Below are 144,179 nucleotides of genomic sequence, written 5' to 3'. Positions count from 1 at the left end.
CGTAAAGTGAATTACGCTGCACAAAGCCAAGCAATCTGCTTGTTCCCATAAACCGTCGCGTTCGTTAAATGCGATTGAAGGTTGGTTATGATACGAGCGTCTAGGGACAGCATTAGCACCTTGTGAAATATATGCTAACAACACCAAACCTGACCAGCCTAACCTATCCACATATGCATATAATAGCTTAAATATACAAAATATAACTTGACAAACCTATTTATACACACAGAACCCAAAACGTGTCAATTGACACATATATTTTGATTTCAATAACACGTTAAAGTGCATAAACTGCAAATGATGCACCTTTTAGTGTGTCAAAATACACATAGGAATGTATTAAAGAGTATTTTTATGAGATGAAGGTCCGTGTGATGCACTAAAATGCATCAATTTGGAAGATCAGACAAGATCATTTCGAAGATAACAAACTTTCACTTTTAATGCATCAATTGACACAACTAAATGTGTAATTTTGTTATCATCGAAATGATCTTGTCTGATCTTCCAAATTGATGCATTTTAGTGCATCACACGGAACAATCTTCGGCTACATGTTTCATCTATGTCCCGTATTATCCTTCATCTTTTCAGCCTACTGTCACTACATCTGCATATGAATCTAGACGCATATTTGTTCTTAAGAACTACACCAAGTGAGAAATACATTTTGGAATCTTGCCATAATGAGTATTCGTCGAGGCTATGAGCTTGTATGGAGCATGCAATGGCAAGTGTGTTCGTGCCCCCCCCCCCCAATTTTTCTTTTCAAGTTGAAACGTTCAGAGTTAACGCCACATTATTGGCACGATTCAAGGTCTTTCCTTAAAAAGGAATATTTCCTTTGCTGCACAATTATCGTTACGTGCAAGAATGTGACCTGATTGGAGAAGAGAAAATTAATTTTAATGAGCTAGTCACGAGTAATGAGGCTGTTATGTTTTTTCATTAAGGTAAAAATGTACTGTTTGATTTTTATCTAATAATTTGAAGAAATATGCACAAATTATTTGTTGCCGTGTGAAGGTAGAACTTAATTCCGAAGTTAAGACGAGTTATTGCAAATTTCTTGATGAAGTGCAAGTGATATGTGTGTTCATTTATGACATTTCATTTTATTATTAGAGCAGGAAAGGGCAACCCAACTTTAAGTAAGTTTAATATACATATTACGAAGTTAAAATATATAATTAATAGTAATAATACTAAATATGTACAAACATAAATATAGTTGAAACAGATTTTGCAGTCTAATGCATCACAGATTATATAGTTTCAAATAATTATGCCTAAACACAGTGTGTGAATAAACAACTTGGGACTACGTAGGAATGTAACTCGTCATGCTAATCAATACATTGGTATATCCCCTTGTTTATTGGTATTAAAATTATATTATTAGGAGTTTATTTTGTTACTCCATGGCGCAACAGTCCTAAAAGTCATAAAGTTTGCTATTGTTTTTATTATTATTATTTCATGTGAGCCACTATATTTGGACAAATCCCGAAATACAATTATAGATATCTGCATGGATGAGCCTCGCTGCCATAGACGCAGGTAGCATCAGACCTTTTTCGGTTTTTCCATTGGTATCTTCTTTTCGAGGCAAGGGTCAGCGAGACTACACAGGAGCAGTCATAGACGTAAGGACTGGGGGCGTTTAATTCAACCACACGTAGGGAAGGGACTTGTATAGAGGTGGTTTATTTTCAGTATGAGCCTTTGCGGCTGTACATACATTTCCATACATCAATAAAGTTTTTACATATCCCCTTTCCTTATCTCCTGTTCGTCTTTCTCCTTTCATGTAGCCGGCCCCCGTGGCGGAATGTGTTACGACATTATTTTTTAAAAAAAAATTGAGAAATGCAGCGCTGGTATATTACGTATTTATTGTTTCGCGAATCAGCTGTCACGTACACAAACTGCGTTGCTTTTCTTTGAAATAAAGGACCATAGATGGCAGCATGCAAGAGGAACAACGGTTATACAAAATGCTGCATAAATAAGTTTGGAAAGTGGGTAAGAGATGGCACCACCCAGGAGAACTTATACGATTGTAAATAGAGACAACGGAAAGAGTAGATGTGATGAAATAACGATTGTATATATTAATACTAATTATAAGGAAATAAATAAATAAGTTTAAAATAATAACAGGATATAAATAAGGAGAAAAGGGGAATTATCATTCAGTAATGACATAAGCGATTAATATACGAAAGTAAAGAAGTCGAATTGCAATTTCGATTTTGTGTCTATTACAGTTCCCACGAACTGAGAGTTTCGTGCGGCTTTTGGGTTGTTTTCCCCAGGTGTAGCGCCATTTCTCGGCAGCACCCAAGCACATTTGGAGGAGCATACATTGTAGCTCCAAGTTAAGGTTAGCGCCGGCCAGGCAGCGATCTTTAACTAACCCCTTTCTCTTTGTTTGTCTGGGAGATCGATTTTATTAATATTTCCATCAATTTGGATAAGATCAACAAAGAAGCCCAAAGAAGAAAAAATACACATTATGTAATAATTACAAGAAGAAGCTGCTTTAATAATTACAAGGAGAAGAAGCCTTAGCAATTATTAGAAGAAGAAGCCTTAAGAAGAAGATGACTTATTAATTACAAGAAGAAGAAGCCTTAAGAAGAAGATGACTTATTAATTACAAGGAGAAGAAGCCTTAACAATTATAAGAAGAAGAAGCCTTAGCGGTTACAAGCAGAAGATTGGCTACAATTAAAAAATAGAAGAAAATTACTGTATGAAAAGACTTCAAAAGTTATTTAATATTTGTACATAATTAATCAAGAATATAGTACGAATTGTACCCTCAGTAGTGGGTTAAATCTGTTGTTTCTTTCCATATATTTGTAGTGTTAGTAACCCTGATCTGTGCCCAGAGGTATCTCATTGTCTCTCCCCTGTGCTAAGCTGGCACATGTTCACGCGAGGGACGTGGCACAGCGCTTTAAATAAGGAAGCGACTAACCTGAATGTAATCTGATGTAATTAACTGTTAGCTGCAATTTGTATTTTTTTTCTGAGAAGCAAGATAAAAGAAAGAAATGTATAATAAATCAACTTTTAAAATTTATAACGTTTAATGAACGTATGTATAAAAAACTTCAATGAATGTAACTTTATTATGATATGAAAATTATGTAACCAAAAGGGGGTGGAGAGTAAAACCTCAGGTTTATACCTCAGAATTTCTTGAGTAGGAATAGTGAATTTAAGCACTTCTTGTGTGTAATAGGAAGGAGACTACATGTGTGAAACAGATATTAGAGATCGCACTTCCTGTGTGTAATAGGAAGGGGACTGCCTGCGTGGAACAGGTATTATGGACAGCGCTTCCTGTGTGTAATAGGAAGGGGACTGCCTGTGTGGAACAGGTATTATGGACAGCGCTTCCTGTGTGTAATAGGAAATAGACTGCCTGTGTGGAACAGGTATTGTGCACCGCACTTCCTGTGTATAATAGGAAGGAGACTACCTGTGTGGAACAGATATTAACTAAGCACTTCCTGTGTGTAATAGGAAAGAGACTGCCTGTGTGGAACAGGTATTATGGACCGCACTTCCTGTGTGTAATAGGAAGGAGACTGTCTGTGTGGAACAGATATTAACTAAGCACTTCCTGTGTGTAATAGGAAAGAGACTGTCTGTGTGGGACAGGTATTATGGACCGCACTTTCTGTGTGTAATAGGAAGGAGACTGTCTGTGTGGAACAGATATTAGCGACCGCACTTCCTGTGTGAAATAGGAAGGAGACTGCCTGTGTGGAACAGATATTAACTAAGCACTTCCTGTGTGTAATAGGAAGGAGACTGCCTGTGTGGAACAATATATACTTTCATAAATTCAGAAATATACCATTCAGTATCCTCTGAAACTTCCACATAGAACTTGAGGTGTACTCCCTACTTCTCACCCAACCAAAGTGACTGTATTAACCTACTCCAATAAACAGTTAAACTATACCTAGGTGTATCAGTGTTCGTGATTCCATGATTCTGAGATGGCTTTAGTGTAGGTCTGAAAGAGTCCTTCGTCCTGACAGAAACAGCCAAGGGTTACAACTGTGTAAGGGAACTTAACAAGTGGTTTACACATGGCGTCCCGGGTTCGAATCCCGGCCAGGGCATGGATGTTTGTAAGTGTTCATTCATCAATTTCATCATATGATCACTCATCCCCATGTTCGCAATTAGCCAAAAGTGGCACAAAAGTGAGGTAAAAGAGGAAATCAATCAATCAGTTTACTTTCATGTTAATTGTGGTGTCTTCCCTCACTACAATCTATCTTCCTAAGTTTTTTTTATAGCTTTATTTTATACTGATAGCAACAAGCTTTCCGCACACCGCTCTCAACACTTTCACTCTCCTCCCTCATCTTATTCGCCCTCTTTGTCCAGACGTAATGTAAGATAGTTCCCAGGTCCCTTATTTGCGTTTCCTCCCCCTCCGTAATGATCCTTATTAGCTCCTCTATGTTCGATTCGTTCATATCACTTATGTATTTTCGTCTTGCCGTTTCTTTTCACTGGAGTAGATTGTCGAATTTCGTCTTGACTTCCCCACACATTTCTGCATTCCCGTAATCTCTCACGTGCTTGAATTGTGTCCACCCCCTAAACTGAACCAGGCCAAACCAATCCCGCATGTGCTGAAGTTAAAGATACTTTCCCCGCACGTTCTGCTGAAATGTTTTGCTTGCTGATATCCTCCAATCTGTCCCGTATCCTGCTTGCCCGTTCTCCCCTCGATTCCTCCTTCCCATATCCAGCCCCAGCCCTATGGTGTGGGTGAACCCCTTCTTTATCATAGTTACCCATTGGAGTTACTTTCTGTTATTGATCTGCGCTTGTACCGCAAGTTTTTTAGATTTCCCTCTTCCATAGTTAGCAGCCTTGCCCAATATTAGAAACTTTTCATTTTGGCTTCTACTTCCTCTTTATATTTTCCTATTTTCCTAGAGCATGACGCCTACTGAGACACGGAGAAACCCGGCAACAGAACTTCTGTTGTCTGCTTCCATTGAAATCAAATGGTGTAACGCCGTTTACATGGAAACGTGCGGAACAGAAGTGGGAATTTCCATGCCAGAAGTCTGCAGGTTACCTAAAGGTTATCATTGAGACGCCGGAAACGGGTCTGTTTCGTTTGTCGCCGCGTTTCTCCGTGTCTCAGTAGGTTAGGTTAGGTTAGGTTAGGTGTCACAACACTAGGTGTCTCTGCAATGTCACTCTACCATTAATATTTTCATACAGAAAACCATTCCATAATTATATATTCATCCTCTTTTCACTTTTGCCTCTATCCACTTCTTCCATTTCTCCCGTTCCTTTGCCATCCTCTTCATTTATCTTCTTCGTATTCCTTTCTTTTGTCCTATTTCTTATATTCCTTTCTCGAATGTCTTATCGTATCTACCTCTTGTTCTCCTTCCCTCTGTTCTAGCTTCCATAACTTGTTTTGCTTTTCTATCTTCGTCCATTCTTACCCGAAGCATTTTGGTTTGGTTTGTGTTGGTGGTTTGTCCACTTTATGCACAGTAAGGCTAATCGGGACTGGACCTACAGTTTAAAGTTGGATCCGAACCACTATGTGCCTCCAGCGGGTATCGTACCCGGGACGCCTTTATTACAAGGCGACGACTCTACCACTGTGCCATCGGGGGAGGCCCCAGAAGCATTTTAATTGTATTTGTGTCAGTTTCTCTTCTATTGGCTTCTGATTTAATTCTGCTCTGATTCTTTCATTTCGTACTCTCTGTCTTCTTCCATTACCAACTATTCTACGGAAGCATTTCATCTCTACTGTCGTTATTTGCCTTACTTCTTTTCCTCATACTGGTTGCTGTAAAATACACTTGCTGTTTTATGCCTAATATTTCCCTAAGAAATTCTTAAACCGAGCGTACGGACCTGGAGACAAAAATACGGTCCGTTTGCCATGTGCGTTCGGTATTATAGTTTTCAAAAGTTTGCAACGCTGACAGGGTGGGTATTATAGTTTTCAAAAGTTTGCAACACTGACAGGGTGAAGCAAGGAAAGCGGGTAACTCCAGTCGCCCATTACGCAATCCCGTTTCTCTCACTGTTCATTGGCGGAGACGTCTCGCGTCACTACTTGCGCAGAGACTTGTTCTCGTTCGCCTGGTCTACAGTTAGCTGGTACAGGGTATAGTTGGTAATTTAACAAAATTGATTAAGAGGTTTTTCACCACGAGGCTTGTCTTAGGAAATGAACAGGCCGTTCAAACCATCACAGAGCAACATGCCATTATAATCTCCTAGGACCATAAACCCAGTGGCGTATCCCAGGCGTAAAGTTGACCCAATCTTTTGCACTGACCGCTTCATCTCAAGAGGTAGCCCCAAGAAGCGGTCAGGAGGGACACTCCACCTTGAAGTTTTTAGCGTTTTGCACTTGCGAAAACCAGCTGGAGGAAAGAGGCATGGTAAGTTTTGCCATGCGGAAGATACATATTTATGAGGAACTTCGTATTTCATACCGTTTTCCTCTTTTGCTTAACATGCGTGAAAAAAAGACCATCTGGCTAAGCAGTGCATATCCTTCTAATTCCTTCTTTCTGGTCTCCCGAAAAATACAGTTTTGTCCTTAATTAGTGCGTGAGTCCCTGGGAGAACCGTAATGAAGATGGAACGGGAGGTCCAGGCTGGACCAGAATCTTCCCCCTCCCTCTTCCCCCTTCCTTTGACAAGTGATGACGAATAGCCTTGCCCATTAGCTCTACCCCTCCTTCGCCGCCCCCTCCTGGCCATGTTACTTCTCTGCTGAGGAAACAGAGGCCATCTTTTGCGCCAATATTCTTTTCTGACGTCCAGGCCGCCGACTGACCACCCAGAAGGAAGTCAGGAGAGAGTAGTCAAGCAGGCAAATTCATTGTTCGCATTTCCTTACCAAAGCTGAAGTAAAACATGTGATTGCTTTGACTAAATACAGGGTGTTCATAAAAAAATATGCCTATTTCTTTTTCGGCCTAGGTTGCCAGTGCGCTTTTCTGCCACTTTTGCTAATCGGGAAGATGATGAATGATGATGATGATGATATGATAAAACTGATTAAGGGACACAAAGAACACCAATACCAAGGCCAGAATTCGAACCCGGGACCCTTGACGCAATGCTAACCACTCCGCCACGGAAGTCGGCATGGACGTTCCTTTATCAATCTTCCATCATCACTTTCATGTAATGATCACTCATCCTCTTCGTCGCAATTAGTCAAATAGGAGGAGAAGCGAACGTGCGCAACGAATATGCAAATACTACTTTTTGATTGATTGAATTAGTTTATTTTACTCCGCTTTTTGTGCCATCTTTTGCTAATTTGCGAAGATGGGGATGAGTAATGACATGGCGATATTGTTGAAGGGACACTCACAATCACCCATGCCGGGATTCGAACCTGGGATTCCAGGCGTCGTTACTACTTTATGAAAAATTTACATTCTATGTGTCATACAACCCACCTCTAAGCACAAGAAAATGAGGAAAACTATCATACTTTTCACCGATATGAGTGAACAAACTGCATAGGGAGCGAAGTTTGTTTCGAATAGTAATAAGAATAGTTGCTAGAGAGCAGCATTTGTTTAAAAAATCTATGAGAAAATTATGTTTCGCTACCATTGTCCCCCTATTTTTGTAACTTTGATAGTTTGAGCCATTTGATAAGAACTATTAAATAATTTTGTAAATGCTGCCATCTGTTATCGTTTACCTAAGCACTCAACCAAACGTGTTTGATCAATTCTAATACTTCAGTTTTCTTCTGTGTAGTTATCGCTCTTGTTTGTGCAAATGCGAGAGTGTATGGTCAGCATAATTCTGAAGGCAGAAAGATTCCCGTCTCCAGATAAATGGTGCGATCTCCGTTCATCCCAAGGGGCAGGGGGGCTGATAGGGGTAAGATGTTGGTACAAATGGTTGATGGACAGAGGAAATAGATGCCTATCGGTTGGGATCAATTGATTCTCTCTGTCTATTAACAGTTGATCTTTGTTGAGCGCTTGTGACAGAGATATGAAGACAAACTGGACACAAGCGGAGAGAAAATGAATTGTGGTTCGCCGTGAAGAAATCATCCAGTTAGACTGGCTACAGGTTAGCTGCAATAACATTTCCAGGTTTTTGAGATAACGGATGTGGATGCTCGTTTATGGGTTTTGAGTTGGTGTATTAAGTCCACTTTATGCACAGTAAGGCTAATTGGGACTGGACCTATAGTTTGAAGTTGGATCCGAACCACTACCTAGGTATGTGCCTCCACCGGGTATCGAACCCGGGACCCCTTGATTACAAGGCGACGACGCTATCACTGCGCCATTGGGGTTCATGACGTTCACCCCTCCCTCCTTAATCTAGAGCGGAAGTGTTCGACTCTGAATTTTGCTGCTGAAAGTTCTGAGTTAGGCTAATCGAGACTGGACCTACAGCTTAAAGTGAGATCTGAAGTACAGTGTAAAGTGCCTCCAACGTTTATCGAACCAGCGACCCTTTAATTACAAGGCGACGACTCTTAGGTTTGAGTTCAAGTGCTGACCAGGATATGAATGTTATCCATTGTGTTTGTATTTAGTCATTTTCTTGCACAGTCGATCTTACCTGTAGGATGATCGTGGGGGGAGGGGGAGGGAGGTACTCCACTCACTATGTTCAGTACTCCTATGACAGTGAAGAAAATGTTTCTTGTTTAGAAGGAGCAATGGTGACACGATTAAGCCTTGTTTCCATGTTAGAGAACACACTAAAAGATGCTGACGAAGGCACTTTCTATTATGTAATGAAACACTTCCTTTAGAATTTTTTCAGCAAATTCATCACAATACACGTAACGTTTCAAGCAGATATCAGGGTATTCTTCAGACTAACAACCCGACTGAACAACAAAAAAAAGTTTGGTACTTTAGTATTATACGGACCGACTCCAATTACTACGCTATACGGACCTAACTTAACTCAACCTTCATATCTAATTAGATATGAAGGTTAGGTTGAGTTAGGTTAGGTCCGTATAGCGGACTAATTGAAGGTAGTCTGTGTAATATTAAAGTACTCAAAGTTTTTATATTGCATGGCATTGATATTCTAAATCCAGCACAATTAAAACGTTAGAACATATAGTGGAGTCTTTGTGAGTAGATAGTATTTGTACCTTTGAGGCCAACCCTGATTTCTTGACCACACGACCACCAAAACCTCAAAATCTCACTTTCTCTCCACGTTCCGCGCCTCATTTATTGCGCTGACGAAGTTTCACAGCGTAGAAAAGCCGGTACGAGTAAATTCACTCTCTCATCCTTGAAGTACGAATGCACCTTATCGTAATTTTCCAAGCCCGGGACCAATGTTTATATATCGTGACCTTTGTAAACCTCTCTCGGGGGAACGATGTGCCACACACACATATGCGCGTGCGTGCCTCTTATTATTTCCGTATTGTGACGCAAACAAACAAATAATAATTGTTGTTTTTTTAGGACCCCTGGCCCCTATAACCTCGCCAGGGGTGCGTGGTGCCCAACCAAAAAAAGTAAAGGTTCTCTAACGGCTGCGGTTATAGATTACCACACCTCTATAAAGTTTCACGTGTTTGTTTCTTTTTCTCTCAAACTTCCATGAAACTCTACAGAGGACCTCCGTAATGCATGCAACGTGTACTAACGACTCTAGTGTTATTTTGATGTTGTAATTTTTTTGGATATAGAGTTTTATTGTGAGATAGATAAAAAATTATGTTTATTATAATATTTTCTTGATGAAGATGGAGAATATGTGTGTGTTACAAATAAAGTTGCATGCTTTTTTTTCTAGTGTGTGTATGTGTATGTGTTTTTTTTGATGTTCGACAGCACCTGAAATGAGAAAGCAAAAAAAATATTCATTGTAACTGATTGTCTCGTGCTATAGTGATGAAAAAAAACAAAAAAAAACATTGTAACTGATAGTGCAAAAAAAAAAAACTGGTGAAATTGATATTGTAACTGATAACTGATGAAATTGACATTGTAACCAATCTGAACTAGTGAAATTCGTATTGTGCCATTGTAACTGATTGTGCTAGTACAAAAATTTCTTATTGTGCAAGAAAAGATGTTAAACCTGTTAAAACTGCTCTGTGACCCTCTCGTTCTTCACGTCGTGGACGAAGGACTTCTCTGCGACCAGGATGACGCTACACACGGTGTCCTCGGGCAGGGCATCGTGGAACTCGCAGACGACCTTGATGTTGGTTCGATCGTTGACCACCACCTGCTTCCTCTTCGTCGTGTTGATGACGGTCATGGGTCTGTGGGTTTTGAATTCGCTGGGCGTGTAGTACATGTCCACGCTTCCCTCGGTCACGCGTTTGTAAGCCGAGAATGCTTCGTAAAGTTTGAGGTAATCGTCTTTGGTCATGTCGAGGTTGTAATTTTCGCGCGGGAACACTTCGTTCCTACCGTTCTTGAGATAAACGTTCTTGATCTTGCAGTCGTCGAGCTTGCTGGAATCTTTTTCCTGATTCTTATCGCGCCCGGTCTGAAAGAGCACTACGACGAAATCTGGCATGTCGAACTGTATGTTGTTGAACTGCGTCGTCACGTCGAATTCCATGTGACTTCCCGACGCTATCTTCTGCACGCACTGGTAACAGTGAAAGTGAATCGGTACCTGTGGACTTTTCAATATCTCGGCTTTGTACTTGAGGGCGTAGTTCGTTTCATATTCCACGATCGGCATTCTCAACTCCATGCTCCGGATGACGCACTTGGCTGCTTCGGGTAATGTGTTGGGCAGTGGCGTGGTGCCGTCCGGACCCAAAGTAGCGTATCGCATCAGTGCGTCGTTGTCGTTGGCCGCTCTTCGAAACGTGATTCTCAATCCTCCCTTCCACATGATCTCCTTGTAGTCCGAGAAGAATCCCGGAAGCAGACACATGGGAAAGAGCACCGTGTGACTTCTCGTCGATATTTTCGTCCCCGCTTCGAATCCTCCCGCCTGATAGTACGCTGCGTCTGTTTTGGATAATTTCAATGTTCCCACTGCCGTCGACGTGATGCCTGGATAATCTATTCTGTCGATGACGGTGTTGTGTTTCCTCACCTCCACCTGCGAGAACAGGTGAGGCAGGAAGTTGTCCACGAGTATCAAATTTGCTGCTGCGGGAAACGCTTCTCCGCTTTCTTTCTTCACCACGTCGAATTGAAGGTAGAGATCCGCTCTGTGAGGATGAACGAACCCGTCCCCTACGTCCACGTCGTATTCGATCTCCCTGTTCGCTTCGTTCAGATTGGCGAACGTGCGACGGTTGGGAGGAAAAGATTGTAATTCGTAACTTTCGATTTGCTCCATTTTCACGATGTGTGTTATTTATTATACGTTGATCTCCACGATGGCAGTCGTAGTTGCACCTGCGAAATCCACCACGTCTCCTTTCTCGTTCGTCACCACCAACTCTATGTCGTTTATGCGGTTGCGACATACTGGAAAATAGATCGGCGAAGAGGGTGTGTAGATGATCGGTTCCATGAATTCGGAACTTGGTTTGAACGTGGCTATGATTCCCGTCTGCTTGTGACTTCCCAGCAACCCCCCGTCCGAGGATTTCGTGATCATGCCTTCCGCTACGTTGCAGTGTACGTTCAAAGTCTCTATAGCCAAGAATTTAGGAATGTTGGTTGCTACGTGCTTGATGCCAGCTTCGAGTTTTGTGTCGTTCTCGAAACCTAAAAGTTCTCCCATGGTGCCCAGGTCCACGGTCTCCGTCGCGGACACGATTTCCACTCTGTGCGTGACCGAATTTTGAGAAAGGTACGTGCCTTTGGGTAACTGAGCTTGCAAAGTGGAAAGGTTGTATTGACCTGGCGTGACGACGATATGTTCGCTTCCGACGCTAATTTTGTTGTTGTGCTGCGTGACGTTAGGTATGAGGTACATGCTGTAGAATGCACGCAGAGCTATGGATTTAGGATAGACGATGTCGTCGTGCAGCGTGAGTTTCAAGATCGAAGATTCGCTCGTGAGATGGAACACGCCCATCGTGTTTAAGGTTCCACAATGCTTTCTGGAAATCTTCCACCTGCGGCTTATTTATTTTAGAGAGAAACGTGAGCATGGAGAGGCAGAGATGACCGCAGTTCACGTCTCCGAAATTTTGAATGCGTTCGTCGTTGTAGTATATAGGATTGTTCGTTTTTAGATAATGGACTAAATTTGTAGGTGGAATACCTCCGAAAGAATCGAAAACGAATGCTTTATTGTCATTTTTGTGGTAACATATCCAATGCGTGCCTGGATTTTCTTGACTGTCCAAGTTGACTACGCCGCATTCTCTTCTTTTGACGGTTGAAGGTAACGAGTCGGACATGAAAAATCCTCTGAAGTGTTTGATTTTTAATGGTTTGATCAGAGATTCAATGTCTCGGTTGGTGAGTGCTGTTTCTTTTTTTTAAACTTTTTCATCACGCCCTTCCCCCCTTTCTTCTCCATGGCCAGGTTGTGACGTTTCTGTTCTTCCAATTCCGCCTTGTTCTTCTTCGAGTCGATGACGGTTTTTGCGATGGCGGCGCTTCCGCCGGCCAAACTTCCAACGGCCCCCAATGCTGCCAGGATGGCCGGGATGCTGAATATGAAACCTCCGATCTTTTGCTGTTTCCGCGAACGCTGCAATCTTCTCAATTGTGGTGTGCTGAGAAGTAATTTCATTCCGTGTCCTTTCGTCAAGCAAGAACGTTTCTTCTCGCGTTGTTTCTTGGTGAGTAACCCATCGAGGGCACCCAGCGTTTTCAGATTTAAATATGGTATATGGTACACGACACCCTTGGGCTTCATGTTGATGCTCTATATGTTATTTTTTTCACGGTATGTTATTTATATATATAAATGTTCTGAGATTTTTTGTTTCCCTCTCTCGTGTAGTTTTTTTTCACGCTATGTTATTTATATATATAAATGTTCTGAGATTTTTTTTTGTTTCGTGTAATTTTTTTTAAGGTATGTTATTTTATATATACTCCGCGCAGTCGTTACACAAATTCTATTACGTGCTTTGTTTTCTTACCAAGAAGTTCCTTTGTCCCCTTGTACACGATTCGAGTTTTGTTCTCGATTAAAATAGATAGCTTCTCGTCGGATAACATGTTAGCGTATCGATCTGGTAAAAATAGACTGTATTGTCCGTCGAGCAACAGACGCACCTTGGGACCATACTGGGTAGAAACGATTGAACCGGAAGTTATCGTGTAAGGTTTGCCGACTTCCAATTCCTGAATTTTTACATATTCGACTGATGAATTTAGCATTTGTTTCAATGCTTGGAGGTCACTCATTTTTTCCCCACTCATATCGAAGAGAGAAATTTCAGGGTGTTAGAGAAATTTAATTTTTTTTCACAATGTGTGTTATTTATATATACCGAAGATTATTTCTTTTTCACGATGTGTGTTATTTATATATCAAGTTTTGACACGTATATATATTATTTTTTTTAACAGAGGAAGAAAGTCCGTGCTTCCGAAAAAAAGATGATGTGCGTGATGATTTCTTCGGTCTCCTGTTTAGACTTGCGCCAATCATCCGTGTATCGTCTTCTTCCCTGCCTCGCCTCGTGAAGTTCATCTAACCTATCGTTTAATTTTTCCCCTGCGGCCGAAAGAAGAGTGTCGAGATCACCGCACATCATGCGACTGATCTCCCGAAGATGATCCTTGACAGCCATTTCACATGGGAATCGAAATGCCGGCGTTGATCTCGCTATGATCAAAAGTTTATTAACATCTCCGTTTACTGCCTGTTTAAATATTTTACATAGCAGTTCGTGCGGCAAATCAGTTATACAAGACATGTTGTTTTTTTTTTTACTGTATGTTATTTATTTATACACCCCACCCAAATTTTTGTTTCGTGTTCATGGCGATGGTGGTGCCCAGTGCTGCAACTCGTTCACCCAACGATGCGTCTCTGCTGACGAATCTTTCGAAAGCTGCATGTTCCAATTTCTTGTCTGCTTCGTGACGTGCATCCAGATCCGTGCGAGTGGTGTTGTAAGCGATGTCGTGATCTTTGCATGCGGCGTCCAACGGATTCACACCCTTGTCTCCTCTCTCCAATCTTTTCTCGAGTTTGGTACCCGGTCCGCAGTACTGGTAGCCAGGTAAATGCATCTCGAAAGGTAACTTGTTGATGATGTCGTTTACGAGTCCCTTTCCTTCGGCCACGTTCCAGAATCTCGGAGGCAGCGTGTTGATAATTTTAATGAGGTAACCTATGCCCTTGTCGTCGTTCACGATGAAGTTGGAAAGTTTGGTGCTGATCATGTCCACGATGCCAACCTTCTCGTTGTAAAAATTACGATTGCCTGCATTCTCTTCGCCGGCTATCACCAACAATCTGTCGATGAGTTTTCTCACGTCGTCCACCCAAACGAATTCTTTGGGTAACGTGTTGTAGCGTTTGACGCCGCTTCCACTCTTCACCTGGTTCCAAATCGGTTTGATGAGATTCCTGTACTTCTCACCGCTGCTCGATTTCACCCTATTCTGCGAGGCATCGTTGTTCTGGTACAAGGCATCCGTCATGATCAAAATTTCCTTGTAACTCTGGTAATCTTCGTCGGTGTAGTCTTTCGGCTGCTTTTTGGCAACGAGTTCCCACAGTCCCACCGTACCCGGATACCTGGTCCAACTATCCTTCTCGCCTAAATTAACTTTAATGTCGTTGCCTTCGAAGGTCACCTTCGATTTTCCAATCTTCCACACCACACCACCGCCTTCGTTGGTTTCCATGCTCGGATACAATCCGAACACTTCATCCTTGTCGAACTTCCCCGTGCTCAGGTAGTCTCGTGCCAAAGGTCCCAACTCGATCTTATCCGAAGACGACGACGTGCTACCTATGGCTCGACGTCGTGCCGGTACTTCCTTCAGTTCGAACGGCGTCGAAGGAATGCTCGAAATTGGCGTGGGTACAGCGTAACTTTTAGCTGCGAGTGGTACGAGTTCGTTGATCAAATTTTTATTTTGTTCCGTGACGCTTTTAATTTCTTTACCTAGACCGCTGATGGCATCGATCACAGGTTGATCCTGACGTTTCTTCTCTTCGTAGGATCCGCGATTCTCGGATTTCCAACCTTTGAAGCGCTTCACGAGGTATTCTCGCAACTTGAGATTGTCCTCTTCTTGAAATTGACGTTTTGACATTTTTCTATATACGTTGAAACGTTTCTGAAACGTCGAATTCTCAGCCTATACGTTCGGTTCTCGTAGTACTTTGTACTCAAGTACAAAGCCGAGATATTGAAAAGTCCACAGGTACCGATTCACTTTCACGGTTACCAGTGCGTGCAGAAGATAGCGTCGGGAAGTCACATGGAATTCGACGTGACGACGCAGTTCAACAACATACAGTTCGACATGCCAGATTTCGTCGTAGTGCTCTTTCAGACCGGGCGCGATAAGAATCAGGAAAAAGATTCCAGCAAGCTCGACGACTGCAAGATCAAGAACGTTTATCTCAAGAACGGTAGGAACGAAGTGTTCCCGCGCGAAAATTACAACCTCGACATGACCAAAGACGATTACCTCAAACTTTACGAAGCATTCTCGGCTTACAAACGCGTGACCGAGGGAAGCGTGGACATGTACTACACGCCCAGCGAATTCAAAACCCACAGACCCATGACCGTCATCAACACGACGAAGAGGAAGCAGGTGGTGGTCAACGATCGAACCAACATCAAGGTCGTCTGCGAGTTCCACGATGCCCTGCCCGAGGACACCGTGTGTAGCGTCATCCTGGTCGCAGAGAAGTCCTTCGTCCACGACGTGAAGAACGAGAGGGTCACAGAGCAGTTTTAACAGGTTTAACATCTTTTCTTGCACAATAAGAAATTTTTGTACTAGCACAATCAGTTACAATGGCACAATACGAATTTCACTAGTTCAGATCAGTTACAATGTCAATTTCATCAGTTATCAGTTACAATATCAATTTCACCAGTTTTTTTTTTTTGCACTATCAGTTACAATGTTTTTTTTTGTTTTTTTTCATCACTATAGCACGAGACAATCAGTTACAATGAATATTTTTTTTGCTTTCTCATTTCAGGTGCTGTCGAACATAAAAAAAAACACATACACATACACACACTAGAAAAAAAGCATGCAACTTTATTTGTAACACACACATATTCTCCATCTTCATCAAGAAAATATTATAATAAACATAATTTTTTATCTATCTCACAATAAAACTCTATATCCAAAAAAAATTACAACATCAAAATAACACTAGAGTCGTTAGTACACGTTGCATGCATTACGGAGGTCCTCTGTAGAGTTTCATGGAAGTTTGAGAGAAAAAAAAAACAAACACGTGAAACTCTATAGAGGTGTGGTAATCTATAACCGCAGCCGTTAGAGAACCTTTACTTTTTTTGGTTGGGCACCACGCACCCCTGGCGAGGTTATAGGGGCCAGGGGTCCTAAAAAAACAACAATTATTATTTGTTTGTTTGCGTCACAATACGGAAATAATAAGAGGCACGCACGCGCATATGTGTGTGTGGCACATCGTTCCCCCGAGAGAGTTTTACAAAGGTCACGATATATAAACATTGGTCCCGGACTTGGAAAATTACGATAAGGTGCATTCGTACTTCAAGGATGAGAGAGTGAATTTACTCGTACCGGCTTTTCTACGCTGTGAAACATCGTCAGCGCAATAAATGAGGCGCGGAACGTGGAGAGAAAGTGAGATTTTGAGGTTTTGGTGGTCGTGTGGTCAAGAAATCAGGGTTGGCCTCAAAGGTACAAATACTATCTACTTTTGTGCATAAAGCATTCACTGTTGTCCATATATTTGCAACAGAAATTAGTGTTTTAACAGCAGAAAACCATGCCTGTTATCTATCTACATTCTTTTAATAACGTCTAGCAGAAGTATTGCCATCTATCGGTTGAGATTAAAAGTATCACTCATGAGATCCTAGCGTTAAATCTCTGAGGGAAATTCCTAACAGATCTGATTTTTTCAGAATTTAGAATATCAGTACGGTATTTAGAAGTGAGACGCAGCAAGAAAAAAGTCCACCTTATATAATTGATGCAGGGTGCACATTGCACATATCTGAAATTAACTTGAAAAATTTCAACCGCTGGCAAGCCTGAGGAGACGTCTATCGAGCGTGTGCGAATAGCAGCGTGTTATTACCATACAATCTCTCCTACCTTATTTTCCCATTCCCTCCCCTATTACCATACACTGTCCCTGTTTCTTCCCCTCCTCTAACTCTCCAATGAAACGTCACTCGCGGAGAAATTGAAATGGCAGCAAGGCGAGATAAGCCATCTGGATATTTATCTCCGTTTGACCATTACTGGTCCCCCCCCTTTATTTCGTCTCTCCCCCCGTCATTTTTCTCTCAGTCGTTACTCTTTTGTTTATTTTACCACTGGCTTTGTCCTTCGTAGATAATGATCTTATTCATTCAGATATCATTTTTTTCCCTCGGCCACATATTTTTCTTCTTAGCTACATTTATTGGGAGACAGAAGTGATCATTCTTGGCTATTACCTTCCAAGTTTCACCCCCTCTGGCAACAATCGACCTGCTGCTGGGGGGAAGTCGAAATGCTGATTGTTTCTGAACAATGTGGTTATATTTCTTAGATTGGTTTGGTCGGTTTGGTAAATTTGTTGTCTTACGTTGTTTGCCCACTTTTTCTAGACTGATCATGAAGCATAGGCGGTTCCAGGAACTGAGAGACAAGGAACGGGCTTGCTTCCTTGGAGTAGTGGTTAGCACTACGCGCTACGACGCCAAGGGTCCCTGGTTCGAATCCCGGTCTTGGCATTGGTGTTCTTTGTTAGTTAACTTTCATCAATTTTATATCATCACTGGGCTATTATTATTATGACTTAGCATATTTTTTTGGTAAGGGTGATATGTTCCCTAAATATATAGAAATTCATATTGTGAAGAAACCGGGAACTTTTCTAACGATGGAAGCGGCCCCGGCGCCCACCCAGCGTCGAATAACATGGGTACCTGGGGGAAACCCTGGGGGGTAAAGGCGGTCAGGGGCGTGATGCTGATCACATCACCCCCACTCACGACCGGATCAAGAAAGTGTGGGGCGTTACCCCCACACCCCCTATACGCCTTCATGGCGTTGTGCTAAGCACAGGGGAGCACTTTACCTTTTTATTGTGAAGAAACTAATTGAATTAAGGTGCTTTTTAAGGGCATATTTGGCCAGATTTGGCCATTTCTACGTGATAAAGCATATTTCGGTCATATTCAGCATATTTTCACTTTTTCAAGAAATATACAGTCATTTTCCAAGTGGATTCGTTCTTACTCCCACGTTAACTCAAGTGTTTCTTTTTGGACTGCAGCAAATTCTTTTTCACTTTTAATTGAAAATTTACAGATAGTATTCATTGTGCATTTCAACTCATCAGGGCCCATAAGGTGAACTAAGAATAGTATGTATATGAAAATATTTCAGCATAAGTTAGATATTGATGCTTGAAACAGCCTAGTTTCAAGGGCACATTTTTCAAATTATAGTGCATTTTTTGTAAACTTTTAGGTTAAATGAGCACTGGGCAAGAGGGATTAGAGACGACCTCCACAGAATGGGTCTGGGGGAACTGTGGGAAGATGCGAGGGGCTGGAGGTGCGAAACTGGGATGTTGCAAATTATAAGGGAGAGGTTGGTGGACGGTAGCAGGCAAGACATCATGGCAGAATGTGGGGTAACGCTCGCCGCCGCACAATCGCCAGGGGTGTGGGTGGAACGGGGGAGAAAACGATACATTGATACGTGTATGTACGTACCAGCAAAGAAGTGGATTCGCCTGGTTCCTGCTAGGAGGGTGGAGGCAATGCAAACTCAAGGGGCCGGACGGTCGTGCAATCTGCACGTTATGCGGCGAAGAGGAGACGAGAGCTCACATCCTACATGAGTGTGTTTGGTCGGAACCCCTCAGACAATGCAAATGGGGGGACAGTGCAAGGGACAGCATTGAGCAAGCAATTCAGGCTGTATCTAGGGAGCAGAGGGGTAATGTAACGGATGCAAACATCAAAGCCCTGGACTCATATTTACATGCAGTTTGGAGGGAGCGCAGGAAAATAGTCCAAGGGGTCAGTGAAAGTGAAGGATACGGAACAGTGGATCAGCTATAGGTCGACCGTGTAGTGCAGTGTTGTGAAGGTAGTAATAATGAACAATCTCAAATGTTAGAAGAGGGCCATATTGCCTTTTATACATGTATATCTTTCTGTTTATAAATGTTTCTAAATATATGATCATTGGGATGTATGTTTAAGGCGGGATATTTATGTAACAATATTGTAGGATACGCACAGCCCAAGGGCTTGTATCAATTTCAATAAATATCATATATCATATCATATATTTTATTTTGCATATTTTGGTGGCTTTTAGGCAGTGATGTGCCGTAGACTATAAGTTTACGTCTACATGCGTTGTCTACACGTAATCTACGCGTAGATTACATTGGGTTGTAGTTTACATAGACTACGTAGACAATCTAAATTGCATTAAAATTAATTTTCAAGGCTTTCATGAAAGGAAAGTGACATTTTCAACTATATTGGTTCCTAACAAACTGAAAAGAATCCTAGTTACAACAAAATTTCTCTTCTCTTCCATCATCAACTATGGAAGAAGATAAATAGTATGCAAAGAAAACAACAGATGGCAGTCGTGAGGCAAGAGTGGTCTTTTTCCCATAAAACACTAGAATATTTCCCATATTAGGTTTCTTCCTAGGTGAGAAATTGTTCGAATTTGGAAGAAAGAGTATGAAAAGTTATCCTTACACATCAGCAACTGATACGCAGTATAATTTTCTTTTAATTCCACGGCGCCCTTTGCTAAGTTATCACCTTTTGCCGTGTTGTTTACATAGATTACGTAATCTACGTGTATAAAATAGTCTACGTGTAGAATGTAGACTATCGTTGTTTACGCGTAGACGCACATCACTGCTTTTAGGTCATAAAAATCTTAGTTCTAATCATCACTCATCCTCACCGTCACGATTATCAAAAAGGAGGCAGAAAAGCAAACAAGGGCACGGAGCCTACTTTGACAGATACGATTATGGAGTCTTATTGTCTTGTGGCAGACCGGAGTTCGATTCCCCGGTGTAGGTAATGTCAGGTGTATAAAGTAGTGTTGTCCACGGGACGAGACGGGACAGGCTTTTAAAAATTCGAGACGAGACGAGATTGATCATGTGTCCCGAGACAAACGAATATTTTCGAGACGAGACAGCATTTCCACGAGACGAGACAGGCCAAAGTCTCGTCTCGTGGGCAACACTAGTATAAAGCAGCTCTGGAGTTCACCCTGCCTCTCGTGAAACGAGTAACCGGTGGCCAAAACTGGTGCTATGGAGATCGGAGCGTTGTGCTGATCACATCACGCCCACAAGAGCCTAGATTGTGACTGTGTGTCACCCTGTTAGTGTTGCCACAATCTAAGAGGTAACATTTCCCTTTACAAGGTGCAAATTTTCCCCTTTTATGAAATATTCCCCTTTACCTGAAGAAATCACCAAGGACCTATGAGCAGAGGGTCGGGACCAACAGGAAGATTTACCAAGTCCAAAATTAAATAAGGAAAATACTTGTTTACTGTTGTATAATATGAAATTGATTTATTCCCGCAGAATTTACATAAAGATAAGGAGTACGAAGTTTTGCGTCGATACTGCCTGCGAAAATTTATGCGTTCTATTACTGCTAATAATATGCATATAAATAATGAATAGGAACGTTACTTTTCATTAGCTGGGCCTAAAATTCTTAATGGATTGAATAAATAATTCATTAAAATTTTTTGACATTAATTTCTTTGTTAAGATGGCTGTTTTTATAAATGTTAGTGATCTTAACTATAGACATAAGCTATATACTGAATACGTGTTGATACATCTCTATTCTTTTATCATATTTTTACTTGTTCATGTAATACTACAAGCAGCGCCGAATTGTCAAAATTATTGGGGGTCTCTGATCACTGAAATGGTTGCGTCCTAATTGCGAACAGTCCTAATTGCGAACAGCGCCTGAATCGTTCTAATTGCGAACACATGAAACTAAGAAATATTTCCACGTCCTAATTGCGAACACATGAAACTGAGAAATATTTCCACGTTCTAATTGCGAACACACGAAACTGAGAAATATTTCCACGTCCTAATTGCGAACACACAGAACTGAAAACCTGTTTTTAAAAACAGATAAGAGTAAGACACGAGAATTCTAGTCTTTGCCAGCACCAAAGGAAGAGAGACTTTGAAGACCCAAACACTTTTTTTTTTTTAAACCAAATGTTGTACCTTCTCGTCTTTACGTTTCCACCAGACAAGAAGAAATACACTTATTTACGATTGTTTCGATTAATCTTGAGGGAAATACCAGAGTGGAACTCTGAAGCAGCTGCTTTAAAAGAGTTTTTTTCCACGATTAACATTCACGGTTGTTTTTTCCATTTTTCACAAAGTCAAGTTCAAGAAACTGGCATGACAACACCTTACAAAGAAGATGAAGAAATAAGGAGGGGTATCCGTATGTGTGCGTCTTTAGCTTTTCTAAAACTAGCAGATCATGAAGAAAGATGGCTTCATATTTACGAGCAAGCTCCTCGTAATGAAAACCTCTTGAAGTTCTTCGACTATTTTGTGGACCGGTGGCTCAAATAGCCCTTACTGCCAAACGATATGTGGAACTGTTTCAACAGGACCCACAGGTCACTTAACTCTTTTAAAAAGAGTTAAAAGGTCTCAGGAAGTGTGAGAGAAAGTTGTAGGTCACAAGGCAGAAAAATGTGTTCGCAATTAGGACGCACCCCTTCCAGTATATTCCTGTTCAGGCAGAAAGTGTTCGCAATTAGGACTGTTCGCAATTACGACGACACCCACTGAAAAAAATGAATGAATGACTCACTCCCTCCCTTTTAATTATTTACATAAATGCTAACACAAATCGCAGGAAAATAATTTTACTTTTTTGTTCTTGCTACAATTTTTTTACTTTTTAAATTTAATTTTGCAATAATAAAACACATAGCATATACACTAAAATATAAAGTGACATACACAACAAAAACATATGAACATGATTTCAAAATAAAGCAAAAATTGCTCTACGCACTGGGTTATTCTTTATGAACTCATTAACGAGCGGTCTCAGGTCCAGATTATCAAGCAGAGTTTTATGTATGTGGAGTACCGCTAAGCTGCTTAGTTTCTTCTGCCTGTCATTCTGGTTGTCGTCACTGGCACAGTGCGGAGGAGCATCATGAATTTGGCAACTTCAGGCAGAAGCTCCTGGAGGGTGCTCACTTCCAAAAGAAACTTCCTTATGTCACGCATGGTAGTTACAACCACTTTCTTCTGTTTGGCGATATCACCAAGCATGGACATGTGTAAGGAGAGCATATCGGCATCCAAATCTTGGCGAAAGAATTCTCGCGTTTGCTCAAAGTTTGTTGTGCAACTGTTCACAGCTGAGATGCATTCTTTCTCTACGGCTGTTACTTTTTGTAGTCCTGTAGATTCATGTCCTTGTTTAACACATGATTTTACTGTGTCACACACGTCAGTGTATATTGATTAATAATTCTCTTTTGGAGTGTAGAACTTGTGAGGTTTGCCAGCATCAGCCCCCCCCCCCCCAAAGTTGATGGTCTAGAACATTTCAAATGTGTATTTAAAGTTATGTTCATGTGGCACAATTCAGAGTAAACTTTACATTATACATTAAATAATACATTATTGGGGGTCTCTGCCCCCACATCGTTAACATTGGGGGGCTCCATGGAGTCGGCGCCTATGAATACTACTACTAGAAGAGAAGGTCTAAATATGGGCGAAGGTTTAAATATGGGTTTTGGAGTTATCAGCGCTCCCGGGTGCTGCAGCCTGGCAGAGGCTATAGGAACTGGTTATCTGTCAAGGACAAAGGTTGCAGCGCCAATTCTTAAGTGAAAGTGGTGGTTAGTTTCAGCCTTGGACGCTGTTATAGAATTGCGACGTCCGACAACTTTCTGCAGGTATGTTTTAACTCAGTGTTTACTGAATTCTCATCTGCTTTGTATAGGTTAGGATGATATTAGCGGTACATAAAACAAATGTGGGTTTTTATAATGCCATGATTTGTTTGTGAAATATGTACCACAGAGAGCGAAAATAAATTGAAGAAGAAAAAGAGTGTGATGGTCTAAATATGGGCTATGACGTGATGTCTAATGTTGAGATAACATTTTCAACAAATATTTGGATGTTTTCCTAATTTCGATTTTTCCCATTCCGCGTGATTTTCAAAACAACAGATTATTCATAAATATGAATTTTATAATGTTTTAGCGATAAATGAATGTTTTTTAAATTTTAATTGCTTTTTGTGATATTGCCACTAGTAGCCCATATTTACACCAGAATTTTGAAATACATCATTTTACCATCTTTTGGAAATTGCTTTTTTTTCTCTTCAATAAAATGGAGACCTTCTATACTTTAGCATGCTATTACATTTAAGTACATATTTCATAGATATGCATTTTAAAGGCTAAAGGCAGTTGCTTGATATATTAATTTTTTCCACCGAAAATGACAACATAAAAAGGGGGGCCCATATTTAGACCGTTTCCTCTAATAACAATATACTATAATCTTATTAACCTATTAATTAGAAATTGTAGTTGTTGTTCTTGTTATTACACGTGAGACATGTGGTTCGGACTTATCCCGAAACATAGTTCTAGATACGTGCCTTGAAATCATGTAGTAATAATAATAATAACAATGATAATGAAAATAATTAATAGTAGTAGTAGTAGCAGGGCAGCAGCAGAATGAATTGTGGTAGTATCAACAGCAATAGTAGTTGTATTATCCTTGACCCATTTTCATTCATATGGAAAATGTTAAGCAAATTTAAGCTAACCTCGCTACCACGCCAGATGTCTCAGGTTCGAATACTGGTCAGCCATGAATGTACAGTGTCTCTCAAAAGTTTTAGGACAACGACATTTTAAACTAGGCAACCCAATTTACACAAGCCGTTGCTGGGTTGCGTGCAGAGTTAGGCTCAATTTCAGGGTTGCCACATGCACAATAGATATTTATAAAATACGCGACAGAAATATAAACAAGTATTATTGTATAAAATTATTAAAAATATCACTATTATATCGTAAATAACAAAATTCTTTCTGAAAGAAAAAAAATGGTTTTCTAGTATTTCATCGCTGATGAGTCTACAGTAAGGAAAAGAGGTGAGATGAAACCAAAGGTTACAAAGGAGAGGAGAAAGAGAAAGCGAAAGGATAAGAGGAAAAGTAGAGGAGAGAAGAAAGATAGGATAGACGAGGATAGGAGATGTAGTGAGGAGAATGGAAAAAGATTCGAGGAGAGATGAGGAAAAAAGAACAAAGAAGAGAAAAGAGGAGAAAAACGAGAGAAGAGGAGAGGAGAGGAGGAGACGAGAAGAGGGAAGTGGAGAGTAGAGTAAAGGGGAGAAAAAGAGAAGAACGAAAAAAGAGAGAATAGTGCAGTGGAGTCGGAAATCTAAGACAGGAAAGGAGATAAGAGGAGTGGAGAAGAGTGGGATGGAGATAAGATGCGAGAAAAGTAGGGAAGGCGATATGAGATAAAAGTAGAACAGAAAGAGGGGAGAGAAGAAGGAGAAGGAAGTGGAGAGAAGAGGTAGTTGCAGAAAATATCGTCTGAGCGTCAAGAATGGATGCATTGGTCAAATTATCGACATGAAACATTCAATAACATTTTGAAATGTACTGGAGAATATATTAGATCGGTGCGAAATGCCTTTTGGCTGAGTTCAGAGCAAATTAAAATCTTCCATGCAAGATCTTTGATTTTACCTGCGATTACACCACTAAAAAAATGAACGTAATTTTTAATATTTGTAAGAATTATTCAATTTTTCTCCACTTCTCGGTTCGTTGAAATGTAGATTTTGTAATTCAATATTTCCCCCTCCCCATCGTTAATTCCAAACTGAATCATTCCGTTTCACACGGCGTGGACAATGAACACAATGGGATATGTCTAAAACGTACGAAAATTTTCTGCCACCGGAAGGGTTTGAACCTACGACCAACAGATTGACAATCCTGAACGGTAGCCACTACCCTACAAGCTTTCGCTCGTTAAGCCAGGTAGAAGGAGCTGACCAATGTGAAATGTAGATGTAACTCTCCTGCATGTAACGTGCAAACAAGTATTGTTTGTAATGTAACAAAGAGAACGAAAGTACAGGGTGTCCCACGAACGGCGCAACTGGGAATTAAGATTGGCGTTACTTTGTAACCGAAACCTGTACATACATAAGTCATACACCAAATGTTAGCCCTGTCCAAGTAGATATTTTTAAACATAGAAACAACAAACGGGGTGCAGTGTTGTTCATGCAGTGTTGCCAAATGTAAGTGAAAGTGTAAATTTATTTTTCCACAAAGCATGGAAAATTGCATGTCAAACATTCGTACGAAAATTTGGACGTCAATTTCCACCTTGGGTAGGTGGACTATCTCGCCATCTATAGTTCAGAGAAGAAAACCGATCGTTTTCGCGTATAGCCAATCCTGAAATGCCTCGTAAAGGCGTACCGGTCCAAATGGGTGTTTTAAAAAAATTATGAGGTTCAATGGCAACACTGTTGATGTTTGAAGGCAACAAAAGGTGTGTTTAGTGATGGTCTATGACATGGAAATACTGGAAACAGGAAAAAAAGAAAATGAAAATTTAGTGATTGTCTATGACATGGAAATACTGGAAACAGGAAAAAAAGAAAATGAAAATTTTCTTTTTTTCCTGTTTCCAGTATTTCCATGTCATAGACCATCACTAAACACACCTTTTGTTGCCTTCAAACATCAACAGTGTTGCCACTGTACCTCATAATTTTTTAAAACACCCATTTGGACCGGTACGCCTTTACGAGGCATTTCAGGATTGGCTATACGCGAAAACGATCGGTTTTCTTCTCTGAACTATAGATGGCGAGATAGTCCACCTACCCAAGGTGGAAATTGACGTCCAAATTTTCGTACGAATGTTTGACATGCAATTTTCCATGCTTTGTGGAAAAATAAATTTACATTTTCACTTACATTTGGCAACACTGCATGAACAACACTGCACCCGTTTGTTGTTTCTATGTTTAAAAATATCTACTTGGACAGGGCTAACATTTGGTGTATGACTTATGTATGTACAGGTTTCGGTTACAAAGTAACGCCACTCTTAATTCCCAGTTGCGCCGTTCGTGGGACACCCTGTAGTACGACTCGGCGAAAACATTTAATGGAGAATTGCACATGGTGAGAACTTTTCAATCGATATTTGCGGAGGTGTCCTTGCATTGAACTCGAGTGGGAAAAGGGGTAAAATTAGCATGGCCTGAATTGCCACACATATAAATAGTTATTTCATTAATATTTGTCAATGTCTTTGAAGCAGTACACAATTATCGTTAGAGTATCATAATTCACGATCTTATATATAAAAATATCCCGTTAAACGTGTGTCAATTCATTTATTTGTTTATTTTTTTTTATAAATCCCATATGGAGAACAATGTAGCCACTATATACTGCTATTACAAATAATGTTACCATGCTCTTGTTTAATGAAAGGGATTCTTTTTTAAGGAACATCTAGTATGGAGGATCGAACGTGGGACCGCAATGCTTTCAAGAACTCTAACCAATACACTACGCCTTTTGTTTTCTTGGAGCTACAGTTCCTAATTATTATGTTGCCTCAATATTGTAAACGTTATCTGCAAAAAATAAGTTAAATACTCAGATATAGCTCTGTACTTCTAGAATTACTTTATACACATGCATTTGAAATTTAACTCTGAATTTCTTTCTTCGTATTAGTATATCTAAGCTTGTGAATATATTTTATTTGTAATTTTATAACGGTTTCATGAACATATACGAAATAGTTCCTTATAACTTGGAATATGGTGAATAGATATGAAATGTCTTGAAATTAATTTTCGACCACTAGATTTTGGCAAGGGAATTATGTGTGATCCGTTTCCAGTCATTCATTGCTTAAACAAACGTTTTAAAACTATGTGGAATTTTCATTCCGGGATAAGTTTATTTACTTGCTACATGTATGCGAACTACACTCTGTCCCACTTATCTCTGGAGCAGGTGAACGAAAACAAGTATCTGAGCAGCGATGAACACGTGAGAGGAACGGGATTGCGTGGAGGGAGGAAAGCCACTGTAGTTACCAGCCTTCCCAACAGCGTGCACTGATTCTCTCTGTCCACTCGATCCCCTCTCCCCTCTCTCCACTTCTCTTCCGCTATGCGCGGCTTTGCTCCAGAGATGCTGGGACAGGGTACAGTTAATTGTTTCTCAAAAGGTATCATCTATCTCTGTATGCCACACATTTAATTCTTACTCACACGGAAAAAAATGTCAATGTGTATTCAGGGGTAGTTTCACAGTTACAAACTATTTTGGCCTTGATGAGAAGTTTAGTGTAAGTAGGCATTTTGTTTTTAATTTTGAAATTGAGGTCGTCTAAGGTTGAAATCCTCATATTTAGGGCTTGAACTCGTCACCTAAGAGGTTGAAGATCGTCCTCTACTTTGTGCGTGACCTTCTCTATTTTTCTATTCATTATTCATCCTCATCGTCGCGATTAGAAAAAGGTAAAATAAGAAGGTCCTCTTCCGTGACCGTGCGGTCTAAGGAGCTGTGCTTTGGACTCCGACTGCAGGACGGCATGGATTCGAGTCCGCCTATGCTCACTCTCTAGGTTCTCGGCCTGTGTATGGGACCGGTAGCAACCCACCATCATGAAGAAATTGGGGAGCAACGAGTGTGTAGCGTAACCCAGTCTTGGAAATCTCCTACGGGGCATGTTCCTGGGTAAACAAAAAATAATCGATCAGACAAATCGATTATCGAAGGCGATAACCTCCGGTTGACCAAGTTGCCAATATAAATAAATGGAATACAGATTGTCTTCGAGCTTACATTGTTAAAAAGGAGCGGATACACGTATTACTATCCCAATAATTATTCAATACGGGTTTTTCTTTTTTTAGGAATTATCACTTAAACTATTGCATATTGAGCTGGTGCCCACCTAGCCGCCTCTGATGAAATCTACCATTCTTCAGATTCTCTTTAAAATTCGACTCTGGTCACTTGCAACGTGCTGGGTGCAGACACTGTGCATCGAGGCACAGTGTTTTGCGATAAGAAGCGGCCTTGAATAGCGTGAGTGAGTCACTTTGATCGCGAGCAAGCTACGCTACCAAGCTTGTCTCTGCCTTTGAAAACCAAGTCATTTTTTTCATTGTTTCCGAACGCGATTGCTATTGTAGAAGTATATATTCTCTCAGAAGAGCAAGAAAGGAAATTCGACCAATGTTCTCCCGTCGTTTAAAACCAAATATTATCTATTAAACGAAAAGTTCACGATTGTCAATAAACGGTTTAACCTATCTGAGTTTAAGGTGAATGTAAATACTAAATTTAATAGAAAGGTTCTCCAAAATTTCTCTTCCACTGTCTACGTAAGGTCAGTACCCAGGGGAGGGGCCATGTGGGCCATGCTCCCCCCCTCGAACCCTAAAATATTTAAATGTGAACCTATAAATAAATAAATACGAAAATAACACCGTCGATTTATGAAATGTGTAAAAATTTCAATTTTGCTCTTGCATAAATGAATCTGTTTCTTGCGCAAAAGTCTTCAAGCTGCAATATTGGGTGGTTTTAGTTTTATAATCTTATTCGGCCTACGTATAGGGCCGGTGGCAACCCACCATCGTGAGGAAATTGGGAAGCTCCGAGTGAGTGAGCGAACCCGGTCAAGAAGACCTACTACAACGGCTGGGGGTTCGTCGGGGTGATCACCCGTCACCCCAATACTGGTCTAAGACCTCCACGCTATAACAGGTGACGGAGGAACAGTGTGGGAGGGAGACCAGCAGTCGGTAGGTAAGCCAAGGCCCTTCAAGGGCTGTAGCGCTGTGGGTTTAGTTTAGTTTAGTTTAGTTTCATAATCATTGATGCAAGGCTACCAGACGTCCGATTCACCGATTTAGTCAGGACAGTGCGTTACTTTCAATCCCTGTCCCGACTTTTTCGAACTGCAATCGTGATGCGAAAATATCTCTTTATTATTGTTTTTTTGTTAACTCACAATTAGACATGTTCTTTATTGTATGAATAATTCTAAGTACGCAACATAGAATTATCATGTCTTTTTAATGGCGCTCGCACTATTTGAACCATTTTGTAATAGCTGTCTGTCTGTCTGTCTCTCTCTCTGGTCTACGTCAATGACAGAAATGCAAGCAATATTCTTATTTATTTTTAACACAATTAAAGGAAAGTGTAAGCATTTAAAAGAAATAAGAAAGATCATCACTGTTGCTCTTGCTTAGAAATTGTTGTTCTTCGAGGAAGAAAAATTAGAAAGATTTAGTCCAGCACCTTAACACAGTGTCCCACGAGTCTCTCTTGACTAATACTGTCAAATGTGACATGATTTTATGAATAAAATTTTCCGCCTGTTTACGTATAACGTTGCGCAGATTTGGTAGTTCGCACACGGTGTAATTATTTCGTGTTACCTTACGCAACAGCAAATACATTTCATAAGACTGTTCTGGACACAAGACTTGCATCAGTAAACAAGCATTTTGTCTGTTATAGTATCACAGGAAAAGAACATCGTCCTGTAATGTTCAAGCCTCTAGATCTTTTCCATTAGTAATGTCTAATCACAATAATAACTTAGAAGAAATAAGTCGCATTTTCACAACTACCAATATTCTCGTTTTGAATCACTTCGAAAATTATTTCTCGAAGATATCGGTTATACTACAAGAAAGCAAATCAAAATTAAAGTAAAAGTTCAACTACACGTACACCAAACGACATTTACAATATTGGAGGGACAGAATACTTAAAAAATTGTTGTTTCATTCCAAGGTAAAGGCGTGGTGTAGTGGTTCTTCTACCTGGTTAAAAGAGCGAAAGCTTGTAGGGTAGTGGCTACCGTTCAGGATTGTCAATCTGTTGGTCGTAGGTTCAAACCCTTCCGGTGGCAGAAAATTTTCGTACGTTTTAGACATATCCCATTGTATTCATTGTCCACGCCGTGTGAAACGGAATGATTCAGTTTGGAATTAACGATGGGGAGGGGGAAATATTGAATTACAAAATCTACATTTCAACGAACCGAGAAGTGGAGAAAAATTGAATAATTCTTACAAATATTAAAAATTACGTTCATTTTTTTAGTGGTGTAATCGCAGGTAAAATCAAAGATCTTGCATGGAAGATTTTAATTTGCTCTGAACTCAGCCAAAAGGCATTTCGCACCGATCTAATATATTCTCCAGTACATTTCAAAATGTTATTGAATGTTTCATGTCGATAATTTGACCAATGCATCCATTCTTGACGCTCAGACGATATTTTCTGCAACTACCTCTTCTCTCCACTTCCTTCTCCTTCTTCTCTCCCCTCTTTCTGTTCTACTTTTATCTCATATCGCCTTCCCTACTTTTCTCGCATCTTATCTCCATCCCACTCTTCTCCACTCCTCTTATCTCCTTTCCTGTCTTAGATTTCCGACTCCACTGCACTATTCTCTCTTTTTTCGTTCTTCTCTTTTTCTCCCCTTTACTCTACTCTCCACTTCCCTCTTCTCGTCTCCTCCTCTCCTCTCCTCTCCTCTCGTTTTCCTCCTCTTTACTCTTCTTTGTTCTTTTTTCCTCATCTCTCCTCGAATCTTTTTCCATTCTCCTCACTACATCTCCTATCCTCGTCTATCCTATCTTTCTTCTCTCCTCTACTTTTCCTCTTATCCTTTCGCTTTCTCTTTCTCCTCTCCTTTGTAACCTTTGGTTTCATCTCACCTCTTTTCCTTACTGTAGACTCATCAGCGATGAAATACTAGAAAACCATTTTTTTTCTTTCAGAAAGAATTTTGTCATTTACGATATAATAGTGATATTTTTAATAATTTTATACAATAATACTTGTTTATATTTCTGTCGCGTATTTTATAAATATCTATTGTGCATGTGGCAACCCTGAAATTGAGCCTAACTCTGCACGCAACCCAGCAACGGCTTGTGTAAATTGGGTTGCCTAGTTTAAAATGTCGTTGTCCTAAAACTTTTGAGAGACACTGTACAATTGTGCTTGTTTCATCATCCATTTCATAAGTTCATCATTCATCCTCATCGTCGCTATTAACGGAAGATGTAGCGTGAAATAGACAAAATATAAATAGGTTGATGAGAAGTAGCAGAGAAAATTATGTATTTGAATCTGGAACGTAATGTAATTTCGTCAAATTTTTCGATAATTTTGCCATTTTTAATCTAATTACCTTTTCGCTTAAAATTTGGTAAGAATTTCCGTCAAAAAGATAACTTTCCCTTTAGGTGGCAGCACAGAGTACACCCACCTTTTTTTCCTTCAAGGCACCTTGGAATGTGCATTGAACGGCTCGGCTTTCTTGAAAAGGAGAAAATTTATTTAGTTTCAAACTAAATATAGAGCTTTTTAGCACCACAAAATAATCATGATATTAAAAATATCAAATCATTATGGTTTTCCAGTAGGTAAACACTTTAAGGTCACATATTTATTTTTGTATGCTCTATGACGAATAACCACTGCATCTGACATAACACGATTATATCAGCATATATCATGTTATTGTTATTCGTCATATGATAACAATAACATGATATATGCTGACATAATCGTGTTATATCAGATGTAGTGGTGACGCTAAAAGGAAAAGAGTGGACTATATGACATCCTTCCCCTTTCCACGATGCTCAAGATGTAAGGGAAAATATTTGGTAATGAATTTCGAACTTTTGAATTTTTGTGTACGTGCTGGTGGAGGACAAATTTCAACGGAGTCAAGGTCTGAGCTTGGATGTTCTTTGTGACTGTCCTTTCATCAATTTTATCATGGCATCTCTGATCCTCATTGTGCAAAAGTGGCAGAAGAGCGAAGTAAAATAAACCAAATCAATCAATCATTTCTTCCTGATGTGGAAAAACACAATAGAACTTTCTCAGCCTAAAGAGGAACGATGGTAGTTTCAAATATCCAAAGATGAGGCTGAAAAATGTATTTTGAGCAACCCTCATATAATACGAAACAATCATATTGGTTTTGGAGCAAAGCAATGCTAGGCCTCAAATATCAACTTTGGCGATTATGAAAATCAAGTCTTGCCTGATTTGACATGGAATGACCCCTATATATAGCTTTGTCCTCCATAACACTCTGTGAAGGTGTTAGGTTTATGCGTAGGCGAGGGGCATATATACAAGGTGTCGTCATACATCACCGATAATTTTTCGGGGACGTGGAGAACACGAAGATGAACAACTTTTCTCAGTGACCTTCCCGATGGTGTAGTTAGTAACGCTGTTCCAGGTTTGTAGTACGATACGAGATAAATTAAGCATCTTATGAAGTGTAAATATTGCATACAAATGTTACGAATTCATTCCTTTATGCAAACGCATCCTATACGATACGCAATGTGTGTATGTCTGAAGGTACGTCGTAAGATTGTCTTCACTGCATGCTGTAGCTTTTAGATTAGACAGTAAAAACAAATGCCAATGGCAATCAGGATGCTTGCTATTCATGGGCTTGCATACATTCAGGATAGAAAGTGTCATTTTCTTATAGTTTCTAGCATCGAAACGAGGGCTCGAAGACGAATCCGTCATTTTGAAAAGTTGTTCGCTTTGTCCTCTACACACTGTGAAGGTTGTTGGTGGTTTATGGCGATACCTTGAGTATTTATGTTCAAGGCAATTAAAAGTTGCAGCAAAATAAATTGATTTACAGAATATCTTAAATTATATTCTATTGATTTTTCTTATGATTATATTACACTGTGTTTTGAAAAAAGAAGAAAGAATTCTGTTAAAAGTACTTCAGAGCATGATCTATTTTACAAACAATTGTAGCAACTATTCTGTGGCAGAATCTATATCAGTTGTTTAGAAAAGAAGACGAAGTTTTGTAGGTTTCTGCTTAGTGGCGGGGAAATGGCTGCAGAATAGGGAATGGTAAAGGGGGCTTAAATAATTGGTTTCGTACTGGTTTCATTAAGGAACCTTGTTCCCTAATGTAAAGAACAAACAAAACTATGAAACTAATGTAAAAATTTATACAAAACATAACGACAATATAATTGAAGACAATATAATTCGATATTCAGTGGCGGAAGGCGGAAGATTTCAGTTTCAAGTAGATCCACTACCGATTTGACCTTGATGGTAACGATTTTCTTTGTATTCTTTCTCTGTCTGAGAAAGGATATTATTGCAGGATTCTATTTTATGTTGCTCAGACTTCTTTTTCATTCGTGTGCTCGTAGCTATGTCATTACTTTCTATAATATTTAATCGTCGCTTTGAGGGGGGGGGATTACGTCCCCTTGTGCCCCCACTCAAGCTAAATCCGCGAATTTGTATTTCAGAATCTAAGCAAATTATGATTGTAGGTTTGGTTATGTGTTTGTATTTGTAATACAAATAGTCAGAGAACAAACGATAGATACTAGCAATCGACAATATAATGTAACGGAACTGAATTTTCGATGGAAATCAATTTTTACGTGCACATAACAGGCCATAGACTTTACAATTTCAATTGTCTGTTCGAAATAAAGTCAAAATTCAAAATGTTCAAAATTCGTGTTTACGCTTCGTATATAACATTAAAAAATTCGATCATATTCTTCCAACCCTAAACGAGAACAAAATGCTAAACATTTTGCTTTATACAGAATCATTTGCATAAAAAAATCCCATAAAATTTATTCGAGAAACTAAAACCCAGAAGGGAAATAACAAGAGCGACAGCAAAACTGAACTCTTCAAACACTCGCTGGAATTTTTCAAATCGTCTTTTACACTTTCAGCACCAAAAACATGGAATGAACTCCCGCCCTCCATTATCTCTCTCCCCAGTCCTAACAAATTTAAGAATAAACTAAAGGATTTTCTGTTAGATGAGCAATATCTCTGTTCAAGCTCCCACGAGTAACACTACACAATAAAGTTTAGACTTCATACGAGCCTCGCCAATCCAATCCAATCCTTGACAATCTTCAACTATATTGTAATATTTACGTATGCGTTGTTCTATCGTACCTCACAAAACTAGCATAATCAGAAATGTTTAGTATGTGTGTGTGTGCGTGTGAATGTGTTTTTCTCTTTCTTTTCTTATGTTTTGTCTTGATTTTTAAAAATGTTTTCTTTGTTCTTTCCTTGTACCAATTTTTTAAATTTTTTTATTGTATTTTCTTCTCTCTTTTTTATGATTTTGTTTATGTACACTTTGTAAATGTCAAACGGGGTTAGGTGGGAGAACAGCCACAGGCTGAACCTCGCCCTTTAATAAAGAAAATTTGAATAGCCACATACAGTTCAGAAGAAACGCCATAAGTCATTGAAACCATAAGCACATTACACACCAAAGTGTTGTACATTTATACAAAAATAACCATAGAAAGTGCAGTTTCGTATAATAAATGAAACCATATCCGCATTGACAATGAAAAATCAAGACTCTTCAAGTATATTTCCATTTTTTATATTAATAAAGTCCAAAGCTTACACCTTTAGGTTCATTCATAGTTTTCTCTGATATACAATAATACTTGCAATAATTCGGAATGTTTTGGTAATACCAATATCCTTGGTACACACTTGGAACTTTCAACATCACAACTAGTTGGCTTCGAGAAAATAAACACACACATTCACTCACAATCTTCAAACATAATAGCACTCTTAATTCACAAATTATATCTTGGAGTTTATTTTAAAATAAATAGAGACAATATCTATCATATGTACGAATAAATCTTCCCTGTACACAACTAAATATACATAAATATATAGAATCGTGTAATATCTACAGTACAGATTGATACCAGACTTGGTGCCACTCTTCCATATTTGTTTCGTCATGATAGAATTCCTAATATGTTCGTATATTCTATCCAGGGGTGCTTTTAGATATATGGAGAAAAAGTATTAGGTATAAAACTCTTTCAATCTAGCAACTGTTACAAAATGCATTTAGAGTTTAGGAAATATTTTTGCACAATTGTAAGAGCTTTGTGTGTGTGTGTGTGTAGAAAGTAATCCTAACACTATTTTAACAAATCAACTAAATTTACTTTGCTTTGGCTGATTTTCCTACTCAGTTCATACATTTCGCAGTTTATCATCAAATTCTAACCCTTTGTTTTTATCCTTTAATTCAAATCCTTTGTGGCAATGGGTTAACGAACATGTGAATCTGAAAAAAAAAACTTTATTTATTAATATGTACGATTAATCATTCAATCAAGTGTTTGTACTCTACAAACAAAAGCAGTTCGTGAAATCTATTTTAATTTTCAAGAACATAACCTAACACTATGAGAGTAGTTCTATATTAAACTTGTTTCGAAAAAGAGTTATCTCTGATTTTATAATAATAATTTTGATAAATTCAGTGTATCTCGGATTCACACGTCATTATTGTAGAAGTAATGTTCAGTTCTATTTGTTTTTTATTTTTGTTAAGTACGTAACTTGACTTTTTCAGTTTTATATGCTTGTTTCTTTAATGTGTAACATTTGTGTCAGTTTTGCAAGTTTGTTTATCTTAGCATATGTACTATAATATTTAATTTTAGGGTCTTGTTTGTTTTAGTAACATAACCTTCGAGTTTAATTTTTACTTGTTTGTTTGTCTTAATATACAATCTTTGATAGTTGCTTTACAGACTTATTTTTAAGTACTATAACTTTTGTTTTACTTATTTAACATTGCTCTCTAACTTTTTAAATATACATATTTATAAGTTTGAGATTAATATTTCTGAGTTTGAACCCATACACAGAAAACTAAATGCACCATAAATGCATCGATTCATGCACTAAAGAGTGTGTTTTGGTCATTGCCAACAATAAGGTTTGTTATTTGATGTATTGTTGCATATCATTTGTGAAGGTAACGCCAAAGTTATCATATAATGCAAGTGAGTATTTCTTTCTATATCAAGCTGTACTTTAGTGCATCAATTGATGCATTTTTAATGAACTGTCATTCATATCTACCGATGATGTACTTAAAAATTTTGTCTGAGCTACAGACTTTATGCACTTTTTTGTTTCAACTGATACATTTACTTGCATGTGTGCAGTATTATATCAGGTGATTTCCTCGCTAGAGGCCCCAAACTTTTGTCTATAAAACTGCCATTTACTTAACGTTTGTCTTGAAATTTTGTATGCACATACCTTCAACAATGTAAAACAGGATCTAACCCCTCGCAATAGGTTTGGACTCTTCCAGTGACCTTCATTTGTTTTATTCCGCGACAATGCATCGCGGTACCGTTGGCTCGAACGTATAGGGAATACAATGTATACAATCGAAGAGCGTGTGTTCCTCGTTCGTAAATACTGGCAAACTGGTTAATTTAAAGCATGTCAAAGGACATTTCAGATTGAATTTCTTGTGAGAAGTGTACCTTCAAAGTGTTGTATCCAGAAATTGGTTAGAGACAACTGGAAGTCTTGTCACACAGCATTCAGGAGGCCGGAAAATGTCTGAAGAGACAAAACAAGATGTAAAGGGGCGACACCATCAAAATCATTTCAAGGTCTTTTCCAAGAAACTAATCTCCTATATTCCACGTGTTAAAAAGCTGCAAAAAAAAACAAAAAAAAACTCCACGCTTACCGTGTATCATGTGTTCAAGAATTGCAACCGACAGACCATGAAAAACGTGTGCGGTTTTGTTTATGGTTTCAAAATTTTCTTACTCAGAATCCTGAGATTTTGGACCTCACTTGGTTTACGGATGAAACTTGGTTTCATCTGAGTGGCTATATAAAATCTCAAAACACGTGTATATGGGCACAAGGAAATCATCTGCTATACATGAACAGCCTTTGGATTCTCAGAAAATTGGAGTGTGGTGTGGAGTGTCTCGTAGGAGAATTATAGGCCCTATTTTTTTTTTTAGCAAACGATTAACACGGAAGACTACCGGGGAATATTCACTGAGTTTGTCAAACAGTTAACAGATGATGAACTAACTGATGGATATTTCCAACAAGTCTTACTTCAAATGTCAGCATGAGAGAAATGAAAAGTTTTTTTGGAGACCGAATTATCTCAAAAAATCTTTGGCCACCAAGATTCTTCGATCTCACCCCACCCGACATCATTCTTTGGGGCTTATTGAAGGGAAAAGTATACAGAAATAAACCCCGCACAATCGCAGCCCTGAAAGAAGCTATACGTCAAGAGATTGAAGCCATTACCGACGCCACTTTAAGAAAAGTATTCCAGAATTTGGAGAGACGTGTACAAGTGAAAGGGGACCATTTTCAGCATCGTATATAAGCAGATCCTGTTTTACATTGTTGAAGGTATGTGCATACAAATTTTCAATACAAACTTTAAGTAAATGGCAGTTTTATAGACAAAAGTTTGGGGCCTCTAGCGAGGGAATCATCCTGTAGTTGCATGAGGTAAGTCAATGATAGTACTTTAGTTTCTTGGCCACGATCATAAATGTACTATTTAGTTAGAATACTTCCCAAAACTATCATCAGCATAAAAATCAGCCCATGAAACATGTCAAGCTGCACCCCTGTATACATAGGCTATATATATAAATAACGTGCGCACTGCCGGTCCCTGAGCTCTCAAGCTACGAAACTAACTCTCTTTCTCTCTCTCTATAAATATTCCGTTCTCTTATCAAGTATTTAATATTGCGAGAATATCATACTTCACAATAAATATTTAGTTTCTGTACATTTGTCTCTGTTTTGATTTGAGCGTTGTCTGTCTATACACTTAGAGACGCATTAGAAATACTTTTTGACTTAGCTGTACCTCAACCACCTGCTATACTAGATCAGTCTTGATGTCCACTTATCTACAATGAAACTATTTTTGATGTGCCAACGAAAGGTGTGATGAAATAACATATTTGTCCAGCAAATAGTAGAAAGCATTCACACGCGCACTTTTTTTTTCACTGGTGATTAGGGATACTGGTATTGGCGGGAATTGTGAACGAATCAGACACAAAACCGAGTATATCTCTGCACGGCAGCCTAATACAGCCATCGTTCTTCATTAGAATACATCAAAAAATAAGTATCCTTTGGTTGGACTGTGATGTCTTCTCAAACAAGATGGCGAATTTATTTTTCTAAATGTTAATTTTATAGTTAAAACGACGGAATAGATGTCTCTTTTGATAACAATGTGGCATGCACTTTGTTACGAAGACTTTGGAATGTGACCCACTCACTTTCAGCAAACAGTTTCTTCGTGGCGTACTGCGAAACACGCGAAGTGGGGATTGTACAGATGAGATCATGCGCAGAGGAATGCGCAGTTCGTGAAAACACACTTCACAACCTAGTTCTCCCTTTTGTACTCGTGTTGCGAGGCTGGGGGCGAGTCCTGACTGTCACTGCTGACCGACTGGCCAACATTGCTGCCGTCGGCAAGGTGAGAGGAATTCGCGCCCACCCCACTCGGCGAGTTGCTGTTACTGCTTCCGCCACCGCTGGCGGAAGTGGCGTTGGCGACGAGCGGCTCCGGCGGGATGAGACCCTCCTTCATCCTCTTCTTCTGCTTCATCCGACGGTTCTGGAACCAGATTTTTACCTGCGTCTCGTTGAGCTGAAGGGCGGATGCTATTTCTATCCTACGTGCCCTCGTCAAGTACTTATTAAAATGGAACTCTTTCTCTAACTCTGTCAACTGCTTGTTCGTGAAGTTAGTTCGACCTGCATTGCTACCGGCTGCAGCACCTGTCACCCCGTTTCCGTAACCGTAGTCTCCTACACCTGGCTTTGGAGCTGCAAAGAGACAAGGAACAGTATTAAAAAATGAAAATGATAAATATAACACAAATCGAAATTTGCATGAACTTGAAAAGGGGCAAAAAAGGAACATAAGATTAAGTACAAAGGATGAATATAGTACAGTAAAATCTCAATTTTATGTTGTTTTTTTTTAGTGTTGACACCATCTATTTAAATACAACTTATATTGTGAACTATGATGCTAAAAGTTGTTAATGGTTCCCAAGTGGTAAAGGAACAGAATTGTGCTCCGCCAATTATAATGGTAAGTCCAAATTACCGTTTAAAGAAATTAAGATTTTTCGATTATTTCAGGGAACAGTGTACTACCCCTAGATGTTTTTTTAAAAAATAAATACTGCTCTTGTTGCTACGAACCTATACCAGCCTTTTTCTTCTAATTAATTATCATTCATTTCTCTTTTGGTTATTGTCTACTTCTTGTGTTAATCGTGACGATGATGATGAATGATAAGTAGGGCTCGGAAGTTGATGACCTAAAAAATCTTTTTAAAAAATGACATAATCAAATAATTTAAAAATTACCTAAAAATGGCCAAAAATGACATAAAAATAATTTTCGCTCTTAAAATGAAAGCTTGTTTATTTCACAAATTATAAAATAGTTAAATATAATATTGTGCTTTTGCATTGACCATATTTACGATTAATGGCGCACTTACTAAAAAGACCATGTTAGGGAATTTAAATATGTAAGTTATGCTAGCAAATGCATTTAAAATTCATGAAACAACTGGGAAGGAGAAAAAAGAAACTTCAAAAATGATTTTTAAAAATTCAGTAAAAACGGGGAAAAAATACTAAAAAATGACCTAAAAACAAAAAAAGGCCGGAAAATGCAAAATGAGAACAATGTTTTCTGGTTTTAACAGGCCTCCCAGATGGCGCAGTGGTAGCGTCCAGGCACGTATCTACAAATATGTTTCGGTGGGGGGGGGTCCGAACCAAGTGTCTCAGGAATAATAATAATAATAATAATAATAATGTTTATATTGAAGTAATTATAAACCAAATTAATACTAATTACAATACATAAATTAATATTATATTATTATTACACGATTAGGAAAAAAGACTGCTTAAGAATAGAGATATAACAGCGCATATTCATTAGGTAGCTTACCTGTAGTTAAGATCGGAATAATTACTTAAAAACAAGTGCCCTGGCAAATAAAATTAATGTCAAATAGATGAATAATTGAATATTTATCGAATAATAAAAATGATGTTACATGTAGTTGAAGATAAGTAAGTTTCTGATTAAAATTATATGCATATTATTTTGAGTAATAGTGTCATCCAAAGCCATATGATATCAATATAATGTTTCCCTTCTAAAAGTTCAGAGGAAATTAATAACCATCGATTATGCAACAAATACTACTATTTTTATTACTTAATTTTAGTACTTGGTGAGTCTTTCGGGGGAGGTCCGGACCCCTAGACCCCCCTTTAAGTACGTTCTTCCTGTCCTTCAAAGCTGTATGATCCCAATATAATCCTTGTCAAACAACAAATGCTAAACGAGTATATTTTCATTATTTAATTGTCATACTTAATAAGTCTTTCGGGTAGGGTGGGTGGGGGTGGGGTCCAGACGCCCTAAATACGTCCTTGGTAGTGTTGTTGCCTTGTACCCGGTGGAGGCATATAGTGGTTCGGATCCCACTTTAAACTGTAGGTCCAGTCCCGATTACTGTGCGTACCAACTCAAATTTTCTGGTTCTAACTGAAGTGAAAATAACTACTGTCTAGCATTGTCTTCAAAGCCCAGAAGAAAATATGATATTTCATCAACTTCCTAACCCTAATAATGAACATAAGTTGAGACGGCGGTTATGGAGACCAAGGGGGAAGTTCTCCCCACCTTTTGCCACTTCTTGCCCCCGCAGTATTGTCACTTAATCCTCTACGAAGACAAAGTAAACCGTCCTTGCCCCTTCCAGCGTTTAAGCACACACTGATCATGTGAAATAAATGAATAAATATGAAATGATGTGACAAGTGCGTGTATAATCTACAGTGTGGTATCTTCCTTCGTAGTGCGTAACTCTGTAATCATCAGTCGCCGGTAATAAGCAACACCCCTCTCTTTCCCCAACAGATGCCCAGACGTCAAGGACGTATTTAAAGGGGGTTCCAGGAGGTCCGGACCCTCCCGAAAGACTTACCAAGTTTTAAATATTCAAAATATAATTGTTTAGCATTATAGCATTGTATAATACAATTAATAGCATTATACACTATGTGGAAGAAAGTCATTGGACACCCCGATTTCAACTCTGAAACGAACTCCTCATGGAAAAGAGAGTACAGATGGGTATATATACGGCAGCAGGAGGCTTCCCAGATCAATCGCTGTTAAAATGACGAACAGGAAAGAGCTCAGCATGTTTGAAAGAGGGATCATAGTAGGCTGCTCCATAGGAGGCATGAGTATACGTAGCATAGCTGATGCCCGACAGGTCCCTAAATCAACTGTAGCCTTTGTCATCAAGAAGTGGAAGGAAAAGGGACACTGCAGCAATACACCACAAAGTGGAAGACCCACGAAATTGGACGACCGGGGCAGGAGAGTGCTGAAGAGGGAGATTCGGAAAAACAGGACCCATCCAATGCATCGATTGCTGAAGAGTTTCAAAGTGCGACCAATTTGACTGTTTCGACCAAGACACTTCACAAGGATGCCCATGCGCTCAGTTATCATGGTCGAGTCGCAGCCCACAAACCCCTGATAACAAAAAAACAATAAATGGTAGACACTACACTGGTGTAAAGAGCAGAGAAACTGGACGGTGTTGCAATGGCGGAAGGTCCTATGGAGCGATGAATCACGCTTCGCACTCTTTCGATCAGATGGGAGAGTGTGGGTATGGCGATTACCCGGAGAACGTCTGTTACCTGAGTGTGTAGTGCCCACAGTGAAATATGGTGGTGGGGGCATCATGTGCTGGGGTTGTTTCAGCTGGCATGGCGTGAGTCCACTGGTACCGGTGTATGGCCACATGACGTCTGCATCCTACCGAGATATTCTCGACAACTCCATGCTCCCCAAGTTGTAGCGTTTCCATGGAAACGAAGAATATGTGTTCCAGGATGATAATTCGACTTGTCACGTTTCCAGGGCTACCACGGAGTGGTATGCAGAAAATAATGTCACCTGACTGGATTGGCCTGCTCAGATCCCTGACCTCAACCCTATTGAACATCTATGGGACGAACTGGAGCGCCGATTGAGGTCGCGATCGCCTCGCCCTTCTACACTTCCAGGGTTGGTGAATGTACTGCAGGAGGATTGGCGGAATATCCCACTCGGTGTACTACACGACCTTGTGGCCAGTGAAACACAATGTGTAGCTGCTGTTATCACTGCCAAAGGCGGACCAACATCCTATTGATTGCAAGAAAACTTCATGGTATCCGCTGACATGTGGTGTCCAATGACTTTCTTCCACATAGTGTATAAATTATATATTAACATTATATAATCTGTGGTTATCAATTTTCCGCTGAACATATCGGAAGGCAAGGAATTTGCCTCATACGGCTTTGAAGGACTGTTCCAAAATATTTAAGCATTCTACTTACTACTTATGACAATATGCATAAAATATTAATAAGGAACTTTACTTTATGTCAATTGGATCTAAATCCTTTTTCGTTGTTCAATAAATATTCAATTCTTTATCCATTTAACATTAATTTCCTTGCAGGGCAGTTGTTTTTATACAAATGTTGGCGATCTTAACTACATGTAAGCTAGATAATGAATACATGCTGTTATATACCTATCTATTCTTTTACCATATTTTTAATACTCATGAAATAATAACAATACATTATTAATTAACTTACATCGTCTAATATTATTTTAATTTTATTAAATATAATTATTTTAACAATAATAATAATAATGATGATTATTGAAACACTTAGTCGGGCCCACCCCACCCCCCCCCACCGAAACGCATTTCTAGATACGTCTTCCCAGACGTCTCTTGGTATGGTGGCCAACTATACAACAATGTCATTGATTGGTTTATTTGACACTAAAGCACGTTAAACAGTCCTCTGTGGCATTGTTAAAACAATGGAATTTTACAAAGGTCAAATATATGCTACGTCATTGGTTAGTTCGTTCAATGCAGATATAAATTTCAAGCTCTAGTTTTCTTTCCTTTTTTTAAAATATCGAGAAGAATTTCATGCAAATTCCTTTCCATAACAAATGCCACGAAAACTTAAAACAATCCACGTGCGAAATATAGTACATGCTCCAGTGGAAGTCACGTAGCGTGAAACTTTTGGTCAACTTTTTCTTCTCTTCTCGCCCTAATGAATTGGGACGCGCTAAGAAGGAAGAAATTAAAGAATCGGGCGATTCGTACTCAAAAGACACGGAACCTAAGTCTCCAGGAAGATTGATCGAGTCCAAGATTCAGCACTATCCATCTTCTGCTGTGGATTTTAATACAAGCCACGTCGTCCCCAAAAGCTGTGTCTTAATTGGTCAAGGTTGATAGGAGAAAATCCTACCTTTTTTTTACTCCCTAGGAACAATTGGCGCGTTGCATCTTGGTAGATTCCCCTCTGAGGATTTCAATTCGTCTATGGATGTCCCCCCTGGGTCCTAGTGTTACATTCCTGGTGAAACTTTGGACAGAATGGTAATTAAATGTTGGATTTTGTGCTACTGAAATAATACGGCGTTGTATACGTGTGTTTCACCTACGTCACGAACTGTTGCATTGTGGGTTTGAGCAGTCATGATTGAGGCCAGTTCTTGTAAGAATACGGAATTCAAGCGGATTGGCGGGAGATACACATACATTCGTGATTTAAAACAAATGTGCAGTTGACTCAAATGTAACGAATGCTACGTGGTGGATATTTCCTTGCAAATTACAAATAAAAATGGCCGCAAACATGGCGGCTGTGCGCATCCTGACGTCACATGAAACCCACCTATACTGTTGAAACGAATACTGTCAGAACTAAATGCAAATTAATCGCTTTTGACGTGGTCACCAGCTGAAAATATTCGGGGATTCAAATTCGAAAAGTTGTGGCCTTAGGAGGGATACAGTGACGTCATATTTACGTGTCGTCAGAAGAAGAATATGTTTTAAAGAAGAGAGAAGATGAGATAGGAAAAAGAGTGTACAGAATGAGAGGAAGTCAGATACGTGTACACACACACTTAGGGAGGGGGCAGGAAGGGAAAGACAAAGCAGTTATAGAAGCGAGAGACTAACTAACTAAATCTCTAGCCTTCTTAAACCCGAAGGTTCATGGCTGCAGCAACACAGGCCTTCCATCTGTCCCTATCCTGAGCAAGATCTATACACTCTTTTCCATCCCTACCGATTTCCTTTAGGTCCATCTCAACGTTATCCCTCCATCTTCGTCTTGGCCTTCCTACAGGTCTCTTACCATCAGGTTACCCAACAAGAATCCTGTAAACTCCTCTTTCCCCTCCCATTCGTGCCACATAGCCTGCCCACCTAAGTCTTCTTGATTTAATCATTCTAATAATATCTGGACATGAATACAAATCATGTAGTTCTAAATTATGTAACCTTCTCCACTCACCTGTCTCCTCATCCCTTTTACGTCCAAATATTTTCCTAAGGATCTTATTTTCAAATACTCTAAATTTATGTTCCTCTTTCAATGTAAGGGACCAAGTTTCACACCCATATAATACTACAGGAAAAATTACTGTTTTGTATATTTTAACTTTTAGTTTCTTAGATATTAAACGAGAAGACAAAAGTTTATGAAGAGAGAAGTAACATGCATTTCCTGAATTAAGCCTGCTTTTCATTTCCTCTTTAATATCATTTTCATTTGTTAGTATTATTCCTAAATACTTGAATTTGGAAAGACACAAAGTTTCATATTTATTCTAGTCTGTATAGTTCAAAATTTGCTATATTTTCTTCAATTGTCTTAAGTTTAAAACAACGATCTCCCCAGTGACATCTATGAGATGTAATAATAAAAGAAGCGAGAGACACAAAATAGAAATAGATGCAGAAAAGTAGAGAAGAAGTAGTAAATGTTTTGAGGAAGAGAGATGGGAGAAAAGAGATGGGAAAGTGTAGATAATGAAAGAAAGTCAGATACGCGAATAAACACAGAAGGAGAGTAAAGAGAGTGAATGAGCGGAAAGGAAAGAGAAGAGAAGAAGAACATGCATGTTTTAAAGCGGAAGAGAGAGAAAAAAGAGAGATGAAACAGGAAAGGAAGTGTAGGGAATGAATGGAAGATGCCCATGCACACAGACACACAAGGGGGAAGGGATAGACAAAGTAGATAAGAGGAAATAGAAATCAGGAAGGGAGAGACAAGAGAAAGGAAGAGAGAAAATACAAAAGGGATAAAGAAGCGAGACAGAAAAATGATTGAGAAATTAGAAACAAAGGGAGAAGAGAAAAATTTGAGTGAAATAGATAAATAAATTAGAGAGAGAGAGAGAGAGAGAGAGAAAGACAGAAATAAAGAAGCGAGTGAAAAGAGAGAATGAAGAAAAAACACAAGACGGAGAGACAGAAAACGGGACAGAGAAGGAATACGTAATAAACACAAAAAGAGCGTGCAGTAAACAAGAAAAGAAAAACAAAACAACTTCTTTCACGAGGATTGCCTGTATCCTTCCGTTTTTAAAATGCAGTGTCACTATTCGTTTCATAAAATTTGAGTTTTATAGTTTTACTGGTACATAAGCAAATTTAGAACAGGATCTGTGAAAATGCCAAAGCAAGCGATACTGTAAAATAAGTTTTCATATCTGAGTAAATTGCATGCAAGTAGTGTAACAATATTGTTATTTTTTTATTAAATGAATTTAAATTGTACTTATTTGAACATAAATTGTTAAATATTCAAAAACTTCATAATTATTCTAATCTGTGTAGTTCAAAATTTGCTATATTTATTCAATTGTCTTAAGTTTAAAAAAAAAAAACGATCTCCCCAGTGACATCTGTGAGATGTAATAATTATTATTTAAGGACCACTCAAGGGATGGATAGATTATGTTCATAACACTACTCCCCTTGAGAAAATCGTTGAATCGTCAGTCTAGGTATCTGTCCTTGCATAGTGTTTACCAATTCTATAAGAACGACGCCTGTCCTTAAAATTAAGATAAACTGTAATATAAGCTCACTCGTTGTCAAAGAGTGAGCCTTAGATATGAGTCCTCTGGGTAGGGAGTCCAAAATTTTCGATGTTAACTCAGCCTCGTGGGTACATTTGGGGAACTGCTTGAAAAGAAGTGGCGAACTGCGATCTAGCCAATCAGAAAAACAGTATGGTACTCGTCAACCTACGAGAAAACCTTCGGCAGACTTAGGGCCCATGAAGGGCTGTTGAACCACAGAGTTCTGTTCAGTAATGTATAATGTACTCATGGTCAAGGGTGTGCTGAAAGGGCATTTGGGGTATCAAATCCTTTCGAAATAATAATACAATGTTAAAAAATAGCTTGTTTGTGCACTTGATATTTGTATTATTATTATTTTACGTCGCCTTTCTGCTTCATTAGGCTAATCGCAACGATGAGGATGGATGAAGATTACAGGATGCACACAAGGGAACACTGATGTCCAGAGCTCGAGCACAGAACCTTTGGTAGCGAGATTATGAGTTGAGTTGAAAGTAGTATTAATGGTTTTGCCATACCTTATTAAATATATTATTAAAAATGTCAATTTTGAATAATTTAAAAACAATTAGACGTTAGAACATTTTCTCGTATAAATTTAACCGCTGAAGATTCTTTAAATAATCATTTCCATGCTAATATAATACGAGCTGCCATGAAAATACATACTTATAATTGTCATAAATACAGTAATCCCTCAGTAAACCGGCAGATATCAGACCAGAGGGCTGCCGGATTAACGAAAACGCCGGATTAGTGAGAGGTTCAATTAAAAAAAAACGCATTTTAATAGCAAAACCTATGTTTATTGCACAAAATATGTACGTATGTACATATATTAAAATGGAAATTAGTGTTGTTAAAAATTACTAGACAAGATACTTATTGCATTTTCCTGTAGTTTACATTACCTTAACTAGAGTTGACGAGCTGTATCTTTGCGGGTGGCCGTGGCTATTCCGGGCAGAGTGTGAGAGAGATTCGTTTATGTAGTTGCCACCTACTCGCACTTTGGGTGGTCGACAGCAAGGACAGAACGCAAGGATAATGACGCGCAGCCGGTAGGTCCTCCGCCTTGCTACTGCGCAGCCGGACTTGGGCAGGGTTCACCCGCAAAGATACAGCTCGTCAACTCTAGGCCTGCGTTAGGTTTACGTTATAATATGCGGTATCTTGTTTTCCCTTTCACGCTCTCCACACTCGCTCAATGCCAGACTACTGGAGGCGCGGGATTGGAGAAGTGCCAGATTATAGAGAGACCACTGTACTGAATACTCCCACGTAGACATGGTTGTTTGAACACGGTTTTCATCATATTTCATATTTCGAAAAAGATCTTCTGCAATGTATTCTATAGGAAGTCTTGTACGATATACGTATGAATGTATTACTCTGCCACCTATTGTTTGATTTTTAATCTTAGACAAATGAGAACATTTATTAAGTATTGAAATAAATGGTGCAAATACAGAAGTTTCCTTTGAACTACCTCAGCAAACAGGGATGACATGATGTAAATACCTTATCACTATATTGTTCATTACTTGCACAAACATCATTGTCCTTGTTCGCTTTGTTTACCGCATTGCTCCAATTTCGGCCAGCAATTTCTTTGCAATTTGTCAATACCCTTTGTACATTCTCGTCGGACCTTCGACATAATTGCATGACTTCCACGTGTGTGGATTAATAGTATATGTGCGAGCATTGAACATGGTACCGCCTTGACCTGATAAGAATCAAGATGGCTGATACGCGCGGGAATAACTGACAGGCAGGGTGCGTGCGCGTCCAAGGGAAGCTTCCGGTTTTCTCCATGTCGCACTCCCTTCCCCATATCGCTCGTAATCCCTTCTCCCTCCTTTGTGTTAATTAGCGGCGAGCCGTTCGATCTCTCCTGTCCACGTTTCTCTCTCTTTCTCTTGTGTCCGTCTGTCCACGCCGGCCGGATATCTCCTGTCCGTCATCTGGAGCTCCGGCTGACCGATAGTTGTGGACATAAGCTGCGCAGTGCAGTGTTACCAACTCTCACATTAAGACACTAAATGAGCCACAAAGGATAGACAAATATAGATAATACTAAATGTCGCCCGTTTTGGATTTCAAACTGAAGATTTCAGACTGAAGCTCAACCTCATAGCTAGATATTTTCGCGCCCTAGGCAGTATTATGGTTTGGCGCCCTCCATACTACGAAGCACAGGCATTTCGTGTGCATCCTATATTTTCTTCTTATACCATACCTTGTGATATTTACATCATACAAATCTTGAAATGAGGAAGCAAAGAAAATTCTTTAAAAAATAATATAGATTATATAGTAGCCCCGGTAGCTAAGTCGTTAGGGCGTCTGACTACCATGCGAGAGACCCGGGTTCGATCCCCCGCGGGGTAGAACCGGGACTTTTTCAACCTGTTAAAGCGGCTACGGCGCCCACCCAGCGTCGTATAAAGTGGGTACCTGGAGGGGTAAAGGCGGCCAGGGGCGTGGTTTAAGGGGAGCTGTTTAAGGCCCGAGCTTTGGGTTCCAGCTACGGCACGCTCACAGGTTCGAGTCTGTTGGGGGAGACGTAACAACTTTTCTCCAGAGATTTCGGCCACAACAACAATTGGGGGTTCGTCGTGCTGACCACACGTCACCCCGGAACTGAGTGGATGATCTCCGATCTCTAGTGGCCGGCAGTCGGTAGGTAGTCACTGGCCCTCACGGGTTGTTACGCCACTGGATACTTATTTATTTTAAAATTCGTAGTTTGCATTTCTGTTGTTTTTTTAGAAAAATAGCATATTTAAGATTATTTCTGTTGTGTGTTAGCGTCTGAAGAACATCTTTATTAACGTTCTACTACAGATCATTCCCTGAAATTCGCTACGAGACTCGGCGGCAAGCGGCCCGGCATCAGCGCTTGTCTTTCCCGGTGAACTGTTCCGCGACAGTCGCATATATTAAACCTCGTAAAAAGGTTTAGAGTAACAGGGTCAGTTCTGAATAAAAGTGGAAAGAAAAATGGGGAAATAAAGTATACAAAGACAATCCGCACACCATCCGTGAGTTAAAACAGAGTATTGTACGAAAAGTCGGGAGAATTACAGTAGACGAACTTGCACGTGTAAATGCCAATTTCCTTCGAAGATGCCAGGAATATGTTGCAGCAGAGGGAAATCATTTTCAACACCTTCTGTAGTCAAGGTTAGTACACAATATGAAAACTGTAATTTTAATAGCCGACTCTAGTGACTGTCGTTGACCCGTTCACCGGGAAAGACAAGCGCTGATAACGGGCCGCTTGCCGCCGAGTCTCGTAGCGAATGTCAGGGAATTCTACTTTGGGAAACAGAAAATTTCAGCAGTGTGCTACCAAAATACACAATACGGGTAAGTAAAAAAAAAAAAAGTCACGAAAAATTAGTAAAATAATTGATTTATTGAATTGTTATTGTAAGTCCACTTGATGCACAGTAAGGCTAATCGGGACTGGACCTATAAAGTGGAATCCGAACCACTGTGCCATGTACTATAAGTAAAATAAATAATATAGTATGCAGTATGTTCTCAGTGGAAAATGTAATTTAAAATGATTCAACTCTGCTTGGGAAAATGTTATAAATGGTGTATTAGTACGCATTATTCTAAGTAAAATTTACAAAATATTTATAAAACTCGACTGATATCTGACAATGAAAATAGCCCCACAGGCTTCAGCCCCTTCCCCTCCCCCCTGCCTACCACTCGCTCCAGGCCTGCTGAAGCGACAAGAAGCAGGTGACAAACAACACGCGTCGCTTCGATCTGAAGCCAAACGTTCACTGCGCTTGCGCGAGCAACAGACCGAGACGACACGATGCACGGTATTGGTTAAACGGCCCAGTTCGAGCGAGACGTGTAGCTTTTCAGTTGGGTTCGTAAGGTTGCATTAGTTACTGAGGGTTCGTTTCCAAGAGACACGTGTCGCTTCGGTTTGAAACATCTCTATTAGTTTTTTTGTTATATTTTTGATTTTCCAAAAACTAACAATGTATCACAAAGTCACATCTGCGTTCAAACTGATTTTGATACCGTTATTATGTGCAATATTATCAATTTATACCGGGTGTCCCAGAAGTCTTTCCCTGATTACAAACTTTATTCATATCCGCTATATACATGGTAGAGATGTGAAAGTGGTGCCAAAATGTTGGAAAACCAACCAAGTTTTTTGTTGCAGGTTTGAGTAACGTGGCTGTAGTGTAGCAGTGTCAGTGCCCAGGAAACCGGAAATGTTCACAAATCAGGAAAAAGCTCAGCATGTGCTCTAGTATCACGAGACCCGGTCACCAATAACAGTGCAAATGTACAGAATTATTTCGTCTAGAATATCTGCCATCAATAAGTTGGTATTTAAAAAATGGAATTTATCTTCATTCCAAAATCCTGTCAAGTCCAAGAAACATTGTATGGAAAGATGCCATCCGATGTCAAAAGCATTAATTCCGGATTCCTTGGCACTGACACTGCTACACTACAGCCACATTACTGAAACCTGCAACAAATAAACTAGTTTTCCAACACTTCGGCACCACTTTCACATCTCTACATTGCATATAGCGGATACGAATAAAGTTTGTAATCAGGGAAAGAATTCTGGGACACCCGGTATATCGTAGAGGTGTTTGGAGACCTGTGTTCGATTCTCGGTGTGGGTGATTCCAGATAGAATTTTTATACTAAAATGAGCATTTTTCTCTCACCCACCCTCTAATCAATATATATTTGCATTTTTGTTATTTTACGTCGCGTTTATTCAGACTCTGGCTAATCGCGACGATGAGAATGAGTGATAATTGAATGGACATGTTCACGCCAGGACTCGAACCTGGGGACTTTTGCCGAAAGTCGAACGAGAAGCGACAACCGGTAAGGAAAGCAATTTGACATGGAACGAATTCACAAGATCAAACCCAGAAGTCAATCTGCACACGAAGAAAGTAAGAAAAACCTGATGATTTCAACAATCGCTTATTCCAAGATGGTTGGACCCTTGCGAGAAGCCTGAGTTGACAACTCTGCGTGTTGTCCAGCTGTTACCCAACCCTTCCCTTGCGAGGGACTTTGGGAGATTCAATGGGTGAAGTGACTCAATATGTGTTTGGTGACCGTCTTGCAGTTGTGTCGCCGTGTTGACAAATTCCTGCCTCTTGGACTCAAACAATCTCCCGAGCGGGACAAAGAGATTAGATGCAACTCACTGTTTAATACGTTTACCTGTCTTAACAGAAATACATACTTGACCATTACAGGGTCTCACCGATGGCATAGTAGTAGCGTCGTCGCCTTGTAATCAACGGGTCCCGGGTTCGATACCGGTAGAGGCTTACAGTGATTAGCCCTGTATGTGCATAACAAAAAACTCAACCATTCTACTTCACATTCAAGTTACCTATTAATCAAGTACAACTGATACCTGAAGAACATTTATGTACTAAGATTATAAATCTGTTAAGGGAACGAGGAGATATTGTAAAAACCTCATCAAAGATCATTTGGTAACAGTTCGTTATATCAGAGACACATTTCTTCATTTTTGCAGAAGAAACTACTTACGGACATGAGTTTCTCCAAGCTTTCCAACGTTCGTGGAGGTATTTTTCTTTCATCGTGGAATCTATTTGACCGGCAAATTCTATATTGTTCAAGAGAAATATCCCACCGGCGCAATATTGCCATGCTTCCCGTACGTGAACTGCATGCTCCGCACGTTCGATGACGTAACCCACTGTCAGTTGTTTCAAACTCCTTTTTTTTTATTATGCTTGCCTAACCCAACCAAACCTAACCTAACCATATGGAAATGGTTCGTGGGGCTATCCGTGAATGGTTCGTGGGGCTATCTGTGAATGGTTCGTGGGGCTATGCGTCAGCTACCCGGGCTATCGTCAGCTACCCGTGCATAATGTATAATTTCCACAGGTGACGAACACGATAGTAGGTATTTTTCGGTGAAGAAGCTTGAAACACTGCATACCCAGAACTTGAGTCAAGATGTGCCTGCCATATTGTGTGTTCCGGAAGCGAAGAAAGGAATAAAAAATCCACTCTGTATGTGAAAAATTGTGTTTGTTTTCGTGTAAAAAGCATAATGGCACCTTGAACTATGTTCCGCAATACACAGTTGGTAAGTACGAACCATGCGAAACACAAAATATCCGATTTAAATGTGTCTCCCATATAACGAACTGTTACCGATCATTTTACTAGTTATAATGAGCGATACTAAGGCAGCGACACCTAGTATCATATTTTGAGTTAGCTACTCGTTGTGTCTCCACACTAGGACTTATTTCAAGAAGGCTTTTTATTGAATAACTTACAGATGGGGTAGATTTTTAGTGATAAACTCAGAAGGAAAACATTCTGCCTCCCCCAACATATAAGAAAGAATTTAGTAATTAGGTATTGTATAATATAAGCAGTTACAATGTACTACTCAAATTTTAAAATATTCAATCGAATTTACGTCGCGATAAAAAAGAGAGAACATATTCTCATCTAAAAGTAAACACTTGCTTTGAATTTTAATAAGTCGCTCAGATAATGCTCAACTTACACAGATTGGACAATTGGATAGTCCGCTCACCGTTGGGGTACTTATTTATTTTCTATAATGTCTCTCCGCACTCCTGAAAATGCGGATAATACTTATCCATTTTTTTTTTAAAAAATGCTGCCCTTCACAACAAGATTGATTGATTGATTGATTTAGTTTATTTTACTTCGCGTTTTGTGCCTCTTGGCTAATTTGCGAAGATGGGGATGAGTGATGAAATGATGAAATTGATGAATGGACATTCACAAACAACCAAGCCCGAACGGGATTCGAACCCGTAACCCTTGGCGTCGCAGCGTGACGTGCTAACCACTTTATATATATATATATATATATATATATATATATATATATATATTAATGGGAAATACCCCCTACACGGAGGTACCCCCCACCATTCACTCGAACCCGGAACCCCTGGCGTTGTAGCGCGCTCTGCTAACCACTTAGCCACGGAGGTAGACACCACTCGGCCACAGGGTCCGGCTTCACAACAAGAAAACGGTTACTGGTGAGCAAGTTCTATTAAACTTTATTCATACCTGCCGTAAATCTAATTTTAGCATCAAATGTATTTTCTTAGCGTGAAATCAGACGGTCTAGTGTGAGCTCACCTTTATGTTCTCATGGGGGGGGGGACGTAACATAGGGTTAAGTTTTTTTCATATTACCCAGAAGGTGACGCATACTGTAAGGTTCTGATCACAATAATTGGAATACATGCCCCAAGCTCTTGAATTATGAGCAGACAACCCACACAGAATTCAAACATGTTAATAGACACGTATGTGTGTATATTTCAGGAGCGTATATTCTAGGCGAGGTAGACTATCTGCGAAGCCTGAAGCCTAGAGAGTAAAATACAGGAGAAAATCGAGTAGAAAATATGAATATATTTACTCATTTCAATAAGAAAATATTGACGATTCTGAAGTTGGCAACCTGAATTCCATGAATTGGCAACCTGTATGCCATGAGTTGGCAACCTGAATTCTTCGAAGTTGGCAACCTGTATTCTTCGAAGTTGGCAACCTGAATTCTTCGAAGTTGGCAACCTGTATTCTTCGAAGTTGGCAACCGAATTCTTAGAAGTTTGCAACCTGGCTACTGTTGAGATGGCAACGAGGAAGTTAACCACTTATACCGGGGATTTACGGGAGCCTCTTCTCTCTAGGGCCACGTGTCACAGTGAGATAGTCGGGATGTTGGACTCAACATACGCCACTGGTATATTTGTTACTCCAACCACCACTTGAAGTGTAAAATGTTAGCTTGGTAAATATTTGGTCGAATCTTGGGGTTGGCTGAGGAGATGCTTCTATGGTTTAACATGTTGACAATGAGGCATCTAGTGTGATGCTTTGCGGACATTTTTCCAGCTAGGGGGGAGTACTGCCAATAACACATTAAAGTGCATAAACTGCTAGTGATGCACTTTTTGCGCATGAAAATACACACAGAAATGCATGAAAGAGTACTTTTATCAACAGCAGTTCCGCATGATGCACTAAAATGAATTAAAGAAACCAAAATTGCATGTTTAACTGTGTGAGTTGATACTCCCAAAGTTAATCAACATTAATGTTGATGAATTTTTAGTTCTACGTGTCAATTTTATTCATATTAAGTCGATCGCGCTCTAATAATTCGAGTAATGAACACATGCCCAGATTTATTCATACCACATAACACACTTGATTCTCAAGTCTCCAGTTCCCATTTTGCTCACCATTGAGAAGCATTTTCATGCAAGGCCGTCAAGCTGGGCTCATCCAAGTCTGGCGTCCCTCCTCGACGCCATCTTTGAGATTACTTCCGATCGTCTTCCTGCCCCTCCCACACCCTCAAACATCCACTTTCATCCCCTCCTCCTCTGATGTTAAGTCGAGACCATACATTTCCGACAGAAGGGGGTGCCCTTGTAGAAAAAAGAAGGGGGGACGTACGCTGTTCGCCTTTTAAGTATGTAGACTCTATGGGGCCCTCTCTACGGAGATCATGTTGCATATTAAATTGTTCTTGGGTGTTTGAGGGGAAGATGTTCAAGAAAAGAAGAAGGAAGAAGAAACGATGGAAAATTCGTGGAGCAAGAGGAAGGAAAAATAGAGGTTAAACTTTGCCAACAGTCAATTTCACTAATGGAAAAGGGCGGATGTCAAGAGACTTCTTGCAGAAGATGGAAGAAGAGAGGGGAGGGAGAAGATGAAGAAGAGGGGAGGACTTATGAGTATACGCTTGTGTGTACAGACTCCGAGGGCAGAAGTTATGAAAAATGAAAAAGGTTCGAAACGTAGGATGTGATCATCGCCATCTCTGTTTCGAAGATAAATAAGAGAGGAAAGAGGAAGTGATGGATTAAAGCATGAGACCGAACGACCGCCAGTTCTGCATTTAGTTTTTTTTTTTTCCAGAAAGCTTGTTCCCAGTTTGAGCCACCTTTCACAGATGAACAAGGCAACATTTTGTGTGTATGTTAAGGCTAGCTTTGAACATAAGCCTGGCGTCTGACTGCCACGCGGAAAACCCAGGTTTGATTCTCGCGGTGGATGATTTGAGGTGCGATTTTCCAGCCATGTTCCTGCAAGGAACACCTCTTGTATGAATATAAGCAGCCTTACCTCCACTCGGCATGTTCCAATGCACAGTGAGTAGCTTTATCTTTTTAACTTTACTGTAGTTAATTAAAATTCGAAGCACACGAATGTACAGTTCAAGCAATTGACAGGGAAGATGTACAAGGTTACTTAATAAAAAGCAGAGTATTGTGCTGTTGATGTCTAATCAATATTCGATCCACTCAGCAAAGAGGTTTGGATTAGGGATGGCCAATTTATCCCGATATCGGATATTCTGATATCCGAATTGTGCAGATTATCTGGATATTCGTATTATCGGGAATGTCCGGATTTTCGAATGTGCCCATTATCCAGACAGTTTTGTCGTTTATCCGTTTTTTCGGGGCTATCTGGATTATCCGTTATCCTGATTTTGTTGCCATCCCTAGTTTGGATTATTGCCCGAAACTGGACCTTGATAATTTTTTTAGCCGCCATTTCGCCATTTGGAGAAAAAGAAAAAAATGAAAAAATAATAACTTCTTACGTGATTACACCTCAATTAGAATAATAACAATTTCAATATGTAAAAGACATACAACAATTATTTTTGACTATGACACCGATTAAAAATTATATAAAGATAAAATTAATACTGCTTGCAGCAGGAGCGTATATTCTAGGCTAGCTAGGCTATCTGCAAAGCCTGAAGCCTAGTAAAATACAGAAGAAAAAAATCGATTAGAAACTGTGAATAAAACTAATTTCAACAAGAAGACAGTGGCGATTCTGAAGTTGGCAACCTGAATTCTTGGGAGTTGGCAACCTGAATTATTGGGAGTTGGCAACCGGAATTCTTTGGAGTTGGCAACCTGAATTCTTGGGAGTTGGCAACCTGAATTCGTGGGAGTTGGCAACCTGAATTCGTGGGAGTTGACAACCCGAATTCTTGGGAGTTGGCAGCCTGAATTCTTGGGAATTGACAACCGGAATTCTTGGGAGTTGGCAACCTGATTTCTTGGGAGTTGGCAGGCTGAATTCTTGGGAGTTGACAACGTGAATTCTTGGGAGTGTACAATCTGAATTCTTGGGAGTTGACAACCTGAATTCTTGGGTGTTGTCAGCGTGAATTCTTGGGAGTTGGCAACCTGAATTCTTGGGAGTTGACAACCTGAATTCTTGGGAGTTGGCAAACTGAATTCTTGGGAGTTGGAAACCTGCATTTTTGGGAGTTGGCACCCGGAATTCTTGGGAGTTGGAACCCGGAATACTTGGGAGTTGGCACTCGGAATTCTTGGGAGTTGACAATCGGAATTCTTGGGAGTTGGCAACCTGATTTCTTGGGAGTTGACAATCGGAATTCTTGGGAGTTGACAACCTGAATTCTTGGGAGTTGACAACTTGAATTGTTGGGAGTTGGCAACCTGAATTCTTTGAAGTTGGCAACCTGAATTCTTGGGTGTTGTCAGCGTGAATTCTTGGGAGTTGGCAACCTGAATTCTTGGGAGTTGCCAACCTCAATTCTTGGGAGTTGACAACCTGAATTCTTGGAAGTTGGAAACCTGATTCTTAGAAGTTGGAAACCTGATTCTTAGAAGTTTGCAACATGCTACCGTTAGGATGGCAACGTGGCATCCTTAAAACCCCCAAGAACGAGCAAAATGTGTGTGTCTAACCACGTCTATTGGGGATTTACGCGAGTCTAAGCCTTCTCCCTTCCTCCATAGTCTAGGGCCATGTGTTATTGAAATAGTACAGGTCTTGGACTCAACATACACCACTGGCTTGCAGTTTATTAAAAAAACCTAAGAGTTAGTCAACAACATTGTCACAGAAACTGTGTCATAATCCCCCTCTATTGATGTTTCTAGAATTGAGAAAGACAAGACAATGCCATCTCGTTGTAAGAAAAGCATGATGTAAACTCGTATTATACAGGGTAGCTCAATAAGTCACTTAACACCCTCAGTACAAGGCCACTGCGGCATGGAATTTGAAATTGGCCATGACCAATCGTTATCTGGCCAAGGGGGAACCACATTGACGCCACCCACGCGGTCGGCGGCCATCTTGATGTCCGCCATCTTGAATTCAACTTCAGAATTTTAAATGGGAAGGGGGTCGTGCGACATATCAAAATGGGTTAGAATTTCACGAGGAATGCAATGGTGAAGGCTTTTTCGACGTATCTTTAACCAGTAAACAGTTATGACTGAATTCTTGTACCAATTTGCTCCTTTCCGAGGTGTTAGAAAAATGCCTTAAAATTTGTTTAGCGCATCGGTAATGCATCGAGATCAAAGTGACGTCTAGGGAGAGACGTTCGCATGCCATTGCACATTATTTTAATCGGATACATCCATGAAGAGCTGTGCATTATGAATGGTTGTCGCGAACAATTTACAGTGTGACGCTTCCATTGAATTAAAAGTCCTTCACAGTGACAAGGCTAATGTTTATGTTCATAGGGAAGTTCATAAACAGAATATTCGATGATTTTTATCTGATAACCCATTTTCGATAGATCAAAGCTGAATGGTTAGTGTTGGTAAGTTAATGGTGTGGCGTGCTGTGTGGAACACGATTGGTTAGTCAATTTTCCATCAACGGAACCTTAAATGCTTAGGGCTACTTGGATTTGTTAAATAAACAGTTTTTTTCATCCTTGCTTATGGAAGAAGGTACTTTTTACAGAGTTTTTTCAATAGGGAAGAACACCAGAACACTTATGGGAACGTTATGAACCAGTTTTTGTCCAAAGTTAGTTATCAGATGACAAGGGTCACATATTCTGTTTATAAACTTCCTTATGGACATAAACATTAGCCTTGTCACTGTGAAGGACTTTTAATTCAATGGAAGCGTCACACTGTAAATTGTTCGCGACAACCATTCATAATGCACAGCTCTCCATGGATGTATCCGATTAAAATAATGTGCAATGGCATGCGAACGTCTCTCCATAGACGTCACTTTGATCTCGATGCATTACCGAAGCGCTAAACAAATTTTAAGGCATTTTTCTAACACCTCGAAAAGGAGCAAATTGGTACAAGAATTCAGTCATAACTTTTTACTGGTTAAAGATACGTCGAAAAAGCCTTCACCATTGCATTTCTCGTGAAATTCTAACCCATTTTGATATGTCGCACGACCCCCTTCCCATTTAAAATTCTGAAGTTGAATTCAAGATGGCGGACATCAAGATGGCGGCCAACCGTGTGGGTGGCGTCAATGTGGTTCCCCCTTGGCCTGATAACGATTGGTCATCACCATTTCCATGTTGCGCGCTGCAGTGGCCTTGTACTGGGGGTGTTAAGTGACTTATTGAGCCACCCTGTACATACTCGTATGCATTCAGTGTGTGGTAAGTGCAAATTAAGGATGAGCAGAACGTGAGTGCAAGGATGAAAGCAAAATTACGTTTTGGAAGTAACATGTTTCAGCTATTTTTACACCATACATTGCTGCATATTTTGAGGCAAAACACGTCACTCATTCTGGGCCTCCCCCATGGCGCAGTGGTAGCGTCATTGCCTTGTTATCAAGGGGTCCCGGGTTCGATACCCGGTGGAGGCACAAGTGGTTCGGATCCCACTTTAAACTGTAGGTCCAGTCCCGATTAGCCTTACTGCGCATAAAGTGGACTTAAAACACCAAATTAAACCAAACCAAACGTCACTCATTCTGCCGAACGCAGGCTCTGTCTAGTCGCCAAAAGTGGCGACTTAAAAAATATTAATAAGTGCAAGAGAAGAAATCTTAGAGGCATTTTGCGACTTTCGACCGCTTATTTCGAACACTTTAAACAGTAAATCCGCTCCATATTATCGTGCCTGGGAGTAAAGTGAACTTAGAACAAAACTTCGATAAAGAAGGGTTGTTAATGATCCAGGAACACATACATTCTATTGGGTTCCACAACAGGACTGGAATCTTTCTTTTCTCGCACAATTTAAATTCAGTCGTTGCGTATTGTTTCATTTCAATACGGAACTTGGACCGGATTTAAACTGATGCGGGAGAAAGGTTCTTGGACCGGATTTAAATTCATCCGGAAAAAAGGTTCCTGGACCGTATTTAAATTCAGCCGGAAAATGGTTCCCGGACCGAATTGAAATACTTTAAACATGTAAAGATTGTTAACAGTCTACAACCCATTTACACTTGCTGATTTTCTCTCCCGAACGGGAATTGAATTTATTTACAATTCCTACTTTTAACAACTCTGGGATTCTTAAAGATCCAGAACCCATACATTCAATAGGTTGTATTGTGTGCTGTTATAACCTGACAAGTTAAGTCCCAATATGCGCAGATCGCTGCGGAGCACTTCCTATTACGTCATCCTCCTCTCCCCTCTTCTACATACTGATCTGGCCTTGAGAGTATCAGTGGTGCCAACTCAGAAAAATTAAACTAAAGCAAATATGACAAACTATTTTCACTGTGTAGCGTGATGGTGGTTCATTTTATTTAATCCGGCCTTTGAAAATTCGTGCGGTGCGCGGATCGTAACTATAGTATTACGCACACGCGTTAAGGTTTATAACGAAGGGAAACTACAGGGCGAATGACTTGATTTTCTGAATGCGACATCGAGCAATGGCCTTTTTTTTTTTTTTTTTTTTTTAAAGCCGAGTATGGTGAGGGTTCTTTTGTTTATCTTACAACAATCACTACGAGAAGGCAATCTGATAACACGCTTGCCTGTGTTAAAGCATTGAAATGTTTTTGCTCTTGACTCTTGGCTGCATATTTTTCAAATGCAAAAATCAAATCATGCTGGGTCCAACGAAATCCACAATCTGCTCTGGAAAGCCCCTTAGAGGACAGGCCAGAGAAATTGTTTACAATGTTGCAACATATTTGCGAAATCAGAATGGGTTACATAAACTTAAGTACTATAATGTTGTCGAGTCCACAAGCGCCACCACGGGAGTTTCTAAATGGAAGGTTTCTCAAGTTTTAAAAGAAGGAAAAGAGTCGTTGGCGAAAGGTGAGCTGAATGTCTGTAAAAAACAGCCCAGGAAAAAGCTAATACAAATTTCGTTGAAAATCCTCAGACCACTCCGCTCCCTCCAGGTTGCAACACTGTGAACCAACGTCGCCGCGGAGAAGAGAGAGGGGAAATGTGGTGTGAGGTGCGGAACAGCTATTTGCAGCGTCTTGTTTTTAAAGTTGTTAAGTTATAACAGGACCGGAAACTTTTCTCTCGCACAATTAAATTCGGTCCACGTTACGTATTGTTCCATTTCAGTACGGAACTTGGACCCTATTTAAACTGAGCCGGAAAAAAGTTGGTGGACCGTATTTAAATTCATCCGGGGTAAAAGGTTCCTGGACCGAAATGCATTACTTTACAAATGAAAAGGTTCTTTACGATCCTGAACCGAATTTACGCTTGCTGATTTTTCTCTTCTGGACCGGAATTGAATTTATTTAAATGTTTGAGACAGAGGTGCGTACCATATACACAACGGGAAACCCCTCCATGTCAATCGAACATGGTCTGTTTTAGTGTTAAAGACAAGAGTAGGGGAGACGACAAATCAGCAAGGAACAAGTGCGTGACCAACGCAAAGGCGGGGGGGAAGGGGAAGTTGAGGGGAGCGCACGCGACTCGTGTGAAAAACTCTGCGACTCCTGAAGCATGCGGTGTGTATGTGGTGTTGCATGTCATTCAGAGAGGAAGGGGGAAGTCGAGCCACGATTTGGTCTACGCTGTTCGAACTTCAGGAGGTCTACGGTGGTCAAACGTTACATGAACACGCATATCTCTGTTATTTCTGCATGCAGGAATTTTCTCGCTCACGTTATGCTTAGATGCGCGCTGCCTTTTTTTGGGGAAGGGGTGGGGGCGAGACTTTAAGAGGGGAGGAGAAGTGTAACGTTATTGTGCCAGAATTTATGATTTATGGTTCGGCCCACGTCTTCTCTTCGAAAAATCTAGGAATTCTTAGCCTTGTGCCCCACATTAGAAGGCCAAGGGCGGAATTCCTCTAGGATTTATTTTTATTTATATCTCTTTTTTACTGTAATGCAGACATAGATACGGTCATTCAGATTAATGGGTTGTGTTAATAAAAAATGAGCCAGTGCCACGCTGAAATGTGGTAGGTCTTGGAACCAGTACACTGGGGCATCGTCACAAGATGGGCGAAATAATAGCCCACCCTCTTGCCAACTCAACTACTAATTATTTATTTCTCTTTTGTATGTATTTTAGTTCCTTTTGCTTATTTCTATTATTCTGGTTTACTTTTTCTACATTTTTATCTTTCCTATGTCGTAGAAGCTATTCCTTCTCTTTCTCTCTTGCTAATTATTTCTTTTAGCACGTTTCCTTTTTATGTTTTAGGCCTATGGTTGCCTTCTGTATCTCTCTCTCATCATTTGCTTTTATGTGTTCCTTGCTATTTTCTCTAGATTTTGTTCTCTTTCTCTCTCTCTCTACTTCTTCTCTTATATATATATATCTCTCTCTCTACTTCTTCTTATTTATATATCTCTCTCTCTCTACTTCTTCTCTTATTTATATCTCTCTTTCTCTCCCTCGCGAACTTCTGTTCATTCTATCTCTGTCATCGTTTGCTTTTACTTGTGTTCCTTTTTCGTAATATTTTTGTCTATATTCCGTTCTGTCATTTCTCTCTCTCTCCTTCTCTGAATACATTTCTGTTATATCATTTCAGAAAACAATTTTCTGATTTGCTCCAGAGCCCATACGCACACACACACACACACACCAGCCAGAGCTTGGCTGTTACATTGCTCTTTAATTCTTTTACCCATTCATCAGGAATTTCAGAAGGAGGCGGTTGACTTTCATTTTTGTAGCCATTCCCATTTTTACCATGTTTTCTTATATATTTTCTTTATGTTCGAAAAAATAACAAAAAAATACAGGAAAATCATCAATCTATTAAATAGTATGGTAGAATAGTAATCTTCATGCAAGTAATTATTAGTTGTAATGAACTTTAAGAAGTATCAAAAACGTTTAGCAATTTTGTAAATTAAAGTTGTTACTGTTTTTAAAAAGATTGCTGTAATTAATGCATATGTATTGCGGAATTTTCGTAGTAATACAAACAATGTAGGTATTTGATTAGTATGACCTTGACCTGTATGTACTAACCTGGTAAATAGAGCTTGATTTGGAAAGTTCTTGTAAAAGAAAGAAATCGTGACACCAGAGTTCATTTTTCCAATGGCTATGTAGTTCTTACTTGTGTGATTGAACTGTACACACGTAACACGTAAAGGAAAACAAATAAGGAATTGTTTTCGATACGGTTGTTTGATTTACCACCCCTGAGAGGACTCTGTAAGGAGTTTATATGCTGGTATCGAAATGGGGAAGGGGTTTCTTATTTGTGGGTAAAGGAAATTGAAAATGTTAAGTTTGAAGCCAACTGAGGCGCGGGGAAACGCGGCAACAGAAAGACACAGAACTTCTGTTGTCTGCTTCTATTGAAATCAAATGCTGTAACGCGCGGAATTTCCTTTTCAGAAGTTTGCAGTTTATTTTAAACGTTATCGCTCAATGACCTAGGCCTCGTTGGGTGACGACTGACGTATGGTCAGCACATATAGTCCCATCCCCGCTGCTTTCTGGCTTTCGATACCGCTACTATAGAAATCCACTCTAAAGACGTTAAAATATGGAGTTCCCCAAGGATCAATATTAGGCCCGCTACTTTTTCTTTTGTACATAAATGATTTACCATTAAATATACAGAAAACCAAGATTTTGTTGTATGCAGACGATATTAGCGCAATAGTAAAGGGAAATGATATGAGCGAATTAGAAGCCAACATTAAAAAAACAACGGAAGAAATTAAATCTTGGTTTAACAGTAACAAATTACTATTGAATGAACAGGAAAAAGAATTAAGTGCTATTTCACACTAAACAAAACAATAAAATTAAAGATGTAGTAAAGAATAGCCATAGCGAAACAAAATTTTTAGAAGTAATTATAAATGAAAATCTAAATTGGTCAAACCATGTAAAAATTCTCGTTAAAAAACTACATTCCAAAATATTTGCACTGAGGATATTAAAACAAACACTTAATACAAATTCACTAATTCAGGTATATTATGCAATGTTTCATTCACTAAATTATGCAATAGAATTCTGGGGGCGCCAAGTTTAGAAGCATTTAGAAAACAAAAGCAAGCCATTAGGACTCTATAGTCCTAATGGCTTGCTTTTGTTTTCTAAATGCTTCTAAACTTGGCGCCCCCAGGAATAAAGCCTAGGGAATCGTGCGAAACGTTGTTTAAGAAATACAAAATATTAACCCTCCCTTTACTGTACTTATATGAAGTGTCATTATATGCGAGAAAAAAATATTACGCTACGAAGTTCAATAGAACATACATATAACACCCGAAACAAACAGCGTTAGTGAATATCTAGATTGTAAATTATAGAAATTTTGTAATTACATTTTTTCATATGAACTGTACTGAACCCTCCAAATACCAATGTATATGGTTTATATTGAGTAATAAATTGAATATCAATCATTTTTACGATGCTGGGTCAACAACGAAAATTTTGGAATTCCAACCGACGGGATCGAAAGCAGTACCGCTGCCACCAAAGGCAGGAGCGGTAACCATCCAGCTGCACGAGAATAAGATGTTTCTGTATAGCAACCGCGTGGTTGTTGACAATCGCTCCCCCCCCCCCTTCACCGTCAAAAAGAGTTTGGTAGAATCACGTGACGCACTGTCCTAACGACTTTGGACAAACGGTGCGTTTGCTGGTGGGGAGCTGCCTTTGCGAAGGTCGACCTACCGAGCAGGTGGGACGTGAGGGCTCCCATCTGAGCATGATGTATGCGGTCTTCGCATGCCTGGAGGCAATCACAAGGGTTTGCTCCGCTTTCATTCTGGTGTCCCACGTAACCGCACTGGCGTGTATTTCATGTGCTACGTTTTCCTTTGGAGAGAGGCCGTACTGTCAACATGTTGCTTTTCCTATGTGATACAGTTGCTCATTCATTACTTTCACGTGCCACAGAAATCAGATCGTGATTTTGGTGCGATGTCTTATTTTCAGGAATTGGCTGTTGCTACCCATTTGGAACATGGAAAAATTACTTTTTCTGTCTTCATTTGCGTTCCTTTCCCTCCTTCTGTCTTTCTTCTCTAGATTTTCGCCTTCCCATCTAATTCTTATCTTCCTGCTTACCCACTTCCTTTAAATCACTACATTTCGCTTCCTCTTTGTCTTGTTTTCTCCTCTTTTACTCTCTCTCTCTCTCTCTCTCTCTCTCTCTCTCTCTCTCTCTCTCTGCGCGTGTTTCATTCGCCGCAACCGAATTTCGCAAACTTTAGATCCTGGATTGCGCACAAATCTCACTGACCTGTTTTGCGCACAGATTTTGATTGAACGTTGCCACTTTGATAGCTTTAAAGTCTGTGCGCAAAACTGTATTTTTTCTTTAGACAAGAAGAGAAAGATAAATTAGAAATTAAATAGTAAATATCTTAGGTTAGCTTAGGTTAACGACTGCACAACAAACACTTCTGTCAATCGAAGCTCGTGACCTTCGGTATAAATACGGAGATACACCCACCATTATATTCTAGTCCACCAAGTAGGTTCATCCTCTATGACCCACACTGCGCGCATCCTCAGTGAAGCGCACAGGAACCTAGGATTTGTGATGAGAATGGATAGCCAGTTTAAGAAAAAACAAACCTTTTTGCTACTTTACTATACGTTTGTCAGATCAAAACTTGAATATGCCTCAGTCGTTTGGGAACCGTTATTTAAAAAGGAAATCGAAAAAATAGAGAAACTCCAAAATAAATTCTTAAGGTATTTAGTATATACATTAGATGGCATTTATCCAAAATTCACTTCGGGTGACATCTTACGCAACATGCTGAGTGTCCCGTCCTTTGAAAAAAGAAGACAGATGCCCCAGTTAACCTTCCTTTCCAAACTTGTCAATGGAAAAATAGACTCCTCAGCACTTCTCGCAAAAATAAACTTTTATGTTCCATACTCAAAATTAAGACCCAGAAATGACCTCTTCCAAATTTCACGCGTTAGAACCAGGATGGCCGAAACGGATCCCATGAGGAGGATGTGCGCGTTGTACAATATAGTCTCCAATAATACCCCTGACATTGATCTATTTAGACCTAAAAGCAAACATATTATGCGAACCCTGTATATAATAGCATTGTAACCAAATATGTTGTATATTTTATGATATACCACCCTTGTATTATATATTGTTGTTATGTAATGATTATTCTGTTCCGTGTTATACGTAGTTCTTTTCTCATTGTCTTTGTTTTCTCTTTCCAATTCTTAATTACTTGTTTTGTCAATATGTATGTGAACTTAACTCAGTTAACCTCAAAACTGTAACTGGGCATTTGCCTGTAGTGTTTAATAAATAAATAAATAAATGCCTATCTAATGCTACCCTTCCAGCTAAAACACGTGTAAGTCCACACACACACACAAACAAACACAACAGAAGTGAGAACGGCTTGAGAACATTTTACATCTGACAATATCGCCTCATGTTTTTGTGCGCAATCCTGTACATTGTAAGAGCTTGTCAAAGGCTTATCAGATACCACTGATAAAACCGGAAAAGTGTGCGCAATCCGGCTGTAGCCGTTTCATTCTTTATGTTTATTTCGATCTTTCTACTTCTTTGAAATTACTTGATTGAGTGATTGATTTTACTTCGCTTTTCTGCCACTTTTGGCTAATCTCGAAAATGATCAGTGATGATATGATGAAATTGATGAAGGGACACACGACCAGGTCGGAATTCGAACCCAGGGCTCCTGGTGTCGTAGCCACGTTTGCAGGGTCTGAAAACATTTATTTAAATAATTGCATAAATATGACGTCACACGATTTAATATACATATACACACCAGAACAATTATTTTTTTTACTTTGACACCACCTTACGAGACTTTCTAAGCACACCCACACACAGAAAACTAAATGCATCAAACCGATTGATGCACCAAAACGCGTCGATTGATGCACCAAAACGCGTCGATTGATGCACTAAAGTGTGTTTTATGGCATCTGCGAAGAATCAGATTCACATTTGATGCATTTCAGTGCATTTTTGTATGTCGTAAAAGAAAGACCAAAGTGCATCATGTGATGCAAGTGAGGATTTCTTTCAGTCGAGATGAAATATAATGCATCATTTGATGCGTTTTGATGCACCTTCCTGCATCTTTCTCGGTGATCCACTTATACGTTTCATCTGAGCTAAATAAAATCTGTAGCTCAGACGAAACGTTTAAGTGTATCATTGAAAAAGATGCAGGAAGGTGAAACAAAACTCATCAAATGATACATTATAATGCATCTCGACTGAAATAAATCTTCACTTGCATCAGGTGATGCAGTTTCGTGTTTCTTTCACGACATACAAAAATGCACCCAAATGCATCAAATGTAAATCTGATTCTTTGCAGATGCCATAGAACCACTTTAGTGCATCAATCGACGCGTTCTGGTGATGCATTTAGTTCTCTGTGTGCATGATCGATGTTAACGTTATTTGCAAGTCTTTCATGACGTCAGTGTTTATTTACCTACCTTCTGTTATTTATCTTGGGGCTTTTTTTTATTTCTCTAACAATGAAACATCACGACATAAATCCAAGATTTAACTAGTCAATATTTGGTTCAGTTTTCGAATTGATACGTCTTTACTCAACCTACTTCCAGTATAAGAGAAATTACAAGCGAGAGAAGTGTTGTATTCAAGCCATATTTGTTCAAATGAACGACCATAATTGCATTGTTAAAGATTCTAGGAATAGAGGCGTGATTGAGGCAGGTGCAGCAACATCAAGGTTGCACGTTCGGTTATGGCTGGGAACTTGAATTTATCGATTTTTTTTCTCTTCCCATTGCATTTTTCAAGTCAATACATCTCTATTTGGTAACGCAATTATATAAAATCACATTCGCGAAAAAACACGTTTGGATCGATAAATACCATAAATTTCTGTTTTCCTTTATAGAGAGAACGAATATAACATACTTGGATTAAACGAAGTCAAGCATTGTAAGAACTGTTATTTAATTGAAAAAGTTAGCATTTTAAAGACAGTTATATTGCCAGAGAAACAGGTATATTTCCGTTTTACTTCCTTCAAATTTTAGGTTAAATTTCATAGCTGCTTATAAAGAATAATATCCAATTATCTGAGAGACATCTCGTGTATACCCAGTGAGTTTCATGTTGACGTGTTTTCTCTAGGAGAACGTGACAGTCACCCTTGCTGTTTTACGATATTCTCCTTCAGCTTCTAATTGTCATGGTCATATATTTTTTTTATTTGACATTACTTTTCTCAATATTTTTCATAAAAATCCTGTCCTCTGCCTAGTTCTCCTCATACAATATTTTTGCTTTAAAGATTATAAGCGATTTTATGTTAAATATTCCTAAATGGTATAGATATAAAAATAAACTTCATGGTGTAATGGCCCTCTGGGGGAAGGTGGTCAGGGTCTCCAAAAGTTACTTTTTAAAAGTAACGGAGTTGAAGTATTACAGATATCGTTATACTCGTTACAGTGGCTTTATTATAGACTAGCTGATTGCCCGGCGTTGCCCGGGTATTTATTTATCCCAATCTTCTATTAGAGTGGAATATAATGAATTCTAACTATAGTGTAAAATGAACTTGGAGTTGAACGGCATTGGGAGTGTCACTATTCATCTTAGCGACCCCGACAACTATGGATTCCACACTAATATCGGTCGTTTTCGATTATTTTTACATGCCACCCCCTCCTACTCCCACTCCTAGGGGTTCCAGGGGTATCTTACTCCCACAGTATTTCTTTCCAGATTGTAAGTTATACGTGTACCAAGTTTGGTTGAAATCGCTCCAGGCGTTCGAGAGTTATGCTGGAACAAACTAACACACAGATACACACACATCCATCCACATATATACATTTATATAGCGTGTTTTTAAGAGTGATAGAAGGGATAGCTGTCATTTGTTTTGTTTTGATGACATGTTGTTTTGTCATTTCATATCAGTGAGCATTGGGAAATGATCATGGAAAGACTGACGCCGCTACAACGTTTACAAATTGTGGAAATATATTTCCAAAATCAATGTTCTGTTCGCCAAACGCATAGAGCACTTCGGAAATATCGGTGCTGTCAGTGAATTGGCCTCGCAAGATCATGGGACCTAACGCCACTGGATTATTTTCTTTGGGATATCTAAAGTATCTAGTTTATGCTGATAAACCAGCAACAATTGACGCTTTGGAAGCCAACATAACTCGTGTTATTAACGACATACGTCCCAAATTACTTGAAAAAGTGGTACAAAATTGGACTGATCGAATCCGGTTCGTCACAGCTGGTCGTGGTGGACATATGCCGGAAATTATTTTCAAAAAGTAAATGTCAGAAAGTTATCTTTCAAATGAAAACACAATTGGCTTCAAACTTATTTTTTTATGTGTTTTATTTGAATTCAAAGTTCTATCACTCTAAAAAAAACACCCTATATATATTCGAGATAACTTGTATAACATGCTTGTCTTGAATTTTGGCGAGCTGTTCTTATTTTTCACTGATTTCAACAGCTAAAATTAACATTATAAATTTAATTCTATAATTAACCTCATATCCAGTATTTAACTATAGAAAATTCATTGTAAATAAAATTCGAAGTAAAATACTATAGGCCAATTTGAAAATCAAGGTAACCGTTTCTTTCTGTTTTTAGTCAAAAGGAAATATTGATTAGTGATTACTGTTGAGCCAACAAGTTCTAGTATGTACAGGATTTTGCCATGTCATAGTGTATACGTTCTGAAAGAAATACTTGGGTATATACACATGGTTATAAAGAAAATCTTATTTCTTTCATATTTAGCGTCGCTCTCCTTCCATTTTCGTCTAATCACACGTGTAATCTTATAATTTTAAATAATGATTGGATGCAATTCGTAAAGGGACAAACATGCAAGAAACTCGAACCGGAGACCCCTTTGACATAATGTTTGTAATTATTAACAGGACCATTCTATCGGATTAGCATTAGGTTTAAGATATGGACGAAATCTGCCAGAAGGATATTTCCGTTGATAAGAAAATGTGATGAAAATTTCGTAGACGTAACTCTTCATTTCGTTACTACCTTGAAAAAATTACTGTACTACATTTTCAGTAACTACTCTATCTATAGAAAGTTACATAAAGCAATTATCTTTTACATGTGTGTGTGTGTTTGTGGAATATGTAAATTATTATTATTTATATTTATTCATTATGAACAATGATTTTTATATTAACGCATAATTTTAGGAATTATGCCAGAATATTTGGTCTACACACCAGGGAAAACCTTCAAATTTTAGGAAATTTTTTAAAAATTAAAATGTCATACTCTGCCTCTTGAAACTAATAATTACAACTGATATTACAACTTCAGGAACTTGCTATTCGCAAGCTACTTTAAAGATATAGGTTTGTGATATATGTTGATTTTTCATTACAGATTAATTTATATTGTGTTTACTTGGAAACTTCTGTTTTGCCAAAAGTGTGGAAATATTTTATCTATCTATTATGTTTGAAATTTCATTTGATGCACTGTAATGCAGTTTGAAAAAGTGATTATCTTCCACGAAAATCAGTAACTTATCAGGAGAACGTGTGAACTGTACACCAGATGTTCCCAAAGGGAACCAAAATTATATATATTTCACATACCTATTGGGACATTCAAAAAAGCTGTTCAAAGAATGGAAGAATACATGTTAACAATGTAAATATGAACGTATTTTTTGTAATCTATATTTCTTTCGTAGTTTATACTCAATTATGTAGAACACTGTAATTGGGCATTAGCGTGTTGTGGTCAATAATAAAATAAACTAAATAAATATTACTGTAGATTTATAAATGAATAAAAAGGGACTGTAAAGTTATGCTAATATTTATTAATTAATAGTTTACCGAATGTTTTGTCTTAAATATCAACTCATTCAAATACTCAGAACGAATGAGGACTTCTGTTCCAAAATGAAGTTTTATTTTAATTCACTATAGTTCATAATGTAATATATATATACCGTATCTTCCATTCTTGAATTTTACTGTGTTTATATCAATTTAATATTTCATGTAAATTATAATGCATTATGTAAGTATCTCTTCATATTTTGTTTCGTGCGTGGTGGTTCAGATCTGAAACATTGAGTGTAAAGATATTATTTGTACGTTGTAATATTTGAAATTTTGTGTTCATGTACGCAATTTTTGTATTGGATAGTTACATCTGACATTTTAGGTATCTCTTTCTATCGTACTTGTATTATTATTTTAATGTTTTTGTTTTTAGTAACTATACTTTCTCTTGTGTACATTTACAATGTACTTTAGCATTGAGATTGTTTATGTTTATCAGAAAATATGGAACACTATAATTGGGCATTCGCCTGTTGTGTTTAAATAAATAAATAAATAAACATTAGCCCAAATAATATGCACAGAAATGTGCTTTTTTTAAAAAAAATTAATTTTATTATTGCTTTCATAAAGTGAACTAATGAATTTTTTGCCGATACCGATAAACTATTTACATAAAAGTTACTAATACCGGTACCAGAAATTCCACTGATACAATATAAAATTGCATTTGTTCCTTTGAAGAACTTTAATAGCCATTCACCTCCTTAATTAATGTATGAAAATAAGTAATTTCAGTTCGTTTTCCCTTTGAAATACAAACTTCATATTTAAATATTTACTTTACAAAAACATGACTGAAATGCAAGCTATTTATAAATACATTTGAATTGTTAAATTTAGTAATGTTACTAATACACTCATGTGCCTGTATCTGCCAAAATGATTATAGAGTACAGTTTGTTCAGCCCCAACTCTAATAACAATAATAAAGAGAAGATGAGGATGGTATAACTGTGAGTGGAAATGAAGCAGTACATTGTAAAATAAATTTAAAAGAATAATGTTTAATAATAGTCTATTGAGAACTCTGAAAAAATAAGGATTCTGGAAAACGCAGGGAAAATTCTTTCAGAATTTATGTGGCAACCCTTCATAGATTCTATGTAACATTTTTTTTATATAAAGTTAAAATTTAGCTATCAGAATCAACAGTAAATTTTTGTTTCCTACAAGAAGTGACTCGCAAAAAGTAGAGGGTTTCTGCTAATAATTTCTGTTACGTCCACTTCAGGCTGTGGAAGTTAGTTGATTTTCTGCAGGGACGTAGCTCGACTGATATGTTGAGGAGGCTAAATTTGAATGAATACATGTAATATATAGGCTATACACCTAATATTGTTTATAAATTATATGTTTTTCTATATGTTAATAATATTATATACCACTCACATACAATTTCCGTGCCATATAGGTTTTCATTAATATGTAGTAGCAAGTAGTTTCTAATAATTATATATTAAATTATTAATTATTTTTACATTTATATTTAACTAAGTCTGTTAGTCTGTATCCCAACAAGTACAATAACTAAAGAACTGAAAACGATATGCATGCAATAAATTTGCAGGTTAACTTAAAGTGTTAAAGTAAAATATGCCGAACCCTGTGGCCGAGTGGTTAGCACATCGCGCTGCGACGCCAAGGGTCCCGTGTTCGAATGCCGCTCGGGCTTGGTTGTTTGTGAATGTCCATTCATCAATTTCATCACTCATCCCCATCTTCGCAAATTAGCCAAGAGGCACAAAACGCGAAGTAAAATAAACTAAATCAGTCAAATAAAGTAAAATATTTTCTAAGCTCCTGAAAAATTTTAACGGAGCCATGAGGTAGTTTTTAGGGGGGCAGTACCCCCAACTCCCATTAACAACGTCTCTGTTGTTCTATAGGACACACACACTGGAACAAAATTAAGCATAAATTGTGAGCATGCTAATAACTGTTGAATTCTCTCAAATACCGATCGCATTAACGTTTCGGGTTTCTTGGATGAAGTCTCTTCCCCCAAGGCAATTAAAATTTAACGAGGAAAAGCGGAATGGAACGCTCCGAGAGCCTCCTATTTAGCGAAACCTCCCACCCGGATGGGAACGGAAGCCTTGCGGGTATGCAACCCCACACGACAGCCACGCATTGACGGATGCAAATTAGCAGGCCACGCAACACTTCCTCGAATTAAACGAAAGTTCATTTCCAACGGCAGTGTTGCAAATCGACGTCATTTTCCTCTAGACTGTGAAATCGTACCCACAACCGCCCTGTATTGTTTGCATGGTCTGTTGTCTAGTTCTGCTCTTGATTTTGCCTGACGTATATGTACTAGATGTATGTACTTTTAAGCCCTGTTTCCGTGTTTTTAAAAAAAACATTCAAAAAGCTGAGCAAGGCAGAATTTATTAGCAAAATAACAAACTATAAACGTGACGTTTCAACTTTACAGCAAGGTCATCCTCAGACTCTGAACCAAATTACAATGAAAATCACATTGAAATGAAACGTCACGTTTGCAGTGTGTTATTTTGCTAATACATTCTGACTTGGTCAGCGTTTTGAGTGTTTTATTGAATATACTTTGTTTTTGTTTCCCATTTAATGTAACTACTTCTTTCTTCTTATTGATATATCAGCAGTGTTAACAATATTCTCTGCTGTGATGCTTGACTAAAGTTTGGTCAAGGTTATTTTAAGTTCAATATATATTCTGAAAGCTAACCGGTTTACTGATTTACTGATTGATAATTAAAAATATAACTAATTCGCCGGATTGGGGCTATTTGCACTGTTTTTCTAATATGGGAAGGCAAGCCTCTTACCAAAAACAACTAAATTATGACAATGAATTAAAATAAAATTTATAGAGTATGTACTACTGCTCTGTCCCAGAATTCCCCTGGGCTCCACCAATGAGCGGGTGAGAGGGAAAGAAATTGAGTGGAGGGAAAACGCGACTGCAGCTACCAGCCGTTCGCAGCAGCGCGAATTACTTTGCTCCGCCCACTCACTTTCTCCCCTTCTCTACCATTATGCGCCGCGTTGCATGAATTATATCTAATAAATACCGAAAAATGAGAGCAGTTAAATCAAAATGTGTTGCGCGCTTGTTTTAATAAAATCTCTGAATCGGATCACCATAAAAACACCTTATACACATCCATTTTTTCCTCATTAACGCGAACAAACAGCGACAAGTCATATTAGAAGAACGCTTACAAATATATTTGATAAAAAGTACCAAGATAAGAGACCCCTGTCGGCAACTTTTGAGGCGGAGCGATTACTCACAAGACAAGATACGGTGTCCATGCGATAAGAAGGTAGGCTTCGATATGTGAGGTTGCTTTGGCATCTGCAGGTCAAGAGGACGCCGGTTGACTAAATACGATTCCTCTTGAGAATGAGATAGCTTCAAGGCGTGAAAACAGTTATCAATTGTAAATATAGACATACACATGTTTCCCTTGTGAGCACCTATCAAAATAAACTAGTTTAAAAACACAAATAAAGAGTAAATTTGTAAGAACTGTGCGGCATTGGGTGAAACTGTTTTAAGTTACCAAAGCGATATTGGCTAAATTCGGTGGACTGTGAACTATCAAGAAATACCTAAACGACTGTAATCGATGTCATGTGACGTAAATATCTCGGAAACTGTTAACAGTGCATGGATAAAACTTAGTGAAATTTATGACATGACAAATGTTGGTTTAAAGCTGTATAAATGTTCTCGGTTGTCCGTCTTGTCTGTTGAACCGGAATAACATACACAGTATATGTGCATTTCTTACGTTGCGATATATCCGAGAACATATAAGTGTGACATTTAGTGAACTAAAATTGGAGGCACATAGTGGTTCGGGTCCCACTTTAAACTGTGGGTCTAGTCCCGATGAGCCTTACTGTGCATAAAGTGGACTTAAAACACCAAATCAATCGTGAACTAAAATATTTAGAGAATGCGAACTAGAAATTTTATTTTTCTCGATTGAGTCATTCTCTGGGCCTATCAATTTAACTGGACTTTGGTGAGCTGAAATATCTACCTAATACTAACATTAGGCTATTTAAAGTATCTCTGTCCTGCTAAGCCACAAACATTTTGAGAAAATGAGCAAAATATGTTACACCTTTGGCTGCACCCGTAAATAAAACTTAGGAACTGATAAACAGATCGCAGAGATATGTTTTCTAAAATTTACTTAAAGATACAGCCAAAAGTAAAAATACTCGTAATTTTGCTTATTTTATCGAAATTTTCGAAAATGAAGTTCTATCTTTTTGCTCTCGCAGGACAGTAATAAGTCAAACCATCTATATAGGGTAAAAGAAGGGATGTTCGCCATGCTGGGAATTTCGCCGTACTTGTGGTTTTCGTAATCGTAGATAGAAACTATAGGTTGGAAACACTGATGCCTGTAAAAGTCAAGTAACATGTGCCTTGTTTCCACTGAAAACTACAGTGTGGTGAGCAAACTAGCAAGCAAGCAGTACAGTTTGATTGATTTGATTGATTGATTTAGTTTATTTTACTTCACGTTTTGTGCCTCTTGGCTAATTTGCGAAGATGGGGATGAGTGATGAAATGATGAAATTGATGAATGGACATTCACAAACAACCAAGCCCGACCGGGATTCGAACCCGGGACCCTTGGCGTCGCAGCGCGATGTGCTAACCACTCGGCCACAGGGTCGGGCACAGTACAGTTTGGAATGCGCAGTTGAGTCTACACAGAAGACAAAGAAAGATGCCGAATTTCAATACTACGTTGGAAATTGTCATTTCGTGGCAGATAAGAATTATTTTTCTTCCTTTTAATTATTGATATCGTAACCTCAAACCTTAAGAATGTCGTGAAAAAATTTGCTTTGGAAAGCGTGCATGTACAAGTAAACAAACATAAGTTGTTTTCTTTCGACTATGCATTTGCTGGTAAATTCGCCAGAGTAACAGAAAATTTGTCGAATTTCCCTTCTTACAGGCGATCTTTCACACACAACTTGTTCACAATGCATATGAACATTTAGGCCTATGTTTCTTAAACATGTTTGTATTGTATCTTTTTAAGCAGTTTTATATTGTCATTTGTAGGTCTTTTACACTTTGTTGTCTGAGTTATTGGCAACAACTTGGTATTTCATACGCTTAAACTGACGATAAAATTATAAATTAGTTATATGGCGAATTTCCAAGCATGTTGGGGGAATTTCGCCACTTTTTCTCATTTTAGTATTTTTTAATATTACGTCATAAGTATAAGTAACAGTATTTATGTTATATTCCTCATAATCCACAATGACTACTTTTTGTATCGTATAAATTTTGTCCTCCCCAATTCGTTTAGAAGGAAAAAAAATAGAAGCATTTTGGTGGCGAACTTCCTCTCCTTTACCCTACGTTGAACCTTAGATATCCAAGAATGGAGTAAAGGCAAAAACATGTAATTTGATGTACTGAAAGATAAGATACCAACTCAATTCCACAAAATGTTCTTGATTGGACTGTGTCAGCAACGTGGACATCAATTTTCTCTCTCGGAAATCGAGTCATGGCCGACCGAGACCCCGTTTTACAACGAGACTAAACTTTTCGAGACTTGTCGGGCCGAGGGCAAGAAACAGACGTATCTCTTTAAAATGGAGACGATACCGAGAGGTTAGAGGCATCGGTGCTTAAAAAGATAACTGGAGAAATTACTGTCTGAGACCGTCAATTTCCACTGCCATTTGAAAGAAATAACCATGACCTTTTTAAAGTATTAACGGTCTCATTACATTCACCATAATTGAAGTTCATTTAATGATTCAGTTTTTTAAAAAATATATAGGTGGTGTGCACAACTGTGATTCATAAGCATTATCTATCTGTAAGCATGACAAAATATCCTATTTTGTAAATTAACTGGCAGACTGTTAAATTTTAATGGTAGAATAATGTAAATTTCATTGTAGCTTCTAACGGTGTACAATATTTACAAAATTTAATTTACTGCCTTATTACGTGTAGATAAGTCATAGCGTTTGTTTATAGTACATTGTCAAGTCAATCTGTGAGTGCCAATTGTGAGCCTGTGCCGTGTGATTGCATATACTAAGGACAGTAGCAACGATATGACGTCAAAACAGATGGGGGGAGGGCAAGGAGAGTTTACTTTCTCTTGGTAGACAAGTCTTAGCATTAAGAGGCCATATTGTAGGGGCAAAAATATCGCCACCACTGCTTAGGATAAATGGGATAAAAATTACATTTCTTCGAGGGTTCATAGCTTTGAAACGAGACACCAAAAAGAAGATATTTTATTAAAGAACGTTGTTTCCCGTAAAGATCTCTATAAGCTGTTAGGGTTCTTGTGATAACATGCTAGAAAATCTGTTTGTTCTAATATATATACACAGGGTGTATCTGAAGTCCCTTACCACCCCTTGTAAAATCCGCATTGATGTATTTTCATGGAATTTGATATGGGCGATACATAATACGCCTAGGGGGACACATTTTGGAGTATGTCACGCGGACGAACGCCATCTTGAATTGAACTTTTTTTAAAATGATAGGTGGGTCATGTGATACATGACCATAGGCTAGAGTTTCGTCAAAAAGTCAAATCTGAAATCAGATTTCATGTAACTTCATTTGGTGAAAAGTTATTGGCAACTGAAAGTGATGTTTATCTGTTTGTTGCAGGTGCTGAACCATACCGTTAACAACTTAGGAACGCATCCAGATCGTCAAATTGTGGGGTGGGAGAAGTGCCCGTGCAGTGGCTGCCGATTTCAACCTGCGTCATCCAGAACGTCACCCTGTGTCACATGTTGCAGTGACACAGTTATTAACCAAATTCGAGGAGACGGGCACGGTCTTGGACAGACCGCGTAGTGGACGACCTCGGACAATCAAGGATGAAGCAACAGCTACGGCAGTGCTGGGCTCCTTCTCGACGTCACCGCAGCGAAGCACACGTCGTATAGCAATGCAATGTGCTATGAGTCACAGTTCAGTGTACCGGGTGCTACAGAGGCACAAGTGGCATCCTTATAAGGTGAAAATGCAGCAACACCTCTCCGAGGACGAACCAGATCGCGGCGTGCATTTTTGCGAATGGGCTATCGCGCAATTACGGCTAAATCCAAACGTCGTTATGCAGATACTCCATTCCGATGAAGCGAACTTCTACGTAAATGGGGAGGTGAATAGGCAAAACATGCGCTATTGGTCGCCCGACAACCCCGCATGGACAGATCCCTCCAAAATGACCGGCGCCGGGAAGATTATGGTGTGGGCAGGCATATGGGGAACACGGATAATCGGTCCTTTTTTCATTCAAGGAAATTTAAACGCGGAACGATACCTGGGGATGCTACAGGAACAGATACTGCCAGCTCTGATGGCGGAAGATGGTACATTTCCCAGGTTTTTTCAACAAGATGGTGCGCCTCCCCATTATGGCGCCCAGGTGCGTCAGTACCTGGATGAACAATTTCCTGGGGCATGGATTGGTCGATGTGGGCCCGTTGAATGGCCTGCCCGATCACCAGACCTAACGCCAATGGACTTCTACTTTTGGGGGACACGTTAAGGCTATGGTGTATGGTGTGATATCTTGCTCGGCGTCCACAGACGTTGGGAGAAGCGTCTGCACACGTGAATTGCCCAGCACGGACAACATGTGGAGCACATTCTGTAACAGGTAAACATCACTTTCAGTTGCCAATAACTTTTCACCAAATGAAGTTACATGAAATCTGATTTCAGATTTGAAATCGTGACGAAATTCTAGCCTATGGCCATGTATCACATGACCCATCTATAATTTTAAATAAAAAAGGTTGAATTCAAGATGGCGGAACCAAGATGGCGTCCGTCCGCGTGACATACTCCAAAATGTGTCTCCCTAGGCCTATTATGTATCGCCCATATCAAATTCCATGAAAATACATCACTGTGGATTTTACAAGGGGTGGTAAGGGACTTCTGATACACCCTGTATATATATATATATATATTGAGACGAGATCGAGACTGGTCAGTCTCGTATCAGTCTCGAAAGGGAAGTTTCGGTTTCGTCTCACATCTAAAATTAATGCACAAAGATAATAAAAATTTACACGTTAAACAATAGTGAACACAATCAGAAGGCTACAGCCTTGGTATAGCTATAGCCTATCTGAAGTTAAGTCATACAGTAAAGCGAGTTTGATTTAGGCGAAATTTTATTCTAATTTGCTCAAGTCTCGATGTGGTCTTGATTATTTTAACCCTCCACGATCTCTGCGTAATTCATACTATGAATATTTATCGTAGTCGCATTCTACTAACTTTGCTTTTCCCCCAAAAGAGCTCCTGTTCCGCTGCAAAGATGGCGGACGAAAGTGTCTTTATACGGGAACTTTGAGGTTGGAAAGAGATGTCGAGAGGGAGAGAGAGAGAGAGAGAAAAAAAGCAGAACCCGGAGAAAGAGCAGTCGTCCTGTCTGAAGGAACAGGAATTCGCTGACAACTTGTTGGGTCGGGAACCGGCTGATTGGGGACGAGGCTTCCAACCATGTTTTCTGTCTCCGCTCCCTCAGTCCCTGCTCGGTCTCGGAGGACATGTGAGGGAAAAGGACTCCTACAAGAAAGGGAATAAAAAAGAAACAACTTCCATTTTGTTGCTACTAGCACCGGCGTGTGATTTCGCGTGAAGAAAGATTGTCAACTTCTCCAATTTTCTACGCAGAAAAAAAATTGTTTGGAATAAGCAAGACAGCAAGCAAGATAGTAGTTAACGAAAAGATGATTGTTCACTAGTACCAAATTATTTGAGGAATTGTTCTCCAGTACCAAATGCTTTGAGTAATTGTGCACCAGCACCAAATTATTTTTAGTGATTGTTCACCAGTTGCAAATTCTTTTAGTAATTGATCATCAGTAATTGTTCACAAGCACGAAATTATTTTTTCTGATTATTCACCAGTAGCAAACTAATTGAGTAATTGTTCATCAGTACTAAAATCCTTGAGTAATTGTCCATCAGTACTAAATTCCTTGAGTAATTGTTCACCAGCACCAAATTATTTTTAGTGATTGTTCACCAGTGGCAAATTCTTTCAGTAATTGTTCATCAAGTCCAATTGCTTTTAGTAATTGTTCACCAGCATCAAGTTCATTTTAGTAATTGTTCATCAGGACCAAATTCTTTTAAGTCTAATATGCACGACTGACGTAATGACTTGGGTCTGATGATATAATGTTTATATGACGTTTCTCGAATACTTATTTATAAAAAAATTCTTACTCCTGTGACGATGTCAGCAAGAAAGTTACGTCAGTAACCTTTTCATTATTCTGTAATTACGAAATAAGAACAATTGCTTATTTTTGCCTTCTAATTTTTAAAAGCTTGATCTTTTGTCATTGCTTGTGCATCATAAGTATTCTTGTTTGCCTTTTCATGTTACAAAAATATGGTTAGGCCTTCTTGTTTTCTGAGTTGGGTCTGTAAAGTAATTTCATGAATCTATAATCTGTATTTCGCGCTTAATAGCCGAAGCTCTATGTTTACGAAACGAGTTTCAATGCTTATTAATAAGACAAAGGAGGGCGGAAACAATTTTTGACACAAAATACATCAGTATCTTTAGAAATGTCTTCCATAGTTCCTGAAAATCTTTTTCTAAATGATATTCAGAATTGTCTTTCCCTTGACGATCTGAAAAGGTGAATTTTATATGCGGACGTTTTGCATTATACAGTAAACCATCTGTAACTTTCAGGAAAATGGTGAATTCCAGTCTATTTCCTGAAACCGGTTCGACTGGATCTTTGGTGGACACCTGTGAAGCCAATAGTGCATCATTAGCAGTTTATGCACTTCATTGTGTCAGGATCAATATATTTGTGTCAAATGACACGTGCCCATGTTTTCCTTATTTTAATTGTTTTCAAGACGCTATTAACAGATAAATCACACTACTTAAAAAATCTTGAAATGTGAATCCTTCCCTTTGTGTATATTCTCAATTCGAACTCAGCGCGACAATGCATGTGGCGAAACAATAAGAGGAATCAACTAACGATCCATTATTACAAAAACTGATAGCATGAATACGCAGCAACTTGCCAAGTTAGATAACCTAAGCTTTAACCGAAATTCATTTTCTTCTGATTTGAAACCAAAAGAGAATTGAACTATCCAACAATCCATAATCAGCCAGCTAATACAACAGATAATAAATAATGAATGGTTTGTGCGTGGAAAAAGAGGGCTATCTTTTTTTCTATAAGAAGTGTTATAAATCTGACTACTAACAGTCTGATAACAAACACAGACTACTTTTGAATTTATGAGGAAAATTGGCGTGTCTGAAATTTATGGTTGTCAAACATAAAGCTTGCAAAACCAGAATTTCATTCAGATAAAGCTCTCAGGAATTATATTCATAGTACTGCTAAAATGTACAAGTACGTCATAAATTACAATGGATGAGGAAATGAGCATTATTATGAGCTTTTCAATTACAAATTGCTTATCTTTTTAACAATTGTAATGTGATTGTAAAATCACTGCAAATTCCAAAGATATCGAAACATTTTGCAGTGTTGCACTGAAAATCTTGCCAAATGCCAAAGGCGTGAAAGGGGGGTGGGGGTATTCCCCACATGGAAAATTCGTTCTTTCAATCACTGACATGACATCTAGCTATGTACGAATGTGAAACGTATCAATATTTTTGTTTGTTATTGCCTGCAGGGTAGTAAAAGGTACGAATTTAGTGAAATGTTTTCTGTTGTAGTTTTGTTATTTACACATTAATAGTTGGTTGGCCGCGGTGGCTCAGTCGGTAACGCGTCTGACTACCATGCTAAAGGTCCCGGGTTCGATCCCCGGCCGGTTCAAATCCGGGAACTTTTCTAACGATGGAAGCGGCTCCGGCGCCCACCCAGCGTCGAATAACATGGGTACCTGGGGGAAACCCTGGGGGGTAAAGGCGGTCAGGGGCGTGATGCTGATCACATCACCCCCACTCATGACCGGATCAAGGAAGTGTGGGGCGTTACCCCCACACCCCCTATACGCCTTCATGGCGTGGTGCTAAGCAAAGGGGAGCACTTTTACTTTACTTTACTTTACACATTAATAGTTTGCACAACACGAATAGAATTTAAATATTCATTTTATGTACTTTTCTTGTACAGTGGGATCTATGAGTATTACCGTGCAAATTGTCCATCACCATGTTCGTCTACTTTATTTGACCCAATAAAAACTTCAAGAATTAAAAGAAAGCTCAAAACAAACTTCTGCACCAGCATACTTAAATATCCATCGCTTAAAAACACATAGGATGTAAGAGAAAAACTAATGAAAATAGTCATGGACAGTTTGCACGGTAATACTCATGGATCCCACTGTACAATGGGACTTCCAAGATTAATATATATTTTTTAAAATACAATACAATAATGAAAACAAATATTTAGTAGAACAAGAGTGGAACAGGGAATGCTGTGAAGCAAATGATGATGATAAAGATGGTGATGATGACAATAATACTGATAGTAATAATATTATGAGCCTTTATCATCTTCAAAAAGAGGTTGAGCTTTTTAATATCCTACCAGAGCAAAACGTTCAGTTCGTCTTGGCCAAGTAGTATTCAAAGGATGCACAATTTCGGGAGTCCTGGTCTTAATCTAAGTATATATTGCGTGGATCTGTAGTGACAATGGGATTAATGATTTGATCTTTAACTGGCTTTCAGACGGAAAATGTAACCAAGAGAAAAATAACGAACATTAGGCAGGATAAGCAATTGCTATAAAAAATAACCGTGGATGCGATTGGTAAAGCTGTGGTCGCCACCATTGCCGAATACATTTTAATGCTTTTTCTGTATTTTACATTGTTATACTAAAAAAAAGTACCACAGTAAAATTGTACCATTACTTTACAATTACAATTTTCTTGATATTTTACTCCCAGTATTACATCTCATTCCTCCAGTTCGTGTCTTCCTTCAAAAGTATTATTTTTTAGCATAATCAGTTCGTACCTGCTACTTATATTATAGTTTTTTTTGCCGTGAGTGTTGACGGAGAGAAGTTTTTTTTTAAAATTTTTGTACCGTTCTATTTCTCTCCTGGTACAGTGGAATCCATGAGTATTACCGTGCATATTATCCATCACCATGTTCGTGCACTTTATTTGACCCAATAAGAGCTTGAAGAATTAAAAGAAAACTCAAAACAAGCTGACAACTTCTGCACCAGCATACAAAAAATAAAAATTAATGAAAATAGTCATGGACAATTTGCACGGTAACACTCATGGATCCCACTGTACGGTTATTATATTTTTTGTTTTTCTAACACTGTATTGTTTTAACCTATCGCTGCAGCCTCGTTAATCTATCTGTTCACTTTTCCCTTACATGAAATCAAGTTCATCCATTCTTATTCAATTCTGTACTTCATACTCTTCATCTTTTTGAGATTATATTTCCTTAAAATTAGTTTTATTTTATTTACTCATATTATATCGTTCTTATTTCCAGGTTGTTAACACTCCAGGTTATTGGTTGCTATGCTGTTCCCATACTTTCAAATCTTTTCCTATTTTACATTTTTCCTCACTTCAATTTTTGCTTTCCTATGAATACTTTCTTCTTTAGCTCCTCCTGTCTTAGTTCATTCTCACAGCATGTTCTATAATTTTTTTAAAAATATTTTATCTTGTCAAATATTTATTTGACTGTTCTTCCTTTTCCCCATTACAGTTAATTTTGTTTAACATTTGATAATTTTTCTATTCTTCCGTTGTATATTTTATTCATTAATTTTCTTACCTTCTTATCTCTGTTGCTTTTTCTTTTTATTCTTGATTGATTGATTGAATTGGTGTTTGAAGTCCTCTTTGTACACAGTAAGGCTAATCGGGACTGGACTTACAGTTTAAAGTGGGATCCGAACCACTATGTCCTTTTTTTTTTGTTTTATTCGTATACACTTTCCAAATTCTTTACACATTTAATCCCATAGATTGTTAGCTATACATGTATAATTGCACATCACTGTTTTAAGTGATGTTCCTTTGTATGTAGCCTGTAATACCAACGGCAAAGTTCAACAACCTTGGCCGTAAGCACAGACGAATGAAGTCCTCAACTCAACTTCCTCCTCTTTAATTAATCCGCTACTCCGCAAAATTTTCCTTGTCTTCCCGTTGTCACCCTCATTACTGTAATTAACAGGATTCTGGCAGGGCTAATTAATGCGTCTTCTGGGACGAAGAGATTCCCCCGACGTGAAACTGCTTTCACGGACAGAATGAGGCGACGGCCAAAGCACGGAACTGCAAACACAAGTGGTGAACTTTTTTATTATTATGCCCTGGACGCGGTTAGGATTTTTAAAATGTGGCGCTAGTGTCGTATTTTGATACTTCATTTGTTCATGCTTATTTGCCTTAAATGTTTTGTTTGTAAAGCTGTATATGCGAAGTCACGGTATTCAATCTGTTATGGAAATACTTATTACAATTTGTGTTCACCCCTAAGCGCAATAAGAGGCTTAGTAATGTGGAACCAATATCTTAAGTTTTTCAAATTTTATCGCGAAAACTTAACCTACATTGCCTGGATGGAGTTAGGATTTTTTTTAAATGTGGCGCTAGTGTCGTATTTTGATACTTCTTTTGTTGATGCTGATGTGCCTTTCCAGTACTTTTATGATTTGTTTATATAGTTATACAGGTCTGTGCTAAGTCACGCTATTCGATATGTTATGGAAATGCATGGTACAAATTGTGTTCCGTAATATTAGGTTTAGTAAAGTTGAACATGTGGTTGAACCAATATCTTAAGTTTTTAAAATTTTATCACGAAAACGCAATTGCAAAATGAAACAAAATAATATGTCTAGAGTAATTCAAAGTTCTATGCAATAAACAAAGTTACAGCAACTAAAATTTTATATTTATTTGAACTTGAAAACCAAACACGCGTCAATAAAATTTTTACTGACAGTCAATGTCTGAAAAGATAAGAAACAATCACTTGGTCTTCTGTAACATACAAAAGAACAAATTTATATTTTAAGAGTAAGATTTCTGCTCTATTAATTATTAAATAATAGAAACTACGATTCCTTAAAGAGCTAAAATTTGCTTGCATATAGTTTTCTTTGTTTTTTTAAATTTGATCTTAATTTCAGTAAGTGTGTCCTTAAATGCTGTGACTTCATTCATTTACATTTTAAGTTTAGAATTTATTATAATTACAGGAATATGTTGGAAAATCTAAACGTCGACTTACTCTCAGATAAAAAATAATAGAAAGCTAGAAGTTCTGAAATTCTGAGATGCTAGAAATGTATTTGAACATTACGTCATCAATTAAAGATAAAAAATGCATATCGCCAAGATCTCCAATCATTCAATTATTTTCCCGCTAGATGGTCACCTTAAAGCTATCAGTTTCAGAACAATGTTTTCTCACGTCACATAAAGTTTGAAGTACATAACTCTAGGCGATACGATGCAGATACAGCCTCTCAAATTCAACAGCTGGCATCGATCGGGTAACCTTAAATAATCAGAAAGTTCATATACTTTGATAGAAATATAGGAATATAATATTGTGTTTTCTTTGCGACAATTCTGATCTGGAATGCTGTATTTCTATAAATCTAAGAAAACAAGATACAAATGTACACACAAATTTACCATCTACCGGAAATTCATGTGTCATATACTCACTCATATGTCGGTTGTGATTTCAATTTGTTTGTGCTTATGCATGGACGGCTCAAAAGTCTGGTTCTTTTGGTCAAGTACAGCTATTAGGTGAAGGCCACATTTAGAAAGCATCAGTTCGTTGTTTCGCTGTTGTATAGAAATGTGAAGGGAAACAGAAGTATTAAGAAACAGAAAAGAAAGGGGAGCTGTAGAAAAAGATAAGGAAACAGAGATAGAAAAAGATAAAATATAGAAGATAGTGAAATAGAAGTAGTAATTAAGAAGCAGATTAAGAGAAAGAGAGATATGGAAAAGATACGGTTTGAGGTAGAGGGAAGCATAGAGGGAAATGACATATAAAACAATATGTGAAACTGAGGTAGAAAGAAAGAAACAGGATAAGAAAGAGAGATATATAGAAAAGGAAACAGGAAGTAAAAAGAAATAAAGAAAACAGGGAAATAGTGACAGTAAAGAAGAGACAAGAAGGTAAGAAACAGAAGGAGGATGAAGGATCAGATCAAGAAAAATATATACTAGATAAAATGTAGGGATACAGGAAGAGAGAAATATATATGAGGGGGAAGTTTGAAGTAAAGAGAAATAAAGGAAAGATAGTGAATAATTGAAGAAGGAGAGGGAGACATAGAAGAGGGTAGAAAACAGAGGTGTGAAGAAACATGCACATCATGGAAAAGAGAGATACTGAAATAGATATGGAAGCAGAGATTTTTTTCTTTGATTTTTGTTTCAACTCTACTTTATGTACATATAGGCTACTCGGGACTGAACCTACAGTTTAGTGGAATCCGAACTACTATGTCCCTTCATCGGGTGTCGAACCCAGAAGCAATTGATTACAAGGCGACAAAGAGAGGGAGGGGGTGAGATAGAAGGAAAGAGGAGAAAGATGAGAGAAATAGGAAAATAGATGGAGAAACAAGAGTAGAGAGAAAGAAACAGAAATACAGACGTAGAATGAAGAGACAGAGAAACAAGTGTAGAATGTTTTTGATTTGATTTGCTTTATGTTACTTCGCTTTTTGTGCCACTTTTGGCTGATTTGCGAAGATGAGGATGAGTGATGATATGATGAAATTGATGAATGGACACTCACAAATATCCATGCCCAGGCCAGGATTCGAACCCGGAACCCCTGGCGTCGTAGCGCGATGTGCTAACCACTCCGCGCACGGGGGCCGGCAAGTGTAGAATGTGAGGGAACGAAAAGTTCCAGATAAACAGCAGTCGAATGTAAGAGAGTGGAAATGAGATAAAAATCTTAACAGTCATCCAACATAAAGTGGAGTCCACCCGAACGACAGAGTGGTGGCGTCGCCACTGTGCTAGAGAGACTACAACGGTAGAAAAATGATTAATCTCTCATCGGCCGGTCCTCAAGAATCCTCTCAATAGAGGAGAAAGCTCCACAAAGCATTTCAGGTTGGTAGGTCATCAACTAAACACTCCCCCAAAACATGCCCAACTTTCACTTCAGGAGTCCAGCTACAACATATAACACTATTCGCGGACAGTGGGACAAAAATATGATTTGTTGCTCTCGCCTGTACGCCTACGTGTCAAACCGAACCGCTAATGTTGCAAACTACGCGGATTTTTGTTGGACCAACAGCTTTTCGAGAGCAAGTGTGATTAATGATGTTCTGGGTACGCCGAAGGGACGTGCTGACAATGGACACATGTTGAGGATGTGTTTGCAGTGGTCTCAAGAGGGGGGGTTAAACTAGCGGTACTTCGTGTCGTCTTCACTATTGCCAACAAGCGAAAGTGCTTCCCCTCCCACATGAAAACACGCAAAATGTGGGCATTTCGAAGTGTCAGGCTACTGAAAGGGCTATGGGTGTGTCCACGGGGATTTTTCCTAGATGGGTGCCACACCTGAACTGCATTCCTAAATGACTCTAATGGTCATGTAACGATGTTCGCTTTACACGAGGTTTATCCAGCGGACATATTTCAGTGGGGAATTTTCGGTAGCCAAATATTATTTTCGAAATGGAAATGTTACAATCTTATGTCCAATAACTTCATTGACAGCAGCACATGGCAAATAAAGAGTCAGTTCAGAGCCATTGGTCAGATTACTGTGTATGGAAGTTCATAGTTGTTATGTGACATATATGGGTAGTTGGAATCTCAATACTGTACAACATACTAGTCTATCTGTACAGAAAATGCTCAAATCGAATATTGCCAGTGTCTATTTCTGGAGAGCCATTCTTTACAAGGTTTCTAAATATAGGTCTAGAGAAAAACACCCTGCTATCAGTAAGTTGTAAGAATGATGGTGAGCTGATAAAGAAATACTCTAATAAATAATATACGGTACCTGAATCCAATATGGCCTAGTACCCAATATGGCCTATTTGCTGTTTCCAAGTAGTTACGTGGTGAATTCAACAGATGGCGTTAGTATGTCATTTAGACTGACCGAATGACATGATTGAACCTGTTGCCTGTACCTATAGTGCTGTAACTTGAGGATAAAGAAGCGAAATAGCTGGACCTCCTGATCGTGTTCTACGTGATCTGATATTGCATATGGAAGTTATCACTCACTGCATCTTCCAAGTGATAGTTGTTTATATCTCTAGTGGATATTATGATAGCTCATAATTTGTACTTTACAGCAATGTGCTTACTAAAGTTCTGTTTAAAACGAAGGAAAAACTAACACTATATATAGTAGACTCAATATGGCCTACATAGGAATATGTCGTGAAAAACATGTGCAAATGTGACATTTGTTACTTTTAGGTCCACGTAGTGTGTGTAGGAGTCACTAAGGAAGATGAAGGATCTATCATTTGCCCAGACTCCATGGTCTTCTGGTGACAAGTTATGTCATGTTGGTTGGTTGGTTGGTGACATATGTACCCAATATGGCCTAAACGTTACTTTTAACAAAATCTTCACTGTACCCATGTTATTATTTGGAATCGACTCCAGTTTTCAGTAAACAGCCAGCAATGTCCCCTCTTCATAATCTTGTGATTAGTTTTATCTTCCAGACTTTGTACACCATTATAAACAATCGCAAACCTTAGGTAGGCCATACTGGATTCAGGTACCTTAAACGATCATGTGAAAAGTAATTGTAGAAATAGTGAGCACGACGTTGTATCTGTTTACCGTTGTGCCTAGCACTAATAATTTATTTATCTAACAGAATACGACAGGTCTAATCCCATTTAAGCATTCAATATAAAAGTATTACATGAAGAATACATGAAGAAAACACTAATTTGCAGATGATAAAGTACCCAGAACCCGTAGTTATTTTATACCCTAGAAACAAGTACTATATAAATTGCATAGAAACTACGAAAAAAATATACATTTATAAAATTTGCGTTTACATTTACAATGTTTAATTTTATTCTTCCACGCTTTGAATAGCTTTCTTGCTTCAATGTGCATGTGAAATCTGTATATTTAATTTTGGTTCTCTTTCGGATCTATTGTGTAGTTCACACATTCTTCTGATAGGCGATTCTAGCATTTATTTCCCCCCTTTCCATGTATGGGCATACACAATTTCATTCGATGTAACACAGCAAATAGTTCTCAGTCAATAGAGACGGTTGTCTCTCACGACAGAGTTATATTCCTGTGTCAACTAGCTTAATATGTGAACAAATATTTTGAATGTAGCCTGGCATAGGATAGATTATTCTCAATTAATGTGCACGTAATGGCATTTTCAAATCTATCAATTGTCTCACTCTCACATACTCTCATATACTGGGCACATGTTTTACATTCGTTCTTTACTTTAAACAGCAATATTTGAACCATATTGTATTTTTGTTTGCATTATTTTATATTCCATACACATTAGATTGGTGGAGGGTAGCATGGTTCGCTTCGGATTGAATCATGAAATATTTGTTTATTGGCTAGTTAATGAAAAGCAGTTTGAAAAATAGCGAGTTTAGCATAAGAATATGATTTTAGGGATATACTACATTGGCAGTACAGAAAGTCAACATGATACATACATTCCTTTCTCATGCTTACTTTAACTGAGGAAAGTCCATCATCTTCAAATAAACGTAATACATAAAAATACTAGCAATATACGCATGAAAGCTTCCTTTAAGTAGAAGCTTATGACAAAAAGATCCTGCACGAGGAAACAGGCAAGTTATACTTTTCCCGCTTAAAAAACAATGAAATAAGAAATTAAGTGAGTGAATTATATCTCTGAAGAAGTAGCATATCTACTCATTGCATGATTTAGAGCCACCTAGTGGAAATCGAACAAATTAAAAGTGGGCTGAAACAGAACATATGCTGCTTCGAGAAACTCCATCACGCCATATGAGGCAATGCACATGGCGTTCGATAATACGAAAACATGCACAGATCGAATCACAGCCAGCCACACGCTACATATGGAACACGTACATGTGTGGTTATCCACATGTCTTTAGCCGATAAAGAAAAATACTCTTGGTCTTGGATAAAGAAAAGTGCAGAATTAAAAGTAATATTATTTGAACAAGAGTCGAAGGTGTCATATTTTATATTCAAATAGCGTTCTGACAGTTTTTTCTCAGTGCACCGTTTAGTCGTAACCAGTGATGTGCGTCTACGCGTAAACAACAATAGTCTACATTCTACACATAGACTATTTTATACACGTAGACGACGTAATCTATGTATAGAACATTGCAAAAAGTGGTAACCTAGCAAAGGGCGCCGTGGAATTAAAAGAAAATTACACTGTGTATCAGTTGGCAATGTGTAAGGAGAACCTTTCATACTCTTCTTTGCAAATTTGAACAATTTATCACCTAGGAAAAAAAACTAACGTAGGAAATATTGTAGTGTTTTATGGCAGAAGACCTCTTTTGCCTCACAACTGCCATCTGTTGTCTCTTTTGCATACTATTTATCTTCTTCCATAGTTGATAAAAGAGAGGAGAAATTTTGTTGTAAATACGATTCTTGTCAGTTCTTTAGGAACCAATATAGTTGAAAATGTCACTTTTCTTTCATGAAAGCCTTCAAAATTAATTTTAATGGACTTTAGATTGTCTACATAGTCTATGTAAACTACAACCCAATGTAATCTACGCCTAGATTACGTGTAGACAACGCATGTAGATGTAAACTTATAGTGTACAGCACATCACTGGTCGTAACTCAACGTCTATAATGTACCCCCACCATAGGTTTTCTCCGAAATGGGGAATTTTGTTGGCTGTCTGATTGGTGGGGCGTTTTTGATATGTTGGAGGCGTGTATCTGCAATAGGGCATTCAGGCTGGTAAAGAAATAAACATTAAAATCCTACATTTATTATTTTATTGGATGTTCCTACGTTTATAATTTTTATGATTAGTTACAGAAATAAAAATGTGAAATACATGTATGCTAAGAAGTGTATAAAAAACTTTAATTTAAACACAATTAAATGATTACGGGATTAATGTACTTTCACCAAAAGTGATTCTGACGTCTACAAAATCCTTATGTACATTATTCTATAAATTATTTATTTAAAGTGATTCAAATCAGTGAATTTGTTAAAAAGAAATCACCTGATTTAAATCGCAATTTAAGGCAACCTGATTTAAAGCAATCCACCTTGTTTATAGTAGAAATTGTTGTAAAATTGGAGTTTCATTAGTTCATACCACTTCGAAAGTTAAGGTGGTAGTTTCAATTTCACAGTGTTTCATTGTTGGATCAAGGCAGCTAACTCTGTGAACAATAACGTTGTTTACCGAAAGTCCCAAATATTTGTCTCTGGCAATACACCCTCTTCAATGAACGCATCTTTTATGGTGATATGTATAACACGTTCCCTGTGAGTTCTTTCTGTATTTTTTCTCCAATGGCGTTGTCCCTTATAATGAGGTTCTGTTTTCTGCTGCCCACTCCTCTGGTGGAAGCATAATGCGCACTGGTTCGGACTCCTTTAAACTGTAGGTTCAATCCCGATTAGCCTATCTGAGCTTAAAATTCGACTTGAAAACAAATTAACAAAATTTCCTTATGGATATACTTCGTGACATACCTTCTCTTCTTTACCTCATCTGCATCTACAGATTCTGTTGACCTTTTCGGCTAAACCTCTGATAATTCTAAAGTTTAAACCATTCTCATCGTGATTGATTAGTTCTCTGACGCCCTCAAGACAAAGCTTTCCTTCCAATCCCTTCTTTTTTTACGAGTAATTCTACGTACGTTAATCACAAGAAAGATCGCATGATTACGTAACTGATAGGCAAAATTTATGTGTAGAACTAGGATTTCTAAATAGAATTAGCCACCCAGTATCAATTCAATATTTCTGTTGCTTATTCCAAACCCACATAATTGATTGATTTAGTATATTTTACTTCGCGTTTTGTGTCTCTTGGCTAATTTGCGAAGATGGGGATGAGTGATGAAATGATGAAATTGAAGAATGGGCATTCACAAACAAAAAAGCCCGAGCGGGATTCTAACCCGGGACCCTTGGCGTCGCAGCGCGATGTGCTAACCACTTGGCCACAGGGCCAAAACCCACAAAACTGTTACATAAAAATTAATATACCTCGGTTTTGTAATGGTTATTGTGATTGCTTCTTATTAGTATTTATTAGTACAACGAATACAAAGTTGTTATTTTGTATACTATGTATAGGTAGATATTTGAAAATGGCAGGTATGTAAAAAATAAATATAGATATAAAAATTGTAATGAAATAAAGAAAAAGATACTTCTGGAATTTCAATATAGACCTAATTAAAAAGTCGAAATAATTTATTGTTTTGCTGAAGCAATGCTGAGGTTTTTATAATTTAGAGATTTAATCATACGCAGGCCGGGATTTATATATGTGAATACCCGGAGCTTACAACACCAAGACCCCCACCCCAAAATCCTCCACAGTTTGTTATAACTTTTCGCCAAGGTTCATTGATTAGTTATAGGCTACGTATTTCTACATTTTTTTCATCACATCCGAAGTACCTATTTTTTTCTTTATGTGGTACTTTTCAAAGCAGTTTTTTTCCCCCAGTGAAGGCCCGGAGCTGCAGCCCTCAAGCTCACCCTAAATCCTGATCTCATTTTGACCATACCCTCCATAATTTTGCGCCTCCTAAGTCCTCTAGATCAATTGGTCACAGTTTTTTTTTGTTTCAAGATCTCTAGTAATTCCTTTTGCTTCCTAATGACAAAGTTAAATCAGCTTTTTATGGGATGATGATATGTGAACATTTCTAGTAGGTATAGATAATATTCATTAGTTCATTACACATAAAATGGACACCAGAATACACTTATATATTGCAAAATTCACATATCTCTAAGTATATGTACTTAGTGAATTTGATTGGGTGGGCAATCGGGTGGGCACAGGAATTTTTGGGTGGGCGCTTGCCCACCCGTGCCCACACCTGTCGCCCTCCCTGCCAAGGCCATGTGTACAAAGCTTGATTTTCCAAAGTGTTGCTTCAGTGTGCAATATTACAGCGCCACATTTCAACCTGGTGGCGCAAAATGGAGGTTTTTATCGCCATCCTCTTCCCCATGCTCTGCATAGTGGATTCACCAAATTTCAGAGTTTTACGATGCCTCAAATAGGCTAGAGAGGGCCCTGACTTGGGTAACTTTAATTCTGGCCATCCGGTACATGTTCAACTCCATCTGATTGAGTGCATGCTTAAATTCGACTCTCCCAGTTGCGTAAGACGTTTGTGAGTGTTGGGTGGTTGATTTGGGAGATGACACCTGTGATTCCTTCTTTTACGATCGCCTTTGCTTTCCCCACAAGTAAAAATTCTAGGGGTGTTATGTCTGGCGACCGTAGTGACCATTGAACTATGCAACCTGACTTGTGACTCACCCTGCCGAACCCCGTGGCGAAGTAATTAGCACATCGCGGTACAACGCCAGGGGTCCAGCGTTTGAATCCCGGCCTGGGCATGGATGTTTGTAAGTGTCCATTCATCAATTCCATATCATCACTCATCCCCATCATCGCAAATTAGCCAAAATTAGCACAAAAGCAAAGTAGAATAAAGCAAATCAATCAATCTCACCCTGTAGAGAGGGCCTCCCGATGGCGCAGTGGTAGCGTCGTCGCCTTGTAATCAAGGGGTCCCGGGTTCGATACCCGGTGGAGGCACAAGTGGTTCGGATCCCACTTTAAACTGTAGGTCCAGTCCCGATTAGCCTTACTGTGCTTAAAGTGGACTTAAAACACCAAATCAACCAACCAATCACCCTGTAGAGTGAAATATTATGAGAGTCTATTCGAAGGTATCCTAAAACAGTATGCAATCAGAGCAGCAGAGGAGTTAACGGGTTGCATTCCTTTTCAAGACACACATCGTCGTTTCGTTCAGCAATAATTTATTCGCTCTCTTTTAAATAATGCAACTTTCTGAAGCAGTGAGTTATTTTGCTGCTTGGGACCTTTTCTCTTTTACATAAATATCCTCGCCAAGCATTATTTATTTCACATAACTTTCGAAGAAAGCCAAAAGAAATCGTGACCCACTGTTGATAGCGTGTCGTGGAACTTTTTATCACGAATCGAAACATTAAGTGTTTTTCTTTCCTCCTAGGCTCTCTTGTTTCTTCGTTTTCAGAAAAAGCCTGTCCCCGTTAAGTTCCCCCTTCTCTTTTCCTCTTTCGAGTCTTGAGACCCAGAGGACGACGGGAAATGGAACGATATTGGAATGGTTTCAAAAGAAAGGAAAAAGATCACGATTGCAGTCGCGAAAAAAAATGATGAAGGGGTGTGAGGGTATGAATCAATAGAACGGTTGGGGTGGGGATAGTGGGAGATAATGATCTAGTTTTCGCACTGACTTCAGTTGAAATAATTTCATGTTATCGCGGCTCTGGCAACTGAATTGTGCGTTCAACTATTTCTCTATACTCTCCTTTTTTCCCGACGATTTCAGTTCCAGCAATGGGGCCGATGACATCCTTGAATATTTCGTCAGATTTTGATGTTTTGCCTTATATAAATGTTATTGCAAGATCTGGGAATCACAGAAAACCGAGATATTTACTCCCGAAGTATTGTCAGAGTTTGTCCAATTCTTCATATCGCGGAGCGCTTTCACCGGTTTTATTAACAAAATACCGTTAACGTGAAAAAAGAAACATGCTAACGCCTCGAAATAATCTAAAACGTAATGTTATTATCATCGTCAAACCTAATATCCCAAAATCACAAACGTTTCACCGCAACCCAACCCAAACAGAGTCAAGGATAACCGGAACTCAATACAAGCAGATGCAATGATCGCAGAGGCTACACAAACAGAGGGATGGATCACCGAAACCTCAAACAAGCACCGAGACTCTACACAGGCAATGTTCACCGAGACTCTACACACAGAAAACTAAATGCATCATATCGATTGATGCACCAGAATGCATCGACTGATGCACTAAAGTCTGTCTTATGGCTTCTTCAAAGAATCAGATTTACATTTGATGCATTTGGGTGTATTTTTGTATGTCGTGAAAGAACCACCAAAGTGCATCATTTGATTCAAGTGAGGATTTCCTTCAGTCGAGATGCACTTCAATGCATCAGTTGATGTTCCTTGATGCACCTTCCTGCATCATCAAAAGAGATGCATTCTGGTGCATCAAAACTGATGCATTGAGGTGCATCCCGACTGAAATAAATCCTCACTTGAAACAAATGATGGACTTTGGTGTTTCTTTCACGACATACAGAAATGCACCCAAATGCATCAAATGTGAATCTGATTCTTTGAAGAAGACATAAGACACACTTTAGTGCATCAATCGATATGATGCATTTAGTTCTCTGAGTGTACACAGGCAGAGGCAGGGATCACTGAAACTTAATGTAAGAATAGTCAAGGATCATCGGAGTCCCATACAAGCAGAGGCAAGGATAATCGAAATCCCATACAAGCAGAGGCAATGATCACCGAGACTCTACGCCAGCAGAGGTAAATGTCACAGAAACTCCATGTAAGCAGAGGCAAGGATAACCGGAATCCCATACAAGCAGAGGCAGTAATCAACAAAGGAGGCAAGAATCAGTGGCGCATTCTCCCATGTTACCTGGTTTACCGCAGGTAAACCAACTGCTTTCAAATATATAGAAAATGCCGGAAAATTTGAAGTTGTCGTACATTCGGTTTTGTTTTACTTGCATGCCTGCATATATAATAAATAAGTAAGAATTGTTGCGGTAAACCAGGTGACATTTTCAGAATATCCATGCCAAAGATCAGAGACAATGTTCATCGGAACCTCATACAAACAGAGGCAATGCTCATCAGAACGTCATGCAAGCAGAGGCAATCTGTACAAGCAGATGTAGCTAAGGATCGCAGAGGCTACACAAGCAGAGGGATGAATCACCGGAACCTCAAACAAGCAGAGCCAGGAATCACCGGAATTCCGTACAAGCAGAGGCAAGGATCACAAGTACTCCACGCAAGCAGTATATCATAGTCAAAAATGCCAGTGTCAGTACAACGCAGGTAAGATTTATGGCTCAAATCCGTTTCGATCTGTTCAAGATAAAAACAATAGTCTGTATGTAATAGAAAAAAAAAGACCATTCTTTAGCAACAAAAGGTGCGGAGGGAAAGAATGGGAGGAATCCCCACACGTCCCCCGCCTTTTGGAACTCACCGTAAGAGCTTTCGTGTTCAGAGGCGGAAATTGAGAGAGCATGGAGGCTCAAATTAGCCGCTTGCACGCAAGGCAATCTTTAGCGGGAATCTCCCTTTTATTTACCTACTTCAGAAGACCGTGTTTTCGGCATTTCCCAAAGATCTCTACTTTAAGTGACAGGGTGTTCAAGGAAACATGATACCATTCTGGCAGGGGCCTCGATTTGATTTTTTCCTTCCCTTTTGTTCATTTTTTTTACGCTTCCAAACCAGACTGTCGAATCCTACTATGTGACACCTCTCAGTACAGTGTTTTGCAAAATGCCCCCTGTATTAATTTTTTTAAAAAAACTGGGTTAGAATCCCGAACAAGTCCTGTTTTATTTTGTCTTTCTCGTTGCTTCCACACTCATTTCACCAATTTAAAATTGCTTTTCATGACTGCGATAACTGCAGTGCTGTACAAACAGTGGCGTGCCTTGGATTTTCGAAAGGGAGGGTATATGTATACTTTTTCTTAGTAGTCAGCACTCATTTTGTCATATTTTCCTACCTTTGACGTTGTTTTGTAAGGAATACTGGGCCAAAAGGGGGGGGGGGTTATAACCCCATCAACCCACCCTTGGGCACGCCACTGTGTACAAAATGTGCTCTAGATTCGAATCTAAGCCTGGATATGGGATGTTCTTTGTGCATGTCTATTTATCAGTTCAATGTAATCATATTGGCGTCGTGACTAGCCTAAAGAAGCAGAAAAGCGATGTGAATAAGATAAACGCAAACAGAGAATAGAATCCATTAGTGTTTTATGTTACTAAATATTTTACATTTTAAAAAAACATTTTTTATATTCAAAATTTTAGTTTCTTTTGCCATTGTGAGCCTCCCGATTGTGTAGAGGTAACGCTGTCGCTGCGTAATCAATGGATTCCGGGTTTGAACCTGAGTGGAGGTACAGTCACTGGCAAAAAAAATAGGATACCAAGATCTTGAAATACTCGCTTGTTTGCAAGGCGTTATGTGTGTTGCCTAACTCTAGTGCGCAGTGCTGGATCTACAAATCTTGCCCCCCCCCCCCCCCCGCAAAATATTGCCAAAGGCCCCCTCTACCTACCTACCTTTACACACACACACACACGCGCGCGCGCGCTGGTATATATATATATACACACAGTAGACTTGCGATTATCCGAGCTAATTGCGACCGAGACTACCTTGGATACGGAAAAACTCGGATAATACGGAGTTAATGGTGCTAATAGGTCGTAAATGACGAAACAACACTTAAAACTGTATAGTAGTTATTTATTACTATAGCTCTTTTCAGTTCTTACAGCGGGCGCTCTAGAAGCTGGCAGGGGAAGTGGGGAGCGGTGGCGCCGAGAGACACGACGCGGCCGGAAAAAGTACTACGTGAAACTCGTTCTACTGGCCGCTACGTTCCTTATCGTGCTGGATTGGTCGCTTCCCCGCTCCCCACTTCCCCTGCCAGCTTCTAGAGCGCCCGCCGTAAGAACTGAAAAGAGCTATAGTACAACATAAATGAGATTACTTTTTCAAAAAGTCTTTCATAGTTTTTTGGACACACCTTTTCCGTTTGCCACTCATACTACATTACTGGCTTAGAATAGGCCTATTCACAGATTTGAACACCACCTTAACAATCGGATACACCGACAATGTAACGAACACGTGCAGCGCGGACGGTGACTTGACTCCAACTTACTAGTAAACAAACAGCGTTATGAAGCGCGATGTTTTCCAACCACTCCCTCGGTTTACCCGGAGCCTCGGTTAATCGCGAGTCTACTGTGTGTGTGTATATATATATATATATATATATATATATATGTTGTTGCTGAGAGGTGTCAACTGTCGTCATTTCACATTGCTATCGAGATTACTTAGATTACAAAGCTAACCGCCTATGAACACACAGGAATTTCTTTCACGGTTAGTCTTTTAAATTACATATTTACTTTTCTAGAATGAAGTATGTGTAATTTGTATATGCAAGTGTAAAAGAGGGCATCTTAAAGTACTCGATGTTAGCAAAACTATGATTATATACTCGGTGCACAACCGTACAAGTAATTCTGCCGGAGGCCATGCTTATGGGCCCGATGAAGTGTAATATCCTTCAAGGTGGGTCCCGGACAGAAAAAGGTTGAGAACCACTGGCTTAGGGGGAACCACATTGGTGTGTTCCGCCATATTGGTGGCCGCCATATTGAATGCAGCTATTTTTTTTTAAAATGGAAAGGGGGGTGATGTGGTATATATTTGACACTGTTTTCTCACACCTGGAAAATGATATATTTGTTACAATCATGCAGCCGTAACTTTTACATGATTAAAGATAGTTTGAAGAAACCTTCACCGCTGCATTTCTCGTGAAATTCTAGCCTTATTTGATTTTACCACACGGGAAACCCGGGCTGGGTGTCTAAGATAGGAATTTTTCCGTCTTTGCCCCCGCATAAAGCGGCTCTAGGGCCCACCCAGCCTTAAATCAAATGGTACCCGGGGGGGGGGATAAACGCGGTAGCAGCGTGGTACTGATCATATCACCTCCAAGATGGCCGACATCGAAAATATGTGGGGCCCACATCCCCTAAGTGTGCCCACTTTAAGCTGTAGGTCCAGTCCCGATTAGCCTTACTGTGCATAAAGTGGACTTAAAACACCAAATAAACCAATCAGTCTCTATATAATTTTAACACAAGACAGTAGAACCTAACCATAAAATTTGTTTCACGTACAAAACATATCCTAATTAATATTGACAAAAGAAATAATTGCAATGAAATACTTATGTATTAGGCAATTTTTTGTTAGTCTTTTATCCTTGAGGAATCAATGTTCGTACTGTGTTGAATTTTTATCGTAATTTGTAATAAATTCTACTTCTTCACTTCATATAGTGTCGGACATTAAAAAAACATTCGCTTTTTAAAATTAAATTGACTCGCCTGACATCTGGCGACGTTTCAGATAACGTTTATCGTATCTCTATATATAATCTGTAATATAATCCTTTTTCTGGTGGTAGACGCAGATTTTTTTTTTTTATTTTATTGTTTATTAAATTCTCTCTACTATGATAAGTGTTCAGCGCACCAATAAATGTGTAGAATACATAAATAAGGACTTGTCAGGCATATTTCGTATTGGGGAATTTTCGTGTGAAATAGAACACAATTCTACAGTGTCCATCATTCCGATTAAAGTTTTCAAGGATAATTCAGTATTAACTTAAGACATGCATGTGAAAAAATATATAAATATAACTAAGGTCCGAACTTTTATATAGCCCAAACATGTTAAATATGTAGAGAAAATCACTGAAATGTGTAAAAAATATGTAATTACATTAAAATGTGTAAGAATATTTTTTATGGTCTCCGGTAATTTCCTTAATTTTTGTGCTATTTTTCAGGTCCTTGACAGTAAAAAAATAAGTAATTACTTAAATTAATTTTCAATATTTTTTTTTGTTATAAGAAGTTATCTTGAAATAATGACTGCTAACCTGCGGTCACTATTTTCAGAATCACCTGCTATTATTTTGAGAAGAATGGCAATAGTGAATACTGGCGTACACAAGTTTTTTCTCGGGGAGAGTGAGGAGGCGGTGCCTTGGATTATAAAAGTGGACATTACATTGCTCCGATGTGGGGGATACATTATGAAATATTTCGTAATGACCATTTTTGACCATCGATTTGAATGTTATTGCCCAGCAGGCATTTTTGATAGCTATTACAATTTTATGGACAATTAAAAAGTGATACAGTGTTTGAAGATAACAAGAAAGTTTATGAGATAAATATTGAAAATAACATTATGCCTGGAGGAGACTGCCTTTGCCAACACAAGGTAATGGGTAGGATATTTCCTCTTATGATATTTATCTAAAATGTTATTATCAAAAGTAAGATGAATTAATACAAAAATGGACACCACTAATATAAATCTTGAAAATTAAGAATTAATATCAAGAACTTATAGTTAGTATAAGCTAGCTAATTATTTATCAAACTACACATGATTATAGTGTGTTCTATTTACAAGGATTTAGGAATAATTATTAATTCATACCTTTTGTGTTCTATTAATTGGACTTCTTATAACAAATTGGAAACATCCAGGTTTTTATGTCGCAATTGTACACCCAACGGCAAAAGAAAGAGTAGGCGAATTGTCCATTACCATTTTCCTTCGGCCTATATAAAGAGGGCAATAAGCAGAGGGCAATGCCTGTTTCGCACCAACATAATTTCTTTCCGTAAAACAACATAGAATGTAGAATAAATAAGTAATGAAAAGAACGATGGACAATTTGCCCACCATTATCTTTGCAGTTGACTGTGCGTCAAATACTTCACTATGGTTATGAATTGTGCAGCTCAATGCTACATGGTAAAAATAGGATCCATTCAGAAATTATTTGGCACATTACTTTGCATGGAAACTTAGAAGTAGCTATGTAACATATGAGGCATAAGAGCTAAAAGTGTGTTCAGAAAATGCACTCATCGAAGATTGATATTGGATCTTTCTTGAGGGCTATTGCTTACAAAGTTACTAAATATAGAAATAGACAAGAATTCCTGATGTCAGTAAACTAGATCAGCGGTGATGAATTGATAAAAAACTATAATAGATAATTTAAATAATGATATGTAGTGAACGAATAATAGAAATATTGAACGTGGTGCTGCACCTGTGCTCAGCACAGAGTAACAGCAAACTATTAGTATTATTAACTATTTAAAATAATAAAGCCTTCATGGTGATATGCAATATTTGATTGATTGATTGATTTGCTTTATTTTACTTCGCTTTTGTGCCGCTTTTGACTAATTTGCGAAGATGGGGATGAGTGAGGATATGATGAATTGGACACTCACAAACATCCATTCCCAGTCCGGGATTCGAACCCGAGACACCTGGCGTCGTAACGCGATGTGCTAACCACTCCGCCACGGGGCCGGCTGCAATATTTGAAAAATCACTATAAATCATTTCTTGTATATACTGAAGTTTTGACAGCGGTGTCAACGACTTGCCCTTACCATTCAGTTACCATGGATACCTGGATCATTTAGAATGAATTCCAGTACATATCCTGCCTTGGGTTGTTTCAGACATAAGAAATATCCTGCTTGTATTCCGCCACTGTAACACCCCATTGGAAAGTCTGCAGTCAGTGATGTGCGTCTACGCGTAAAGAACGATAGTCTACGTTCTGCACGTAGACTAATTTATACACGTAGATTACGTAATCTATGTAAACAACAAGGTGATAACTTAGCAAAGAGCGCCGTGGAATTAAAAGAAAATTATACTGCGTATCAGTTGCTGATGTGTGAAGGCAACTTTTCATACTCCTTCTTCCAAATTCGAACAATTTCTCACCTCGGAAGAAACCTAATAGAAATATTCTAGTGTTTTTTTTGGGAAAAAGACCTCTCTTGCCTCACGACTGCCATCTGTTGTCTTTTTGCATACTATTTATCTTCTTCCATAGTTGATAATAGAAGAGAAGAGAAATTTTGTTGTAAGTAGGATTCTTTTCATTTCGTTAGGAACCTATATAGTTGAAAATGTCAATTTCCTTTCATGAAAACCTTAAAAATTAATTTTTATGTACTTTAGATTGTCTACGTAGTCTATGTAAACTACAACCCAATGTAATCTACGCGTAGATTACGTGTAGACAACGCATGTAGACGTAAACTTATAGTCTACGGCACATCACTGTCTGCAGTGCATATAACGCCCCCAGATTCTCAAACTCAACGATGACTGACATCTGAACTTCATGTCATTTCGGCTTGAAAGGATTCAGTACACGGGAGGGGAGGAGAGTGGGGAAAGGGGGTACCATGATCGACAAGGAGGGGCACCGAACACATGGGGGTTGCACAGAGGGATGCAAATGGGGAGGTAGTCCAAGCCTAATGGAGCGTCATAAGATGAAAAGGGGTAAATGAGACAAGCGACAAGTACGGCTTGTGAGCTAGGTGGTCTCTACATGACCACAGCAGCCAAATCTACTGGTTGCGTGTCCCCCCTTTTTTTGTGCCGGTTAAAAAGGAAGGTGGGGAAAGGGTTGGGATCAAGGGATTGTTCGGTGACATCAGGTTCTCTGTGAGGGAGCCGTTTGGCATGCACAGTGCTGGTAGAGAGAGATGATAGGAAAGATGGTTGATGAGGTGGCCATGGCTGAACCTCCACCCTTCAGTGCAAACCTTAATTCCATGGCGCAAAGCCCTGTGAGGGCTAGGGCCAGCGATGTGCCGTAGACTATAAGTTTACGTCTACATGCGCTTTCTACACGTAATCTACGCGTAGATTACATAGGGTTGAGATTACATAGACTACGTAGAAAATCTAAAGTGCATTAAAATTAATTTTCAAGGCTTTCATGAAAGGAAAGTGACATTTTCAACTATATTGGCTCCTAACGAATTGAAAAGAACCCTATTTACAACAAAATTTCTCTTCTCTTCTATTACCAACTATGGAAGGAGATAAATAGTATGCAAAAAACAACAACAGATGGCAGTCATGAGGCAAGCGTGGTCTTTTTCCCATAAAACACTAGAATATTTTCTATATTAGGTTTCTTCCATGGTGAGAAATTGTTCGAATTTGGAAGAAATAGTATGAAAAGTTCTCCTCACACATCAGGAACTGATACGCAGTATAATTGTATTTTTATTCCACGGCGCTCTTTGCTAATTTATCACCTTTCGCCATGTTGTTTACATAGATTACGTCATCTACGTGTATAAAATAGTCTATGTATAGACTATCGTTGTTTACGCGTAGACGCACATCACTGGCTAGGGCCTAAGCAGAGACTTTTTCGTTGGGTGACGCGTGGTCAGCCCTACAAATCCCATCGCTGATGTTTTCTGACTTTCGAGACTGGAGTTTGATACCTCTTCCTTTGAAGTAACACTCCTATTGTTCTCACCGAAACTTTAGTGGCTCCCACCGGAAATAGAACCGAGACTGGTCGTACAGTGGGATCCATGAGTATTACCGTGCAAGGTGTCCATGACCATTTTCATTAATTTTTCTCTTACATCCGATGTGTTTTTAAGCGATGAATTTTTATGCATGCTGGTGCAGAAGTTGTCAACAGCTTGTTTTAAGTTTTCTTTTAATTCTTGAAGCTATTATTGGGTCAAATAAAGTGCACGAACATGGTGCTGGTCAATTTGTACGGTTATACTCATGGATCCCACTGTACCAAAGTAAAAATTGTGCTCTCATTATAGTTTACAGCTACATCTGGTACTGGTAGTGGCGTATGCTGAGTCTATGACCTGGACTAGCTATGGAGGAAGGGTGAAGACTAGGTTCATTCTTGACGTCTTCAAGGAAGTCACGTTGCCATCCCAACGGTAGTCAGGTTGCCAACTTATAAAAATTCAGGTTGCCAACTCCTAAAAATCAAGATTGCCAACTCCTAAGAATTCAGGTTGCCAACTCCTAAGAATTCAGGTTGCCAACTTCAGAATCACCATTATCTTCTTTTTGATATCAGGTTAACAGTTTCTAATAGATTTCTCTTCACTATTTTACTTCCTGGCCTTCAGGCTTCGCAGATAGCCTAGATAGCCTGTAATATACGCTCCTGGATACTGGTTACAGTCCTCTCGTTGCCAGACCTCCCATTCACTCATTGGACATTATTTCCCCCGGTGTATTGATTAGAAAAATCAATTACACATATCTTCTGTTAGATCATGCCGGACTCCGTAGCGAAGTGGTTAGCACAGCGCGCTAAAAACGCCAGGGGGTCCCGGGTTCGAATCCTGGTTTTGGTATGGGTATTTGTGAGTGTCCCTTCATCAATTCCATCATGTCATTACTCATCCTCATCTTCGCGGTGGCAGAAAAGCGAAGTAAAATAAATTAAATCAATCAATCTGTTAGATTATGTTGTGTTCTGCTTGAAATGCCCAAAAAGACGTGATTATAATAGTAAAAATGAATGGAAACGTTTACATTCGATAATTTTAACTAAATTAATTTGCTAATTCTAAACAAATGTGTCCCATTTGGTAAGGATTATTTGACCAAAGTTGTCCTGCTGAACAGTCATTTGTTTCTCGCTCATATTTAAAAAAGAAATGTTTGATGGCCAGGGCCTATGTGTTGACTTATCCAAACACTTCATTCTGTGTTCGTATAGGCTACAATCAGTGATGTGCGTCTACGCGTAAACAACGATAGTCTACATTCTACACTTAGACTATTTTATACACTAGATGACGTAATCTATGTAAACAACATGGCGAAAGGTGATAACTTAACAACGGGCGCCGTAGAATTAAAAAAAATATACTGCGTATCAGTTGCTGATGTGTGAAGAGAACTTTTCATACTATTTCTTCCAAATTCGAACAATATCTCACCTAGGAAGAAACCTAATAAGGGAAATATTCTAGTGCTTTATGGGGAAAAGACCACTCTTGCGTCACGACTGCCATCTGTTGTTGTTTTTTGCATACTATTTATCTTCTGCCATAGTTGATGAAATTAAGTTTAATGCACTTTAGATTGTCTACGTAGTCTATGTAAACTACAACCCAATGTAGACAACGCATGTAGACGTAAACTTATAGTCTACGACACATCACTGGCTACAATACTTCTACGTATATTATTATCCGTGTCATTTATATTTTGATTGTTTTAGTATTTCTGCACGTCTTTCTTTTTAAGTAAATGATGGTTCGGGTCCCAGTACGGATGCTGTTACGTGCAATTTGTGTTTTGTCACATGGATCAATTTCATCTGCAGCAGAATAAGGAAAATTCAATATAGTCACCATTCAGGGTGACTACTGCTCGGAAATTCCTTGAATTCCGGGAAATCAGCGTGAATTTTCTTCACAGACGACTCTTAGAAATTCAAATCCTATGTACGAGTAGATTCTGAAATAAGTATACTCATGACAATTGGTTTCCTTTTATATTTTTTTGGGCCTCCCCGAAGGCGTCGTCGTCTTGTAATCAAGGGGTCCCGGGTTCGATACCCGATGGAGGCACATAGGGGTACGGATCCCACTTTAAACTGTAGGTCCAGTTCCAATTAGCCTTACTGTGCATGAAGTGGACTTAAACAACATTTCAATCAAACAGAATCAATCAATCAAATAGATTTCTATGATTTCTATTGATTCCGCTGTGAACACATCCTACCAATCTGACACAGATACTTGTGAGCGATGATCATGCTGATTCTGTTGTTAGCGTCAAATGGCCTAGGTGTAATAATCCTAAGAATTTGATAGAAACGGAAGAGTTCGTACGTTCTGCTAGGTACTCGCATCACCCCCCCCCCCCCCCGCCCCGCCTTTCCAAAGAAAAACGTACTTCAGAATAACAATTGAATATCAACCGCACCATGTGAATTTTCCAAAGTTTGTTACGATAGGTTTAAAGTTCTCCATCTTGACACTCGTTGACAAATGTCCAAATGCAATGCCAGGCCAGTCTTGACGTCAGTGGCGTACGCAAGGGGATGTTACCGGGTTTAATCCCCCCCCCCCTTGAACTTTTGAAATATTATGGAAAATGCTGTAGAAAAAATTAAAAATGGCTATTTGTCACAGTCAAAGATCTGCGACAGTAATAATAATAACAATAGTCTACTAATAATAATAATTTGAATTATTATGCAGCATGGAGAAAAACACAACATTCCAAACACAATCTAAGCGGCCGCAAAGTTCAATTTTGCATTTTTTTTGCAAAAATTCGTGCAGTGACTCTCGCGAGAATTGTGAAATGAAAATTCCTTGCTTCGTCGCAGTGTACCGACCTTATTGCAAACGTTCTTCCCGGTACTGATTTCACATCCCCTTGTGAACTCTCAAGTGATGCTGAGTCTACATCCACATCATTAAATAATGTTGAAGAAGTGCTTTGTGAATCATCTAGAAGTGATAAATGTGTTGGAGTATCTATAAACTTACTTTTGAACGAAAACATAGACTCAGTGGAATTTGGCAACATGTATTCTCGCGCTTCATCATCATCCTGGGTGAGTTCAATAGGTAATGTAAATTTCCCCGTGCATATAGCACCGTGCCATGAAGGCACACGTGGTGGTGTGGTGGACACCACATATTCTCGATCTCGGCCATTTTGCAAGTGATTTGATCAGCACCATGCTCCGGCCGCCTTTATCCCCCAGGGTTGCTCTCAGATACCCATTGATGTGAGGCTGGGTGCGGAGACAAGGCTGGATAAATTCCAACCAATTCCGGGAATCGAACCCGGATCTCCGACGAGGTTGTCAGACTACACCACCGCGGCACCTTGAATGAGTTTCATATTTTGATTATTTCAATAAATTTAATATATTTGCCTGTTTTTATGGATTTTCTTCACACTTAAAATGTCTCACCTATCATCTACAAATAACCGTTGACTAGACAATTATTTCGTAACAAAGAAACAAGAAAAATGTAATTTTGTTCTATTGCTTTCATAAATATATTTATGTAGATCTCTACTACTTAATAATAGTAGTGATATAAGTAGTAACAGCAGCGGCATTAGTAGTATTATTAGTAGTAATTAAACTAATAAATTAATTATAAGTATTATTAATTAATTAAAGTGTAATAAAACAATGGTAATGTGAATTTGTAGAAAGTTTTCGAATTAACCCCCCTTGATGAAATCCTGCGTACGTATTTAGATGCTGTGAATATTTTCCCTCTAACATTGTAATTTTGCTTCAGTTATAGTATCTCGAACAATAGCTACCTGTCATTCCCTTGTTAGTCAACCCACACATTATATTTCAAAGATTTTGTTGGCTAATTGTAACGCAAGTTATTGTACGAATTCCGTTCCCTAAACTCAAAAAAAGTTGTCTATGCAAAGTTTTGAAAATCAAAGAAAATGGACAAAAATAGACACTGAGGACATTTTAAGCGTCTAATGTTCTACACAATGCATAGACCATAGTCTGGGGTTCAGATTACACGACGAGAGTTTCCACAATACTGTATTATTCTTTTATATATAAGCAAAAATTGATGATACACACAATCATCGTTTGAAATTAGGTGTGTGCATAACTCATGTTTACTAGAATACCAAAAGATGGCAGCACCTATGCATGTTTAAAGACTATATGTTTGTAGTGAAAGTTTTGCTTTAATTTATTTCTAATTGATACATTTGAAAACAGTGCAATTTACTGTAAAATGTACTTTAATATATAAGTTAAAAGGAATACAAGTAAATCAATTTTATTATTTTTTAAAAAATAATACTCACTATAGATCGTCTACAAATACTTTTATAATATTTTTTTTCTTTAAGGAATCAAAATTTCATATTGTATACTGTAGTAGACGATACAAATCTATGTACATGGAAAACATTGACGTTGATTGGCAGAATAGGTTAACCTGTGAGTACTATATTCCTTTTGGTAATATATGAAATCTCTAAATCGAAGTTAATGCACCCATAAAGGCATTGACCGCAAAGGACGGTCAATGATTGGAGTACGATAAATATGGTCGAACATTCCCATAAATTTGGTACGTCTTATTAACGTAAATGATATTTCATTCCGATCAAGAAATTTATTTTTCCCCCTTTTATTATTTCTTTCATGGCAAAGTTTATAACCTTTGTAGTTTACTTATATCGAGGAGAATGAATAATATGTTATATAAATGAAAATAAGTTATATATTTGTGGATTGCGTAAACAAATTAAAAGTTGAAATCTGTGGATTTCCATATATCTGTGAAACATTTTCGGTAAAATACAAACATAGATTGCGCTGCTTATCTAATTATTACTCATAAAAAAGACATACATACATACATATATATATATATATATATATATATATATATATATATATATATTGCCGATAGTTGCACACACATTACCAAGGTATTATTAGCATTTTATCAGATTTAACACTTTTATTACTTTTATGGAATAAATTTTCAGCAACCTACATTATTCCTATAAAAAAAATACTGTTTCTCACACTCTTTTAAATCACGTTATAAATTGAGAAGCTGCATGGAACAATGTTAAATATGAAGTTATTGGATGTTTAACATTTTGTGTGATAACTTTAAATGGGTTAATAATAATAATATCAATATTCCCAGTTTCTTGTTTAATAATAATAATAATTAAAGAAAGGATTATACAAGGGAGAGTCAAATTAAAACCTTAACAGTCCGATAAAAAAATATGTGACAGACTATATACATGTCAAATTTATATCAGGTATCAACTGTTATTTACAAAACGACCTTAAGGGTGCAACACTGATGAAGTTAGCTCCATTTTCGTCATTTTTAAAGATGGCGCCTCCTTCACACACTTGTACCAGTGAAGAGCAGTGGTTTCTTGCCCTCTGGAAGCCTAAAATTTATAGACATTCTACGGCAAATGAAAATCCAATATCTCTATGCATGATTACCACGCCAGCAAGTTTACCAAAGGAGGGAGAAGTACGACAATGGCTTCAGTTCGCAGACAGATGGGTGGAAAGGCCTTCGCAAATGGTGCATCCCAAAGATTCTTCTTCCTGAGATATACAGGCACTAACTCACGACTTCAAAATACATGTGGATCAGCAACAGTGATGTGCCGTAGACTATAAGTTTACGTCTACATACGTTGTCTACACGTAATCTACGCGTCGATTACATTGGGTTGTAGTTTACATAGACTACGTAGACAATCTAAAGTGCATTAAAATTAATTTTCAAGGGTTTCATGAAGGGAAAGTGACATTTTCAACTATATTGGTTCCTAACGAAATGAAGAGAATCCTATTTACAATAAAATTTCTCTTCTCTTCTAATATCAACTATGGAAGAAGATAAAGAGTATGCAAAAAACAACAACAGATGGCAGTCATGAGGCAAGAGTGGTCTTTTTCCCATAAAACACTAGAATATTTCTTACATTAGGTTTCTTCCTAAGTGCGAAATTGTTCGAATTTGGAGGCAAGAGTATGAAAAGTTCTCTTCACACATCAGCAACTGATACGCAGTATAATTTTCTTTTAATTCCACGGCGCCCTTTGCTAAGTTATCACCTTTCGCCATGTTGTTTACATAGATTACCTAATCTACGTGTATAAAATAGTCTATGTGTAGAATGTAGACTATCGTTGTTTACGCGTAGACGCACATCACTGATCTGCAATGGATATGTACTTAAAATGAAGCAAGCATGTGCAACGCTACATGCAGATATCTAGTAGATAAAAAACGAAAACAAATTAAGGTTTTTCATTTGACTGTCCCTCGTATAGTTGTGGTTAGGAGATGTGCTTTGATTTTTGGTGGAGATTGATACTATGTACTGTAGGGCCAGTCTAAATTAACCAGTATACAAGTACTGTTTTAATTACTATTCGAAAACAATTCTTAGTATAATTGTCATGAATGATTTCTTTATTTTTAGATTGCTCAATCTATATTAATTATGAAATTATTTATATTACCTTTACAGAAATATTTCCCTCTTTCCAGAATCTATATTTTGCTCATATTCTTTACTGTGGTTGTATTAACCAAAAAAATATATAAATCTTAACATTACACTATACCTTTAGCTATGCAGTCATAAGCGTAAGTGTATATCTTATGCAAACTATCGTAATTTCAATTAATTTAACGATGCTTTTACGGTGCTAGAATGCTTTATAATATTAATAATCCATGAACTACCATGTCTGGGACAAAATAAATATAAGATTGATGTTTCCACGGTGAAATACGCATCGTATTCCTCATGATAAGCTCAACGTCCTTGACCGCCCATGTGATAAAGAAAAGCAAAACTGCAAATCCCTTAATATTGATTGTTATTGCCATGATTGTTGAAAAAATTACATGTGATCGAATTTTTGACACATTTTGGGACACAAATATGTCATAACTTCGACCCTATTGAACCTTCACCTTAATGCTCATGGAGTAGGGTATTATGTATTTGACATCAATAACAATAACGTGTTTATAATTTTTGTATCTTTTATAAAATCTAATAACATATTGCCAAGAATATATTTCTGACGTTGAAAGTTTGAAGATGGAACAAAGCCGGTAACATGAGGAAGTAAAAGAGGTAATTGTAAAGTTCCCCGTGCATATAGCACCGTATAAGGTCTACTCGATTGCGCAGTGGAAGCGTCGTTGCCTTGTAATCAAGGGGTCCAGAGTTCGATACCCGGTGGAGGCACATAGTGGTTCGGATCCCACTTTAAACTGTAGGTCCAGTCCCGATTAGCCTTACTGTGCATAAAGTGGAATTAAATCACCAACTCAATCAATATAGCACCGTACCGTGAAGGCCCATTTAGGGGAAAATGGGGGTAGGGGCCCCATATAGGATAGGATATTGATAAACCTTTTACGAGCAGGCCTCACTTCCAGGAAGGTATCAACTCGGGCAAGCCCGGCACCTACCGACCTATTCCTGTTCCCCCAAAAAATAGGCAATAGAGGCCGGAGAGTTAAATGAACTAACCGATCTCTAAGTACGCAATATTAGATTTAGGCCATTTTGGAGGTAAAGTGATCAGCACCACGCTCCGGCCGCCTTTACCCCACAGGATTGCCCCCTGGCCGGTACGTATTTATTTGAGGCTGGGTGAGCCCCAGAGCCGCTTTATGAGGAGTCAGGCGCCCTAACGACTACACCACCGCGGCTGTAGCATTAGGAAGTATATATTTTCTTAAATATACCACATGTACGTTGTGTTACACCAAGTCTTGTAGACAAACTTGGTGTTACTTTGCACCACACTTTCTACAAGGTAGTAATATACTTTAATGGGTTGGTCTCCAACCCACATATACAATTAAGATAGTCACTCTGCATTGCTTTCGGAATAGATTGACATGTACTTTGAAGAAAGAATGACGTCACGACAGAATGTACATTTGTAGGTCAACCAAGCTGTATACAGATCGTGCCAAACAGTCATTACATGCGAAAGCCACACGATACGATCAAAGAACTCGTGTTGTTAACGTGTTACAAGCCCCTTAGTAAATATTTGCATACAATATTCGAGTTCCCATGTGATGATTGTTGAAGACTGTTCACGTGTTTACGATACCCATATGGGCGCTTACGTTTCACCGTAATTACAGCACGGAAGGTAATTCTGATATGTGTATGTGTAACGAAGTTGTTGTACACGATTCAAGAGATATTGAAGCAGAGCGTTCAAGACACTACGAATTCTACAATTGAGCTAGGTCCTTCATTCTCTACACTAAAAATCAATTTCTTTCTATTGGACATATGTTTGCAAATTAATAGGGAACGATTGAGATTAAGGGCGGTGTATAAATGTCAATAATTTTAAAGTTGTTGATTTCGATTCGTTTTTGTTATGTAGGAAAATTGATTTGAAATGTCTTGTGTCACGTGTCACCAGCACATCTAGCAAAAATACATATGAAAACTCAAGAAAATTGCAAATGTGGTAATGAAAATCCTGATGCGCAACATTTATTCATAGAATGTCCAATTTTCTCAAATCAATAAATCACACTATATAAAAGTATAGCTACAACGTTTGAAAATTTAATTTCCCATATCACTCTCTTCCCTTCTATCAGATTTACAGATTTATCTCCTCCACTAATATGGCTTCTGTATGCATATGCTCGGATATATAGGCTCGAAATATAAAATGATTTTTATGAAATAACAGCAAAAGGATAAAAGTGATTTATTCATATAATCGTTTATGTTTGTGATACTGGTGAACTTGAGTGACTATCTACCAACTTCAGAAGAAACGTATTGAAACAAAAAAATACAAACAGAAATGATGGCCAAAGTCGACAGGATTTTGTTGATAGGGTCATATAAAAGAAGAAGAACTTGTTTAAAAAGTTGCAAATGAGTTTGTATCGGATTATTTAACGTGAAATAATACCTTAAGGGGGTTCTAAAGCCATGCTAAAGCATAGACCCAAATTTCTAAGGGTAACCGTACAACTAATATAGATTCGGTAAGGAAGAAATTTTCCGATATAAAAGATTGTTTTATTCACTAGAACATGTGAACCTTATAATTTTGTTACGATTAAAGGGATTTAAGTAAATAACAGAAAATATAAGGTCTCCGTCATGTTCAAACTGCTGCGTACAGATGGCGCTGAAGTGGTAGTTTTGTTAAGACCTGTGCATTTTCTTTCTTTTATGACTAGTATGGAAGATTTCGTGGTGAAACAAAGATCACATGTTCTTCCCGCAAGCATCTTAAATACTATGTGAAAAAATGAAAACATTTCGTACCTTCAGAGAGTAGTGCCTATCATTAAAACTTTTGAAGTGGCGTTTCGTCGCAATATACTCCGTGGTGCAGATTTAGCATACACTGTTGCCAAGATTTCATTCCGTGTTGTCTAACGATATGATCAATGCAAGTTCTTGAAAGAGTGAAAATCAAACCAAGCTACCTGAGGATATCGAATTCCGTACAGATACGAGAACAAGGGAACAAATATTCCACGGAGGATGTTAAAAATCTGAACAAGCTCGAAGGTAAGTCTTAATATTTAATTGCTTGTTGCTTAATATTATCCATCAAAGGCAAAATGTTTGAAATATAGGCAATATGTATAATTTATTTACATGTTGAAGAAATATCGGCTCGGGTACCCGACCCGTTACTTCTTTGTAAATGTAAAATCAGAATAGAATGTTATATTTTACGTTAGGCATAATCCTAATAACTACCGTTTTGAGATCATTACTATAGCATAAAATGTACGTACCTTAATATGGATTATATCTGATATCATTAAATCAATATTGCATAAAATGCTGTATTTTCATTCCTGTAAGTTAATTTCCAAACCTACGAAACTCATGCTATTTACATGTACAACATCGGAATGTTTATTACAAATCAGTAGTTTGTTTAAATGTTTTTTACTTTGTCCTTATACATAGTTGAAAGGAGTACTTGCTGACCTATTTTTACAAGAGTTTGTCTTTTTTTATTTTTGAAGCAGCTCGCAAATATTCATATGTATTAAGTAGGTTAAGTTAGGTTTGATTCGAATAGATGTAATGTGAGATCCCTGAATGTTTGCAAGTTTCGGACACAGTTCTGTTATCTTCCTTTACAGAAACACATAAGAAAACCGGTTTTGTAAACTGTATGAAGCTCTTCTGTTTTCTTGTCCTTTTATAATTTAGGACATCTCATAATGAGAGTGCATTTCGTCCAATAACTTGATGCTATATATATTTAAAGTGTAAAAGTACACCCTAACAGTTATGAGACTAAAATCTTACCGTCTATCGAACACAAGTCTGTATGTTTACTGAGAATTTCCAAATGAGTACCGGTATAGATAAATGTTCCCATACTTGCAAGTACAAGGGCAATAATTTAATTGTGGATGACACAGAGCTTCATAGAAATCATAATTTGTCCTGATTATGCTACGTACATTTGGTTCAATATCAGATTGGATTTCAGTAGCCGTTTGTACTAAATAGTTTACTTCAAATACCAGTGAGTTTGAAGCTTGACCAGTTTTTCTCTCAGACCTATGACTGATTGATTTTGCATGGATGCCTATTATTAACATTCCATGCAGATAAAAGTTTTTTTAAGCTTTTTTGCTTCTTGGCTGGTCTACTATAATGTATTTCTGTTATTTTACCTCCAACTTCTGCTCCTTGGAACAATGATGATGAATAATGATTTGATAAAATGGATGATTGAAACAAAGATAATGATTAAATACATACATGAAACCATGATTCGAACCTGGAGGAACCTCACTCCATATCGCGTTACAATCATCACTCTACTATGAAAATATTTCTAACAATTATTTTGCCAATTTCTGTTTTAGGCTCATCATATTTAACATTCATTATAAAGTTAGATCATTGAAGTGAGCTCATATCGTGAACCATACTGCTCTTTAATAACAGGACGATATCGTTAAGCATTATAGTGCCAATTGGATCCATTATTTTCAAATCCATTTACTCAACATCTGTAAGTTCCATTATTAACTCAACTTGTCTAAGGTTGTAACAATGTAATATCAATATTTTTTAAACATGTTTTGTAAGTTCATAGTCTCATATACGATGTTAAAACTATTTTTATTTGTTCCTTTTGCAGATGAGCATTTGAGAAACTAATCGAAGTGTCTTCTACCAATAGTAAAGAGCACTATTGAAATTTGTACAAAAGGACAATAGGTTTGACCGACAATGGCAGTTGCGTACCATGGCAGTTGGTGTATAAGCTTCTACGGAATATACTGTAAATCAACAAAGTGGAATGTTTGAACATTACATGGAAGAGTACATACATTTTTGCTTGCTAGCGTAGACACTTGATTGAATGGTGATGATTTACTAGAAATCAAGAGTCCAAAATATGCTCAAGAAATTATGTTTCAAGCCTTAATAATATCTGATAGCAAGTGGTCATCAATTGTAAATTGTATATTAGGGGAAACAAGAGAAAAAAAACAGTACCAGGGGTGTGACTTACTTGTCTTGTCTGTCAAGCATTGGTACGCATTCATTGATATTCTTGCAAAGTTTAAATTTTTAGAGGTATTTTCAAAAATCCTAAGGAAATAAATTTCTTCCTGAATACGATGATGATTTTCAAAACGCATATCTCTCAGACAGTGGCGGCAATTAGGGGAAGGAGCAGATGGCCCCCACTTTTACCCCAATGCTATACAAAACCTCATCTACCAATGGAAATTAAAGTGTCCCTGCCCTCTCCCAGTTTTGGAACCCAATCGACAACACTGCTCTCAGAGAACGCAATAATGTTTTGCAGGGTACGATAAAGAAAAATAATAAATATGCATTGAAACAACAACGTAAATATGATTTTATATATGCCAAAAATCTAGTTTTTGTAGTCCCTGCAAACAATTATTTTGTAAGGTATTGAAATTCTATTCTAATGGTATTTATTACTGTATTGTATCTTGCCTCGAAATACGTTTTTTAAATCTTCTTTATACACAGAAAGGCTAATTGGGACTGGACCTACAGTTTAAAGTGGGATCCAAACCACTATATACAGTCACTGGCAATAAAAATGGGACACCTATATTCTGAAATACCTGCATCCCTGCAATGCGTTATGTGTGTTGCCTAACTCAACGGCAGTGACAGAACTTGGCATTACATCACTAATCGCCGTAGATTTAGACAACACACAAGACGCATTGCAGAGAAGGGAGACTTTCAGCATCTAGTTGTCCCATTTTTATTTGACGATCACTGTACACTCACCGTCTATCGAACCTGGGACTCCTGTATTACAAGGCGATTACGTTACCACTTTGCCAAGGGGGAGGCTCAACTTCCCTCGCAATTCATACTAATATATTGCTGAACTCGATGATATATCAGCAGTGTTTGAATAGTTACTCTTTAAAAGTAACTCCGAGTTAATCACTTGAGAACGTAATTCGCATATAATTACTGTTATTTAGAAAGTACTTGACATAGTTATTATTACAGTTACTTTACTCTAAATTTGTTTCATCTCGTAAGACGTTGTTCGGATCATAATCGCAAGCGCGATGTCCTTTTCACCACCGATGACAACTAAATGCTAAGCATTAAGTTTCATGAAATTATAACTTATTTCTTACATTTCATGTACAAACATTGAGGCAATAAAATTCACAGTAAACTTCTGTTACAAAGCAATGACGATTAACATTTCATTTCATTTTGTTGAGCAAACGAAATATTATTTAGAATTTTTGTTGAACTATAAAATTACTGTCCATGAGGATTGTTGGAGATTATGTATGTAGTCTTATAAGGTAAGTGTTCTAATAATAATAATAAACTTGGGATACATCCTGGCTCTTGACGAAAAAAATACAAAATTGTCCTCATGGTCTCGAGATTTTAATAATCATCAATTGATTGATTGATTGATTTGCTTTATTTTACTTCGCTTTTTGTGTCACTTTTGGCTAGTTTACGATGATAGAGATGAGTGGATATGATGAAATTGATGAATGGACACTCACGAACATCCATGCCCAGGCTAGGATTCGAACCCGGGACCCCTGGCGTCGTAGCGCGATGTGCTAACCACTCCGCCACGGTTGCCGGCTTTTAATCGTCAATTTACCCATTCTTTGAGGAGAACATTTGGTTCAATTTAATATTTCTTTCCATGCAGTAAAGTAATTGTACAACTTACTAGTTAGGTGGAAAAATAACTGACTTACAATTACTAATTTCATAACGTAAATAGTTTACAGTTACTGTTACTTGAAAATGTTACTGATATTTCCAAAGATTCTACATCAGCTGCAGAACTGAACCAAATCCGTAAAGAACTATGAAACAGGACATTGTGTGGTGACATGACATGCAAATAAATTAGATGCGCTACAAAACTGTATTTAATATTGTACTATTATAAAAATAACAAATATGTCTTCTATTGTGTATCCAGGATTCTTCTGACATTTTTCTTTCAAAATCGCGATATTAAAACTCAGTAAAAATAAGGGTGCAGAATTACATGTTTATTCACTTGAAGGATAAAAGATAGAGGATCGTTAGAGAACCCTAATATTTATAAATATTTACAAGATGTTCACTGAAATTCTGCAAATTTATGAAGAAAATCTGCTAACGTCACCGATAAAAGATATAAATATGTTCAAGTACTGTCATATAAAGTGAATTCTACAGTCAATGCAGCATTCGCTTCAAACGTAATTGCAAAATGTTTTAAATTATTTCAATTACTCTTCTTACTTTATGCATTTCGTGTTTGAATTAACTACAGCTATCTTCGTATGTTCTCTTCTGCTTTCGAAATATTAAAAGAAATTCATAATACAATACAAGGAATTTTATATTACTATTACGAATATTACTATCTTACATTGCTGATAAATTGTTGTATATTTTTTTTCAATAAGAACATACAACTAAAATCTCATGATAAACAATTACGTTGCTCCACATCTACTTAGATTTTTCAATGAAATCTGCTAACCAACGTGACGTCATATCCCATCAAGGAGTACGCTAATCGACCAACCTGTATGTATCTACCTTGATTACGCGGAGATATGGCAACATGGCCATCGGTTGCCATGGCAAACTGTGCTGCCATCTGTTATCGAAAAATTACCACAAAATTGCCTTTAGTACGGCCTTAAGAAGTTAAATTGTGCTCTTTTATTTCCTGCAACGTAAGTTATATTCAATGTGATATACAGTTGCAAATTTTACTAAACATTGGTGGCTCAGTCGGTAACGCGTCTGACTACCATGCTCAAGGTCCCGGGTTCGATCCCCGGCCGGTTCAAATCCGGGAACTTTTCTAACGGTGGAAGCGGCCCCGGCGCCTACCCAGCGTCGAATAACATGGGTACCTGGGGGAAACCCTGGGGGGTAAAGGCGGTCAGGGGCGTGATGCTGATCACATCACCCCCACTCACGACCGGATCAAGAAAGTGGTGGGCGTTACCCCCACACCCCCTATACGCCTTCATGGCGTGGTGCTATGCACAGGGGAACACTTTACCTTTTTTTTTTTTTTTAAACAACCAATAATGTTTTATGTTGATATTATTCACAATGAGATGTTTGCAGCGTTGATGGAAGAAAAATCGTCTACTGAGCTGAATCACTGAACGAGAACCACAAATACCATTACTTTCAAGAGCAATATATGTTATTCAATAAGACTTGAACAGAAACCTTGAATACAGTTAAATCACGATCAACATCAATTCCTCAATAAAAATTCGAGGTAGAAGTGGTGATCTTTTGAGAAGCCACCCACAACTAAACCTCACTTCCACGTAGTAGCTTCAATGTTGCAGACAAACGAGGTTCTGGCGAATGAACCTACAGTCACTATAATCCTCTGCGGGACTTTGTGCTATGTATCCATATGTATTTGTGTTGTGTGCTCTTTCATCTATTTTATCTTACCACCATTCATCCACATGGTCGCGATTAGTGAAAAGTGGCAGAAAAGCGACTTAAATTCAATACAATCAATCAAGCAATAACAATTCTTGAACAGAAACCTTGAATACGCCCATGTACGGAATATAAATGCTTGAATAATAATCCTTGAACAGAAAACTTGAATACTGCCACTTTCAATAACAATAGCACTTTCTTTATAAAACTTTTTGAGTGAAAAAACTTGTAATATTATGAAATCATACGAAATGGGGTATATTGAACGATATAACTTTAATACAATCATTTCCAAGAAAGCTGATATGAATTCTGACATTTAGTTGGTCTTCCAATCACCTTAGCGTCTTTGATCTTATACGAATGGTATAGGAATGGATCATAGTGATTGGTTAAAACAGTTGCATGTAAAGTACTGAGTCTGCTATATAAGACTAATAATAATAAACAGGGCGTGGATTTATATGTGCAAAAAATGTTAGATATGTAAATATATATTTAGTTATTTTAACAAAAATATGGACTTAAATATGGCAAGAAGCAAGCAAGAAGCTCATCTTGCTAACTAGAATGCATTACGCTTACATTGCATTAATGGTAATGCAAAATTCAAATACAAAATGTGCTTTATTTTTGGTTATCAGTGGATTTCTAAACTTTCTTTTTAGTGCTGAATCGTGCTTCCTGTTGTAGACAGATTACATTGACTGAAACTGTGGTCATGACGCAATGGAATTATATTTTAAATAAGCAGTGAGTGGATTTCACGGTGAAAGATTGAGCTTGCATTCTCTATTGTTGAGAAGAATGTTAGAATAACATATCCACTTGTCAGGATTTCAAATAGGAAGTATACAAAACGAACAGAATACAAATAAATGGGAAAACCTTTGGTATTTAACACAAGAAGGGAACTAAAATATGTGTTATTATATGTAAAAATATGGAAAATGAAAAATGGAATTTTGCATGCTTACACACTGACCGCGTCAATTGATACAAATGTGTTGACTCCAGTGACACATTAAAGGGCATAAATGCATTCTAGTGCGTCTAAATACAAATGCAAATGCATAAAGGGTACTTTCATCAGCTGCCTCTTCCATGTGATGCACTAAAAATGCATCAATTGAGAAGATCAGAAAATATACTTTCAAAGATAACAAAATTACACATTTGGCTGTGTCAATGGATGCATTGAAAGTGAAATGTTGTTATCTTTGAAAGTATTTTGTCTGATCTTCTCAATTGATGCATTTTTAGTGCATCACACGGAACACCAGCTGATAAAAGTGCCCGTTTATGCATTTCTGTGTGTATTTTAACAAACCAAAAAGTGCATTATTTGCAGCTTATGCACATTAATGTGTTACTGGAGTCAACATAGCCTATGTGTTAATTGACACGTTTTGGGTTCTGTGTGCGGAAGACTCCCAAAAATATAATAATAATAATAACATCAACAACAAAAACAAAAAATCGAAATAAAATTTGTTTATTTTCAGTATATAATAATAATTATTATTATTGTTTCTACTATTCAAGGGCCTCCCTGATGGCGTAGTGGTAACGTCGTCGCCTTGTACTGAAGGTTGATTGATTTGCTTTATTTTACTTCGCTTCTTGTGCCAGTTTTGGCAAATTTGCGAGGATGATTCATGCCCAGGCCGGGATTCGAACCCAGGACCCCTGGCGTCGTAGCACGATGTGCTAACCATTCCGCCACGGAGGCCGGCTTGTACAAAGGTGTTAGGGGTTCGATGCCATGTGGAGGAACATGGCACAGTGGTTCAGATCCCACTTTAAGCTGTGGTCCTGTCCCGATTAGCCTTTCTGTGCATAAACTGAACTCATAACAACAAATTCAATTCTACCATTCAAGTTTTCTCAATGGCCTTATTCCCCCTATAAAAATTTCTGGCAACGCCCAAGCACAATTCGCAAACACAATACAAAATAGTATTGATTTTTAGCGTATGAAGATATCTATTCATAGATAAATCCGTTCTCTGATAATAAGACTGTATCTTCCGTCCAACCCGCACATCTCCACCCAGCCACATGGGCTCGCTTGCTTTTAGCAACGGACTATCACGAAACGCAAATAGCATGTGGTCCTCACCGAGTTCAGAAGTGAAAGCAAATAGGCTGCTCACCCGAGCGGCTTGTGTTTGCTCAAATCTAATGTGCAAGTTAAAAGAGGCGTATCCTTTCCTCCTCTGTACGCTTTTTTGTTTCCCGCGTACACATTCTTATTCGTTCGTTGCCTGTTTCTGTCCACAGTAGCATTGTCTTCTACGCAGAGGAAGGAAGAGGCATGACTCCCAAGTCTTACTTGAGTTGTTTTTTTCTCTTGGGCGAAAACTGCTTTGCAGGAATGTCTCATCTTTAAAATCGAACAAAGCTGGGGAATATGTTGTTTTTATGGTTACCAATCACTGGTTTAACCGCAGTTTTCTTTCGGAGGTTGTAGAAAAGATAGTTTTTGTTTTAAACGATAATTTAGTAAGTGATTGATCACAACTTTCTTAGTTTGGTAAATTTCTCGTATCGGACAAACGGATTTCTTCAAATTTACAGGAGAAATTACTTACCGAATACACTTTCTTTTGACTTGTGGAAGTTCGGGGAAGTGTTTTCTCGCATCGTTCATTGAATTTTGCCAGTAAATCATCTATTTTTCGATATAAATGTGTGACCGATGCACGAAAGCTCTTGCATCCATTTACTTCCAGGTGGATGTAGCCTGTGTGTGATGACGTAATCCCGGTCAGTGTTTCCAAACACGTGTTTTTGTAACTGAAGAAGGTACGTTTCCGCAATTGGTTTGTGGGGCTATGTGTCAATGGTTCATGGGGCTATGTGTCAATGGTTCGTGGGGCTATGCGTCAATAGTTCGTAGGGCTACGCGAGAATGGTGTGTGGGGATACGCATATTTTTTTTCGAAACCAATTTTTAACTATTGTAACCTATAGTGACCCTACCTAACCTAACCTTACTGGAAATGGTTCGTGGGGCTATGTATGAATTGTTCGTGGGGCTATGCGTGAATGGTTTGTGGGGCTACGTAGGTATTTTTGGGTGCAGTGGGGTGGAAACACTGCATGCCGAGTACGGTAGTGAAACTGTGACCGCCATTTTGCATGTTACCGAAGGCAAAAAGAAACGAAGAAAACTTACTCGATATGTCGCAAATAGAGCTTATTTCCGTGAAATAAGCGAAATGCCACCTTCAGCAATGTTTTTCAATGCAGAATACGTAAGTACGAATATTCAAATTAAATGAACTAGCAAATTTCAGCCGTTTGTCCGATACGAGAAATTTACCCTTAGTTTAATGCATATTTTAATGCAAAATATTTCAAATATCCCTGAAAGAAAAGGACTACAGAGTTCAAAATATTTAAAAGTTTGCAAGTACAGAGGTACATATCTTTTTTAAGCCTCTTCTGTTTAAAATAGCCTTGAAAGCTACAAAAGAAATACTCTCATATCTCTGGTTTTTAAACCAGAAGATATTTTGTCAAACTAAGATAGTGCTGCTATCTATCCATCAATTCAATCTTGACCCCCCTCACGGTACGTTTCACAATATTATCCTTCCATCTTTGTCTTGGCCGTGCTAACTCTCCATCAAGAATCCTCCGAACTTCTCGTTCCTCTCCCCTACGTGTGATTTTATTTGAGAAGCCAGTTTAAAATATAAAGAACACTGTAGATTCTTTGATAGAGAAAACTTTATGAATAGAAATGCAGCAATCATTACCTGAATTAACTATGTACAATATTGTTGTTGAAATTCAATAAAACCCATAGGCATCAGCAACTTTGTACACTTTGAAATACATGCCAACCTCCGTGTGGTAGTTTGGGTACGACGCCAGGGGTCCCGGGTTCGAATACCGCCCTGGGCGTGGGTGTTCTTTGTGAGTGTTCCTTCATCAATGTTATCCTCATCTTCGCAATTAGCCAAAAGTGAAAGAAAAGCGATGTAAAATAAACCAAATCAAACCTTGAGATACGCAAGAAATGGGTGGAAATATGCTCAATCAAAGTTTCAAACAAATTTAGAACGGTCATGGTATTTAAGGTGTTTAGAAAATTGCAAATGTCGTGTAAATAGCGCTTATAATGAAATTAGGTAAATGCTACACTTAAACACCACCCATTGACAGCAACACCTTTATTGACCAAAACAAAACAAAAAGAATAGGTGTTTTATCTTAGTTACCGGTACATACTTATAATTTTTTAAGTACTAGACCCTGTTAATTATGAACTGCAATCTTCTACAAATATATATATATCTTTATTTATTTTATTTTTTAAATAATTTTATGTTTTCCTATCCCAAAATTCCACCTATAGGAATATACATAGCGATAGTTTTCCTTAGGACTTTTATAAGTTTATCAAATTTTGCCAAGAATCATTGAAAGCACAATATTTGTGTTATACTTATTGAAAACTGAAATACATGCTTGACAAGAATATACTTTTAAAATTTGTGACAACATGTGATTTGTGTATCATTTCTGACTTTACATCCACATAGAATTAAATGCTAACTAGGAAACAGAACATAGGATTTGCTAACATACAGTATTTCGAATGTTACTAGAATAAGTCTATTAAATATTTGATAGCTATTGTAAAATAGAAAAGGATAATCTAAAAGAATATTGCAAGTAGAAAGTCAGTATAATGCGAATATACATAAACACAGTTCGATTGCAGGAGGTTTAATTTTACTATAACGATATGTTCATTGCATTATTAGTGTTATGATATTTTTTAGGATTATTTTGTGCTAATTTTGATCACGTTAAATTCTCTCAATTCCAAACTGCGAGTTTGGAGTTTCAAATACTCTTATTTATACTAATTTAAAAAAATACATACTACACCAGTTTGTGCTTTATTAGTAATAAAAGAGAAGGAATTTATTTACTAAGAATAAATAATTATTTCGTGCAGAATGAAATATTTTTTCGTCCTTTCGTGTAATTAGGCCATTCTGTTCACCTGTTCAGTTGAAACACTGGCTTTACTGTTGTGTAAGTTTTGACACGCCTGCCCTCTCGCGTGATCTTAACGAACCTAACTCGTGTTTACGTGTTACACACACGTGCGTTGACTGCACGCATAAGGGGTATCCAAGCGGACTTGGCTTCAGATTCAACACCTCGAAGCCACATTGTAAAAGTCCAGTCAGCCATAATTAATGACTTCTAGGCCGAAAGGCGTTTGATAGAAAACGGGGAGTAATTAATTTCAGAGGAGGAATGTAAACAGAAGGAACGTGATTCAGTTCTATCGTGACACGTTCCTACTGCTTAATTCGTGTCAAGTTTCCATTGTCTAATTGTAGAGGGCTCACTTGCAGCACAATAAGATTAAGTACACACTTTTGATGTAAGATATGCAGCAGTATGTCTAAAGCAGGTTAGTTTAAACCAGAAATAGAACAAGGTTAAAATTAACGGTAGAATTTTGTGACACTCAAGACGTATAGAATAATGACAGAAACGTTGTTAAAATGTAATATAGGTTGATGATATTTTCCTTATGATATGAGATATTGATTTGTAAATCTGTATGTGTAGCATGAGTCTTTTCTTTCCTTCATTGTACCGTTGGAAATTGCCGTTAATTTTAAGTCTGTTCGTTGATTTTTAAAAGAGAAACTAGACACAACCGTTTCTTTAAATATAAATTTGAATATTTTATCATGCGGTGTACAATAAATATATTTTAAAATTACATTGATTAGGTCAGCTTGACCGTTAATACTTTAAAAAACGGCATGGTATTTTTTTACGGTAGTTGGATGGTAGCGGAAATTAACTTGTCTTGGACTGAGTATCTCAAATCAACTTTTTACCGTGTATCTCGTATGACTATAACAAAATATCTGTACCTATTTTATATTATTTACCTCTAGGATTTAATCGAAGTTAAAATTGAAGGTTTTTCATCCTTAAAATGTACCAAATATAAAATCAAGGTTATGTTAAGGAGATCACCGTTTCAAAATCAAGAGGACAGAGAGAGAGAGAGAGAGAGAGAGAGATAGGTTCATAGGCGCCGACTCCATGGGGCTTAGGGGGCTCGAGCCCACCCCCCCAATGTTAACGATGTGGGGGCAGAGCCCCCCAAATAATTTTGCTTAAGAGGATCTAATGTATTATTTTGCTTCTCTTGTAAAGTTTACTCTGAATTGTGCCACATGAACTTAACTTTAAATACACATTTGAAATTTTCTAGACCATCAACTTTGGGGGGCTGAGACCGCTAAACCATCAACTTTGGGGGGGGGGGGGGGCTATGACCAGAGACAGCAAAACACATGACTTATTAATATATACTAAGTATGTTGATATATCAGGGAGATCTGTTTTGCGCTCCGTGGTAGCAGATATTAAAAGTCGGGAATATTTTGCTATTATGGTTGACGAAACTTGTGACATATACATACCTGCATTCAAACTGTGAATAAAGAAAATTGATATTTTTGAGGAATGCATGGGCTTTTATTAGGGATGTGCGGGAAAGAATTTTCTTGGTAGGGACGGGAAAAATTATCAATTTTCCGAATAAGTCGGGAAATTTTCGGGACGGGAAATGTTCGAAATTTCCCGAAGCTCTGAAAATCTCGAATTATGCACGTCATTTTCACTTTAAGTGATTTCTGGATTAAAAACTAACAATTTACGATAAGTTCCAGAAATTTGCAATGCAGAAAACGTCTAGAAATAACAACATTTTAAAATAAGCATTCGGTATTTCCCGACTGTTCGGGATCCCGAAAAGTCGGGAATTCATTTTCCCCATCAAGGTCCCGACTTTTCGGGATCCCGCACACCCCTAGCTTTTATGACATTCCGAACACTGAGGCCAAAACTTAAAGGGAGAGAGTGAGTTATTCATTAATTTATTTCAGTGATCAGAGGCCCCCCCCAATAATTTTTACAAGTCGGCGCCCCTGTATAGGGTAGGGCCCCACAGGGCTTTTACGCATAAGAAATAAGAGGACTGTGTTACTGCGCAAACGCTATGCGCAGCGGAGACCTCGCCCCGCTTTCAGTCGGAAGCTTGGTGTATGTGCGACAACATGGATTGTTGTCCGATTCCTGTTTCAAGAAAACCAGGAGAATATTTTGGTGAGGTACATGATGTTTATTGTGTTGCTACCCTTCATAAAAACATGCTGCTTATAACTTAGAAGCTAGCATCTGCAAATATTGATATATTCCCCTGAAAATCATTCTCTTGGTAAAATGTACGTTAGTGTATATCCATGCACAAGAGATGGCGCGTTTCTTTATCCACAGTCCTGACACGGCGCGCCATTACAAATTTCTGTATTTGGGGCTATTCCGCCCGCGAAAAGAGGGACTATTTCCGCCCATATGCAAAGTCAAAGTTTTTTGATATTAATAATTTTATTACTTCATATTACTAAACATAGTGTTTCGTTCTTGCATTTCAGATGGTACGAACGTACAAACATAAAGGTCCGGGCAAAAAATGGACGGAGGAAGATATGAATCGACCCATTTCCAGTGTACTAAATGGTCATATAAGTATGAGAGGAGCAGCAGGTCTTCTCAGAGCACCTTATTCAACACTGAAGGATCGTGTTCCTTTACATAAACGTCAGGAAGCATTAGGAGATAAAGTAGTGTCTACATCAGTTGGCCACCCCACAGTTTTAAGTTTGGAGGAAGAGAAGGATTTTGTTTCCAGGTTAAAGAAGTTGGCTCCAAGAGGTTTTGCATGGTGTACACCGGACCAGGGCAGCATATGTATATGCCACTATGAAGAATATAAACCATCCTTGGAGTAGTGAATCAAAATCTGCTGGCAAGGATTGGTTTACAGGTTTTATGAAGAGAAATAGTGACATCTCGCTCAGAAAACCTGAGGGTCTCTCTAAAGCAAGAGCCGAGGGAATGAATAAAAATGCGATGGACCCCAACTTTGAAGACCCCCGGGCGAAACGAAAATTGAAGATGGAGAAAGAAAACAAGGGAAAAACACAGCCTATTAGGCCTACTAAACAGCGTCGGGGGAATAGTGAGTCAAGTGACGAGGTACCGCCAATCCAACTCGAAGATGTTGACGAGGAAGATGCACCATGCGGATTCTGTGGAGTGATGTACGAAATCAACATCAAAGGGTGACTGGATAAAGTGTGAAAAATGTGGAACATGGTTTCACGAGGTGTGTGTTGGTGCTGTTGGCAGGAACAACTTCATTTGTGGCAAATGTTTGTAATACAAATCATGAAACATTTTGAGCGAAATAGCCCCGCTCATTATGCGATTTTCAATTTTTGCATCACTTTATGTTTTGTTTAAACAAAGCCGTAGTTTGTAAGATATTTTAAAAATTAGTATTTGTATGCTTGAAGGGAATAATAAGGTGTGTTTAGCTCTTTCATCTTTACAATATCTCATTGTTTTATTTCTTTTATAATGCCTTAAATTTGAAATGGGCAGAGTAGCCTCTACCTAGGCTAATCAGGACTGGACCTACAGTTTCAAAGTGGGATCCGAACCACTATGTGCCTCCACCGAGTATCGAACTCGGGGAATGAGTGTGTGTGTGAGAGAGAGAGAGAGAGAGAGAGAGAGAGAGACAGTGGCTGTCTCTTTACATTGGTTAGGAGTATTTCAATTGCTTAATGTGCAAAAATGAATGTCGTTTGTTTTAAAACGCTCCTTTTAAAAATATATTTTTATCTGTTATTTGAAGGTAGCCACGGTATCTCAGTCGTTAGGGCGAGAGACCCGGATTTGATCCCCGGCGGGAAGAAATGGATTTTTTTTTCCACGTATTCAATCGGCTCTGGCGCCCACCCAGCGTCGTGTAAAGTGGGTACCTTTAGGAAACTCTGGGGTTTAAAGGCGCCCAGGGGTGTGATCAAGAAAGTGTGGGACAATAACTCCACTCCCCCTATACGCCTTCATGGCGTGGTGCAAAGCACAGGAGAGCACTTTACTTTATCTGTTAATTGAAGACGAGTACGAGACATCAAGTCTCGTCACATCGTAAATAATAAACCTCTAGAATTTCACCCCCGCCCATTTCACTAATCTAACTCATTTGCTTAATAAGAAATTATGAATGTGGGAATAAATTTTACGCATTAGTTGCTAAATGTCTCTTAAAATGGCACTGAAATATCGAGTACAGAAGTTTACATGGCGGAAGGAGTCGCTACAGAGATCTCGTGGTCTCACTGGACATGTGGGACGATCCTTTCGGCACACAATCCGAGCATCGAGTGCAGACAGTCACGTTCTCTACCGATGACCTCCCCCTTGCATTCCCGCATGTATTTGTGTTGCAATTCAAATCTCGGTGGGTAAATGACCTTTGTTGTAAGCGATTCGAAGGCAAATATTTGCCCTTTTTTTTCGGAAAATAAGAAAGGACGCCGCTTTTGCTTAACCGAGGTCGGTTTGCGTTTAGATTTCAACGAGCCATTCTTCTGCTTACTCCTCCCCCCTCTCAACCCCCCCCCGCCCTTACAAGGCTTGTGACAAGCGGTAAAGGTCATATTTGACCAACCTCCGAGTTAACGTCTTGTGTCAACTACTGTTCTCCTCCTGCCCGTCTTTACCTTTGCTTCGTCGTCATTTCCTTTGCAGAGATCTTGGTTTTATACTTGCCCTCACTCCCCGTTTCCCAAATCCCAACAATTTTATTTGTGAGGGCCTCCCCGATGCAACGTCTCGGCCTTGTAATCAAGGGGTCCCGGTTTCCATACTCCAGTGGAGATACATATTAGTTCAGATCCTACTTCGAACTGTAAGCCCGGTCTCGATTAGCCTACACTCAGAGAACTAAATGCATCATATCGATTGATGCACTAAAGTGTGTTCTATGGCTTCTTTAAAGAATCAGATTCACATTTGATGCATTTGAGTGCAGTTTTGTATGTCGTGAAAGAAACACCAAAGTGCACCATTTTGCACTTTTTGGATGATGCATTCTGGTGCAACAAAATACATCAAGGTGCATCAAGCTGCATCAAAACGCATCAACTGATGCATTGAAGAGCATCTCGACTGAAATAAATCCTCACTTGAATCAAATGATGCACTTTGGTGTTTCTTTCACGACATACAAAAATGCACACAAATGCATCAAATGTGAATCTGATTCTTTGAAGAAGCCATAGAACACACTTAAGTGTATCAATCGATGCATTCTGGTGTATCAATGGATATGATGCATTTAGTTTTCTGTGTATATCTGTGTATTAAGTGCTCAAACTTCAACTGAGATTTGTTTTGTAGCTAAATTATTTCTTGATATAGTGGGCCAAAGTAGGTATTTTTATTGGATAGTTTTAACTAAATGTCAATATCTTGGGAGAACTATAAATAAAATGTTCATAATATCAATTTAAATGTTATGAATAGGGGATGGATTTTAAGGTGCAGCAGATCGTTTGAGATATGTATTTTAGGACATGTTGCACCTTTTCGTGAGATTAGCCCATTTATCCCCTATTTGATGCTTCTAGATATTTTCCCTTCCATTAATTTCATGATGTGTTAAAAAATTGGATATAAAAATAAATGATTTTCACTCTTCTTGAGCAGCTACATGAGATCCTATAGTCTCATTTTGTAGACCAGAACGAGAGCTATAAAATGGTGTAATATAATCATTGCAGCCCCAATTGTTCCAAAGATAATGTAGCAAAACCCGCGAGAGAAAATACAAACTTCAACAAAACTTATTCGGCAGAAAGACTGTTCTCTCTGCGGTCCGCGCGCATTATATAACCACAGTTCTCTACGCGGTCCGCGCGCATTATATACAGAAGGCGCAGAAAAAGAGAGCATTGAATAAAGGCACTTTATCAGCACTTTTCTTTTGCACCTTTTTGAAAACATTGTCAGAACCTTTCCCCCTTTCTCGACCATAATTTTGCACCTTAAAATCCTTTCCCTAGTTATGAATAATAATAATTTATTATTATTCATAACATATTTATGATGTGAATATCAAATGAATATGATATTCACATCATATTCATTATTAAAGCATTATTTATTACCATTATCCAATCACAAATACACTATACCTACTTTTGGATTTCCTCAGTTACTGGATTTCTACATTTGCGGACCTATTATTCTTTTTTTCCTATCCGAGTATTCCTATTTTTTCTCGTTTCATATGCCTTTCTTCTTTCTTTTCCCCACTGCCTTGCTACGTATCTTAACAACCCTCACCATGCACTCACTAGCGTCGGATGCTTCCCCTCCCGATAATACAGAAACGCGTTTCGTCCGTGCATATGTCGAGAATTCGATATATCGATGATTCATTTGATTCGACATATATATTTTTCAAGAAGTTTCCAAGTCGACAGCTAAACATACTTCATATGTTGTTGCTACAATTCTTTAAGTGTGTACCTTACAAATTCATCTTCTATTGAGAAATAACACCTAAATTGCTAAATAGCACCCATATATATTAGAAATTATTACATAAACACTTGGGATGTGCCATACAATAATAACTGCACTGCCTAAACTAGATATTCTGATAAATTAATTGTTTTATTCTGCTCTTTCGTTTTAATTTACGAGATTATTTTGTGGTTTATATAGATTAATATAGAAACAGTTCATTATTTGTTATTATTAGATATATTTATGCACTGTGCTGCCACCTATATTACAGCTGTTAAATCTATAAATTACTACGTTCTGTTCATATCAATTTAATAATACAAGAAATGCAATAGAATAATAAAAATAGAAACAATTTTAAATTTAGTCTTTGAGCATATTCTGAACAAACAATAGACACGACTGTTACGGAATTGTTGAGCGTATGAAATATGACAAAATGTGGATAAATATGCTCTAGTAGCAAAGATGTCGGAAATGGGATAAACATGAATGATAACACATATTTTATAAATACGAGATATGGAGGATGACTTGATATTGGTGAGTTATAAACCATTTCCATCTTATAATAATTCATGGTAATGACGCGTATAGAAGTGGACATTATATTGTCACTTATTGTTGAAATTGTGCTGAGACTTGAATTGTTGTATGCCCAAAATGGTCTCGGAGGAGTATTTTAAGAAAAGCTACAGGGTCCGGTATACGTGCCCCCCCCTCTAATTTCCGGAATTCCTTCACATAAAGATTAACTGTTTTTAAAATATCCGAAGTTCTTGGAGCGCGAGAAAACGAAGTTACCGATGTTAAAATATTCCGAAACAGAACGTTTGTCGCAAAATTGGAATGTACAATTAGATTTTTGTGGTAATTTTCGCGTCATTTCATCACATGTTACTTCATCGTACTGACAATCATCTTGAATCTAAATAAAAACATAGATATGTTTTTGGGAAGGACTCCGCTTAATCTACTCACGAAGAATTTACTTGGGGAATATTTTACACAGGCATTGAACATAATTGCCTAACCTGACGACAAGCTGCAAAACATGGTTCAAAGTAATTTCGCCTAAGAAGCGACCGGTTTTTCTAGCAAAAGTGTCGAAATATTGTTCAAAAACATAGGGGAGAGAGTTGTTCATTTTGAGTACAGCACATGGAGTATCAGCTAAAAAAAAGTACAATAATTCGATGCATTTCTCTGTGTAATTTGATGCAGTAATTGTGCATAACTTTAAAGTGCTACTTGTGTAAGATAATAGCATAGGCTACTTGTGTCAATCGACACATTCTATGTCTTGTGTATATAATCATTATTCCTTGACAGACAGACAGGGAAATTCGCCTACCCGATAGCGCCTTCGTCGCCTTGTAACGAAGAGGTCCCGGGTTCGATACCCGGTGGAGGTACATAGTGGTTCGGATCCCACTTTAAACTATAGGTCCAGTCCCAATTAGCCTTCTGTGCATAAAGTGGACTTAAAGCATCAACTCAACCAACCAACAAGACGGGCAAAGTCAAGAGTAATGAAATTTGTAGAAGTAAATTGAAACGTGTAAGAATTAATAATGTAGTCAGAGTTACAGATATCAGATAAATTATCTAGGTCTATAATATGAATGTAAGTAAGACACACAAGTAACAAAACATTGTAACTTCGCATAACAAGTGTCCTGCATCATAAACTCTTACAAATATCAGAAATTTACTTGGTTTGTGTCTGTATAATTTCAGAATTAGTTTTTACTAATAATACTATTTCTGAAACTTACTTTTTCAAGTAAAGAAAGTAACAGTTACTTTCATCTTGCAAGTCTCAACAGGAATGAACTAAATTATAAAAAACTAAAACTAAAATTTTAATCTTGATATATACACCTTTGTTACGAGTAAATGCTTTGTGTCGTATTTTTCAATTATAAGGTTTTTACTTTTCAAATTTCACATTTAAACAAATGGAGTTTTTTTTAATAAAGATTAATGAAAATTGAAGCTTATTTTAGATTGTTATCAGTAAAGAAAAACAGCTGAATTGCAGTCATGAGCACATAGAACACAAATTGTGTCAATTTCTTCAAATATGCCTAATTTTTCTGGACTTCTAACGACGCATTTTTGCTGCATCAAAATATACAGAGAAATGCATCAAAGTGTACTTTAAACACCTTCTGTTTCATGATGCACTACAAATGCATCAATTGATAAGATCAGGTCCGATCATTTCGAAGAAACCAAAATTACACGTTTAATTGTGAACAAAGTTACTAAAAGTAGATGAACCTTGATTTCATGCATGTCGAGATCTGAATGCATGAAACATGTTATTCGTGTTACAGATAATGTGGAATAAAGAAACTATAATACACACAGAAAGGAACCCAAAACGCGTCAATTGACACATATATTTTGACTCCAAAAACACATTAACGTGCACAAGCTGCAAATGATGCACCGTTTAGTGTGTCAGAATACACATAGTAATGTATAAAAGGGTATTTTTATCATCCGATTTTCCTTGTAATGCATCAGTTTGGATGATCAAACAAGTTCATGTCTAAGATAACAAAATTTCACTTTCAATGCATCAATTGACGCAGCTAAATGTGTCAATGCAGTGGTAGTGTTAACAGGCAGTGCTTGTAAGAGATTTTAGTGATTAAATTCTTGCCACTTCAAGTGTTCGATTTAGTAGAAACCAATCTAATTAATTTGTATTACGTTTTCACGAAATCGTTTTCACATTGTATTTTTATCTCTCAGGGTACACACAATATTGCACAATTTAGTTATCACACGCCAAAGTAAACTAAGAAAATGATTTTTTATCAATTGATGAGCTGTAAGTTCAGAATGTATTTCATAATTTTCGTGGATTTATCATAGATTAGAGTTTAAACTTTAATTATATTTTAAGACAAAATTCTTACGGCCTTGTGTATGTGTGTGTGCGCTCGCGCGCACGGCCGTCACTATATTTTTTGTAGACGATTTCATAAAATTGAACAATTGAATTAACACTAATAATAATAAAATGTATTTTCATTGCCAATTTATATTATTGTTGGTAAGTTTTCTACTGGACAATTCAGATGGATGAAATCCTCACAAGGGATTTTTTTAAACCATTTTTACATTTCCTAATCTCAAAATACATAGTTACGTATTTAATATTGTATTTTGTTATTAATTGTGCACACACTTTGTTTAATAAAAACGTTTGGAAGTTAGTGAGGAAAGTTTACTTTGTGGATCCTCTCACAAAAATTACGTTTTTTTTTTTAATTTCGATAACTCAAGATTCCCTTTTACATTTACAGAATGCCTTGCATTAAGTGGTATAATATAGCTAATTCATTTGAGTTATTATATAGTAATGTTAATTCACCGAACTTTATTTTTGTTATGAACTATCCAAAAATAAGAGCTTTGCTTTATTGTCTCTACATTGAATTTGGCAATGTTGTGCTTGTACATAAGAAACACCAGAACCATTTCGAAACACACTAGGTATATTTCACTCCTACTTCAAGGTAATCTTTGGAAGTGTTTACGACACCCATTTAGTTCAAGAAAATAGCTAGAGATAGTTTGAACAACGATTCTGAATCCTTTTTGAAATGCTCTTTTCTTTGTCTATTTTGCAGGTTGGAGTATCTTGCAAAGATGCAATTACGTAAGTACCATTTTCACTGTTAATATTGCATTACTTGGCACCATGAAATTCTATTGTTGGTGATGTCCGGTTTTATATAACTTCATTTCAATTGTTCGATTTGAATACTATAAATGCAAAGACTGTACTGTAGCAAATCAATGTAAATAACATAAAAAGTGACACCTTAATGATTTATTACATTGTTGAAATGTATGTAATATTTATATAAAATAGTGCTTGTTTTCAACTAATCAAAACAAAGCGCATGGCGTTGTATAGCGGATGAAACTATGAACTCTAAATATCTCAAGGACGAAGCGCGATGTGCGGTGTCGAGCGAAAGCTAGAATTTCGCATGGAAATACTATTCATAATACTATAGGTCTAGGATCATGTTTCATATTATAACTGCACAATGCACATTACCGAATGAAGGAATCGGATCAAAAAATTCTGATTAGCGAAAACGTTAGGTTTAATAGCGGCGTTTGTTCGTGATATTTTTAATATCTGGCTTAATAAATTGACATAAATAGCTTTTGCATCTAAGGAGTTACCCTATATTACGAAAACTTTGTCTTCCGATATTAGACAGAATTGAAGTAGGTATACGTATGTGTACCTTATACGAAAGTGTGCCTAATGTGCTTAATTGTATATTTGGTCACGTTTATTCGATAACTAACGTGATTGCAGACGTTTCGTCTACTCTTACATTTTCACAACGATGTCAGCTTTACGAATACTTGACTGCATGGCCACATAGCGAATGGGACAGATTCAGTCGTCGAAAGGTACTAAAAATTTAATAACTGTTGTTGTTGTCTGCTGTTATCGAGGTTAGAGTTAACTCTAATTCTTATTCACAGCGAATCTAAATAATAAATTTTAATGCATAATAGTTATAATAGACTATCGATATCAATTTTCTTTCTACATTTAATATTTATTTATTGAACGTTAATTTGGGAGTTGTAAGATATTGTGAAGAATATTCCACAACTAAATAATGAAGAAAGCATATATTTTCTCAAAAATATTTTGATTTCATGGCGTGCAAATGTTAATTACGTATCAAAGTAATTATTTAATAACTATAATTAGAATAAATTATGTCCGCCGTTTATATCTTTGCATCTTTTAAACCATACATGAAATATTCAGGCCTCTCTTGAACATTTGAGTGCACGTAAAGTCTAAAATGTGTCAACTGACACAAATATATTGACTTCAGTAAAAAAAAAGGTGTATAAACTGCTAGTGATACACAGAGAAATGCGTCAAAGGGTTCCTTCTTCAGCTGCTGTTCTGTGTAACACAATAAAAGTGCATCATTGGACAAGACCGTTTCAAAGAAACCAAAATTACACATTTAACCCTGTCGATTGATGCACCAAAAGTTCATCAACCTTGGTTTAATGCATTTTGAGTACCGTTTCTGCTTTTCCAGTTTCGTGTTCTTGATTATTGTATTGTAAAATTAAGGCAAAATGTTTACAAAACCAATCTTGGATTGGATTGCTTTATTGTGTGTGCCAGAGTTTGTTTAAGGTCTGTTTTATGCTCAGAAAAGCTACAATCGGGACTAGACACAAGGTTTATGTGGAGTAGGATCAGAACCATTGTCGAATGTGTCTCCACCGAATATTGAACCGAGGAACCTTTAATTCGATTTCTTATCGTATCAGTATAGTTTTATCTTTATGGAGTTTCATTTGTTAGATGTTAATATCGTGCATTAGGTTTGTTAGGAATTCTGAACCAATGCAATTTTGATTAATAGAGAATTTGTACCACACAAAATATCATAGTAATAAAATAATTTATATTGTTTTGATTTTTCTATGGGGCTACAGTTAATATATATTCTATAGCCTATATTATACGTTGAATTGAAAGAAATAATACGTTTCCCATCCTATCAGTTCATTTGATGACTGTGATAACAATGTAAACGATATAAGCAGGTGCAACAATACCAACCTTGGTTGGTTATATGGAATAATCCTCAACTCAAAATATTATTAAATATACAACTTGCAAATATTTCAGGTGGTTATGAACGAAAACCAAAATTGAAGGGGTAGCTAAATAATTGTCAAGACATACCGGTAATTTTTTAGCTAAGAGAATACATTTCAAGTTTTTTTTACTTTTAATACGATTCAGTATTTCGCTTTCTTCTCGATAGAGACATCTCTTGTTTTCATGTTTTTTTTACTTAACTTTCGCAAGTATTGTTTGCAGTCTCGAGTACATCTTGTTAAGAAACTTTAGCAAGCTTTTCACTGGACTTTATTTGATATTGTGGAACATTGTTCTTTGATGGATAGATCTGCATAGTATGTATTTTGAAATTTTATATGTAGCCTATGTATCAAAGTACCGTATATTATATTTAGATATATTAAGTTTCCTCTCCTAAAAAATATATACGTCGTAAGTTTAAAATACTGTACGTTATTGTCAATGAAATCTTTCAGAAAGTAGATTGCTTCCGTCAGTGTTTCAATTTCGCAGTGAAGTTACTTATCTTTACCTATTTTGATTCATAATTTATTTCTTTGGAATTTATAACATTGGGAATTGTTTAATTTGCCATTATTTTTTATGGTAAATATTTCATTATTCTCAGTTCTTTCGGACACGTGATAAAAATATTTTTAAAAAGCAAACTGGTTTTCTTAGTTTCTTCACCAAACAGTGGTTCTTATTAAAGCGTACGAATACGGAAATACGTACTTGTGATTTTATGATCGCCTTTTGCAATGGTAAATAACAATTAGCACTATATTTATCTAAGTGCACACATTATTTTGCTTTTCCCTTGCCAAATTTCAAGCATAGTTTTATTCAATGGAAGGGTATAAATGGTTAAGTCATTTCGTATACACAACAACATTCATCTCTTCTCGAAACTATGCGTCAACAAACGTTTTTGTCTTTCCTCGGATGAAAAGTTATTTTCCTAAAATTCGGTGGAAGTTAATACTTAATTGCACAACGTTTATAACAGGTGCATAGAAATGTTAATGTATTTTAACGCAAAGCTTTAAGTTAATTTGAAATAATCGTCTTGCTTATGAATAAATTGAAATTTTAAAGAATAATCTTATTTGTTGTTGTTTGAGACAATACCCAATATTATTTTAATAGAAGAAATAGTAAAATATATGAACAATTTTGGTGGCAACATATGCAAGTAAATAAGAATATTAAAATAATTTCACTGCGTTGTTCGATTATATTTTCCATTCCACTGAGCAAATGGAAATGTTAAACAATTGTTTCTGCCTTAGATGATTTTGATCGGAACATTTAAGATTAATTTGAACTTTAAACAAATTTTTCTGCTTCATATATTTTTATTCCAACTTGTGCTTAAGTAAATAAGAATACTAAAATAATATTTTTGTCTTATTTAATTTAGATTGCAACCTATACAAGTAAATAAGAATACTAAAAGAAGTTTGATTGCAACTTATGGAAGTAAATTGGAATAATAATATAATATTTCTGTCTGCAATTTTGATTGCAACCTATAAACTGAATATCACTATTGAAACATTTCTCCTGCCTTAGATAATTTTGACTTCAATTTTTACAAGTGAATATAAATTGTAAAATTTTGATTGAAACTTGTAGAGTAAATTATATAAACTGTTTTTAATATTAGTGAACTGATATAAACACGGTTCTTCAGGATACATACAAAAAGGCGATTATAATTTATACTTGTATATAGGAGTATTAACAAGTAAGACTATATTATGCATTAGACAAATGAGTAAATGCAAATATTGAAACAACCTTTATGTATTAGAAACTTTGAGTTTTACTTGTATACATGTGAAGTCGTCTTCCGTTTGACAACAACAACGGAGATTATTATTTATGCGACAAGAAATATTGTAACAATTTTCATTCAGGAAGAAATACTCGAGAGATTATGATCATTATAATCATATTATATACATATTTAAATGATACAAGCTTTGTGAATTAGTGTTGCTTGAAAGTTATGGAGGAGGTGCGTTGGAGTAACAGGGGGTACTAGAGTTATAATTTATATTTTGTAAACAATGTGGGTACTCTATAGCGCTCATAATGAAGGTGAGATTTCATAGGATATGATTCATATTTTTAACGGGTATTGATGTGTTACATTTTTACCAAATGATTAGGTGATTGCACAACAGTATTATATGATCTGCAAGCTTTGAAACATAGAAGATATATACAAAGGTTGAAGAGTGTATTTACCTGATAGATGCGTACCTGGTTTTGGTACGTTTCTTTTCACCTGCATCCACTTGTAAGTCGGTACAGCGGCCTGTGATGCGATCTGGGGTTGCTGCAAGAGATGCACTGCGGGGTGGTGGTGGTGATGATGATGTTGCTGATGATGATGATGGAAAGGGTTATTCCCGATGATCCCGTTCGATTGGCACGATTCCCGAAGATGATCCAGTCCATACGAGAGTCCGTTCCCGCTCGTGGGTGACGGAAGCTGGGTTCGATGCGGGTACTGCGAGCCGGTGTCTATGAACGTGTACCCGGGTGTACCCTGAATGAGTCCATTGCCAACGTCCTGGTGGTGGGTAACGTGGGGTACCTCCTGGGCGTAGTTCGAGTGGTACCCGGGATGGGCGCCGGTCACCTGGGGCGGGTGGGGGGTGGCCGCCGACACGGATTGGGGCAGCAGCCCCCCGGCGGCGTCGTGGAAAGGGCTGCCGTTGCTGTACCCGGCGTCCAGGTTGGTGTAACTGTGTCCATTGTCGGAGATGATGATGTTCTGCGAGTCGTGGTGGGTGTTGTAGTACTGCGGTGCACCCACGTCAGGGTTGTACGTGTCGACAATGTTTGACGCACCGCTACCCGGATAGTACACATGCTCGCTCGCGTTGAGGTCCGTCGCGCTGTACCCCTGAGGGGCCTGGTTGTAACCTGAGGTATCTCCGTTGCACATGCCGTACATAGCAACATTCATCGTTCGTCCACATCTAAGAAGCGTCTTCAGCTCATTCTCAAGAACAAAAGAATCACGGAGCACTCACTGACGCGTCACACCCGTGCGGCAGAACGTTACAGACTCTCCCCTACCGTGATAACACTATAAGGGGCCACCTTTTATCGCACGTGACCCGTTGTAGATAATGAACCAGTCTCTACGTCCAGACCTCGCTCCGTTGACAACGATGCACAGGGTCCCCGCTCCAGGGAGGGGGGGGGGGGGTGAGAACGGGCGGTCCGGGACGGGAAGGAGGAGAGTGCGATCACGTGATCTCCTCTCTATGGCCAATCGGAAGCGACCTGCGGCCGGATCGCACAGGGAGACGACAGCATTGGATTCTTGGCGGGTCACACATGTAAAAGGACTTCACGGATGGTACGCACTTTGTACGCGTAGGGAGGGGGACTCATCCACGACCGTGCAAGACCGCGGTGAACGAGCGACTGCACGCACGGAACACCTTACCGCACTTTGTTACCTGCGAACGTCGTTTCCATGGTGACCGCCCGCCCGCTGGTCAACAGAAAGAAAAAAAGAAACGAATCAAAGGTGCTCATGTATGATCGTTGCTGATAGGACAATTAGTGCACTTACACTGACGGGGCAGAACAACATTAATGCCGACCTACGTGGCCGAGTGGTTAGCACAGCACGCCACGAGTCCAGGGGTTCCGAGTTCGAACCACCGCCCGGGCATGCCCACAGAACCCAAAACGTGTTGACACAAATATTTTGACTCCAATAAAACATTAACGTTCATTACTATTCACTTTTTGGTGTGTCAAAATACACACAGAAATGCATTGCTACCTTCATTTGGTGCAAAGGTACATAAACCTTAAACTTAAAACTCAGCTAGCTTATCTACAGGGTAGGGTTCTTTGTAGACAACGAAACCAGACAGGATGCCTTCCAATGGAGACGTTTAAACGAATATATTATTTAAACACAGGATACATGGAGTAAGAATATTTACATGATAAGCTACATTCTTCTATAATTTTCTCGTTTACAGTCAATTTTCATCTCAATATTCTTTTTATTATTTATTTTCTCTATTGATATTCTTCTATTTGTATTTCCTTCGTAATGGGCAGATCTGGATCTGGACTTCCTTCTCAATACTGCTGGATCGGAACTTCCTTCTCAATGGACGGTCTGGATCGGAACTTCCTTCTCAATGGACGGTCTGGATCTGGACTTCCTTCTCAATATGGAGGATCTGGACTTCCCTCTTAATGGACGTTCTGGATCTGGACTTCCTTCTTGTCTTCTTTGTGGACTTCCCTCTGGATTTCAATTTATTTAGGTTTTGACTATTTAACGAATTCCTTTATCTTTTTCCAACTTTTTCCTTTAAGCTTTGGGAATAATACTAATATCCTCCCTTGGGGCTTCGATCGGAACGCGCCACCACTAACTAGGTACAACAGAGTGTATACTTGGTGCAGCCGATTGACATGCGCATCCAAGTAGGTGCTACAGTTAAACTGCGCAACCAAAAAGTGCTGTGGGGCGTCGATCGGAACGCGCTCGCCACTGATGTAAACAAAATTTCCGCTACGGGAATGGTAAATCAATCAGACAGATGCAATATCTGTTCAAAGACACAAACTTGTATCAGTGCTTTGACTTCCTTAATTTTCATATTAACTTACATGTGATCACTGATTTGATTTATAAAATATATATATTAATTTACATCTTTCACATTTATTCTTTGTCTTCTTATAATATATTCTATTGTTTTCCATCTTTCCAATTTGCTTTGTTCTCATTTATAAAGTTATTCACATATATTATGCCAATTCTTAACCTTGCACGCCTGGTGCTGCCATCTCTATTCTTCTTTGGCAAACTATTCACATTACTTGGTCCTATTGGGTACGTAACACAATATTCCCCCCGTTGGCCATAAAAAAAATTTGTCGTAATATATATATATATATATATATATGCAGATACATTTTTTTTCAAATTATATATGTACCAGTCTATTATTTCTTCTTGACGCTTTCTTTCTTCTCTTCTGTACAATTATATCTTCTAATGTTATCTAAATTCTCTCTCCTTTCTACATCTGTTTTTATGTGCTTTAGAAGAACTGTATTTCTAAAAGTACTTATTACTTCATATGGGCCTTCATATATGAAAAATAGCTTTTTGATAGCTTTCTCTGAAGCTTTGCTCACCGGATGTGTTTTACAAAACACCAAATCTCCTTTCTTGATATCTATTTTCTTAACCTTCTTCTCTTCCTTTGTCTTTCTTCTATTTCTCTTTTTATACAGCTCTAATATCACTTTCTTCATTTCGCTCTTTTGCTCCATCATATCTGGCCACTCCAATTCTTCAAACACATATGGTTCCTCCGTGTATCCGAGAAATAATTCAGCAGGGCTTCTTCCTGTTTCTTCTGACAATGCGTTATTTAACAATTTAGTTATTTTATTAACAACAGTTGACCATCGTGTATGGTTATCGTGGCAGTATGTTCTTAACAGTCTGACTATTTCTCCATTGTATCGTTCTATGGGATTCGAGCTGGGTTGGTATCGCGTTACATTTATCACTTTGACTCCTTTGAATTGCATATAGTCCATGAAATACTCCGATACAAACTGTGTACCATTATCTGTTAACACCTTTCTAGGAATTCCATAGTGTTTAGTGAAACCGTCTTCGAAACATTTAACTATCTCTTTTGATGTTGCTTTTCTTATGTTGTAACACATTACAAATTTGTTACTTATGTCCACGCATGTAAGGATGTATTGGAATCCTCTTGATCTCGGCAGTGGTCCAATTAAGTCTATGGATATTAAATCCAATGGCCTTCGAGCTATAACGTGTAGTTCTTCCTTTTTTAATTTCCATTTATATGGCTTAGTCTGTATGCATACCATGCAGTTTCTAACATGATCCACAACATCCTTTTTCAGAGTCTTCCAAAAATAAAAACGACGTGCCATCCTCAAAGTTTTGTCTGTCCCAAAATGTCCTGACTCTTCATGTACTGTTGTTAAGATCTTATAGATCATTGTTTTGGGTACACATAACCTTACTTGGTGTGGATTTTCAATGTTCACTTTAAAAATCATGCCTTCTATAATTCTGTAATTCCCTTTGATTCTGGCTTTTCTCATCTTCCTTTCTCCAACAATGGTTTCACCTTCCAATATTTTAAGTATAGTACCAAGTTCTTCATCTTCTTTCGTCTCTTTTATCCATTCTTCTTTTACTACATTCTTCATTTCTTCCTCCACAATCGCATTTATGGACAATTTGATTATCTCTTCTGGTTCTTGTTGGGGTCTTATTGGAGCTCTGCTTAATGCATCGGCAATTTGATTATCCCTGCCCTTTATATCAATCACTTCAAAGCTATATTCTTGTATTAACAGGGCCCATCTGGTAAGTCTAGGATTCCACTGCTTTGCCGAATTTAACCAGACCAAGCTTTTGTGATCGCTGAATACCTTAAATCTCCTTCCTTTGAGGTATGCTGAGAACTTTTGTATTCCAAATAGGATGGCTAGGCATTCGAGTTCACTTATAGTATAGGATTTCTCAAAAGTCTTAAGAGAACGGCTGGCATACTGGATGACTTGGTCTTCTCCATTGCTGTCCTTCTGGAATAGATACGCCCCTAGTCCTATATTAGATGCATCGGTTCCCAAGCAAAATATTTTCTCGAAATTCGGTTGGCTTATGGCAGGCGATGATATGAGATCGATTTTCAGCACACCAAAAGCTTTATCTTCTTCTTCTCCCCAATTCCACTTGTTAGTTTTCTTTAATAGCTCATACAATGGTCTTGCCTTTTGTGCAAAATCTCTAATGAACTTGCTTCTCCAATTACACATTCCAAGAAATCTCTGTAATTGTTTCTTTGTAATTGGCTTAGGGAAAAGTCTTATCGCTTCATCCTTATCTGTACATAGCTTAATTTCTCCACCGGATATAACATGGCCTAAAAACTTAACTTCCTTTCTGACAAAAGAGCATTTCTCCAGTTTTACGGTTAATCCTGCTTTTCCTAATTTGTTCAATACCCAATCTATTCTTCTTATATGTGAATCCCAGTCTTTACTGTGAATGCACATGTCATCTACATATATGGCTAACCAATGCTTAGTTTCTATCCCAAATATCTTGTTCAACGCAGTCATAAATGCCGAAACCGATGAATTTAAACCATATGGCAATCTTCTGAATTGAAACAATCTTGAGCCATATCTGAATGCTGTATACTTTCTTGACTTCTTCTCTATCTCAACTTGAAAGTATCCCAGGGTCAAATCAAAAGAAGTAAAGTATCTGCTTCCTGCAAATGAGTGTAGCATCTCATCTATTTTATCCACCTGGTTTCTTGGAAGTAATATGTGTTTGTTTAATTCTCTCAGATCTAAGACTGGTCTAACTCCTCCATTGGGTTTGTCAACTACATGCATCGGGCTTACATGTATGCTATTTGAATCTTCTATAATTTCCCATCTTAACCATTTCTGAAGTTCTTCTTCTACAGCTTTTCTTTTCGCAAAAGGTATCGGATACTGTTTAGATACTATAGGTCTTTCTGTATCTACTTCTATTTCGTAGGAATACCCTCTGGTGAGTCCTGGCTTTTGGCTAAACAAATTCCTATGCTCTAACAAAACTTCTTGTAATTGCTTCCTCTCTTCTTTGGAGATATCTTTGCACTCATCAACCTTATTCTTTATTTCTTCAACAGATGCAGTGTATTCATCATTTTCGTTATTTATTTCACTTTCAATTTCTTCACATATATCATTTGGTACTGCCTTCATCTGTCCGTACATTAAATTGAGGTTGCCAATGCATTCTTTTCTCTCCATTTCGTTGTTTACAGTTTCCATAGGAACATCTAGTCTTTCTTCTTCCAATGACTCTAGATTCAATCTTCTATCTTTGATATAAATATGACCATCATATTTTTCCAAAAATGGTATTCCTAATATCATATCACTCCTTAGACCTTTTACTACGAGGAATCTGACAGGAAAATTTAACCCTTGAAGGTTCATCATTACGCCGACGGTTCCCTGTATTTTATATTCTTCTTTCCCTGCTGCCATGACCAATCTTATTTTATCCCTTTCTGATGCATCTAAACGAGCTTGTGGATATTTTCCTTTTATCCGTTTCCAACAATCATAACTCATTACTTCTACCACACTACCACAATCTATTAGGCACTTTACTTCTAATTCTATAATTTTTGCCTTTACATAAAAAGTTCTCCCTGGCTTCAGGTCATTGAAATTCGGCTCTTCTATTAAATATAACTCAAGACTTTCTCTTTCACTATGTACATTTCTATTTACAATTTCTCCCTGCCTTACATTTCTCTCTGTTTTTGCTCTCACACCTGGGAGATGCTGCAAGAGCATTACATGTTTGACCCTCTATTCTCTTCTGCATTCCTTGAATCTTCATCTGCTGTAATTCCCTCTTGGAATCTTCTTGCGTCATTACAATAATTTCTGGCTAATTCTATGGCTTCGTCTCTTTCTACATCCGGAAGTGCATTTCTTCTTTCCATTTCTTCATTGGGCACACTTACTCGGTACTCTCTTTCGTTCTGTTCATATATGTTCCTCCATCGCTGATTTCCTCCTCTTCCGTATCTTCGGAAATTATTTCGGCCTCTCACGTTTCTCCAATTTCCTTGATATCTATCGTCGTTTCTCTCTCTTTCTTCCACAGAGTCTATGTTTCTTTCATATCTTCCATTGTTTCTTCCTACGTCTCTTCTTTCTGCACTTGGTCTCTGGTTTCTAACTTCTATTCTTCTTACATCAAATTCCTGTCTCCGGAACTTTGGTTTTGAGCGCCCTTCTTCTTCTGAATGTTGCCTCTTTCCATAGAATCTTCCTTCCTTATCGTTCCAGGAATTCTGAGTTTTTGTTAGCACATCTTCGGTTCTTAGATATTCAATCAAATCATCAACTGCTTTTATCTTAACCGCTGCTATAGCTCTCTGTATTCTTAATGGCAATGTTTGGACAACTTGTTTAACCAACTCCTCTTCACTGCATTCTTCCTTTAGGTTTTTGAAGCTTCTAAGGGTCTCCCATGTATGTTCTTCCAGGCTGTCGACTTTTGACCAATCTACATATCTTCTTTTTAATGCTTCTAGCTGCCTTTCCTTTATGTCTTCACTGCAGTAGTAATTCAGGAATTTTCGGCTGAACTCCTTAAAATTTCTAAATTTGTGCTCATTTAGTTGATACCATCCTGCTGCCGACTGTTCAAAACATGTCTCTATGACGTTCAAAATCA

The 144,179-nt window shown here is 38.1% G+C and overlaps 1 protein-coding gene across 1 annotated transcript; it reads right to left on the bottom strand.

Moving 5' to 3' along the window:
* Window positions 1-36,845: 36,845 nt before the first annotated feature.
* lab (labial) lies at window positions 36,846-138,270 on the bottom strand. The gene is made up of 2 exons (XM_083110403.1): window positions 137,123-138,270; window positions 36,846-39,011 (listed from the first exon to the last, which is right to left on the bottom strand). Exons 1-2 carry the CDS (start codon window positions 137,847-137,849, stop codon window positions 38,566-38,568), a joined length of 1,173 nt encoding a protein of 390 aa, XP_082966529.1. The 5' UTR covers window positions 137,850-138,270; the 3' UTR covers window positions 36,846-38,565.
* Between the last annotated feature and the right edge of the window lie 5,909 nt (window positions 138,271-144,179).

The sequence above is a fragment of the Lepisma saccharinum genome, chromosome 24 (genome assembly GCF_977018435.1).
Source record: "Lepisma saccharinum chromosome 24, izLepSacc3.1, whole genome shotgun sequence".
Taxonomy (NCBI): domain Eukaryota; kingdom Metazoa; phylum Arthropoda; class Insecta; order Zygentoma; family Lepismatidae; genus Lepisma; species Lepisma saccharinum.
Note: the sequence above shows the minus strand (reverse complement) of the source record. Positions and strands in the feature narration are given on the sequence as shown.

Bases quoted from the DNA above. Each gene is read 5' to 3' on its own strand.
- lab (XM_083110403.1), bottom strand. From the start codon at position 137,849: ATGAATGTTGCTATGTACGGCATGTGCAACGGAGATACCTCAGGTTAC. The intron at 39,012-137,122 runs GTAAATACACTC...GTCTCTTTGCAG, and splicing joins ACCAGGTACGCATCTATCAG to CTCCAAAGCCAGGTGTAGGA.